The sequence below is a fragment of the Diospyros lotus genome, chromosome 14 (genome assembly GCF_014633365.1).
Source record: "Diospyros lotus cultivar Yz01 chromosome 14, ASM1463336v1, whole genome shotgun sequence".
NCBI classification, from domain to species: domain Eukaryota; kingdom Viridiplantae; phylum Streptophyta; class Magnoliopsida; order Ericales; family Ebenaceae; genus Diospyros; species Diospyros lotus.
The window spans coordinates 10,064,947-10,209,125 of record NC_068351.1 but is presented as its reverse complement, the minus strand read 5'-3'; the positions used below and the strand labels follow the sequence as shown (position 1 = coordinate 10,209,125).

Below are 144,179 nucleotides of genomic sequence, written 5' to 3'. Positions count from 1 at the left end.
GGTATGTTGGTCGATGGACACCTGGGTGTCGCGTGGTTGCCTCTGGTCGTCGGAAACCACCGGCCACGGTGGCCGATGGCCACTGGCAGTGCATTTTTAAGTTTGCCCGAAAATTAAAACTCAAATATACTAAAATCTAACCGTTAAATGTGTCCCATTTTTTTGTATGTTAACCCTTTTGACTTGGTGTTTCTAATGGTAGGCTCTGATGGTGAAAAGTTTCGGCCGACAGTGGTCGCCGGCGACATTGGTGGTGGCGGTTTTGATTTTCGTTCGTGCATACATACATAGATTTAATATTTTATTTTGTAATTATTTTAATTTATATTGTAAATATTGATATTTAATTATGAATTTGTATTGAAGATGTTAAAGGTTAATATTGAATTTGTGATATTTGAATATTGTGAAGGTTAAAATTAAATTAAATTGGTTTAAATTTAAATATTAATAAATTGAATTGGATTGTTTTTGTTTTGTGAATTTTTAAATTGAAATGATTAAGTTTATTTAAGAATTGAATGGAAAGTAGTTATTGTTTATTTTATTTGAATTTAGTTATTAATTAATGTGTGTATGTATTTTAAATTTATATTAAATAAAATTTAAATTAGTTTAATATCAAATTTAAATTTATTTAATATAAATTTATATTAATGTGAAAGTTGCTTACGGTGAAAATTATTTTTGTGTAGATGAGTAATAATTATACAGTAAATTAATACTTAAAATGTATCATACATTTTATTAAAAAAAAATTTGATTCCTTGCTCCTAACAAAGAAAAGCCACTTAACATGGCCTCATCCATATGTAATACATTTACATTCACCCATTAGCGAGTGGATTTATCCTTTTTTTTTTCATTTTAAAAATAATTTTCCAATTCACTTACTTTAAATCAAAGAAAAGACATTTTTAATTATTTTTTTTCATTTACCAAAACACAAGAAATATTTAAGTAAAATCTAACTTATTACTTTTACCATCAAGGTTGGTAGGTCCGTTATTTATTTAAAAAGTGTTTTATCTTTTATAATTTAGTAATGCTCTAATTATATATATATAATTTATAGATCTTAGTACTAAATAAAATTTTTAAAGAATAAAAATTCTAATCAAGAGAGATGCATAATTTGATAAATTAAAATAGAGCCAAACTCAAATGAACAAATTTTTCAATAAACAATTGGTATCCATAGTGGTGTTTCTTCATTTGGTTAGAAAAAATTAAAATAGTACAACAGGTCTCTATGTATTATATAAAATTATTTAATTACTTTTTTAATTTAATTTAATTTAATTTAAAATATATATACACATTAATAAATATCTAAATTCAAATAAAATTAACAATAACTATTTACCATTTAATTCATAGATAAACTTAATAATTTCAATTAAAAAATTCAAAAAATAAGACAAACCATTTCAATTCAATTTTAACCTTCACAATATTCAACTTCAGCATCACCAATACAAATTCATAATTAAATAACAACATTTACAATATAAACTAACTAAAATAATTACAAAATATATGTATGTATGTATGTAACTGCTGCCACTAACGCCACCGGTGACCACCATCGGCCGATTCTCACACGATCAAAATCTACCATAAAAAACACCAAGTCAAGAGAGTTAACATACAAAAAAATGGGCCAAATTTAACGGTTAGATTTTAGTAGATTTGATTTTTAATTTTCGGCCAAAACTTAGAAATGCACTGCCAGTGGCCACCGGCCACCGTGGCCAATGTTTTTCGACGATCAGAGACAACCACCCGACACCCAAGGGCGCATCGACCAATATACCCAAAAACTAGCTAGATCCAACGGCCGAAACGCCGTAGATCTAAGATTAAAGTTTTGGTCAAACCCAAAAAATACGTATATACGTATATCATTGTGGGAGAGACTTACCTTCTTGTAGATCGGAGCAATGGAGATAGCAGGCGACGATGGTGGCCGGTTTCTACCTCAAGGCCGAGGTCGGCCGGGTGCGGGTAACGACGAGTTCCTCTCTCTTTCTATATCTATCTATCTCACCACCCCTCCTCGCCTGCTACCATCGCGAGCACCGTAGTCGAGCCCCCCATTGTCGCGAGCACCATCCAGAACGACCCAAGGGCTGCTGGAAGAGAAAGACATCGATGGCCGAAACGAGAGAGAGAGGGGGGGGAGGAAAGGTAGCGAGAGAGCCATAGAAAGAGAGAATAAAGTGAGAGAATGAGACCCATGGTGTGAGAGAGGAAGGAAGCACTGGCCGAGGTTATTTTTGTAAATTTGCACTATGGGTAGATTGGTAATTTGATGGAGGATGGCATTGAGGGTGGCGTTGAGGATCGCCAAATAGCATTACTCATCTTATCTAATGGCACACAGCGGTCTTCCACAAACAGCAGCTGGTTTGTTAATTTTTAAATATGTCCTCCTAGTTTCATTAAAATGCATCAAGACTCAAAAAATTTAAAATATACTATAATCCAAAAAAAAAAAAATAGATATTATCTATATATATATTATAACAAAACAGCCGTCAAATTTTTTCCCGCTCATTTCCAGTTACTATTTTGATATTTTATTATGTTTTTTTAATTTTTTTGCTTACCCAAAATAGAATTTTTATAAGTCATTAATTAAGTCTTGGAGATGTAGTTCTTGGAACATGTAAATGGTTTTTTTATAACTAAATAGTGTTTGGAGAATGTGTAATCATGCTGGTATATGAAAAGTCAAGATAAATATTATTAATTTATTCATATTGTTCATTTTTAAATATTAGCATAAAATTTTAATTAAAATAAATTACAGAAAAATGAGACTTTTTTAAATCGGGAAAAATCTTGAGATATTAGGTAATACTGTTGAATACCGACTGTCAAGTAAATTTTTTATTTTATTTTTATTTATATATAGTTTAATTAATTTAAATTTATTTTTTTATAATTTTAAATGTTATAATTTTATATATAAATTAAATGTTATAATTTTATTTTTTAACTTTATTTTTTTTGTTACTTTTTTAAAAATGTGACATGTCTTAAATGTGATAATTGATTGCTAGGAGAAATATGTAAAGTCATGTATAGATAATCAATTTTAAAATTTTGATTATTATTATTTATATAATTAATTAATTATTTAAATTGTCTTTATTTTATATATAGTTTAATTATTTAAAATTTATTTTTTTTATAATTTTAAATGTTATAATTTTATTTTTTAACTTTATTTTTGTTTGTTGCTTTCTTAAAAATGTGACATGTCTTCAATGTGGTAATTGATTGCAGGAGAAATATGTAAAGTCATGTATGTATAATTAATTTTGAAAAATTGATTATTATCATTTATATAATTAATTAATTATTTAAATTATCTTTATTTTATATAGTTTAATTAATTTAAATTTAATTAAATTATAATTTTAAATGTTATAATTTTATATATAACTTAAATGTTATAATTTTATTTTGTAACTTTATTTTTTTTGTTGCTTTCTTAAAAATTTGATATGTCTTAAATATAATAATTGATTGTCAGAAGAAATATGTAAAGTCATGTATGGATAATTAATTTTAAAAATTTGATTATTATCATTTATATAATTAATTGATTATTTAAATTACTCTTATTTTATATATAGTTTAATTAATTTAAATTTATTTTTTATATTTTTAAATGTTATAATTTTATATATAATTTAAATATTATAATTTTATTTTTTTAACTTTTTTTGTTACTTTCTTAAAAATTTGACCTATTTTAAATGTGGTAATTGATTGCTAAGAAAAATATGTAAAGTCATTGATAATCAATTTTGAAAATTTGATTATAATCATTTATATAATTAATTGATTATTTAAATTATCTTTATTTTATAAATAATTTAATTAATTTAAATTATTTTTCTTATAATTTTAAATATTATAATTTCATATATAACTTAAATGTTATAATTTTATTTTTAATTTTTTTTTTACTTCCTTAAAAATTTGACCTATCTTAAATGTGATAATTTATTGTTAGGAGAAATATGTAAAGTCATGTATGGATAATCAATTTTAAAAATTTGATTATTATTATTTTATATAATTAATTAATTATTTAAATTATCTTTATTTTACATACAATTTATTTAATTTAAATTTATTTTTTATAATTTTAAATGTCATAATTTTATTTTTCAACTTAATTGATTATTGTCATTTATTTAATTCTCCTTTTTCCCATCAGTCTACACTGAATATGTGTTATATGTTGGACTTGGAGAAATTAAATACAAATTAAATTTGTATTTTGAAAATTATATTAAGTGAGTAAGATTCAAATTGTGTGGCAAAGCGTGAGAAAAAAGAGAAACTTAATAGTGGCATGTGATTTGATAAATTGAGAGAAATAGGAGAATTTGAAGAAAGAGAAATTAATAAAAGAAAATAAATATTTCTCTCTCTTCTTCCTCTCCATTCCCGTTCAACCCTTTCATTTCTTCTCTTCTCCTTTCTCGATTATTCTTCTCAAATTTTCTCTTCTTCTTTACTTTTATTTAGTAAATTTTAACCATATTTTTTTACCCAGTTTGGTCTTCTGGTATAACATAGCACCACTATTCTATCAAGTGAGTGATGTGAATGCAACTAAGAAAAATTAAACCTTGAGAGATCGTGTGATATGCACATATGAGACAAATACACGTAAAAATTCTCCCCAAAAAAACGTCTACCCTTGAATGCATATTTCAAAATAAAGAGGTTAGTTATCGTTTTTTTTTTCCTATTATTGTGTAATTTTTTTATTTTTTATGCATTACTTATTGTATTACATGTTAATTTAGGTTTATTTTTACATGATTTCGAGATAAAGTTATGTGTTTTTAATTGTTTGTCTACCCTTGAATGCATATAAGGGAAATCTTTTAAAATCTATAATCTTTTTGTTGTATTTTCATGATTGTAACATAATTATTTTATTTATTTTTTACTTATTTATTGTAATTTTCATTTATTGTAACTACTAAATTATATAATTTTCACTTTAACAATTTTTTTTTTTTTTTACGATATCCATTCACGCATGCATCGCATGGGTGGTCCACTAGTTATATACTATATTATGAATTATATAATAATATGTTAACATATTATATAGATTGTATGCAGAATTTAGCAATATTATTATATTTCATACTATTATAATTATGTTATTAAAGTAATTATCTTTTTAATTACATTACAAAAGTAATAATATTTTTAGTTATATCTATACAATGAACTGTTATTGTTAATAGTACTAGGAATTGGTATTGCAGTACCATACAAAGAGATATGCGATACTATAAATGGGAGACGTCCTTGTGGTATGAGAAAATAAGATTACGTTCTTTTTATTTTTAATTTTCAGTTTTGAGTTTTAAATTTATTTTTAATTTTTTATTTTGATAGTCTGTTTTTAGAAAATTGAAAATGTATTTTTTTTGTCATTTTGAAAAACTATTTCTCAAGACAAAAAATTAGAAAATGTGTTCTTTTTAAAATTTTGAAAATAATTTTTTAATGATATTTTATTGAATAAGTTTGATTATTCAATAAATTAAAAATATTTAACGTTTATAAATTATTAAAAAATATTTACATTTTAAAGTTAATGAATTTTGTAATATTTTTTTCTATTATAATAATAAAATATGAATAAATAAATAAATAAATGTGTTTTGAGTTTTGAGTTTATTTTGGATAAAAACACTAAAACAATTTTTTGTTGTTTTGAGTTTTCTTTACAATTTTATTTTTATTTTTAAAAATATATTTTTAAAAATAGTAAAGAGAACGCGTTTTTATTATTTTAGAAAATTGAAAACTAAAAATAACTTGAAAACAGTAAAAATAACGCAATCTTGTGATACTAAAAATTGAGTTTCTGAAGATACTAAAAATTGATGTTGAAGTACCATTAAAAAAAAGTATGGGGTATTAGAAAATCATGGACGATGTTATGGTATTAGGAAATGAGGTAAAAGGTGTTAGAAATTGTTTTTTTTTTTTTTGTGGTACTAGGAAATAAGTTTTGTGGTATTAAAAAAAAATGATATGTAACACTAAGAATTGAGAGAGATTGTTGCGGTACCCAAAGATAGAGTTTATATATTACGAAAAAATAGGGTTTCTCGATGCATAAAAGACTTAAAGTCTCCCGATGACCTTGGAGTCTCCCGATAAGGGTTTTCTGTGTGCGCAAGAAACTCTTCCACATGCGCAGGTCTTCCTTGCGTGGCCCAAAAAAGACCCAACAAGGCCTTAGCTGCCCTTTTTATAAGGCCTGGCTTTTTGCTTTATTTATTTATTTATTATTTTTATTATAATTATTAATGACTATAATTATTGATTTTGGCTTTTCCTAAGCTCCAAAGGGCAGTGCCTTGACTAACATTTGTCCTGTCATGGGCATGCTTTTAGAGGATATTTCCAAGGACTTCTCCAGGGGGAAATGTCTTGGGGCTAGGTTACAACAGGAAGGAATTTTTGTTTCCTTTTAGATTGAATAATTATTTTATAATTTTTTAATATATATTTTTTTATTTACACTTTTACTTGTTTTTTCATTTCCTTTTTCTTTTTTAAAAAATATTATTTTTTTATTTTTATTTCATATTAAAAATATTTTTTGTTTTCGTTTCCGTGTAAACTCCGCAATAAGGCTTTACAAGAAAAAATTTCAAATTATAAAGTGAAAATACGCTTAAAAAACGAGGGGTTATTTTAACAATTTTGTTCAAAAAACATCATTTAACCCTTTAAAAAATTATATAAAGTTGATTGTTTATAGTTTTACTCCTACTATAACACACTTCTGTATCTCGAATATTTTACTTATCAAATATCTTCCTTTCAATGTGAGCCATACATTGTTGAAAATCTCACTCAATGGTCTATGATGTATCGAAAATACATTTAATTTTATTAAAGTATAACTTTCTCAAATTTGACTCAAAATCAACTAGTCTGATCAAGCCATTACACTGCCTAGTCATTACTAAATTGGGCATATATTTTTCTCCAAAAATCAAATAGACATGAAATCAAGTTTGCTACAAACTAGACTTCCTTAGACACCATCTAGATTGTGATTGTAATTTAATACTTTTTTAACTATTCTCAGCGTGCCATCAAAATGGGTTAGTTTGTAGTAATGTTTTGTTTTAGACCAACCATTTAAACAAGTTTCACGAGATAAATCATAACTAAATATATATATATATATATATATATTTTTGATAATTCTTAGTTTTGATAAAAATACATAGATAGACATAAACACAAATTACGTTCCTGATTTAATAAAAAAAAAATGTAAGCATATTACTGAGAACAGTAAACCAATCTCATCTTCCAAAATGTTCATGACAAAGCGCTTACAAATTCATCTCCCTAGAGTATACATATCAATACATTGGGTTTGTTCCCATAAGACTAGCTAACATGCATCATACATAAAAATTCACCTTAAGAAATAATTCAAAACTCTCTAGATATTGGAGCATTTTAGATTTGATACATAACATATATTTATGTCTAACATTTGCTTTATCGCTAAAAAAAAAAAAAATTCAACCGTCGATCTTTTCGTTACCCTTTGAAAATTTCTTTCCCATATCTACGTATGTAAACATTTTATAAAATAATTCAAAACTCTCTAGATATTGATAGAGTTGATCATTTTCATCAACTCTATCAATGATTGATTGTGTTTAAAGACTTATCCACAATTTCATTTGAGCGAGAATAATGTTGAGCATATTAAATGTACACAGAAGAATTGATAAGCTTATTAACTGAAGTATGCCGATGTCATCCATCGGCTGTTTTCATAGTTGCAATCTCTTAATTGTTTGTAGTACATTGGTGGTAGCTAAATAAAGCTATTCGTCTCTGTTTGTGTGGCTCAAATTAAATCAATTGTTTAGTTTGTTACAAGTTGGTTACCTCAGTTAAAATTTTCAGTATATAAACAAGTTTGTATAATTTTTCTGATTTATAAAGAGTTTCTCTTTCTTCTTCCATATTCTCTATCTTTCAATTTCTTCTTAAAATTTCCACAAAGAGAAAAAATAGAAGAAGATGACGAAAAGAAAAAGCTAAACCTAAAATTTCTCTTCTTTAACTCTGAAATGCCCAATAAATATTAGAAAACAAATGTGGAATAAATACATGAGGAAATGGTAAAATTAAAGCCGAAGTTTGAGAGAGCAAGTGGAGGCCGAGACCCCCACTCGGTTCGAAGGTGGCCACCACGGATTGGTGGCCAAAACCAAGTGAATCTCGGTTCCATAGAACCGAGACCTACTTGATTCTAACAGTGCCACCATTAAATGGTGACACTCGGTTCAAGCAATGGCCACGCAATGGTGGCCACATCCAAGTAAGTCTCGGTTTCGGCTCCAATAGTACCACCATAAAATAGTGGTAGTGGCCACGTTACGGTGGAGATAACCGACTGCTTTTTTGTTCTTAAGAACCAAGACCTACTCGGTTCAAACAGTGGCCATGCTGGCCACAACCGAGTGAGTCTCAGTTTAGGGTTTAGGGTTCACTCGGTTTCAATGGTGGCCAACCTATTCGAAACCCGACACTATTTGACTTCAGAATATACATGATATACCAAGAATATGCTTCTCATGAAGTTCCTGATGACTGCCACGTGTCCCCTGAAAAACCTAGGATGACGATCACATGTCCCCTTCTGACTCTCCTATAAATAGAATACTTGCCTCCTCATTCAGATATGTTCATTTTCACCTGTTAAGACTCATTTTCTCTCTCAAACTCGAACTAACTTAAGCACCGAAGAGTTTGTGCGGGTCACCTACGCCTCTCACTATTTGTTCATTTTCTAGGTCCAGTCGCTTCTCAAGCTGGATCAAGTCGGTCTTTGAGACTCAGTTGTTTCCCAAGACTCAGTCGATTATCAAGTTGGACTCAGTTGGTTTCCAAGGCATTCGGTTCTCAAGCTAGATCCGGTCGGTTCTTCAGCCCATCGGTTCTAACCTAGACCTAGTCGGTTCTTCAGCCAGCCGATTCTTTCAGCAATACCATTAGGGTGTTACTATTCACCAGTAACAAGTCATCATCGCTTGAGATTCACCAATCATTTTTCATTTGTCTTATTACTCTTTGACATGGATATCAATATCACATTTTTCATATTATAAATTTATTATTGTAACTTGACAACAACAAATTCTAACTTTTAGTTTTCTTCAACTAAAGGATATGAATAATTTTTTTACACTCATTATTTTAACATAATAAATATATTTCACGTGATTATTTTAAATATCTTTGTTGTTGCCAAAATACAATAATCTATTTTTAATTATGGGCAGACGTGAGTCTGATGAACAAGTGAATCTATCGAGCAGTTGGATCTGGCAATCAGATGGGTCTGGTGACCCAATGGAGCTGATGATCTAGTAGCTGATGGTAGGGCTGATAATCGGGTGGGTATGATGATCTGGTGGCCGAAGATAATTGAGTGACCTTGGATAACCGAGTGACCTTGGATAATTAAGTGACCTTGGATAACCGAGTGACCTTAGATAACCGAGTGGACCTTGATAACCGAGTGACCCTTGACAACCGAGTGGTTAAGGATAATCAAGTAGCATACAAAAACTAGAGCATCGTTAGGGCGTGGGTGGGGGTCTCCGCGCAAACCCTCCAATGCCTAAGTTAGTTCTCGAGAGCAAAAGTGCGGAATTGTGTTAAGGGGCCCAAAAGTGTGTACCTTGTGATGAAGGCATGGCCTCATATTGTAACGACCCGTTATTTGGTCAGATTATATTAATTTGGGGAATTAATATTTAATTAATTGAGTAATGACATTGAGACATTGTATGTGTTATTTTTAGGTAATGTGACCAAAGTAGAGGGAATGTGGAAAACGATCAAATGGTTGGTTCTAATGGAAGTGGGATCCATGACTTTGTAAGGTATGTAAATAAACATTTTACGAAATTTGAGGTATTAGAAATATTGTAATGTGAATTATGGAATTTTACTTGAATATTGGACAAAGTTTAATAAATGAAAATGGTTTTACTTGATTAATAAAGGGTTAATAATAGTGTGTATATATATATATATATATATAAGAGGAAAGAGGAGAAAAAGGGTCAAGAGAAGGAAATTGGAGGAGGGGCGCTCGTGAGAGGAAGAAAGGGGGAGCAACTATGGTTTTCATTCTTCTTCTTCTTCTTCCCTTGGTGATCAAGCTCCAAGAGGGTTTTGGTTTAGTTGAGTGTTAGATTTTCACCATCTTCATTTTCTATTGCTTGTGGTTTCCCTAATTTGGGTGGAGGATGTCACGACCCGAAATCTGATAAGTCATGACCGGCACTAATCCATAGGCCCAGCGGCCCCACAATGGACTAGTAATTCTTTTCTCTAGCTCGATTTGAATAAAACAACAATACTACTGACAAGATATAGAATATAGAGTAAAATACCATTTCACCTCCTGACATAATATTTCAATATTCCATATACAACAGCTGTACAAAATAACAATATTCATCACACTGCTGTCATAAATACATATCCGTTCTCGTATCTCTGGCCCTTGGCACAATTATGTGCCAACAAAAATATCAGACTCTACAATACGTGTATGTCTCCACAGAGCATCCTATATCACATCAGGGTTCAAAAGAGGGTCTGATATCATACCAGAAGATCTGCTGGACCAATAATCAAAAGGAGAATTCTCTGAAAATATTTTTAATAAAAAGGGATGAGTCTTGTGGATTCGCGAGTATAAGGTATGTCATGCCCATTAGGAGAGTATACAATAAAAATGCTAAGATGATCATTATGAGTACAATAACATAATAATGGTATAAATAGCGGAAATATGAACCATAAGTTTAAATAATTTGAAGTTTCAAAGGAAAACATAGTGTTGGAAAAATAGGTGCCTAAAGACAACCCCCATAAGTTGTTCCCTAACCATCTAAGTCCTCTATACTTTTGTATGAGATGCATGCACTGATTCTGAGGACACACTAGTAGAAACTAGCCTAACGCCTATATACACATGCAGACAAGTATATATATCGGCACATACATCATCATCACACAATATCATCATAATGGCCCACGTGATAGCAGTGTTGAAACATACTATCCGTGTCTCTCATGGCCTTGGCATGCCAAGTCTTACAGTACCATGATCTTTTCCTACTGTGAGTCACCAGGGAATCTACTAGATAGTCCTATAATAATAATGCAAATGATACCCTAATTTATGCACAAGTCATAATCATTTATCATTTCATGTGGTGTCTAAAATACACCATATTATGCAATATTTAACATTCTCAAAATAAGAAATCAATTAGGGTATATTTCAGCTTATGTCTCTCCTAGTAGGATGAAAATATTTCATGCAAGTTAGAACATTTAAAAGTATTTTCCTATGATCCGCATATAAAAATCATGCACAAGTTATGCATATAAAAATCAGTACAAGTTTATAATCTTTATGCATGAAACAGTATATACGTGCATAATATAAGGTAAACATAACATATCCTGTCTACTTGCCTGGGAAACGATGACTCAGGTCCGAATCTGAGGAGAAGATCGAACAAAATCCTGAGAATTTGAGCCTACAATAAATAGAATGGGGTGGTCACATTTAGGTAACAAGAGTAACGACGAAATGAAATTACCGAAAATCCTAACCATCTGGATTGATTATTTTATACCTTGGCCCGCACAATATTCGAACTTGGCGTCATGAAATTTGTCGAGCTTAGTCATCGACTACGTCATCATGCCTCGTCTTGCTTGCTACGCATAAGTGTATAGTGGAACTACACACCCACTTATAGGCTGCAATAACATAATATATATATATATTTCTATATCTACCATAAACTAGTTTTCTTTTAACATAGATAATATATTTTTTTTTATCTAAATTCCTCTTTTATCAAAATACATATATATTTATATTTATAACTAAATTGATAAATTTTCTTAAAAACTTAATAATTAATTAATAATTTAATAAATGGTTTAAAAGGAACAAATTGCAATATTCTGGCTTAAGAATAAAAGGAATCCATCAGAAATCAGGATTCGAAATAAACCCATATCATCATCATAGGCTAGCCTAGAACGCACTTGGGGTCAGTCTTACTCGGCCTCGAGTCATCTAATAGGGCTTCGTCCTTAGGACTCTGATCACCAAAATGACTCGCCAATCATATCGCCAATTCTAGGAGACCTAAAGAGAACCCAAATTAGACCAACCTCGATATCCTGAGTAGGACCAACCTAACCAAGTCATCCTAGGTCCACGGACAAGTGACAAGGGAGAACAAACCGAGTGGACCAGCCCAAGGGCTGCCACGACTGGGTCAGTCATGCCCAACGCATTGGGCCATCCTATAACCCAATCGGGCCCCGTCATCCTAGGCCAAAACCTAACCCGACATGCCCAACCCCAAAAGCCCTCATTTCCTTTTTCCTTTTATTCTTTTTATTTTCTTTTCTTTCCTTTTATTCTTTTTCTTTTCTTTTCTTTCTTTTCCTTTTCTTTTCTTTCTTTCTTATCCTTCCCAACAAACTGCCGCCGCCGGCGACCACCGCCGGCCGGCCAAAAACGGCCGATCAATATACCGATACGAAGCTCTTATCACGAATAACAACATACCTTAAAATAAGACCCATCGGACGGTCAGATCTTAATAGATCTAAGAATTAATTTTTGGCCAAAATTGGGGCAAAATCTGGCCATTACCGTTCCCCGGTTGTCAGCCTTTTTTTTTCAACGATCAGAGACTACCCCGAGGTGCGCAGCACCAAAGAGAGCAACATACCCAAAAATGAGAAAGACTGGACGGCTAGATCTTTGTAGATCTAGAGTTAAACTCTCGGCCAAAAAGGGACAAACACACTGCCAACGTCGCCTGCCACCGTGGCCGGTGATTTCTGGCGATCCAAGACCGCCATCCAACTCCCTCAAGCAAACCGACCAATATATCCAAGAATCAAAGAAATCTAACGGTCGGATCTTCGTAGATCTTACCTTAAACATCCAGCCAAAAACCCACATCACGCCTATACATTCATCTCGCGAAAACAACAACAAAAATCGACAAGATTGAGCCAAAACGCTTACCTCTTTATAGATCGGGGGCGCTTTAACAGTAGAAATGAAGTCGGATCGAAGATCAAATGGCTCGATCGCTTGGAATCAATGAAAATCCGAGAGAGAGTAAAAGAGAAAAATAAGAGAGAGAGAGAAATTGATTTCGGGGGGGGGGGGGCTGCCGAGCGCCTCCCTTTTTTTTATATTTTCTTTTTTTTTAATTATTATATATATAATATAATATAATATAATTAATTAATTAATTTAATTTTTTTTTTCGAATCTTTACAGAGGAAGAGTGAGGTGGCTTTGATGGAACTTCTTCAAGTGGTGATTAAGGCAAGTTCTAACTTCTCTCTTCTCTTCTATACCTTTGTGCTTGTTGGATTGATGTTAGAGTTTGAAAACTTCCATGATTTTTGGAGAAAATACATGTTGTTGGTTAAGTATGTAAACCCTTTCCCAATTTCATTTATTCTTGCTAATTTCAATTGGACATTGACATAGGGTTTTTTTCACCCTATATTTGGTTGGGAATGATGTATTTTTGTGGTTAGGATTGATGGTTGGGAGTTTTGGGGTGTTCCGGGATGGTTCTGTGTGTTTCTAGGTTCATTAGTCGACTATTGGTGGTCAATAGTCAACTATTTAGTGAGTTTGAAAGATTAGTTCTCGGTCCAGTCAACTAATGAGCCCTCATTAGTCGACCATCCGTAAGTTGACTCTACATTGCGCACCTTTTACTATTTTGGCCATAACTTTTTGTATAGATATCTAATTGACAAACCGTTTAAAGCGTTGTAAAATAGACTTGATAGGATTTGATTTGATGTATTATGGGTATTATTTGGAAAATATTTTAAGGGTCTATCTAGGGTTTAAAGTCATACCAATTAGAATTAGGAGCCAATCCGCGATCTGTGGCATTTCTTGGTTTGAGTTTTAGGGTCTTATGAATGAATATTATGAGAGATGGTTGAGATGCATATTTGGGGGTGTGTTTCACGCATTATCATATTATGGTATATATTTAAATGTGTGGGTTAGCCTAGGTATTGGGTGGAGTTGATTAGCCTCAAGGGCCGTGTTTGGTCGGGAGCACCGCCCTTGGAGTGGAGCTATCCGGACCCAATGACCTCCTGGCATTTGAAGTGGTTGTGATCTTGGGTGGGAGCTGATTGTCCTCGAGCGTTATTTGTGCTCACGAGCATAGCCCTGGGAGTGGAGCTGTCTGTCCCCAAACGTCCATTGCTAATTATACAAGGTAATGGGAGTCATATGTGTGCATATATTTTCTTTGGGTTATGGGGACGGTGTACGTGACTTGTTAGGCTTTATTCATTTTCTCTATGAAAAATTACTCATGTTGTAATCTGATTTTCATTATCATTCATTGTTATGCTTGCTGGGCCTTGTGGCTCATTCTCTTGCTTCTTACATATTTCCAAGAAAAGGCAAAGGTAAGGCTGAAGGCGAGTCTAGCAAAGGTGGATCTCCGGGGACTTAGCTGTGTACAGAGATTACTTAAGACAAGGTCATTAGTAGTCTTTTGTTATATTACTGAAAACTTGTCAGTCTCCTATATTTTAAAAGCTTATGTCTATATTGTTGTGATCATGGCTTGGGGTTTTATGTCTAATAAAAGCTTAGAACTTGTGTACTTATGTTATGAATGGTTGTACCTATGTGGTAATTCAAGGAGCGTCTATAAATGTTCTTATTTGAGTTATTTTTGTATCATTCTATTGATGACCTCCTCACGGATCCTCTATGCTAGCTGAGGCTCCGAGTGGTGGGCTGTTACACATATTTATAGTGGAGGAGAGAAGGGAGACGTGTGACAATTTTGGCTTGAATCTTGCGACCCGTTTCGATGATTTCGTGGCCCATCCGAGGGGAAAAAGAAGATAGATTGGCCCAAGCCCAATCGTACATGACCAAGTACGGGGTCACTTGGTCATGATTGTAATACCCAAGAACTTTGGGTTATTATTTTAAAGAAAAATTGGAAATTCGGGAAAATTAAGTATCTGAAAAGCCCAAAAAATTTACCGAATCAGCCGAAGGGAGTACCCTAAGGCTTAAATGTCTAAGGAAATACGAACGCCTCTAGCAAGCATCTCGAGGCATGATTTTTAGGACCAAAAGAAATGCAATCAGGAATAATTTTCGATACAGCAAAAATACAGCTGCCATTTAAGCTGTAAAACTGAATTCTCGCAAGAGACTCCCGGAATGATAACGAACGCCTTGGGAAGCTTTGGTCTGTCGAGTAAAGCAACCCTTCAGAAGTTTTAGGAAGAAACGAGTAGGTTTAAAGCCAAAACGAAGAAACGGGGCTAAGTGCAATTCTTCGAAGTTGCCCGAGAGGAGCCAAAATGTCATTTTTTCAAAAGGTTGCAAAAGGGAAATTGAAATATTTTAACTTGAGGATCTCAAATGCAATATTGGAAAGTTCAGGGGCTAAGTAAAAAGGGCCAAAAAGGTAAAAACCAAAAATTGAAGGGCCAAAATGCAAAATCCCAAAAATGGCAACCATGGAAATATGACCAAGCCACGAGGGTTGCCGAAAGCTTCTAGGGTTGCATGGGCAATGGTCAAGGAGGGCCAAGGGATGATGATGAGCCGACAACGGCCATCAAAGTGGCCGACATTTCGAGAAATTCGGCCATGAAAGCTGGCTGAAAATGGCAACCTTCAACTCACTTTTTTTTTTTCCAGTCAGGGAGGGTGTTTCCAGGTCCATCTGGGGGAGGGGGAGACTCCAAAGGCAATGGGCTAGGTGGCCATGGGCAAATCGGGCTTCAACATCGCCTATAAATAGAGCATGTTGTAGCCGAAAATTTTAAAAACTTTGAGCTTGAAATCGAAGGCTTTTTAGGTCGAATCAAGGGGCAAGGATAGAGGGCTTTTGATCCTTGAGAGTAGTAGAAGTATTCTGGAGAATTTGGTGAGCAATGGAGCAAAATCGAAGGCGAATCGAAGCTTCGTCGGAACCCTAGGCAGTCCGCCTGACCGAGAGTTCGAGGCTTCGTTGGCCAGCTTCCGGACCTCTTTTGGAGCCCATTCAGGTACCCCTAGGATCAAATGGTCATGAGCTTTCATTTGGTATAATTTTTTCATTTTTTCGGCAAGCCGTGGCCGGAGAAGACAACCGGCACGTGGGCCCCACGCGCCAGTCTCACTCGCCCTAGCATGCCTTAGCACGTGCGGACCCGTACGGGCTTGGTTTTTTGTGAATTTTTTTTAAATAGTTTAGAAAATTATTTTAGAATTTCCTATGTAAAAACATTTGGAGAAAAATAGGTGTAGGTATTTATTTTGGAATATTAGTAAGGAAAAATTGAAGAAAAATAGAGAAAAATGCAAGAAAATTAAAGAAAAATAGGTTTTATTGATTAATTAAACAAATATCTTGCCTAGGGTGCTTTGGGAAGTGAGGTGAAACATTTGGTGGGAATTCCAAGGTTGGCACGCAAATTGAGGCAGTTTGCACATTTTTCGAGGTATCCTGATAACTGTGAAAGGTAAGTGATTTTTTCCCTATAACTCATATATGATATGATTTCCTTGCTACGCATAATATTTTCACATGTTATGATCATTTTCGTTCATATACTGTTGCATGGGAAAACGTGATATATGCACGACACGATGTTTTTGTCATATTGAAACTCGTGCATGGGGTTGGGATGTTACCCTAAGAGTGTACCCAAAATTCCCCTAGGGAAATTAATGGAACAACGTTAGGCTTATTCTGCAAAAGACTCGGGATTCTGCCTAGGGTTCCGTGCCGGGCTGGTGGGCCTAGGAAGTTACATTATGGGTATATGTTTATAATTGTCCATGCATCATGCATCATTCATTCATATTTGTCTAACCCTCACTTAGAAGATTTCATCTTCTGATATTGGATTATGTCCCTGGAATATTCCACGTTCCAAGCGAGCCAAGTAGCCGGAAGGGCAAGGAAGTGATCGAGGCATGATCGTGGTAGAAATTTTGTGGGACCCATGTGGGACCAGGACTATCTATTTTATTCGGGTGTATTGTTTAGATTTTAATATCGTCTGTAATGTTATGTTGGGTGAACGATATGTATGTACCCACATATGTTATGTTTTCGAGATTTCTTACAGGTTCTGATCTTGTTTCCGCTATGTTTAAAGCGTATCATTCCTTTACTTTATTTGGGAGTGTTATTAAATAAAAGTTATGTTGAGGATTTATTGCCAGTTTATATTGATGTAAAAAAATATATATATATCCCAGCATATATTAATGCCCTGGAAGGCGGGGTGTTACAATGATCATGTGGGGGGCCACTCGGTCATGCCTTCTTTTGCCCTTTTCCTTGGTTCAATCTTAAGTGGTTCTTGTACCTCAATTTCATACCAAATTTACACCTTGATGCAGCTCGAATCTCTCAAAACTCAAAACATGAAAGTTGTAGATAATTCTCTTGTCTTTCTATAGGATTTTTAATCACCTCAATCGAAGCCTGGACGAGAGAGTTATTACCAAAAAAGCAAAGCAGTGTCACAGACTGAGTGGGTCCTCTCTACTTAGTCTTGGCTCAACCTCTTACTACTTTGGCTTGTTTCCTTTATCTCCTACAACCCTTTGGCCCTTTGGGGATTCATGTCCATGTCTCGTGACTCTTTTAGGTCCCATTACTCTTCAAGTTTGTAGGGCATATCAATTGCTCCCTACTCTTTTGGCCGAGAGTTTCAAGTGAAAGAGTATCTTGTCCTGTAAACTTTTTAACATTACTTCTCTTTTAGCTGTTTCATCTTCTACACATCCTCTCGAGCTTGTTCGCACACCGTTCTTTTAAATTTCTGGGCTCTAGTTCCTTTCAATTCCTTTGCAGAAGTATGAGGTAGATATACCAGTAAGTTAACTTTCCATAGATGTCAAACTATGCACCGAATGATGAGTTTGATTCTGCTCCCTGTTATTGCGTTATGCGTAGGATAATAGGCTTGTATTTGCTTTTCCCTTGTTGTTGGGCTTTAAGCGGGACAACGAGCTTGCGTTTGTTCTTCCCTCGTTGTCAAGTTGTAAGCGATACAACGAGTTTGAATGTACTTTTACCTCGTTGTCGGGCTATGAGCGGGGCAACGAGCTTGAATGTACTTTTACCTCATTGCTGGGCTATGAGCAGGGCAACGGGCTTTAATGTACTTTTACCTCGTTATCGGGCTATGAGCGGGGTAACGAGCTTGAATGTACTTTTACCTCATTATCGAGCTATGAGCAGAGCAACGGGCTTGAATGTACTTTTACATCGTTGTCAGGCTATGAGCGGGGTAACGGGCTTGAATGTATTTTTACCTCGTTGTTGGGCTATGAGCGGGGCAACAGGCTTTAATGTACTTTTACCTTGTTGGCGGGCTATGAGCGGGGCAACGGGCTTGAATGTACTTTTACCTCGTTATTGGTCTATGAGCGGGGTAACGGGCTTAAATGTACTTTTACCTCGTTATCGGGCTATGAGCAGGACAATGGGCTTGAGTTTAGTTTCATCTCGTTGCCGAGCTATGAGAGGGGCAACGGGCTTGAGTTGAGTTTTTCCTTCGCTGTCGGGTTATAAGTAGGGCAACGGGCTTGAGTTGGGTTTGTCCCTCATTACCGGGTTATGAGCGGGACAACGGGTTTGAATTTATTTTTATTTCTTGGAAGCAAAGCATAGAAAACAAACTTTCATAAAGCAATGAAAATGCTGACATTTTTTTGAAATAAGTGAGTACATCCACTGTTTCATTTTAGGTCTTATTGTTGCCTCTGATCACGAAATACACAGGTCATGCACAATTTCAAATAGTTTAGTTTCTCGATCTTTAACATAGGCTCTCTTGAATGTGTCTAAATTTTGCTCCTAGTTTTCTCTTTGAGGGTGTTAATGGTGGCTAACTGTCTTTTTCTAAGGGCATGTCTTTTCGTGTCTTGTCTTGGCAATAGATAAAATCTCTTTGCTCATTTTCCCTTTTGTGGGTGACACATTGCAAGTGTGTGCATTCTTTTGATCATCTTGAACCTGTCCTACCCCTGTGAGTGTGGGGAACTTCATCAATAAATAGCAGGACACTACGGCCCTCATATCATTGAGTAGTGGGCGCCCCAAAATCATGTTGTATGCTGCTGAAGGGGCTTTGACCAGCATAAAGTTCACTTGTAGAGTCACGCTTTGGGGGTTTATGCCTAATGTGATTGGTAACTGAATGGACCCTGCCATTGGGATAGCTTCTCCGGTGAAGCTATATAAGGGGGATGACACTTTCCTTAATCGGTCATGAGATATATGCATTTACTCAAATCAGTTCCGGTAGATCAGATTAATAGAACTGCCGCTATCCACCAAGATTCTACTGATGGGGTGTGTAATACCCCATGTTCGTATAAGGTTGCCTTGTAATTTCGATGAGTTTAAAATACCAAAAAATTAGTTTGATAGTAGTTATAAGTACCAAATCGATTACAAAGAATGTCTCAGAGTGAAATTGTCTAAGAAAAATGATATGGTCTCGATGAGCGTTCCGAGATAAAATTTATGATATCAAAAGAAATTGGATCGAGAACGATTTTTGGTACAACTAAAATGTAGTTGCCATTTAGGGTGCAAAACCGAATTATAGTAGGGGACTCCCGAAAAATCAACGAAACCCTAGGGGGGCTCTAGTTTTGTGTAAGGATAAACCCTTCAGTGGTTTCGGGATGAAACAATAGCTGGTAAGGATGCTGGGGTGAAATCGGCATTATCGAGTAACTTTGAAGTCATTAATTTTGCGTTTTCGGTGTTGGAATGCAAATTAATTTGAGGTTTGAGGGAATAGTTGCAATAAGGAAATTTCCCAAGTGATATTAGATGAATTATGGGGATTAAAAGTGTAATTTCCCGGTGTATTATATAATAGTCATATATATATACATATACGCGTGCAGGCACGCAAATAAAATGGCCACGCCTCTGCAAGTTTGCCCATGCTCTGCAAATGTGGTGGCTAAGTGTGCTATACGCAATAGGTGATGGCAAGAGGGAATGGGCAGTGAGGTGAGGGAGCAGTTGGTTACCTATAAATAGGAGTAGAAATTGAATAGGAAAGAAGCAAAAATGGAAAGATAAAGAGATAATTCGCGAGAGGAAGAGAAAAGAGGCTGAGAGTAATGGCCAAATGGCTGAGGGGTTAAGCAAGAAGCCGAGAGCCGAAGTGGTGGCCGAAGGCGCTGCAAGGAAGCAGCTGGAGCAAGCTGAACCAGCTTGCAGCAGCCATGATCGCAAGCTTCTAGCGAGCAACAAGCGGGCAAGGGTGGCTGGAGCGCGAACAACGGTCGCGGCGGAGTAAGCTACAATGGCAGGAGTCTGGGGATGACCAAATGTGGCACAGCAGGCCATTGAAGCGGCCAACGGAGGCCGAATGGAGTACGGGCGACGGCTGGGCGAAGTTGGTTGTGCGTGCATAGTAGACGGAAGAAGAAGAAACAAATGAGGGAGGAGGAGGAGGAAGAAGAAGAAGAAGAAAGAAAGAAAAGAAAGATGAAGAAAAGAAAAAAAATAAAAAAAAATAAAAGAGGGAGTTGCAGGTGGGAGGAAGAAGAAGAAGAAGGAAGAGGGAGAAGAAGGAGAAAAAAAAAAGAAAAGAAAAAAAAGAAAAGAAAAATAGAGGAAAATGTTAGAAAAATCCCAAAAAATAAGATTTGGAGATTTAGTAATATTTTCGGAGATTTTGGTCAAGAAAATGGTTCGAGCATGTGTTTTGAGGTTATGGCACGCATACCGAGGAAGCCTGGGAGGTTAAGTTAAGGTAAGTAAAATTTCTTAAAAAATTACAGAAATTCAAGAATATTATTTTATGAATTGTCATAGTGAAATATTTGAGAAACGTTTAGTCAGGATTTATTGAGGAAAAATAGGAAGAAATAGAGAAAAAATAAAAGAAAATGCAAAAAAAAAAGGAAAAATAGGTTTTAATACTTATTTAATTAAATATGGTGATTACGATACTTTGAGGCTTAAAATTGAAGTGACTTGTGCAAATTCTAGGGTTGGCACGCAAATCGAGGTGATACACGAATTTCGAGGCAGATGGGAATATCGAGGCAGCCCGATAAGCTTGAGAAGGTAAGTGGTACTTCCCAACTGGATTTAGTTTTATGGAAAATACTTAGTTTGGAAGTGGTTCAAGTCAAACCCAATTTTAAATAACTGATTTTATCATGTTGTCATGTCTTGATGTGAATATGTCATGTAGATTGCATTTACATGCTATGATGAAATGTGCATATGTACACGTTGATATCATTGATCACACGCATGTTGTCTGTTGGGAGTACGAACTGGCACCGCTACTTTACCAAGGATGCCCCCATACACCCCGGCTTCGAAAGAGGTGGCCGTAAAAATGGTGAGTAGCATGAAAGGTGCAGTTGACCCCTATGATGAAGTAAGATATTGCATACATACATGATAAAATATTTTGTACCCTTACTTAGATGATTAATCATCTAACTTGGGTTTTGCCCATCGAATATTCAAACGTTCCAGATGGAGATTGTAGCAGATATGAGGATGATTGAGGCATGAAATGGCATTTAGCAAAGTGCATGATGAATTGAATAATGAATGAAATTTATGTAATGTAGTCCATGTATTTAAGTTCTGCTATTTTTGTAGATGCCCTTCTCGGACGAGTATCTCAATCTGATTTTTCAATTCTCGGCACTGGTTAGTGGAATGACCACGTGTCTTGTGATATCTACAATATTCTTCTCTATTTTTTCCCAAGGGATGATTAACCTTTTTCGGGAGTCTAATGAGAGATGACCCTACAATGGCTGCAAGTATGGCCGACCGAGGTTGGAGAAGTATTGTGTAATGGTGGAACTGGGGTCGAGGTATATCTGATTCCCTAACCCGTCTGGAGTCCTCTTCGACATCGCGTTCCTTTCTTTTCCGCTCTCTGTCCTCATTCCCACATATAGCTCTCATAACTTCCATATGGAGCACGTATTTATTTGCTCTAGCAAACAATTATGCTAGGGATGTTGGTGGGTCCAAAGATAATGATTTTTGCAGGGAAGTTAGCCGTGTTCAGTGTAACATAGCAGACGCTGCCATTGTAATTGGTAAATCATGAACTTCGAGGGTGGCGTTCCGAAATCTATCCACATATTGATGCAGAGTTTCTTTGTTCCCCTGTCAAATACTGAGCAAGTATGTGGCGTCCTTTTTTCTTCAAGTATTAATCATAAATGCCTTAACAAATTCTGTTTTGAGCTAACCGAATGAAGAGATAGAGGCCTCAGGTAAACTATTAAGGAGAAGGCTCGGCATATTATGTCATTGTCCCATCCGTGCAATATCATCAACGACTCATAGTTTTGAATGTGATCATAGGGATCATCCTTGCTAGAATAGGGGGTGATTTGGGGCATCTTGAATTTTCTGGGCAGTGGCTTCTCTAATATATCTGTAGTAAACGGACATTTTCTGCGTTGTTGCTCCTCCGTTGTGGGGAGTAGCTTTTTCCGCTCAAGCACTTCTTCAACTACTTTTTTCATGTCATCCCGTATGTTTGTCGTTGTTTGGTTGTCATGTCTTGTTGGCGTACTGACCACAGTTTCATGGTATCTCTGTCTTTGGGAGCTTCTAGCCTTGTTTTCCATTCGTGCGTTCTCATTTCTTTAGGGCATGGCGCGAGGATTCTTTCTTGGTGGTGGTGATCTTAGCCTATTCTCCTGACGAGGAGTGAATCGGGAATGAGAATCAGGAGTGGCCTCTTGATAGGAATCAGCTCCCACCTCAAGCTGAGGCTCAGGTGGTGGCATAATGTAGCATCCTAAAAATTTGGAGACAAGTAAAAATAATTAATTTGGGTGTTTGAGGATATTTTAGAATATTTGGAGATTTTTGAGAAAATACTTATCTATAATATTTTGAAGAAATAGGAAATTAAGGTGATTAATTAAATTAATTGGAAATATTTATGAAAATAATAAAATAAAATATAGTAAAAATAATAACAATAATAATAGAAATCATAATAATAATAATAATGATGATGATAATAAAAAAGTAAATCAAATTAAATTAAATTAAATTAATTACTTAATGTGTATATATATATATGTGTGTGTGTGTGTGCATGGCGTGGCTTTGTCTTGGCCATATCTTTCTGTGGCTTAAAAGCCACTTGAATTGTGTATAAAAGGGACAACCTTGGGCAGCAAGCATTGAAGGCAATTTGAAGGCCAATTCGGCTACTTTTGCTGCCAAGAAATAGGGAGTAAATGAGAGACAGGAATGAGAGAAAATAAGGGGAGAAGAAGGGCTCGGGAGCAACAGATGGGAAGGAAGAAAATTAGAGAAAATTAAGAGATTTTAGAGATTTATTGGTGATTAAAATATTCAGGTAAGTGGGTAAAATTATTATAAATATTATATATTTAAATTATAAATTTTATACAGTTAGATTATGCAGTTTACGCAATTAAAATTAATTAATTTAGGTCACAGTTATATTAATTGTTAGGAAATGTTTTACTTCGCATCGGAAGCACAAAAGAGGCAGAAATCAACTGTTTTCAGGCAAGCTCTTAACCCTCTCCTCATGATCTTCATTTCCTGCGAGAGTTTTCGTTATTTCTGATATTTTAAACCTTCCCTCATCGTGACTCGGTTCCACGCTTTAATAATAATAATCCGCGTGGTAACCACCCTATGACTTATATTTTATTAATGGGTTTATTGTTAATGGATTGAATTAAATAGTGAAGTCATGGTGTCATTCATTTCGACCGTCACGGAGCCTCGTATCGCTCCGTTTCCCTTGGGAATGATGCCGAAGTCATTAGGGCTAGATTCTTAGAAGAGTTGATTATGGTTTAATGGGGTTATGTTAATAATTTCTTATGAATGTGGAGATGGTTTTATGTGTATGAGAAGAGACGAGAACATGAATGACATAATGATGTCTATGTTGTTATGGATAAAGTGAGTGAAATGATGATTTTAAGTGACTAAGTTTAATGTTGTCTATGTGTGTCTTAAGGGTATGGGGTACAAAGCCACTGACTGTCGACCATAGGTCGTGGCAGTTGATGGCTGGATGTATGGACGCCAATCATCGGCTGTTACGATAAGCGCTAGACGGGCCAGAAGAGCTGGTATTACCAGATTCCCGCCTTGGCTTGTGCATATCATGATGTGTGTGCTACATAGGGCTTGGGTTGCATTCACTGTTGGGACATGCTTTGTGTGTGACGGGATATGTGAACATTTGTATGACCCGGTCGGTCCAAGAGCCAACTTGGGTTCCCTAGGTGAGCCGGTGCATTTAGAGCATATTGCATGTGTGTATTCCTATGTGGGCGTAGCATGGCCTGATGCTTGGTTTATGGGGGCCTTGTCATCACGTTTATGCTGCAAAAGCCGCTACATTACCTAATTGTTGCACTACATGGTGAGAATGTGTGGTTATAAGTGATTAGTAGGGGTGGTAAGCGTGGCTCACGGTAAGACCTTGGGGTGAGACCCACGGCGGCGTGGTCCGTGGTCCACGATAAGACCTTGGGGTGAGACCCACGGCATCATAAAGACCTTGGGGTGAGACCCACGGCAACATAAAGACCTTGGGGTGAGACCCACGGCAACAGATTATGATGTGAGCGACAGGAATGGACATGTAAGGGAAATGGTATGGAGATAGTTTATAAAAGACTGCTAACAGGTTTGTGTGTTGGACTTGGGTGCTAGTGCGTGTTTTATGTGGGCCCCAAGGACCGTTTATGTGAAATTTATTATATGTTTATGCATCTAGAAGTAAGGCAGGTATTGGGCATGGCATGACATGACGTTGCATTGGCATGAATTACATCGGGTGTTATGAGAAGAGTCTTGTATGTACCCTATAGCCCTTCTTTCTAGAGCTTGCTGAGTCTTGCGACTCACGTTTGCTTTACATCATTCCAGGTAAGAGTATTATGAGACTGCAGGTGCGTACGACGGGGTTTGGGTTCAAACCGTCGAGTCATGATAGCAAGTGCAGAGCTCTCCCGAATCTAGGTCCTGGGTGTTCTTGTGTAATGTTTATAATTTTGAATTAGATATTTATTATGTAAGCCCAGGTGGGCCCAAGTGATGATTGGTTTTGTAAAGATGATTATGAAATGCTATGATATAAAGATTGTGGTTTTAATAAGGGCGGTGTCTGAGTTTTTAGTTGTGTTATTGTTCTATATCACTCAGGTAATGACCCTCTCACGGATCTCTTGATGCACAGGGGCTCCGGGAAGCGGGTCGTTACACATAAACTTTTTCAAGTTGTTGGGAAACGTCCCACCAGGCATCATACCTTGGAGTATACCAGCCATGTCTCAAAGTGCTTGCATGCCCCTCAGCATGTTGTTGTCTCAATGCTTCGTACTCTTCCCACGAGACCATACGAGGTGGCTGTCGTGAAGTCCCAGCTTGATCGGTGGGAGGTGGCCCCAAACCAGTGTTAAGTAGAAGTGGGGCTGGCTGGTTCCCCACTTGTCGGTTCGGGGAAACAAAGTGATCACCTCATTGGGGTTGAAGATTATGAGGAGGTGAAGGTGCTCCCTGCGAGTGATAATTTGGAATAATGGGGGGTGCTCCCTGTTGCTGAGAGTTCCGTGGTGGCAGACGTGTTTCAATGCCTTGAAAGAGAGTTCATCAGTGTCTATGGGTGTTTGTCATTCTTATGTTGACTTTTTGTCTTGCGTTTCTCATAGACAGCGCCAATTGTTGTTGCCAAAATATAACAATCTATTTTTAATTGTAGGCAAGCGTGAGTATAATGAACAAGTGAATCTGTTAAGCAGCTGGATCTAGCAATCTGGTGGGTCTGGAGACCCAATGGAGCTAATGATCTGGTAGGCTGATGGTAGGGCTGATGATCGGGTGGGTCTGATGATCTGGTGGCCCAAGATAACCGAGTGACCTTGCATAATCGAGTGACCTTGGATAATTGAATGGCCCTTGATAATCGTGTGGCCAAGGATAATCAAGTGGCCTGTAAAACGAGAGCACCGTTAGGGGGCGGGTGGGGGTCCCCGCGCAAACCCTCCGATGCCTAAGTGCGAAATTGTGTTGAGGGCCCCAAGAGTGCATACCTTGTGATGAAGGCATGGCCTCATATATATAGTAGAGGAGAAAGGGGAGACGTGCGACAATTTTGGCTTGAATCTCGCGACCCGTTTCGATGATTTCGTGGCCCATCCGAGGGGGAAAAGATGAGAGATTGGCCCGAGCCCACTCGGTTATGACCATGTGGGGGGCCACTCGGTCATGCCTTCTTTTGTCCTTTTCCTTGGTTCCTTCTTGAGTGGTTCCCGTACCTAAATTTCAGCCCGATTTACACCTTGATGCAGCTCAAATCTCTCAAAACTTAAAACACAAAAGTTTTAGATAATTCTCTTATCTTTCCATAGGACTTTCAATAACCTCAATCGGAGCTCGTATGAGAGAGTTATGCCCAAAAATTCAAAGTAGTGTCGTACCCACTCGGCATAACCGAGTGGGTCTTCATTCCCTTGGATGTGAGGGCCTCTTTTTCCCTTTGTCTTAATTCAGATCCATCTTCACTCCAATGTTTGACTCTGAGCCTTAATAGTGTAGGTGCATCAAATTAGAGCCCAATTTCAGCCTTGATGCGGAAGTGATTTCTCAAAACTCAAAACATGAAAGTTGTAGATAATTCTCTTGTCTTTCTATAGGATTTTTAATCACCTCAATCGGAGCTTGGAAGAGAGAATTATGTTCAAAAAACCAAAGCAGTGTCACACCAACTCGGTCATGACCGAGTGGGTCCTTTCTACTTGGTCTCGGCTCGACCTCTTGCTCCTTTGGCTTGCTTCCTTTATCTCCTGCAACCCTTTGGCCCTTTGGGGCTTCATGTCCATATCTCGCGACTCTTTTAGGTCCCGTTACTCTCCAAATTTGTAGGGCATATCAACCTTATATAGAAATATTAAAAATATTGTTATGTACTAATTTTATATTTTTGAAATAATGTATTGAAGATGTAATCTATGAAAGTTGTGACATTTTGAGTTGATGAAATGTTATCAAATCAAATGTGTTTACACATAATGATTGTTAAATATATAAATCTTCCTTAAATATGTTTTTTTTATAGAAATATATATCTATATAATATGGCATAACAGTTTTTGAAAATGTCCAAAATGTGTCAAAGATCCAATGGTTGAGATGAGTTCTCAACAAAATTCATGGTTAGGATGAATTTCACTTCCCGCCCAAACACAAATGAATTGTATGGCTGAGATTCATTGATGGACATGTGTGCGGCTAAAATGAAAATTTTTAATTTATATGTGATTGATAGACATATGGGTGGCTCAATGCATTATTGTCTCTCTCCCCCACTACTTCAATCACTGCCTCCCACTCTCCCTACCCACTTGCCATCTCACTACCTCCCTCTTTCTCTCTCTCCCACTCCCTCACTCACTACCTCCCTCTCTCTTTCTCCCTCTCTCCCACTCCCTCAACTGTCCATCGAAGCTGATCGCCGCCTCCTGACCGCTGTGCATGAAGCTGTCTGTAAGCACCCCCACCCGAATATCCCAACCACCCAGACTACCCGAACGAGAGCGCCTACGGAAGGAGAAAGAATGAAACATAAGACATGAACTATCTTGGCATGCATACACAAAAATAAGAACAACTGAAACAAAGCTAAACACATGTATGCACTACGGGGACTCTACTAGCACAACGGTCACAAGTTAAAGAAATAAATACAAACTCATGTGCCAACATACATGAGGCATGAATAATGACCTGACATAGTCAAAACTAATAGAGTAAATCCTACGCAAACATCAGAGTTGACGGGAACTGATGGAACTGCCTGTGCACCATACCGACTCTGCCGCTAGACGCTGACTCCCTTGCTCGGACCCATGTTGCCACTATCTGGAATGATGGAAAGTAAAGTGAGTCGAGAGACTCAACAAGCATAAGGAAAGAAAGGCGGGAGGCTGAACACATCCAGTAAACTCACCCCAGATCACCAACTCCCAAGCACACACAAGCCATGTGACGCACAACACAGTATAAAAGCATAAATAAAAGCACGTATCAGTCCTTGTGGCTCACACAAGACACACGACACCCAAGTCCCATACCAACATGCCATTGCCTTGAAAGGCAACAAATACAGCCAATAACCTGTGAACGTCGTCCCGGGTCGGTGCTCCCATCACCTGAATGCTCGCGTCGGTCCTCCCGACACCCGAGCTGTAGAATAGCCGAGCCGTAGGCTCCCTCGGAATGGTCCTCCCCTCTGAGATCTGTGAACTGACAGTACCCATGCAATGCACATAAAAATGCAATGGCGTAGTGAGCATTAACGTGATTCACTGGTTCCCATACATCCAGGCATCAAGCCACGCTCTGCCCACATAGTAAATCACACACGATGCATATGCCCGTGCCAGATGCAATATAACCATACTAGAATGTCCGTGTCCAAGCATACTCAATAAATTAATAACCCAACATGCATTCTATACCCATATGCATATCAAACCATGAACAGTAATACAACATATTAAATATGCAATAAATCACATACTGGCAGAGATAGTCAGCAGTGTTCGGCACCGGTCAACGGTTAGTGACTAGGAGTGTCCACCCGATGGTCCACTTCAAGGTCATACAATAGTCTACCCCAACGTCACCAAACAACTAACCCCTGCTTTACTGCTTAATAGCTCTAACCGACTCACAACCGAGAAATTCATAATTAAACCCGCACATCTAGGAACCTAGTCCCCAAGTTGGGTTCGGCATCACTCCGAAAGGAATGGGGATGGTTGAAACCCTCGTAGGCATACAACAAATAAATTCCCAACGAGTCTCATATTTAATTTAAATTAAATCAAGCTAATAAAATCCTCGTTTCGTATAATTAATACGAGAAATCGAAACGAATTAAGGGAAGGTGTGGAGTTCACAAAATGGAAAGAGATCGTAAGGGTAGAAGAGAGCTTGCCTCTATTTAGCTGTTTATAGCGTTTTCATGCTTGAACGCCACCAAATTAATACACAATGCAAATTGACATAAACTCCCAAAATTAATAAAATCGGACCCAAAATAAAATTCAACCATATAAAATATTTAATACATATTTCTTTACTCACCTAGTTAATTAAACCACAATTAAACCTCGTTTAGACCCTTAATTTCTCTCATATTTCCCTCTTCGTGTGCCTTCTTCTTCTCTGTATTTGTCCTCCCAAAATCCCTTTGTTTTGCTACTCAAAAATGGTGATCGAAGCTTGCTAGACGGAGGCTTAAATAGGTAAAAATCGTGCGGCTGAAAGCGAGCCGCGTGGCAGCCAGCTGCTACCCAAATTCTCCACCGCCTCTTCCTTTTTCACCATCCGTTACTTTACTACATAATAACATATATATATATATATATGCAATCTAAAGTAGCAATACAAGAAATAATATAATATACATATATGCGCTGTACATATAACCATCACACGCAGTAGCTCTAGAAATTAAACCTCCAATTTCTTCCAATCCCATTTTCTCCTTGTGTGACTAGCACTGGAAGCTTCCACCAGCTCCTCAATTCTTTAACAAATAATTTAATATGTTATCATTATAAGGTATCATATACACATGCATTGAATTGTGCACAGCCACTTCACTTTAAATTCCCTTCACTTCCCTTATTCTGTTATTATTATTATTTGTTTTTAAATATATCCCATACAACACATTATTAAATTTAAAATAACTCATGGTCACTCTCGCAAATCACATTTTATCCCCCATAATACCCTTTAATTACACATGCACCCAACTTCCATTTCCACTTATTCCACTTACACCCCAAATTTCTAGAAATTCACCCAAAGCATTTTTATTCTAAGCTATCTTGATTTCCATAAATACCCCCAAATAATTTAATTAATTACCCTTAATTTCCTATTTCCTCAAAACAACATAAACTTTTATTTTTTCATAAATCTCCAAATACCCAATAACGACCTCAACACTAATATTTATAATTATTATTTATCTCCAAATTTTGGGGTGTTACACTGTCTGCCACCTGCTCAAAGTATGTATCTCTAATTCACTGTGTGAGATAAGTTGTATCCGTGGTCACTGTGTGTGAAGCTCCATTGTTACTCATTCACTATTTATATCCATCGCTGCTCACTATGTATATATATGCATTGATTCATTGTGTATATATATTGTGTATATATAGAACTTATTGTGTATATATAGAACTTAATCACTGCTCATTCACTATGTATATCCATCGCTGCTCACTGTGTATATATATTGTGTATATATATAACTTACTGTGTATATATAGAACTTATTTATATCTGCGGTCACTATGTATATATAGTTGTACAGCTTGCGCACACACGCATAAATATAGCGAACACAGTTTAGTTTATTGTGTATATATAGAACTTATCTATATACACAATGGTGAGGTGACAAAAATAAAACTTACTGTGTATATATATACATTGATTCATTGTGTATATTCATTGCATATATAGAACTTATCTATATCCGCGGTTACTGGTTGTATTGTCACTGTGTATATATATACATTGATTCATTGTGTATATACATTGCATATATAGAACTTATCTATATCCGCGGTCACTGATTGTATGGTCACTGTGTATATATAGTTGGACAGCTTGCACACACACACACATATTGATTTGAGAGAAAGAGAGAGAGACCAAGCTCCGTTGATACCAACGTCGGGGTGTTTGATGCGGCCAAATTCGAGGACTTTCTCATGGAAGTCGGTAAAGCGCTTGGAAGATTTTCAGCACCCACGTGGGGTTTCTCACCAAACTAACACCCATTAATTTTGGATCTCCTAAAGGATTATTACATTAGTTGTTCATCACTTATGTTGCACGGAAACGAAAACGGGAAACGTTTTCGATAGGAAACGAAAACGTGAAAACGGATATTTTTCTAAAAAAATAGACATAAATAGGATCCGAAATGAGAATAAGAAACGTTTCTGAAAAGTTTTCAAAATGGGGAAACGACACCTATGAGGTGTTTCCGTGCAACATAGTTCATCACTACCTTCTACTTTACAGAAAGAATTACCTAACCTCAAAGTTATAAAATAAAAAATAATAATCTTCGATCCAAAATATCTTAAGCAGAATAGTGTGTGAGTGTGTTTGTGGAGGGTTATGATTTTCTATCACTATTTTAAAATAAATTAAAAGTGTTATGAAATTAGAAAAAAATAAGAAAAATTGAAGTGAAAACTAGCATTTTTTAATTTTATATGTAAAATTAATAAAAAAAGTATATTATAATTTAGAGATCACGAGTTTAAATTTCATTAATAGAATTAATATCTTTCAAGTAAAATAAATAAAAAATATTTTTTAAAAATCAATATGCACTAAAAAGTGTGACATTATTTGTTAATCATCAAGTCTCCTTCAACTCCTTTTTATGCAAGAAAAGGAAGGGAACCACTATTTAGTTTGAATTTGATGGGTGTGAATCCAATATTATGCAAGGAAAGGATTGGAAAGGAAGAGGGCCATGATTTGGGTTGGTTTGAATTTGATGAGTATGAATCCAATGATTTGCTCATAAAATTGAGTATATCTGGTCATATATAATATTCATTCAAGTATAGAGTTTGTATTTAAATAGTAATGTGAAAAAAACATTGGTGAGGTGACAAAAATAATTGAGATGGTACGTAGCGAGGAGAATAATATTTAATAATTAATAAAAGTATAAAAGTAAAAGTTTGATCTAAAATTAATATAAAAGTAAAAGTTTTTCCTTAAACAATTTGCCCATTTAACAATTATGTGTATTTTATGAGGGTAGGGATAGGGGTATGTCATAAGAGCTAATTTTATAATTTGCCCAAATGTTTTATATTTTAGCAATTTGTTATGGCACATTAGACAAACATTTAAATTTAACAATTTGTCCAAATGTTTTATCTTTTAATAGCAGTACATAAGAGCTAATTTTATAAAATGGGCACCAACTATTAAGTTGCATATAAAAGGAAATCTTGCAAACATTCTATTCATTTGGGTCATTGATGATTAAATAATAAATGTGTCATAATTAATATTATTTGATAAATTATGAGTGTTATGAAATTAGAAAAAAATAACAAACATTGAAGTGAAAACTAGCATTTTTTAATTTTATAAGTAAAATTAATAATAAAAGTATATTATAATTTAAGATCACAAGTTTAAATTTAATTAATAAAATTAATATCTTTCAAGTAAAATAAATAAAAAAATATTTTTTAAAAATCAATATGCACTAAAAAGTGTGACATTATTTGTTAATCATCAAGTCTCCTTCAACTCCTTTTTATGCAAGGAAAGAAAGGGGACCACTATTTAGTTTGAATTTCATGAGTGTGAATCCAATATTATGCAAGGAAAGAAAAGGAAGAGGGCCAGGATTTGGTTTGCTTTGAATTTGATGAGTATGAACCAATGATTTGCTCAAATTGAGTATATTTGGTCATATGTAATATCCATTCAAGTATAGAGTCTGTATTTAAATAGTAATGTGAAAAAAATATTGGTGAGGTAACAAAAATAATTGAGATGGTACGTAGCGAGGAGAATAATATTTAATAATTAATAAAAGTATAAAAGTAAAAGTTTTTCTTTAAACAATTTGTCCATTTAACAATTATGTGTATTTGATGATGGTAGGGATAGGGTCTCTCATAAGAGCTAATTTTATAATTTGCCCAAATGTTTTATATTTTAGCAATTTGTTATGACACATTTGACAAACATTTGAATTAACAATTTGCCCAAATATTTTATATTTTAACGGCAATACATAAGAGCTAATTTTATAAAATGGGCACCTACTATTGAGTTGCGTATAAAAGGAAATCTTGCAAACATTCTATTCATTTGGGTCATTGATGATTAAATAATAAATGTGTCATAATTAATATTATTTGATAAAAAAGTGTATTTTATATTTTTTATCAATGAAGAAGGCATGATTAATTAATCAGTGAATTAAATATTAATCTATAAAACTGGTTAGATTGAGGAAGAAATAATTATATAAAAGGAAATTTGTTTTTTTTTTTTTCTGTGCATAAATTTATGTTTGGACTTTCTAAGTGATAATTATTCATATTAGGATTTGATTTCTATTAAATTATGCTCCGATTTTAATTTTATCATTTTAATGTGATTATTAAAATACATCCATTCTAAACGATGGGTTGGCCTTTTATCATTTTGGTTTAAATTTTTTTTTTCTTCTCCTCTTGATTGTAACCTGTTAAGTATTTTTTATCCATGACAGTTATTTGTTTAAATAAACTATTACATATTATTATCTGACATTTCATTGCCAATGAAATCTATATTAACTCTTATTATTGCTAATTTTTTATTTTTTGGTGTCTAAAATTATATAACCAAACATTTTTAGGTTGAAGTACAACAATTATAGACAATATCACTATTTTTGGTCAAGTAAGTTTTTTAAATACCTCTCTTATAATGTAAGGCTTATTTTTTTTTTAAACTTATCATATTTAATTTTCTTCTAATAAACTGTTTTTTTTCTCATACTTTATAGGTGGATGGAAACTTACACCGAATCGTAATATCAACTCCGTTTACTAATTTTTTTATTTATGTGTATAAAGTTTTATTTATCATTGTAAAGTGTTTATATATATAGGTTCAATTTCTCCAACAAATAAATGTTATGTTGTTATTCGTGATGAGCATGACCTTAATACTATTTGCACTCGTGAGGTAAGCCTAAAAGTCACTTAAATATTGGATATGTATTTTCTTATCATTTTAAAAATAATTTATAAATATATTTGACTTATTTTTTATTATAGGCAAAGGTAAAAGAAAAAGACAAAGCAATATCAAAGAAAACAAAAAAGACTATCCCTTCTAACAAAGGAAAGAAAAATGCACATCTCATGGTATGGTTTCTCAACAATTTTTAAAAGTTTCTTTTTCGAATATTGTTATATAGATTATTTTAGGAATTGCATAGTGTCATATACTTTTTTTTATGTACATTTTTAATTTTTTTTCAAATATTTATTTAAAATTCTTTTTATTGAATGTGAAATGTTTTTTTGAGGCATGTTAAAGTAAGCATTAATCTGAATTTTTAATATATTTATCTATTAAAAGAGAAGAAAACGAATAAAAGAAAAACACATGTTGCATACGAATATGTGATGAAAAGGAAATTACATAATATAATTCTAGGCACTTTTTTTTTTTCTTATAAGAAGTTCTTAAAGAAAGAACAAGAAGAATGAAAAAGAAAATATAAAATATTACATGCTAAAGAGATGGGTAGTGTCTTTAAACCAAGTGCATAGTGAGTTTGCAGTTTTGTGTATTTAATGTATTTTTAATTATTTTGTATTGGTTCTTATGTGACTAACTGTAAAGAAAAAAAAAATAATAAATAAAAATAAATAAATCATAAAATGAAATAAAAATATTTACATATATAAAAATATATATATAAAAGAAAAGGGGGAGGCGCGCGGGCAGCCCCCCCCCCCAAAAAAAAAATATATATATATCTCATTTTCTCTCTTGTTTCATCTCGGATCTTTGGCAATTTCTTGCGATACAACAGTTCGATCGCCCATCCGATCTCATTTCCATCGATTAAGCTCCCCCAATCTTCAAGGAGGTAAGTGTTTTGCTTTAATTTTTGTTAGTTTGGTTGCTGTTTTCGTGAGATGTATGTTGAGGCGTGATGTGGGTTTTGTCCGGTTGTTTAAGGTCAGATCTATAAAGATCCAACCGTTGGATTTCTTTGGTTTTGGGATATGTTGGTCGGATGTCTTGATAATGTTGAATGACGAAATCCGATCGTCAAAAATCGCCGGCCACGTTGGTCGGCAGTGATTGGTAGTGAGCTTTGTTATTTTAATCGAGAGTTTGACCCTAGATCTACGAAAATCTAGCCGTCCAATCCTTGTTATTTTTGGGTATGTTGGTCGCCTAGGTGCTGTACACCTTGTGTTAGCCTCCGATCGTCGAAAAAATGGCCGGCGGCCGGCGAACTACAATGGCTAGAATACGTCTCTATTGTGCTGAAAATTAATTCTTAGATCTATTAAAATATGATCGTTTGATGGGTCTCATTTTGAGATATGTTGTTGTTCGTGACGAGGGCTTCGAATCGGTATGCTGGTCGGCCGTTTTTTCTCCAATCGACGGTTGTTGCCGGCGCGACAGTCTGTTGGGAAGAAAGAAAAGGAAAAGAAAGAAAGAAAAGAAAAAGAATAAAAGGAAAGAAAATAAAAATTAATAAAATATAAAGAAAAAGGAAATGAGGGCTTTTGGGGTTGGGCATGTCAGGTTAGGTTTTGGCCTAGGATGGCGGGGCCCGATTGGGTTATAAGATGGCCCAGTGTGTTGGGCATGACTTGACCCAGCTATGGCAGCCCTTAGGCTGGCCTACTCAGCTTGTTCTCCCTTCTTGTCGCTTGTCCGTGGACCTAGGATAACTTGGTTAGGTTGGTCTTACTCAGGATATCGATGTCAGTCTAATTTGGGTTCTCTTTAGGTCTCTTGGAATTGGTGATATGATTGGCGAGTCATTTTGTTGATCAAAATCCTAAGCACGTAGCAAGATTGACTGCGAGTGCGTTCTAGGCTAGTCTATGATGATGACGTAGGTTTATTCCAAATCTTGATTTCTGATGGATTCATTTTATTCTAAGGCTAGAATATTGCAATTTATTTTTTTTAAGCCATTTATTAAATTATTAATTAATTAATTATTAAGTTTTTAAAAATTTATCAATTAAGTTATAAATATAAATATATATGTATTTTTGAAAAAGGAGAAATTTAAATAAAAATATATTATCTATATTAAAACAAAATTAGTTTATGGGTAAATATAGAAATATATATATATTATTTTATTGTAACCTATAAGTGGGTGTGTAGTTTCACTATACACTTACGCGTAGCATACAAGGTGAGGCATGATGACGTAGTCGATGGCTAAGCTCGATGAATTCCATGACGCCAAATTCAAATATTGCGCGAGCCAAAGTATAAAATAACCGATTCAATGTGTTAGTGAATGGTTCGGATTTTCGGTAATTTGATTATGTCGTTACTCTTATTACCTAAATGTGACCACCCTATTCTATCTATTGTAAACTTAGATTCTTAGGATTTTGTTCGATCTTCTCCCCAGAGTCGGACTTGAGTCATCGTTTCCCAGACAAGTAGACAGGATATGTTATGTTTACCTTATATTATGCACGTATATACTGTTTCATGCATAAAGATTATAAACTTGTACATGATTTTTATGTACGGATCATAGAAAAATACTTTTAAATGTTTCTAACTTGCATGAAATATTTTCATCCTACTGGGAGAGACATAAGCTAAAAGATACCCTAACTGAATTCTTGTCTTGAGAATGTGAAATATTGAATGATATGGTATATTTTAGGCACCGCATGAAATGATAAATGATTATGACTTGTGCTTTAAATAGGGTATCACTTGCATTATTATTAGAGGACTATCTAGTAGATTCCTTAGTGACTCACAGCAGGAAAAGATCATGGTACTATGAGGCTTGGCATGCCAAGGCCATGAGAGACACGGATAATATGTTTCAACACTGTTATCACGTGGGTCATTACAATATTATAGTGATGATGACATTTGTGCCAGTATATATACTTGAGCGCATGTGTGTATAGGCGTTAGGCCAGTTTCTATTAGTGTGTCCTCAGAATCAGTGCATGCATCTCATATAAAAGTATAGGAGACTTAGGTCGTTAGGGAACAACTTATGGGGGTTGTCTTTAAGCATTTATTTTTCCTACACTATATTTTCCTTTGGAACCTCAAATTATTTAAACTTGTGGTACATATTCCTGCTGTTTATACTGCTATTACGTTATTGTATGCATGATACTCATCTTAGCATTTTTATTACATACTCTTCTAGTGGGCATGACATACCTTATACTCGCGAGTCCACAAGACTCACCCCTTTTTATTAAAAATATTTTCAGCGAATTCTCCTTTTTGATTATTGGTCTAGCAGATCTTCTGGTATGATATCAGACCCCCTTTTGATTCCTAATGTGATATAGGATGATCTGTGGAGACAAACACGTACTGTAGAGTCTGATCTTTTGTCTTTTATTTTTGTGGTACATAATTGTGCCAAGAGCCCGAGTTACGGGATTGAATATGTATTTATGACAGTAGTGTGATGGATATTCTTATTTTTGCATAGTTGTTGCATATGGAATATTGAAATGTTATTATAGAAGGTGAAATGGTATTTTATTCTATGTTCTATATTTTGTCAGTAGTATTAATGCTTTTATCAAATTGAGTTAGAGAAGAGGCTTACTAGTCCACTGTGGGGCCGTTGGGCCTAGGGGTCGTGACACTAACAACTCAACCGAGTGAAGAGGAAAAGTTAGTTAAAAGGAAAAAAAATACATGATGAAAGGGAAGCAAGAGAGGGGATAATCTTCACATTTTATGCACCTACTTATATAATATTCTCATTTTAGGCACACAATGATAATGTGTTATCAAAAACTACATTGGCCCAACGTGCACGACAAGAACGTGAAAGAAATCAAAAAGTTATGTTCTGCATACCAATTGGGACAAGAACGAGAAAGATCAAAAGAATGCATTAACCCAAGACAATTTTCTTTAACACGAAATTGGTAAACAATTATGTTTAATTCTTGAAATATATACTCTTACTATTACCACTTTATTATATAGATTTTAATTTATTCACAATCTATTTCTGTAGGCCTACTTCTACAATCCCATCTAGAAATGTAGGTGTGGTCATCAGTGATGAGCATGACTTTAATGTTATCCATGTTCGTGCGGTAAGTACAAAATCAAGTCAAACATTGTATGTATTTTATTTATATAAGATTTTTTTAATCTTTTGAATATTTTATTTATATTTGTCAGACAAAAGCAAAGATCAATCCAATGTCTAACGGAAAAGAAAAGATGGCTCATTCTAACAAGAGAATGACAAATGCAGGTCAAGTGGTATCAGTGCATAAAATGAATTTGTTGTTTTGTGTTGTTTTTGTAGAATGATTGTAATATGTTTTCCTGTAACTTGCTATTATTTGTATGTGTTTTCTAAATTTATTTATTTTTATTTTGCATGGATACATGTGTATTTATAATGTACCTGATATTTTACTCTTAGTAATAAAATGGTTTTGATAATGTCTATATGAAAATCAATCTCTACAATATGGATTATATAAGAAAATAACTTTTTAATATGTGAATTTTGAAGCAAGGTATAAAATCCTATGGAAGAAATTTTAAGTATAGTTGAGTGTGGTTCATTTAAAAATATATATCTTTTGATAATCTCAACTTGCTTTCAAAAGATCAAAATGAGGATTTATTAAGTTTTCAATGTTTTCAAAAGGATAGTCGACTATATGGTTTAATGTTGTTGACTATGCCTCAAAATAGTTGACTATGTTATAAGGATAGTTGACTATGCATAAGGATAGTCGACTATGCTGATTTGATCTGACGACTATTTAAGGCATATGTCGACTATTTTTGAATCTGTCGACTATCATATAAGGATAGTCGACTATGATTTTTCATCTGTCGACTATTTTTGTTTATAAAATTCAAAATTCTCTTCACATTTTTACAATAGTCGACTGTGCATTTGTATCTGTAGACTATGGGATTTTTGTATTAGAAATAGTCGACTATCAATTTCTGTCTGTCGACTATGTTTGATTTCATTTGATAAAATAGTCGACTAACCTATTTTCTCTGTTGACTATGTGTTTCACAAAAACTTATAACGGCTAGTTTTTTGCGCATTAAATGCTCGCCCAACCACCCACAACGGTTTAAATTTTGAACATATCCACCATTAACTATAAATAGGTGGTTGAAGATGTATTGAAGGCTGCTGGAACACATTGAATATCTTAAACGACCGTGCCTTCACTGTTACATCGAGCTTTTAACTTTTTTTCTCTGTATTTTCATTTAAGAGGCTTTGATATCTTACTGTTCTATTCTTTTAAGCCTCGATCATTCATTTAAAGAGAGAGCTTATAACTAAGAGTTGTACTCTTAGAATCTCTACTTTATCTTTTGTATTTTTCCTAGCAGTAGATAGAGGGCCCATTAAATTGGGAGGTTGTAACTTTGCCTAGTCAAGGACTAGAGGACCTGCTCATATTGAGTAGGGGGTTTGATAGTGAATTTGTTTTTAAAAATCCTTAGTGGATAGCTAAGGTAGTGGACTAAGCTTGGAAGGCTGAACCACTATAAATCTGTATCTTCACTACTCTTCATCTTTTCTCTTTTATGTTTGCTTCCTTGCTCTATTGACCTTGCTTATTCATTGATAAGATTTTTATACCAAAATATTTTTACTTCTCAAAAGAATATTTTTAATTATACCAATTCACCCCCCCTCTTGGTGTATGCCATATCAGTTCAATTCTATCAATACCATCCATAAGTTGCTACTTATATGAAGAGAATAGGAAAAAAAAAATTATATAAAGAAAGGAGAAACTAAATAAGATAGGTTTTTAATTCTTATTTATTTTTTTAGTAAAAAACAAAATGGATGAAGAAATAAAGATAACACTATTAAAGGTATAAAACAAATAAAATATAAAATAAAATTAAGAGAAATGAAAGAAATAAGAAGATAGTTTGATTTTAAGCACAAAATATTCACATATTTTTCATTTTAGGCACAAAATGATAATGTAATATCAAAAGCTGCATTGGCCCAACGTGCATGGTAAGAGCATGAAAAAAATCAAAAGTCATACTTTGAATTTGAATGCATGCAACAAGAACAAGAGGGATTAGAAGAATATGTTCAACTAAGACAACCTTCTTTAACACCAATTCGTCGCGATCGCATTGGCTTGGAGTGGGAAACAATAACTAAAGATTCTCATTTGGCACAAAAACGAACAATGGTTACCCATCATTCTACATATTCGTTTTCTATGCCAAGTACATCTTTGGCTCCACAAAGGAATTAATAAACTACTGTGTATAATCTTGACATACATACTTTTATCAAAAGAATGTTTTATTTTACAAATTTTAATTTATACACAAATATTCGTAGGTCTACTCCTCTAAATCAATTTCTTCAAAAAGATCTATGTACTGATGATGAATTAGAAAATATGCCTATGAGTACATCAATTGACGCCCAGGCACACAAAAATTCCTTTCGCCATTATCTTAGCAAGATGGATGTATTATGTCCTTATTGTTCAATCTTATACTGGATGGATGAAAAATTAACAAGATCATCTATGAAGCGTCCCTTATTCAGAACTTGTTGTTTGGAAGGAAAAATTAGGCTATCTTTACTTATTACACCCCCTCCACCACTTCAGGCGTTGTATGATTGGAATAATGATCAATCAAAATCCTTTCGAAGTTATACTCGAGTGTACAATGTAGCCAATGCTTTTATGAGTCTTGGTGCTTCATTGGATCCAAGAGTACTCAGTGGAAGGGGCCCCACATCATTCATAATTAATGGGGAATTGCGACATCGAATAGGATCACTACAACCACAACCAGGAAAGGATGCAAGTTATACTCATCTGTATATCTATGACCCTAATTTAGCTTTAGAAATTCGTAATCTTAGAAATCCTAACTTGAGAAGGGATGTTCTCAAAATTATTCAAGATAGTTTGTTGCAAGTCAATGCATTTGTAGATAAATTTTGCCAGGCTCATGCCATTTTACGTCAATTATACTCGACATGACACAATCTACCTGCTCATCTTCATTACAATTTAACAACTGATCGACATCAGTATAACCTACTAACTACAGATGAGATTGCGATTGTGATACCAGGTGATGGAACAGAGGTAAGTGGAATGAGAGATATTATTTTACATTTTCGAGGAAATAATGAGTTGATGCAAATTAATGAATGTCACCCAGCATACTTGCCATTACATTATGTTCTATTATTTCCATATGGTGAGCTTGGATGGGAACCTGAGTTAAAATTGTGGAATGTTCAGTATGATCGACCTTCAATTGATTGACTTACTCAATTGAATTTTTATAGTTATCGTTTGTTTGAACGACCCACAGAGTATTTAATAATTTTGAGAGGTGGGAAACTATTTCAAGAATTTTTGGTAGATCATTGGGCTACAACTGAGCAAAATCGATTGACATACTATAAGCTTAATCAAGGGAAACTTTGGGTTGAGCTTTACCAAGAGTTATCAGATATAGATCCAGATTATGTGAGACTTGGTCAAATTGGTCAAAGGTTTATTTTGCCATATTCGTTTACTGGAAGTCCTAGACATATGTTTGAAATCTTTCAAGATTTAATGTATCATGCGATACAACCAATACCCAAATATTTTCCTTACTATGACTGCAAATCCCAATTCAGCAAAAATTACTTCAGTATTATTACCACATCAAAAACCTATTGATCATCCTGATTTAATTGCCCGTGTTTTTTAGTTGAAGAGAAAATGTTTGATGAAGGAGATAGAAACAAATAAAGTGTTTGGAAATAAAGTTGCACATATTTTTACAATTAAATTTCAAAAATGAGGCCTCCCTCATATGCATGCACTTTTATTTCTTAAAGGCCCAAATAAAATTTAGACATGTGCTCAAGTAGACAAATTGGTCTCTACAGAATTTCCATACCCAAAAGGTGATCCTATACTTTTTGAAACTATCAAATGTTGTATGGTACATGGACCATGTAATGCTCAAAATTCGTAAGCACCATGTACGAAAAATGGTAGATGCATTAAGAGATACCCTCGAGTTTTCACAAAAACAACTATGGACCAAGATGGATACCCTATCTATCGTCGTCGCAATAATGGTCAAGTACATACTGTGAGGGGGCAAGAATTTGATAACAGGGATGTTTGTACCATACAATGAATATCTTTCTAAATTTTTCAATTGTCATATAAATGTGGAAGTTTGTGCCGGGATGAGATGTGTTAAGTATATACATAAGTACATTTATAAGGGTTATGATCGTACAACGATGGTGTTAGGAATAATAAATGAGATTCAACAATATCTCGATGCAAGGTATATTGGACCTCCAGAAGCTGCTTGGCGAATATATGGTCATCCTTTGCATGCAGAGATGCTAACAGTTGTACAATTGACACTTCATTTACCTAGAATGCATCGCGTTGTTTTTAACCCAGAAGAACCATTAGAAATGATTCAATCTAGAGCTGGTAAACAAATATCAACTCTTACTGGCTTCTTTGTATATTGTGCTGGCAGTGAAGATGAATGTCCATTCACTTATCAAGAATTTCTACAACATTTTGTTTGGCTCAAGTCAGAAAAGAGATGAAAATCAAGAGAAAAGGGATATGCAATTGGTAGAATGTACTTTGCTAGCCCTAATTGTGGTGAAAGATTTTATCTGCATTTGTTATTGACCGTTGTTAAAGGACGAAAGTCTTTTCAGTCTTTACGCACGGTTGATAATGTTATGCATGACACATTTAAATTAGCACGTGTTGCAATGGGGCTTTTAGAAGATGATGAAGAATGGATACAATGCTTCAAAGAGGTTGTAGTTATGAAAACTAGATATCAATTGAGGAGATTGTTTAGTATTATTCTCACCCAGTGCTCTCCACTAAATCCATATGCATTATGGAATCAATTATCGATGCATACATGTGATGACCTTGCACATAAGATTCGTACATTTTTTTCCATTTCTAACCCAACTGAGGCTCAAATTGAAGATTATGGTCTCCATCTTTTGAATCAAATGCTTCATGAATCAGGAAAAAGTTTAATTGACTTCTCAACCATGCCACAACCTACTGTAAATTGGAGTGCAGTAGTTGGCAATTGATTGATATTCGAACATAAACAACTGTAGAGTGAGGCACAACAAACAGATCCACAAATTATTATTGATTATCTCAACAATGGACAGTGGAATGCTTATAATACAATCACTTCTTCAGTTTTTTAAAATGAAGGAACTGTTTTCTTTCTAAATGGGGGTGCTGGAACAGGAAAAACATATTTGTACAATACGATTGCATTAAAATGTCGCAACCTTGGGCATATTGTTGTTACTGTGGTTTCATCTAGAATTGCATCATTGTTACTGATCAGAGGTTGCACTGCACATTCAACATTTTCCATCCCGCTAGATGTGTTGGAAAATTCAAATTGTGAGCTTAGCAAACAATCATTGCAAGCTAAGTTATTTAGAGAAACAAAACTCATAATTTGGGATGAAGTTCCTATGCAACATAGACATTGTGTTGAGACGGTTGATCGTACATTGAGGGATATTTGTGATAGTGAAAACCATTTAGGGGTATTATTGTTGTTCTTGGTGGAGACTTTCGACAAATCTTACCAGTTATACCTAAAGCAGTTCGTGAGTCAATTGTGAATGCATCATTAAGACACTTTATTCTATAGAAGCATATACATATCTTAACTTTGGATTTGAATATGCGTTTGAATCATGAAGGCCGTGAAAATGCTAATTTTGCAAATTTCTTGATGGAGGTAACACTACTTTAACCTTTGTGCCATATTATGTAGATATTTTAAATTAATAAATTGTGTTTTCATTCTTATTTTTTTTATTGATTTCACTTTCTTTAGATTGGGACCAATCCTCAAGAAATTGTTAACCTTCCATCAATAATACACAAATGTCAAGATTTGAATGAATTACTCTCTACAGTTTACCCACGGCTGAATATGATAGAAACATCAACCCCAACATTTTTAACCGAACGCACAATTTTGTCTATACTTAACGATGATGTCAGTGATATCAATACTACTGCGTTGAATATCTTTCCAGGGAGATTATATATTTATCTTGTAGCAGATAAAATGTCTGAAGATAATGAAATCGATCCTACCATTACATATAGATATCCTAATGAATATTTAAATTCATTGGATCCTTCTAGGTTGCCAACTTTTAAGTTAGAGTTGAAGGTGGGTTGTCCTATAATATTGTTGAGAAACATTGCACCGAAAGATGGACTATGTAATGATACAAAATTGATGGTTACTAGGTGCGACACTCGCATAATTGAAACTCAAATTTTAACTGGAGAAAAGTTTAGCAATTTGGCATTTATACCAAGGATATCTTTGGCACCATTTTCTTCAGAAATGTCTTTCCAAATGATAAGATGTCAATTTTTAGTCCGATTGGCATATGCTTTGACTATTAATAAATCTCAAAAATAATCTATGAAATTTGTTGGGGTTGATTTATGCATACCAGTATTTAGCCATGGGCAATTATATGTGGCATTGTTTAGATATATATCATTTGATCGTATAAGTATTTTGCTTCCTAAATATTATTTGGATTCTACTACAAATATTGTTTATCTTGAAGTGTTGTTGTAGTGTTCACAAGGTAACCATGTAGATTTATTTTTATTGATTATATAATTTTTTTTAAAATTTAAATTTAATAATAATTTGAAATATTGACTTCTGTAGAATTGAATCGAAAAATATATGGAGCTTAAAAGGAGAAATACAACTATCTTGTTTCGATGGGGATGTAATAAGGTAATTTCAATCTCAAAGTATATTTTGATATGTATATTTTCAATAAATGTACTAATATCTATAATTTTTTTTCAGAAATTATCAGATTGTTATGCATGTTTCAGATTGGGGATACATACAAGTTGATACGAAGACTTTTTAGAAAATAATGAGGAGAAAGTTATTCTCACCTATAAATATTCCAAAGAAAAAAGAGAAGCTCTATATTCTCACCAATAGATATATAAATATATATATATTATGATTTGGGTGTGTGGTAGACAGTGAGGCATGATATAATGTTTACTTTGGTTGATTTTTATTGAGTAATAAAAGAAACTCGATTTTGAGTAATATGAAAGCTGCGTTGGAGGGTCCAAGTAAACTCGAGGTAAGGAATCTCCAAAAGTAATTTAGAAAAGGATAGCCGAAGCCCCTAAACTCGAGGAGGGAGGCCCCCTTTTCTGGGAACATTAAAGGTATGGATGCCAGCCCGGAGCTACTAGTTTAATATATAAATGTTAAGGTATATATAAAGGAAATTAAATAGTATGTAGGATAATCGTAAGTCAGGATTGGAGATAATATTGGATTACCGGTTAGATATTTATTTTTAATTAAAATTTGATATTTCAACAACGAACAACATCAAATAAATAAAAAAAAAATTGGGGGTGTTGCATTAATAATAGAAACTGCCACAATCTTCTAACTGATTATACATTAAATTGTTTCCGTCCAAGATAAACACATTCAGCCCACCACAACCTAATTATTTTTATAATTGAATGGCAGAAAAAACCGTTTGTGCGACAGTCAAGCCGAGTGCAAGAAATCCAACAATCAAAGCAATTAAGGCCCATCGGCTTCTGAAATGCTTGTGCAGCCATTCAGCCCACCACAACCTAAGGCGACTGCTGTGGTAGCCGTCAATAGACTCCTTAACTTTCCCAAAAGCCTCAGGATTGGACACCAAATTTCTACCGATCTCGTTGAAAAGTTCGACAGCCTGCTCGTCGCTGCCCAGCCCGTTGAGTATTACGCCGTTGTATCGTAATTCCTTCACATCTTCAGCACGATCGATTAATGTATCCATGAAATAAACATAAGAAGAAACCCCAAAATCGTCAGGAGTGTCGGGGCAAGCTTCCCAAGCCACCAAGTTCAAAAGCAAAGACTTGGTGCCGTCGTCAATGGTTATGGGAGGGAGTCTGAGACATCCAGACAAGAAGCATCCAGACTTGAACGTGATATCAGAAAACCTCCGCGAGTAACTACACTTGAAATTGATTCCCACTGACTTCAATTCTGTAACCGAGCGATAATAGCACCAATTTGAATACGACTTACCCTTTGTTATTTCATCAACATCGGCGAATTCAGTACGAACTAGCTCAAGAAGATGAACAGGCTGCTCCTTTCCTTTCTCGTCCCCTTTCGGCTTCCAACATCTCACATTTTCCTCATAAGGATCTCCAATGATTAGGCTGATGATGAACTTGTCAATCATCTGCTCTCCTTCTCCTTCTTTGAACCTCAAGTTCATCAATGCCTTCAGGAACTCAAAAGGGAGTTGATTTTCTAATAACGTAATATCGCGTAAAATGAACATCTTATCGTTGCTCTTCATCTTTACATCAGCCTCTGTGGGATTCACACAACTGTAAATGAACTGAAGAACGAAGCAACTGTCGAGGAACATCATCTTTGCAAACTCCTCGTCATCATCAAACGCATCTGTTGAGCCCTTGGCATAGCAGTTCCTGGCATCGATCGCTTGCTTCTCTACCGCATCATACAATTCCTCCATTGATTTGTTACTTTGATGCGCGTACTGTAAAGCAAACTGAATCTTGAAAGTTTCCATTCGTTCTAGCTCCGGCTTGCCGTGGTGGAGAGGTCCGATCGCAATCACCACGGGATCGAAGCAGTTCTTGTTGGACTCGATCGCGCGAAAGGTCATCGAAACCTTCTGGATCTTCGGTGGCTGCTCCACTTCGTGAGCATAGCGTTCCTTGTTCGATTCGATCTCAACAATCCACGAAACCCTCTGTTTCGTAGGCTTTAGCGACCCAATGGAAGCATCAGTATTTGAATTCATTTCCCTTATTTCACTTCTTACCACCTGAACTAGAGAATGATCCTCACCAATTTTAGTTTTCACTTCCACTCATTCCATTTCTGCTTCCCTATGTGTGAGGAGTGAGGAATATATAGAGACGAGACAAAGCTGCCGGTGTGTAACACAGACCTAGAAGCTTCGGTTACCAACCTCAGATTCGGAGCATCCCAGCCATGCTCTTTGTTTAACAAGCAGCCGGCCGGAGGGTGATTATTACACGGGGTAAATTAAATTGTATTCAAATGAATGGGAATTTGCTTAATAAATTTGAATGAATTATAATAACATGCGAACACAATTAACACCATAACATTTTAAATATTTTTTATTGAAATAAAGATGTTTGTGCAAGAAAAATAAGCCATGGACAACTACTGAAAAATTCTAAACCACAAATGATCACCAAAATTATGAGAGATTTAAATACAATTAAACGATATACAGTGATATCGTGAATGCAGAATTAGGATCCCTCGGTTTATTTAAAATTCCTAGTTTGAAAGTTGGTTATGATCTAAAATTATATCTAATATTTTAATTTAAAAAATAACATGGATTAGCAATTCAACACATTATTTTAAAAAATATCAAACTATTATATAAACATCATTTTCAATATTTTTATACAAGATATTTAAAATAATCACGTGAAATACATTTGTCATTTGGAAATAATGTTTAAAAAAATTATTCAAACCCTCTAGTTGAAGAAAACTAAAAGTTAGAATTAAAGAAGAAAAACTTGAGGTTTAGTTTTTCCTTTGATCTTATTCTTCTTTTTTTCTCTTTGTGGAAATTTTAAGAATAAATTAAAGGAGAAAGGATATGGAAGAAGAAGGAGACACTCCTTAGTCATTTCCCCCAATAAATTAGAAAAATGATACAAACTTATTTTAGAGGTGTTATAAATACATTTGATTTAATAAAATTTTATGAACCCAACATGCCATAAAATTTGGACAGATTACAAATAATTAAACACATTATTTTCAAAAATATCAAACCAGAAAATAAACATCATTTTCAATATTGCTATACAAGATATTTAAAATAATCACGTGAAATGTCAAAATAATAAATATTAAAAAAAAATTGTTCATTATACCCTTTAGTTGATGAAAACTAAAAGTTAGAATTAAATAACAGAACGGTGGTGTAGCTTTTCCTTTTCTTCTTCTTCTTCTTCTTTTTTTTTTTTTTTTCTTTTTCTTCATTTGTTCTCTTTTTGAAAATTAAAAAAAAAATAGAGAAAGAGAGAGAATATTGATGAAGAAGGAGAAGGTGCTTTGTCATTTCTCTCAATAAATCAGAAAATGATACAAATTTATTTAAGAAATATATTATAAACACATTTGATTTGATAACATTCTATAAAGTCAAAATGTTATACAACATTCACAGATCACAACTTCAACATATTAATTTCAAAAATATCAAACTAGCACATAAACACCATTTCCAATGTTTCCACATCAGATATTTAAAAAAATCACCCAAAATACATTTATCACGCCAAAATAATGAGTGTGAAAAAATTATTCATATCCTTTAGTTAAAGAAATCTAAAAGTTAGAATTAAAGAAAGAGAAACGAGAGGTTAAGGCTCGGTTCTCTTTGTTTTTTAATTTTTAATTTTAAGTTTTGAATTTATTTTTAAATTTCTATTTTTGTAGTTTTTTTTCAAAAAATTGAAAATATATTCTTTTTGTCATTTTGAAAAATTATTTTTTAAAACAAAAAACTAGAAAATGCGTTCTCTTTGAAAATTTTAAAAATAATTTTTTAATAACATTTTATTAATTAAATTTAATTATTTAAAAAATAAAAACTATTTAATTTTAAATAAATAAATAAATAAACTTGAAAAAAAAATAACAAGTGAAATCATAATGTGATTATAAATAGGAAGCATTAAAATAAAAATTAAAGACAAAAAATGAAATCTATTTTTCATGTTTTGAATTTAGAGTTTGTTTTGAATGATGAAAATACCTAAAATAATTTTTTGTTGTTTTGAGTTTTCTTTACAATTTTCTTTTTTGTTTTCGAATTTTTTTTTAAAACAACAAAGAGAATGCGTTTTCATAATTTTAGAAAATCGAAAACTAAAAATAACTTGAAAATAACAAAGAGAACGCAACCTTAGCTTTTTCTTTTCTTCATTTTTTTTTCTCTCTTTGTGAAAATTAAAAAAAATTGAAACAAACTAAATATGGAAAAAGATGGAGAAATTCTTTAGTGATTTCTCTCAATTAATCAAAAAAATGATACAAAACTTATTTAAGAAGTATAATAAACGCATTTGATTTGATAACATTTCAACAAGACAAAATGTCATAATACTTTTACGAATTATGGATTAATTACACTAATAATCAGTCAACTTTGCATTCTGTTATTATTTGGTCACCGAACTTTAAAATGTTACCTATTTGTCACTAATATTTCAAAACTGTTATTACTTAGTCACTGAACTTTAAAATGTTATTTGTTAGTCATTAATAATTCAAAATCGTTTCTTACCCATCACTTATTAGTCACTGAACTTTAAGTTCACGAGTGACGGATAAAAAATAGTTTTGAAATATTAGTGACTAGTAAGTAATATTTTAAAATTTAGTGATTAAGCAGTAACAATTTTAAAAAATTAGTGACTAACAGGTAACATTTTAAAATTCAATAATTAGACAATAATATAATGCAAAATTGAGTGATTATTGGTATAATTAACCCTACGAATTACATATTCAACACATTATTTTATAAAATTTCAATCTAGTATACAAATGTCATTTTGAATATTTTTATATAAGATATTTGAAATAATCACGTTAAATACATTTATCATGTCAAAATAATGTGTAAAAAATTTTTCATACATTTTATTTGAAGAAAAATTTAGTAAAAATTAAATAAAGAAAATTGATGCTTAGTTTTTCTTTTTCTTCTTCTTTTTTCTTTTTCACTTTGTGAAATTTTTTTAAAAAAAGTGAAAGAGGCAGAATATTGAAGAAGAAGGAGAAACTCCTCACTCATTTCTCTCAATAAATCAGAAAAATGATACAAACTTATTTAAGAATTGTTATAAACACATATGATTTGATAACATTTTATCAACTCAAAATGTCATAAAACTTTAACAGATTACAATTTCTACATATTATTTTAAAAAAATATCAAACAAGCACATAAACACCTTTTCCAATATTTTTATATAAGACATTTAAAATATTCAGGTGAAATATATTTATCATATGTCAATATAATGAGTGTAAAAATATTATTTAAACCCTTTAGTTGAAGAAATCTAAACGTTACAATTAAAGAAAAGAAACGTGAGATTTAACTTTGCCTTTTCTTTTTCTTCATTTTTTTCTCTTTGTGAAAATTTATAAAAAAAAAAATTAAAGGAGACTGAATATGGAAGAAGAATGAGAAACTCTGCTGTCATTTCTCTCAATGAATAATAAAAAAAATGATTCAAATTTATTTAAGAAGTGTAGTAAACACATTTGATTTGATAACATTTGAACAATTCAAAATGTCATAAAACTTTCACGGATATATATTCAATACATTATTTTCAAAAATATCAAATTAGTACATAAACATCATTTGGAATATTTTTATATAAGATATTTAAAATAATCACGTGAAATACTTTTATCATGTCAAAATAATGAGTGTAAAAATATTTTCATACGTTTTAGTTGAATAAAAATTTAAGTTAAAATTAAATAAGAGAAACTTGATGTTTAGCTTTTCCTTTTCTTCTTCATCTTTTTTTTTTTCACTTTGTGATTTTTTTTTAAAAAAAAAAGTGAAAGAGACAAAATATTGAAGATGTAATACCCTGAGAGCCCAGAGAAGTTAGTATATATCGAGGATAGTGTAAGAAAGGAAACAACACCAGCTGGATACCTTTTGGACTGAATGTTGGCAAAGAACTCTCAAATTAAGCGTACTTAACTTGGGGTAATCCAGGGATGGGTGACCCCCTGGGAAGTTCGTGTAGGCCCATCAGGGTAAGTTGTTCCGGTTCTTCCTATCGCTCAAGCGAGATGTTACAAATGGTATCAGAGCCGACCCTTGGCGAAGACGGTTCGATGAGGGCGGGGAGTGGCGCCGGGGCTTGAGGGCCTGTACAAGGAGCGGCTTCTAGCAGGCTTCTAGGATGGCAGCCCCCAAGGGGAGAAGGTCTGGGACCAGTTGTAAGGTCGCATGACGAGGACGTCATGTGCTTAAGGGGGGGAAAATGTAATACCCCGAGAGCCCAGAGAAGTTAGTATATATCGAGGATAGTGTAAGAAAGGAAACAACACCAGCTGAATACCTTTTGGGCTGAATGTTGGCAAAGAACTCTCAAGTTAAGCGTGCTTAACTTGGGGTAATCCAGGGATGGGTGACCCCCTGGGAAGTTCGTGTAGGCCCATCAGGGTAAGTTGTTCCGATTCTTCCTATCGCTCGAACGGGATGTTACAGAAGAAGAAGGAGAAACTCCTTACTCATTACTCAAAATGTTATAAAACAATCAAAGATTACAATTTCTATATTTTATTTTCAAAAATATCAAACTAGCACAGAAACACTTTTTCCAATATTTTTATATAAGACATTTAAAATAATCATGTGAAATATATTTACCATGTCAATATAATGAGTATAAAATTATTTATACCCTTTAGTTGAAGAAATCTAAAAGTTAGAATTAAAGAAGAGAAACGTGAGATTTAGCTTTGTCTTTTCTTGTTCTTCTCTTTTTCTCTTTGTGAAAGTAAAAAATAAATAAAGGAGGGTGAATATGGAAGAAGAAGGAGAAACTCTTTTGTCTTTCTCTCAATGAATCTAAAAAATGATAGAAACTTATATAAGAAGTGTTATAAAACTTTTATGAATTACATATTCAACACATTATTTTCAAAAATATCAAACTAGTACATAAACATCATTTTGAATATCTTATATAAGATATTTATAATAATCACGTAAAATACATTTATCATGTAAAAATAATGAAAGTAAAAAAAAATTCATACGTTTTAGTTGAAGAAAAATTTAAGCTAAAATTAAAGAAGAAGAAAAAAAACTTTTCTTTTTCTTCTTCTTTTTTTTTTTTTTTCTCTATGTGAAATTTTTTTAAAATAATTAAAAGAGATTGAATAAGGAAGAAAAAAAAGGAAACTCTTTAGTCCTTTCTTTCAATGAATTAGAGACATTATATAAACTTATTTAAAAAAATGTTATAAACACTTTTGATTTGATAACATTTCAACAACTCAAAATGGTTTTATACTAATTATATATTCAACTCATTACTTTTTAAAAAATAAAATTAGGAGTCATGACTCATAACGATATCTTCAGTCATGTGGCATTTTCTTATTGAAAGAGGGTAAGGAGAATATGTACTATTGTCTCATCTGCCTAATATCTCATCCAATAAAGATGAGACACAAGACTGATAACATCATCACTCCTAGCATTACTTTTTTCAAAAATATCAAATTAGTACATAAACATCACTTTGAATATTTTTATATAAGATATATAAAATAATCACATGAAATACATTTATCGTGAAAAAATAATGAGTGTAAAAAAATTTTCATGCGTTTTAGTAAAAGAAAAATTTAGGTTAAAATTAAATAAGAGAAACTTGATGTTTAGCTTTTGCTTTTCTTCTTCTTCTTCTTCTTCTTCTTCTTCACATTGTGGAATTTGTTTTCTAAAAATGTGAAAGTGACAGAATATTGAAGAAAAAGTCCTTAGTCATTTCCCTCAATAAATCAGAAAAATAATACAAACTTATTTAAAAATTGGTATAAACACGTGTGAATTTATAACATTTTACCAATTTCAATGCCATAAAACTTTCACATATTACAATTTCAACACATTATTTTCAAATATATTAAATGAGAACATAAATACCAATTCTAATATTTTTATTTAAGATATTTAAAATAAAAAATAGCACATTATAATATTTTCAATATTTTTGTATAATATTTTTAAATTAATCACGTGAATTTACATTTAAAATATCAAAATAAGGAGTGTAAAAAAATTATTCATACCCTCTAACTGAAGAAAACTAAAAGTTAGAACTAAAGAAGAGAAACATTTAGGGATTGTTCTCTTTGTATTTCAGTTTTGTGTTTTGAGTATCTATTTTGAGATTGTTGAAAATGTGTTCTTTTTGCTTGTAGTATTTTTCGTGTTTTAAAAATTTTGAGCGTGTTTGTGATGAAAATAGTCAAAACGATTTTTTGTTATTTTGAAGAAAAAGTCCTTAGTCATTTCCCTCAATAAATCAGAAAAATAATACAAACTTATTTAAAAATTGGTATAAGCACGTGTGAATTTATAACATTTTACCAATTTCAATGCCATAAAACTTTCACATATTACAATTTCAACACATTATTTTCAAATATATTAAATGAGAACATAAATACCAATTCTAATATTTTTATTTAAGATATTTAAAATAAAAAATAGCACATTATAATATTTTCAATATTTTTGTATAATATTTTTAAATTAATCACGTGAATTACATTTAAAATATCAAAATAAGGAGTGTAAAAAAATTATTCATACCCTCTAACTGAAGAAAACTAAAAGTTAGAACTAAAGAAGAGAAACATTTAGGGATTGTTCTCTTTGTATTTCAGTTTTGTGTTTTGAGTATCTATTTTGAGATTGTTGAAAATGTGTTCTTTTTGCTTGTAGTATTTTTAGTGTTTTAAAAATTTTGAGCGTGTTTGTGATGAAAATAGTCAAAACGATTTTTTGTTATTTTGAGTTTTCTTTACAAAATATTTTTTTATTTTTGAAAATGAGTTTTTAAAAATATGAAAATAAATACGTTTTCACTATTTTGGAAAACTAAAAACTATCTAAAAATAGCAAAGAGAATATGGCCTTAACTAAATACCATTTTCAATATTTTAAAATAAGATACTTAAAATAATCACGTGAAATACATTTATCATGTCAAAATAATGAGTGTAAAAAAATTATTCAAACCCTTGAAGAAAACTAAAAGTTAAAATTAAAGAAGAAAAACTTGAGCTTTAGCTTTTCCTTTTCTAATTCTTCTTTTCTTCTCTTTGTGGAAATTTTAAGAAGAAATTAAAGGAGAAAGAATATGGAAGAAGGAGAAACTCCTTAGTCATTTCCCCCAATAAATCAGAAAAATGATACAAAGTTATTTTAGAAGTGTTGTAAACACATTTGATTTGATAACATTTTATCAACTCAAAATGTCAAACCAAAATATAAACACGACTTTCAATATTGTTATACAGCATATTTAAAATAATCACGTGAAATACATTTCTCATGTCAAAATAATAAGTGTAAAAAAAATTGCTCATACCCTTTAATTGATGAAAACTAAAAGTTAGAATTAAATAATAGAATCATGAGCTTTAGCTTTTCCTTTACTTATTCTTCATCTTTTGTTCTCTTTGTGGAAATTTAAAACAAAGAAAAGAAAGAGAGAGAATATTAATGAAAAAGGAGAAGCTTCTTAGTCATTTCTCTCAATAAATCAGAAAAATTATACAAACACATTTAATTTGATAATATTTTATATACTCAAAATGTTATAAAACTTTCACAAATTACAACTTCAACATATTATTTTAAAAATATCAAACTAGTACATAAAAATCATTTCAAATATTTCCATTTATGAGATATTTAAAATAATCACGTGAAATACATTTATAATGTCAAAATAATGAGTGTGAAAAAATTATTCCTCCAAATGATAAGGAGTGTGAAAAAATTATTCATACCCTTTAGTTGAAGAAATCTAAAAGTTACAATTAAAGAAGAAAAACGTGAGGTTTAGTTTTCCTTCTTCTTCTTCTTCTTCTTCTTCTTCTTCTTCTTCTTCTTTTTCTCTTTATGAAAATTTTAAAAAAATTGAAACAGACTGAATATAAAAGAAGAAGGAGAAATTCTTTAGTGATTTCTCTCAATTAATTAATCAGAAAAATGATACAAACTTATTTAAAAAGTGTAATAAACACATTTGATTTGATAACGTTTCAACAACTCAAAATGTCATAAAACTTTTACGGATTACATATTCAAACTACTACACAAACATCATCTTGAATATTTTTATATAAGATATTTAAAATAATCACTTGAAATACATTTATCATGTCAAAATAATGAGTGTAAATTTTTTTCCATATGTTTTAATTGAAGAAAAATTTTAAGTTAAAATTAAATAATAGAAACTTGATGTTTAGCTTTTCCTTTTTCTTCTTCTTCTTTTTCTTATTTTCACTTTGTGGATTTTTTTTTTAAAAAAAGAAAAAGAGACAGAATATTAAAGAAGAAGGAGAAACTCCTTACTCATTTCCCATAATAAATTAGAAAAATGATATAAACGTATTTATGAATTGTTATATACTCATATGATTTGATAACATTTTTTAAGAAGAAGATGATCAGGGCCACGCACGCTTTTCTGCTTCTCTCTTAATACATTAATATATATATCATACATATATAAATATCATATATATATATAAATATAAATCTGCCGGGAGAGCGAAAGGGAGGGGAGCTGATGATACTGGACCGATCACCGAGGTCTGCCTCGAACCAAGTACCTGCAGGGGCGGGACTGTAATCCCCCGGGAGAACTCTGACGCTCAAGTCAGTAGAAGAAATATGCCCAAAATAGAAAATTGAACCAGTAGTCAGATGATCCGTACCTGTAGAAGTCGATATCTATTTAAGATGGGGTAAAGCACACATTGAAGAGATAAGATAAGTCTTGAACCGGACGTTGGAGAGAATCTCGATTAACTGGGTCAGCCTTGTTCAAAATCAAATATGAGATAAATGATGAAGATATAGGTGATACGTGGCACTTTTTGGGGCCGGCACGTGGCGGCACCACATTGGAGATCTCCAAGGATAGTATAGTATTTTTGCCCTTAGTAAAATATTCCCTCATCACTTGCCCCCCAACTCCTTGAGCTGCGAGGGAGAGGAGCTCGGGCAGCTGAAGGAGTAGTCTTCTCAATTTTTCCTGAAAAAAGAGATTTTACAAAAAAGATAAATGAATAAGATTAAAGAGCTCTATTATTGGCTTTGTTGGCTCGCTTCCCAACTAAACATCCCATCCCCACTCCCCATGGCCCTCCAAGAATTCTATAAAAAGGGGGGTGGGGATGGTCCCCTCCTCACAAACACTATTGGAGTGGAAACATAAGGTAAGAGATCTTTCATCCTCCTCCCTTTTTTTTTTTTGCTTTTTCATTTCAGTTTTTTTTTTTTTTTTTTTAAAAGAACTTCCTCATTTGCGTGGCCGAGACCAGAGGTCTCGGCCACGTTTGGTCTGGGAGGCGCAGGCTGAGGCCGCGCGGGCCCCGGCCACGCGGCTTGCCTGCGCGCGCGGGCCGAGGCCGCGCTGGCCGAGCCCTCGCGCCTCGGCCGTGCGGGCGCGCAGCTTGCCCGCGCGCGCGGGCCGAGCCCTCGCGCCTCGGCCGTGCGGGCGCGCGGCTTGCCAGCGCGCAGGCCGAGGCCGAGCTGGCCGAGCCCTCGCGCCTCGGCCGCGCGAGGGCTTGGCCGCGCGTGCGGGACTCCTTGTCCTTTTTTTTTTTTTTTTTTTTTTTTTTTTTTTAAGAGGCCCTTGGTCTCGACTTTGAGACCTCTTTTCCCCTTATCCCCCTTTTTTTCCTTTTGTGCAGGATTCTCACGGAGCTCGAGAGATTCTAAGTGGTGCCTTCAAGTTCATCAAGGGACGGACCGGCTCCCTCTTAAGGGTTCTCTCGTGCGCTTTTCTTCCATCCTTGGAAATCTTCTCATCAGCTGGTATTCCTTTGCCTCCCTTCTCTTATTTTTTGTGGCTTTTTCTTGTCTCTCTTCCCGATGTCACGTTGCTTTGGTAAGTCAATCTCCATGGTCTCCTCTAGCAACTCAGATGGGAATAGCTCGGACCCTTCCAGCTCCTCTAGCTCCTCTTCTCAGTCTGGTAGGCAAATAGGAGACGCTGGGACCTCTCGGCCTCGTCCTCATGCCCTATCTTTTGATAATGATACCGACACAGAGTTAGAGCTCCACCATAACGGTCTCCCTGATGACCTAACCCCTGCCTATTCTTCCTTGTCCGAGGATGAGGTCTCCGGACTCGCCCGGAAATATCATCTTCCCGTTACGGGCTATTGGTATTCTACACCCTCCAACTTTAGAGCCCATCAATCCCCTCCGGGGGCTTTAACCATCTATGAAACCTCTCTTGAAGCAGGGTGTCGGTTCCCTTTCGAAAGCACCCTTGCCGAGATCTTTCGACTTGTAGGGTTATCCCCTTCTCAACTAGTGCCCAACGGGTGGAGGAACTTAGTATCTTTCGTCATATGTTGTCGGGGGAGAGGTATTGTCCCCAAAGCTAAACTCTTTTTAAAATTATTTCGCCTCGTATGTGTTGATAAGTCCGAGTTTCGCTATTCTTTCATGGCATACCCTGGCTGTAAGTTTCTCGTAGACACCCTGTCCTCCTTAAAAGGTTGGAAAAATCGATATTTTTTTATGGGATCCTGCTCCGCTACTATGGGTGTGCCCACTGCCTGGCGTCGGCCTTCCCGAAAGAATTTCCCTCGTGAAATGACCCCTTTAGAGAGGAGGGACGCCGAGCTTTTGATGGGTTTGGAGCACGTCAGTACCGCCAGGTTGATTAACGAACAAACCCTGTTTCTTGGGGGTTTATGTCGATACCCCTGCCCAGCAGCCGACACTCCCTTAGGTTGATTTTTTTCGTTCTCTCGCTCCGCTTCTTGCTTCTAATTTCTGCTTGCTTCCTTATTCTGACATTTGATCTTATTTTGCTTTGCAGCCAAGATGATCGATGATGCGGAGCTGTGGGGGACCGACAAACAGGCTGCTGAAGAGGCCAAACGGGCCCGGAAGAATGCCAAGAGGCATACTCGAGACTCCAGGCTCCCACCTCGTCACAAGAAATCAAAAGCGTCCGGGTCCCGCTCTTCTCTGCCCCACACCGAGACAGGAGGCTCTCAGGGCACCGAGCCCCTCTCTGACCTGCTTGAAGAAGAGGCGCCTATTCCCGCCAGGGCTCTTCACCGACCCAACTGGAATGTCCATGAAATAGACCACAGTAGCGAGGCTTGGGTGGCGACTTAGCTTATTCAGGGCCTTCCCACTCGGGCAGACATGGAGGGGGCCGCCGACCTGACTTCGGAGACCTTGGAGTCTTGCTATGGCCAGGGCTTGGTTCAGGTTAGTCCTTCGGACTTTTTAATATAGAGAACTCTCGTCCCCTATATTCTAACTATATTCTAACTTTGTGCTATTTGAACAGAGTATTGTCGCTCATAACGAGCTCCAAAGGCGAATGGCGAGGAATTCACAAAGGATGTTGGAGATGGATAATGCTCTTGCCGAGTGCCATAGAACCATCGAGCAGCGGGACGAGGATCTGAGGGCTCAACATCAACGAAACGAGGAGCTTGAGGGACGCTTTCAGGGGCTCGAGATTAGCCACCAGGCCCTGGAGGAAGAGTTAGGACGGACTCGGGAGCGCAACCGGGAGCTTGAAGAGAAGTATGCCAACCCCACCCAACTCCCTGAGGTGAGAGGATTTATTAGGCATGAGCTGCAAGGGGTATGGAAGAGAGGTTTCACTCGCTGCACGGAGGAGGTGCAAAGAGCCTATCCCGACCTCAGTTTTGCTCCCATCAGGTCCATGGAGGATGTGATCGCCGAGCTCAGCCGAGCATCATCCTCCCAAGCCCCAGCAAACGAATCCGAGGAGTCCGAAGAAGAAGAAACCTAGTTGTTCGTTGCATGTATCTTCTTTCCCCAAGTTTGGGTTATATTGGACTTCTGATCTTTCATTGAATAAAAATGCTTCGAAGTTATGCCTTTTTTGTAATAGTTTGAGCCAAGTGATCTCTGTTACCTGATTTCTTGCTCCTCCATTTTGCTTTTATTTTAGGGGTGGCCCCATTGGGGTCATATCTGACCCTTGACTCTTCCTTTTTATTAGGGGTGGTCCCCCCGAGGCCACATTTGACCCGTGAGTTTTCTTTTTTATTAGGGGTGATCCCCTAAGGCCATATTTGACCCTTGACTCTTCCTTTTTATTAGGGGTGGTCCCCTGAGGCCACATTTGACCCTTGACTCTTCCTTTTTATTGGGGGTGGTCCCCCGAGGCCACATTTGACCCTTGACTCTTCCTTTTTGCCTCTTGCCCCATCTTCTTATTGTTTTTTATATTCCGTAGGACAGTCTGCACATATAAAAAGAACAATAATGAGGTTTTATTGAGAAACATACATAGCTTCAAGATCCTTGGGGGTAACCCATTATTGATAAAATTTTCTCAAGTTCTGAATATTCCACGCATTCTTTATCGGAGTGCCGTCCATAGTTCCAAGCCGGTATGCCCCAGGGCTGAGGGTCTCGGTAACCCGGTAGGGGCCTTCCCAAGTCGGCGACAACTTGTTGGAGTCTCGGGGGTTGCTCACACTTGCTCGTCGAAGGACCAGATCGCCAGGTAGAAAACTCCGAGCTTTCACCCTTCGATTGTAGTACCTCTCAATTCGCTGATTATAAACCGCTTGACGGACCCTTGCTTCGTCCCGAAGCTCCTCTACTGTATCTAAATTATTCCTCAAGGCTTGTTCATTGGATTCTGGATCAAAATGCTCCACCCTAAAAGTTGGAATCCCGATCTCTACCGGGATAACGGCCTCTGAACCGTAACATAAGTTGAATGGGGTCTCTCCGGTGGACCCCCTCCTCGTGGTCCGGTAAGACCAAAGGATGCTCGGTAACTCGTCCACCCAACTTCCATCTGCCTTGTCAACTCGAGCTTTTAATCCGTGGAGCATAGTCCTATTAGCAAGCTCGATCTGTCCGTTAGCCTGTGGATGAGCTACTGAGGTGAAGTGTTGCTTGATCCCCAATTCTTGACACCATTCCTTGATCATCCGATCCGTGAATTGGGTCCCATTATCTGAAACAATCACCCGCGGGATCCTGAACCGACAAACCACGTTCTTCCATAAAAATTGCTTCACTTTTCGCGCCGTGATGGAGGCCAGGGGCTCGGCCTCTATCCATTTGGAGAAGTAATCTATCGCCGCGATCAAGAATTTTACTTGACCTGCGGCAGGCGGGAACGGACCCAGAATATCAATTCCCCATTGGGCGAAGGGGCACGGCTGAACCAGATGGGTGAGCATGGCGCTAGGAACATGAATTAGGTTGGAGACCCGTTGGCATCTTTCACATTTCTTGACCAGCTGCTCTGCGTCAGACACCATAGTCGGCCAGTAGTACCCTTGTCGAAGGGCTTTCTGATAAAGAGTTCGGGCCCCTATGTGACTCCCACATATTCCCTCATGGATCTCTCTTAAAACATAGTCAGCCTCACGTGGTTTTACGCATTTCAAGAGTGGTTGAGTGAAGGATCTCTTGTACAACTCTTCGTTGATTAGTATAAATTTCTGGGCCCTCCTTTTTAGCTCCCGGGCCTCCAAGTCATTCTCTGGTAGCTCTCCATCCTTCAAATAACTAACAAAAGGGTCCATCCAACTTGGCTCTAGATCGAGACATAGCTGCTCCATCATCTCATCAATGCTTCTATGAGGTAATGTCTCGATAAGAATCTGTCTAGAATTGGTTGGAAAAGAGGCCGATGCGATCCGGGACAAGGTGTCTGCTTCCATATTCTGGGATCGAGGCATATGCTCAATCTTTACAGATTGAAAACGACTCATCAGTTCCTGAACGAAAACCAAATATTTGGACATGTGGTCCTCTCTAGCCTCGTATTCTCCCTTCACCTGCTGAACAACAAGGTTAGAATCAGATTGTATGTTGAGATGCTTCGCCCCAAGCTGCGCGGCGAGCCTCAACCCGGCTATGAGGGCCTCGTACTCTGCCTCATTGTTAGACGCCCGAAACTCAAAATGCAGAGCGTATAACCAGGACTGACCCTCAGGGCTCTTTATCATTAGCCCAGCTCCTCCGCCTGCAGAGTTTGAGCTGCCATCCACTGCCAACATCCATGGTCCTAGGCTGTCTTCTGGAGGTCCGCCAAGCCCAAATCCTTCGGCGATGAAATCAGCTAAGGCCTGGGCCTTAATAGCTGACCGAGGTCGATACTCTATGTCGAATGCTGTTAACTCCATTGACCACTTCAACATTCTCCCTGAGAGCTCTGGCTTCCCCAAAATCTGCCTTAGAGGCTGGTCAGTAAGCACGATGATAGAATGCGCCTGGAAGTAGGGTCGTAACTTTCTCACTGAGACGACCAGGGCAAATGCTAATTTCTCCATGGGGGAATACCGAGCCTCTGCCACAGACAATCGTTTGCTCGCGTAGTCTACTGGCCTCTGCCTCTTATTCTCTTCACGCACCAGTACCGAGCTCACTGCCTCTTCTGCCACGGCCAAGTAGAGGTATAGCGGCTCACCCATCTTTGGCTTAGTAAGGACTGGCGGTGAGGCTAGACATTCCTTGAGCTCGTTAAAAGCCTCCTAGCACCCAACGTCCCAGACAAAATCTTTGGTCCTGGATAGGGCTTTGAAAAAAGGGAGGCCCTTTTCTGCCGATCGGGAGAGAAATCTGCCCAGAGCCGCTATCCTTCCAGTGAGTTGCTGGACCTCCTTAATACTTCTCGGGGTCGGCATGTCTAGTATCGCCTTAATCTTCTCAGGATTCACCTCTATCCCACGATGATGCACGATATACCCAAGGAACTTTCCCGCAGAGACACCAAAAGCGCATTTAGAAGGATTAAGTTTCAATTGGAACCTGCGCAAGGTTTTGAAGCACTCTTCTAAATCTGTCGGATGCTCCTCTGCCAGCAGGCTCTTCACTAGCATATCATCCACATAGGCTTCCATGTTGCGACCCAATTGGTCCTGAAAGAGCCTATTCACGAGCCATTGGTATGTAGTCCCTGCATTTTTTAAGCCAAAAGGCATAACAGTATAGCAATAAGTACCCCGATCAGTGACGAATGCTGTCTTCTCCTGATCTTCTTTATGCAACGGGATCTGATGGTATCCCTGAAAAGCATCTAGGAAACTCATGAGGTGGCATCCGGCCGTGCCATCAATTAGGGCATCGATCCGGGGAAGTGGGTAACTATCTTTTGGGCAAGCCTTGTTCAGGTCAGTAAAATCAATACACAACCTCCACTTACCTTCCCCCTTAGGAACCAAAACCACATTGGCGAGCCATTCGGGATAATCGACCTCCCGAATATATCGTGCCGCCATTAGTTTTTCCACCTCAGCCTCTATGGCCCTTGCCCTATCTGGGGCGAAATTTCTTTTCTTCTGTATGACAGGTCGGTACCCCCGCTTCACTCCCAAACGATGTGTCATTACTGCCGGGTCTATGCCTGGAATGTCGTGGACTGACCATGTGAAAATATCTGCATATTGGCGAAGAAGGGATACAATCCGAGTCCGAATAGGGTCTTTCAATTGGGCGCTCACCCTTACGCATCTATCGACTCTGTCCGGGTCCAATGGTACCTCTACAAGCTCATCTACTGGCTCAGCAGTCTTTAGGTCTTCTGGACCTTCTAGTAAAAAACTGACAGTGGCGGGAGGGGAAATCCCGACCCCCCCCACAGTAGGGCTCCGTCTCCGTCTTGAATCCTCTTGCGGCTCTAACTGCTCATGCACAACACCCTTAGCTGTGCTGATGGATGCCATGTAACATTCCCGGGCAGACCTTAGGTCTCCTCTGACTTCTCCAACCCCCGCCGCAGTGGGGAACTTAAGCACCATGTGATAAGTACTCGGCACAGCCCGCAGAGCATTTAGCCCCGATCTTCCGAGGATCATATTGTAGGCCGAGGGGACATTCGCTACCAAAATGTCTAACATGACCTGGGCAAACCGAGAACCCTCTCCAAGGGTCAACAAGAGATGGAAGACACCATCCGCATATACCACTTCCCCGTCGAATCCAATCAAGGGGACACGAGCGGGCTTCAACTGTTCCATTTCGTATCCCATACCTAAAAAGGCTCGCCGATATAAAACTTCAGAAGAGCTCCCCGGGTCCACGAGAATCCGCCGAAGCTCCCATTTTCCCAATTTTGCTGTGATGACTAGCGGATCATTAGAAACTGGATATCCGGGCAAGTCATCATTGGTAAAGGAGATAACATCCCCTGGTCGAGCCCTTTTGACTCCCGGACGTCGATGCAGATCAGAACTCTCCCCCGACTCTTTGCCTGGCACCACCCCAGCCGCTAGAGTATGAAAAATTAACTGTTGCGGAGGACTCCCATCCCCCTGGCGATTCTGTCTCCGGGGCGGGGTTCTGGTTCTGCGTCGTTCCTGAGATCTACCGCGCCTGCGAGGGGGGCTCCCCGATCCCCTTTGTTCACCCCTTTGTGGTTCTGTATCGTTAGCTACAAACCTCCTCAAGAAACCTTGATTGATGAGCTCCTGGATCTCTTCTTTGAGTTGATGGCACTCCTCCGTGTCATGTCCATGATCTCGATGGAATCGACAATACTTGTCTTTACTCCGCTTGTTACCCGGGGCTTTCATGGGTCTCGGTTTTTTCAAGTAATTCTTATTCTCGATTGTGGCCAGGATCTCAGCCCAAGGAGTATTAAGTAGGGTGAACCTGACTGGACTCCATCGAGAGCCCGACCTCTCCCCCCGTCGGCCCGATTTATCTTCAGGCCTTTGCTCTCGGTTCTGACTTCTCTTCTCTTTCTTATCTGAGTATTCACTCTTCTTGACCCGCATCACCTCCTCGGCATTAATGTACTTGGTGGCTCGGCTCAGGATCTCTGTGAATGTTTGGGGAGGCCTCTTAGCTAGTGACTGGGTAAAAGGGCCAACCCTCAAGGCATTCTGAAAGGCCACCATAGCGATACTCTGATCAAGATTCTCAATGCTCAATGCCTCCATATTAAACCTGGCCACAAAATCTGTTAACGACTCCCCTTGGTTCTGCTTGAGATTCACGAGGGTCATGGTAGACCTCCGGTGCCTCCTTAGGGGAGCGAAGTGAGCCAAGAACCTATTCCGAAGCTGTCCGAAGTTAGCGATCGACCGATGTGCCAGACTTGAATACCAGGACCGTGCATGTCCTTCCAAAGTGGCTGGGAAGACTCTGCACCACATAGCATCAGGTGCCGCCTGGACCATCATGTGAGAGGCGAAGAGATTTAAGTGATCAGCGGGGTCAGTTGTGCCTCCATATGGCTTAATAGCTGGGATTCGAAGGCGCTCGGATGGGGTAATTGCCATGATCTCCCGACTTAATGGCTGATTAGAAACAATGTCGTGTGGCTCTTCTTCCCTCCGTCTCAACTCTGCAACCTCCCTCTCCAAATGCCGCAAACGTCTTTCTCGCTGAGCCCCTCCAGCCCGGGCATAATCGGGACCAGAGGACTCCTCCTCCTCCTCCGAGCCTAGCTTCCCGTACTCGCTTCGCCTAGAGGGTCCGCTCCGTCTCTCGTCCCGATGGGACTCCTTCCCAGCGCGGGGGGATTCGCCTCCTCGAAATTCTCTATGACTAGAGTGACGATCCCCCTGATGTCGACTATCATGATTAGAGTGTTCCACCGGTCTCATCTCCGGGGGCTGCTGTTGGGCTAAAAAGGTGTTGAGCAATTCCGTCAGATGTTGGACCTGTCCCTCTAGCTGGGCGACACGATCCTGAGGTGGCGAGGGATTTGGGGGGTGACCCCCTACGGGGCCGCTCTCAGGTGGGTGGTTTTGACTCTGATCTGGGACGGGGTGGGTCCCAGCAGCTCGTGATGGATTTCTTCTTGTCGCCATAACGGGAGGAAACTTGAGCTCGGCCGAGGTACTCGACGAATAAGGGCAGATAAAGTAACCGGCCCCACGGTGGGCGCCAAATGATGATACTGGACCGATCACCGAGGTCTGCCTCGAACCAAGTACCTGCAGGGGTGGGGCTGTAATCCCCCGGGAGAACTCCGACGCTCAAGTCAGTAGAAGAAATATGCCCAAAATAGAAAATTGAACCAGTAGTCAGATGATCCGTACCTGTAGAAGTCGATATCTATTTAAAGATGGGGTAAAGCACACATTGAAGAGATAAGATAAGTCTTGAACCGGACGTTGGAGAGAATCTCGATTAACTGGGTCAGCCTTGTTCAAAATCAAATATGAGATAAATGATGAAGATATAGGTGATATGTGGCACTTTTTGGGGCCGGCACGTGGCGGCACCACATTGGAGATCTTCAAGGGTAGTATAATATTTTTGCCCTTAGTAAAATATTCCCTCATCAGGAGCTGTGAGTAATCCATATATACATAAATATATAAAATTGACCACTGCAGCGCCACCAAGCTGCCTGCACTTCTTCAATTTTGTCTCCTGCAATTTTGCTTTCTTTTTCCACAGGCGCAATCCTGCGAGAGCCACATCCCTTTGTTCCATTTTCCTTTTCACTTTTCAAACTTTAATTTCATTAATTTTAATATAATATACATAATATATAATATGTATAACAATTATATACATTAATATTATATATTATTAATTATACACAGAGAACTTTTTTCCTTTCTGTTATCTCGCTAAAATTTTTATTAATTATTAACTTTTAATGATAATTTAATTTTCATTAACTCTTAATGATGGATAAGAATACTATACCAACTCAATACCAACTCTTAATCACGTCTATTTGTTATTAACATAAAAATAATATTCTTATATACTTCAATTAATACTTGTCTGTTACATGAAAATTCTCCGAAAGGACACGACACGACACGACACGATATGCTAGGGCACGGGTTGGATTTATAATTTCTCATTAATGTTAGGTTCGTTACCCGAGCCAATAGGCATGGAAAAGCTTTCTTAGTCATACAATTAAGCCTGATGCCGGCACTGCAAGCCTATGTATATATAAAGGATGAGTTGGAAGCAAACATTAAACAGCCATATATATGTGAATCGGTTGGTTCTGGATCCATGGACTGTTTTTGCTAAATTGAGTGTGTCTCCTCAAGCTTCCCTGAATTGTGATCGGACTCTCATTTTCGGTTGCTTTATTTGCAAGCAGCAGAATGAAGAAAGGAGGAGAGAAGGATATTGTTGGAGACTCCGAGACGAATGCCGCCGCCTCCGGTTCGTTTATTATTATTTTTTTCTATTAGACAATCCAAAGTCTCGAGAGTAAAAGAACGAGGATTTTTTTTATTATTCTGTTTTGGTATTTTATTCTATATGTTGTGAATGATAATTCATACAAAGGAAAAATATAAATACATTGTAAATATATATTTTTGCAGAAAACGACTCTATATTATTGGAGGAACCAGATGATGACAAAGTGGATGAAGTACCATTCAAAGACGGAGATGTTGAAGTGCCAACAGAAAATAGTGAGTAACATGAACCAGATCTACATATATATTATGAAGAAAAATTTAAAGAAAATAAAAAATCTTTATAGTAAATTAAGCTTGATGTAATGTTTCTTTCTTTATTGGTGGCTTTCCTAATTTTACATACATGCATGCATGCATGGAATTAACACACTTAATCCTTCCATTTCATTTCTTTTAACCGATTGCATGTTGGTAGACAAAAAGAATTCAAAAAATTGCAAGGAGAGGAAGAACACAATAAACATGAACTACTTTACTCCCGAACAAAATCTTTTAAAATATTAGATTTAAGTTATTTTTTAAAAGACCACAAAATATTCAACTCTTAAAAGGCCAGTGAACATTATAGCCATGGAAGAAATGAGCTTATAAATCCAATGTATTGGTATTACGCTGGATGGGTTTGAAATAAACAACAATCTGTGAACCGATTTGATTTTGGATCCGCGGATTTGATAAGAATATGGTCATTAATCATGATTAATACTCTGTTTTAAAAATGATACTTGAACATGGACTATGTTGGTTAAATGGGCTATCTCAACTAAATTTTTAATTAATGTGCATGAAATTTCGATATGGACTACACATTAAAGATGTAATGTGCTTAATTGGTACAGTATTGAAAAAGCAGCACAGCTCCACCAGTCATGCCATCGATATTGATGAGTGCAGCATATCATCAACTGAAAATGGTAAGCAACGTTTAGTTCGACAATATCTATAAACTCAACTTTTGACAAGTCTTGTCTCACTCTCTCCCCGCCCCCACACTACTACGAGATTTTAGACAAGTCTTGAATTTTTGTGAAGAGTTTCTGGTTTTTGTTAGGATGATGTTAAGATTGTCAAAAATAAATTTTATTAATAATTCAGTCAAAAAAAATTTTAGCCTACCCCAAAATTTATTATGTGTAATTTTATGCGTAAAAAAAAAAAAAATTTAACCTCCCGATTTCTAGATCCACCCCCGTAACCTTTAAGGGTTAGTCAAACTTAGCCATACCAAATTTCCATCATTTCCACGTAAAGGACCTGTTCAACCTATTCCTTCAATTTTGCATTATTTTTTTTATTTTTATATTCAGTTCGTTCCTTATTTCTTGAATCCTTATCCTGTAAGCTGTAAGGACTCTTAGTATAAATGGAGATTTTTTTATTATTCTCTTTTGATATTTTATTCTCTATGTTGTGAATATAAATACATTGTAAAATATATATTTTTGCAGACAACTTTAAATTAGTACAGACCGAAATGGATATCACGGAAAAAGTGAATTTTGGACCAACGGAAGTTGGAAAATTTAAAGCCCCAACAGAAAATGATGAGTAACATGAACCAAATCTACATCTTATGAAGAAATGTTTTTAAAAAATTTAAAAAACTCTATGGTAAGTTAAGATTAATTTAATGTTTCTTTCTTTATTGGTGGCTATAGGTGCATGCATGGAATTAACACACTTAATCCTTCCATTTCATTTCTTTTAACGGATTGCATGTTCGCAGACAAAAAGAATTCAAAAAATTGCAAGGAGAGCAAAAACACAGTAAACATGAACTATTTTACTCCAGAACAAATTTCACTTCACTCTACCACACATACATCTATATATAGATTGTATGTAACCATTGAAGAAATCAATGAAGATTATAGTCATGTAGTGAGAATAAAAGAAAAATGATTTTTTTATTATTCTCTTTTGGTATTTTATTCTCTATGTTGTGAATATAAATACATCGTAAAATATATGTTTTTGCAGACAATTTTAAATTAGGGATTGGAATTCATTCAACGACGTCATCTCAACTACGAATAAATTACGCGTAATATTTGTCAGCGAATGTCACGGGGAAAGTGAATTTCGTACCAAGTGTAGTAGGAAAAATTAAAGCGCTAAAAGAAAATGGTGAGTAACATAAATCAAATCTACATCTTATGAAGAAAATTTAAAAAAAAATAAAAAATTTATAGTAAATTAAGCTTAATTTAATGTTTCTTTCTTTATTGGTGGCTTTCCTAATTTTACATAGATGCACGCATGGAATTAACACACTTAATCCTTCCATTTCATTTCTTTTAACTGATTGCATGTTGGTAGGAAAAAAGAATTCAAAAAATTGCAAGGAGAGAAAGAACACAATAAGCATGAACTACTACTTTGCTCCGGAACAAATTTCACTTCGCTCTACCACACATATACTTATATATAGATCGTATGTAGTGATTGAAGAAAATCTTTCAAAATATTAGATTTAAGTTATTTTTTAAAAGACCACAAAATATTCAACTCTTAAAAGCTAGTGAAGATTATAACCATGGAAGAAATGAGCCTATAAATTGCCAATGTATTAGTATTACTTTGGATGGGTTTGAAGTAAAACAATCTGTGAACCGATTTGATTTTGGATCCGTAGATCTAATATGAATATGGTCATTGGTCATGATTAGATACTGATTTGTTTTGAAAATGATACCTAGACATGAACTGTGTTGGTTAAATGGGCTATCTCGTCTAGATTTTTAATTAATTTGCATGAAAGTTCGAGATGGACTACACATTAAAGATGCAACATGCTTAATTGGTACATTATTGAAAAAGATGTGCAACTTCACCAGTCATGCCATCGATATTGATGAAGAGGGCTGCATATCATCAACTGAAAATGGTAAGCAACGTTTAGTTCGACAATATCTATAAACTCAACTTTTGATTATTTAGGCATTAAAATTTTTAATTTTACTTTAGCTATAGATTATTGTTAAATTCTGTCAATTTTTACAGTTCATTAAATAACGTCGTAAGCCAATGTGGAAAATATCGCCCTTGTCTCACTCTCTCACCGCCCCCACACTACTTGAAGATTTTAGACAAGTCTTGAATTTTTGTGAGAGTTTCTGGTTTTTGTTAGGATGATGTCAAGACTGTCAACCTTGAAGGCTTAGTCTAATTTAGCCATACCAAATTTCCATCCTTTCCACATAAAAGGACCTGTTCAACCTATTCCTTCAATTTTGCATTATTCTTTATTTTTACATTGTTCCTTATTTCTTGAATCCTTATCCTGTAAGTTGTTGGGACTCTTAGGAGATTTTTTATTATTCTCTTTTGATATTTTATTCTCTATGTTGTGAATATAAATACATCGTAAAATATATATTTTTGCAGACAATTTTAAATTGGTACCGACTGAAATGGATATCACAGAGAGAGTGAATTTTGGACCAACTGAAGTTGAAAAATTTAAAGCGCCAACAGAAAATGGTGAATAACATGAACCAATCTACATCTTATGAAGAAAAATTTTAAAAAAAATAAAAAACTTTATGGTAAGTTAAGCTTCATTTAATGTTTCTTTCTTTATATTGGTGGCTATAGATGCATGCATGGAATTAACACACTTAATCCTTCCATTTCATTTCTTTTAACGGATTGCATGTTCGTAGACAAAAAGAATCCAAAAAATTGCAAGGAGAGGAAGAACACAATAAACATGAACGACTTTACTCCCAAACAAATTTCACCTCACTCCACCACACATACACCTATATATAGATTGTACATAGTGTTGGGATCAATATACCAAATCCCTAACTTGTGAAAACCTGTGAGGAAACAAAGCAATTAACTAAGTACCAAATTTGAAAATATGATTTATGAATTGAATATTTGTGATATTGATCTTTTAGTCAATGGATTACTTTCATGTAAAATTGGTTCACCATGTTGGTACAGGAGCAAAAAACACCTGTGGTAAAATATGGATAAAGAATGGTTTGGAAGGAAACAACTCTACATTGGTACGTGAGCTAGAATCTTACGAAAAACGATCAATAAATAAAGAGGCAGAGCGAAAAATCTCGAAGGTTCCAACCATACTTCGTGGGGTCGAGAAGGTCAAGGACTGCTACGATCCCAGGATAGTTGCAATTGGCCCTTACCACCATGATAATGTGAATCTAAAAGAAATGGAAACTTTCAAAATTCAACTTACACTACAGTATGCTAATCAAAGTGGAAAATCGATCGAGGAATTGTATAAAGAGATGGAAAAGTGGTTGATTGATGCTAGGAATTACTATGTCGAGGACGTAGTAAAAAACTTTGATAACAAGAAGTTTGTGGACATGATGTTTCTTGACAGTTGCTTTGTCATCCAGTTCATATATATTTGTTTGGAACCTGCAAAGAATGATATAAGGACCACGTATATTCAAACATCACTCATTATGCGTGATATTATGTTATTGAAAAATTAACTCCCTTTTGAGATGCTCACTAAACTAATGAACTTGAGCTCGAGGTTTGAAGAAGGTAAAGGAGAGAAGATGATAAACAAATTCATCAAGCTAATCATGAATGACTCTCGTACACCAAGAAGGAAGACTTGTTTTTGGTTTTGTAGGACAAATTCTAAGTTAGAGGCAACAACCAAAAAAACGAAAGAGCCTATTCATCTTCTTGAGCTTGTTCAGACTAAATTTGTTGATGATGAAGAAATAAAAAATGGGACTAGCCAGAAACCATCTTCCAATTGGTGCTCATATCGCTCAGTTAAGGAGTTAAAGTCGGTGGGAATATATTTGCAGCCTAGCAAGAAGTCATGTCGATTCTCTGATATCACATTTCATTCTACGATCTTAAATGGAAAGCTCAGCCTCCCCGGAATAACCATCGAGGATGGCACCAAGTCTTTGCTTTTGAATTTGGTGGCTTTTGAAGCTTGCGCTGACACTTTAAGTAATTTTGGGGTTTCCTCCTATGTTTATTTCATGGATACATTGATTGATCATGCTGATGATGTGAAGGAGCTACGATATAAAGGCATAATACTCAATCTCCTGGGCAGTGACCAATAGGTGGCAGACCTTTTCAACGAGATAAGTGAAAATTTGGTGCCCGATATTACAGTTTTTGGGAATGTTAAGAACCTCCTTAATGACTTCTACAGAAGCTACCCAAGGTTGTGGTTAACCGAATGTCTGCACAATCATTTTAGTAGCCCTTGGGCCTTAATTGCTTTCTTTGCTGCAGTTGTTGTCTTGGGCTTGACTATTACTCAAACTGTCTTTTCCGCCATTCAGCTTTAGAAGCTGTATTGTATTTTATCCTATTATTAAATTTTATTTCTTTTTTTTTTCTGGGGCATTCTTTTAATAAATACAGAATTTTAATCTTTACAAGAAAGGAGACCCATTTATCGTAACACGTAAGTCATCTTGTATATTCATTAATATGCTTCAATAATTCTAAAAATAAAAAATATAACTTTCAATTGTCATCAAATAATTTTTATATAAAGTCTTAATCATTCAATATCTATACTATTATATAAGTAAAGAAGGCTTTTTGGTGTAAGGAAGTCATGCCAATTAAAGTGAATTCTCAAAATACTCTTTTATATTTTTCGTTTTAAAAAATAAAGATATAACTTTATTCTCAAGATTTGATATCATGATCCTGTAAATGCAAAATAATTTAATTTTATCACTTTGCTAACATTAACTTTCATTTAAATTTTTCCTTAAACAAATATAAAAATTATACTACAACCACCAATTGTCACCTAATAAAATTTTATTTAAAATATTTTATATTTTTATTTACACGAGAAAAACACAAGCCACACTAGTAGTTTTACCACAACAAACCCTCTATTTGGTGTTACAAAGATTGAATTCTATCAAATTTTTGTAATTTCAAGAACACCTTTCAATATTCTAAAAACAAGGAATAATTTTATCAAGTACTATTACTGAGAGTTGCGTTACAACTCTCACAAGTTTTCTTTTCTTTTCTTTTTTTTTTCAAACTCTCTTTTTCACTCAACTCTCTTTATTCAAACGTCATTACTTATACAACTAATAGTCAAATATGGGAGAGAGATGGAGAGAGATTGGCAATGTCGAAGTTGAAGTTGCAGGAACCTTTAGAGAATTAAGTGATAAGCTAAGAAAAAAAAAATGACTTGGCATATTTCTTTGCTACTGTATCTTAGAATGGCAAAGTTGTAGGATAAAAAAAAAAAAAAAGGGAATGGTTAAGAGGAGGGAGGAAGAAGAGAATTGCAAAGAGAGAGAATTAAGAGAATAAGAAAACTGAGAGAGTGTAGACTTTTAAAAAATTAAATAGTAAAACAAATTAAAGGTGTAAAAAGTAAATTATTCAACTTTCAAGTGATTCCAAACAAATTTAACAAAAATAAATATATTTACGTTTATATATGAATTACACAAATATTACATGCTTTCATTTTGTAAAAGTTTGGATTTTTACCATAATTTTGTGCAGCATTTTCATCAATTTACATCAGCTAATCTTTGAGGGTGTTTGGCTTAACTTAAATTATAGGAACATATAAGTTAAATTTCAAATTATATGTAGAATATTTTGGTCTTTTATTTGGTGGTTATGATTTTTTTAGATAATTTATAATGCTATTTAAAAAAGTTATGGGATATCAATTTTTAGAAAACTTATTAAAAGAGCTTATAAACTACTAATCAGGTCATAAAAAAGTTGCTAAAAAGTAAAAGACCAAATCATTTTGTATAAGTTCTTCCAACTTTGCTAAGTAAGTGATAAAAAAAAATTAAGCTCTTAAAGAGCTAATAATTAAACTCCCTTTGACCATTTTGATCCATTGATTAACAAGTCTACTTTCTCCTGTACATTTATTTGGCCATATTAATGAAAATACTTGAATTATCATTAGTAGAAAAAGAAAAAGAAAAACACTAAAGGTGTTGTGGTAATTATCAAAATGGATAACTGCTAAAAGGAATAATTTTGAATTTAACCATATAATCACTATTGATTCTAATCCTCCATTATGAAGTGAATCAACATAAAAAGGGTTACCCTTTACCTCATTTTATATAATTCAAGTGATCAAATATTCTAATATAGGGAAATTTTTGTCCATTTTTTCAAATTTTATAACACCTTATCGACACCAAACTAAAATATAAAGATTATTTTCTTTTCTTCACTCAAGTTGTGTATAATTTAAATAGTTAAAATTAGTTCAGTTTTCTTTATTCTTAGTAATCTTTTTTTATGGATGATCTTGAAGATTAATCCAAGTGTATATGTTAAATGATCAAATAGTGTATATTCCAAGATCTAGTATGGTGTGATTGACATGATACATCACAGCTCTTTCTGATATCAAAAACTCCTTTCTGATCGTGCATATCTTGACCAAGTTTTTCCAATCATTAATCAATTAAGATCGCATAGAATGGTCACCTCACACTAGAAGTTAATAGATTCCATCAACGATCATCTGCCTCTTTATGCCATTAAATAGAGGCCACACAGAGAATATTCCCACCTCATATTCGGGCGATTCTGTGTAACGATAAATCTCCAATACTAGCATACAAAACAATTGTGTCGCCTCCAATCTGAAGACTAGTTATACAATCGAATAACAGTAATAAATCATTAATCCTCTCAATCATATAATTTGTTACATACGTCACATTTAGTAGATGTTCAACCAACATCTACCTATATGTCTATTATCTACATCTCATGCAATATGTAAGCACCCCAGCCTGAATATCCCAACCACCCAGACTACCTGAACAGGAGCGCCTATGGAAGGAGAAAAAATGAAACACAAGATAAAGATCACCCTGGCATGCATACATAAGAATTAAAATAACAAAAGCGAAGCTATATACATGCATGCACTATGAGAACACCGTTAGCACATCGGTCATAAGATAAATAAATGAATACAGACTCCTGTATCGACATACATAAAACACGAGGAATGACCTGGCACAGTCAAACACAATGGAGTAAATCCTACTCAAACATCAAAGTTGATAGGGACTGACGAAACTGCCTGTACACCATATCGACTCTATTGCTAGAAGCTAACTCCCTTGCCCTTAACCCACGCTGCCACTACTTGTAATGATGGAAAGTAAAGTGAGTCGAGAGACTCAGCAAGTATAAGGAAAGAAAGGCTGAAGGTTGAACATATCGAATAAACTCTCCCCATAACACCAACCCCCAAGCACACACAAGCTATGAGAGGCACAACACAATATAAAAGTCTAAATAAAGCATGTATCGGTCCTTAGGGCCCACACAAGACACACGGCACCCAAGTCCCATATCAACCTGCCACTGCGCTGAAAGGCAACAAATATCTCCAACAACTTGTGCGCACCATCCCGGGTCGATGCTCCTATCACCCGAATACTCGCGTTGGTCCTCCCGACACCCAAGCTGTAGAATAGCCAGTTGTAGGCTCCCTCGGAATGTTCCTCCCATCCGAGATCTGTGAATTGTCAGTAATCAAGCAAAGCACATAAAAATACAATGGCATAGTGAGTATCAACGTGATACACTAGCGCCCATAAATTCAGGCATTAGGCTATACTCCACTCATATAGTAAACCACACGCAATGCATATGCCCGTGCTAGATGCAATCTAACCATGCTAGAATGTCCGTGTCCAAGCATACTCAATAAATGAATATCCCAACATGCATCCTGTACCCATGTGCATATCAAACCATGAACGATAGAACAATATATCGAATCATGCAATAAGTCACATAATAACAGAGCTAGTCAGCAGTGTTCGGCATTGGTCAACGATTAGTAACTAGGAGTGTAACGCCCTACTTTTCTCAAGTGTTAAAAACTTAGGAATTTCAGATATATATATTTTTTTCAATATAAACCATTTTCAGGCAATCCCGTTTTACCTTCCCCACACACTAAATAAGAGTCAATAAACTAAGACAGGTAATCATCATAATTACGGAAGCTTAAAATCAAAACTTGATATGGTACATAACTGAATTCACTTAATTATAACATAAGAATCTATACCATTACATCATATCTTCAAAAGCTTTAACACATAAATACATGGAGACTCGCTTCTCAAAATATTAACTAAACACCCCAGGTGCAATCTAATGATACCTTAATCATACATTGCTATTTCTCATCTCATTTGATACATATCCGGATCTTCCCGAACAAACAAGATACCGAATCAACCTACTGAATCACCGGACACGTCACCCTGTTCCGCTATACCTCAATCATGTTCTTGCTTAAATTGCAAGTCTAAACTAGAATGTTGAATGTTCTAGGGGCATAACCCACTAGAAGATGAAATATGCATGATGCAATAACGTGAACAAAAATTCGCCCTAGTGTAATTTTCCTGGCCCACAAGTCTGACACGGAATTCTAGAAAAAATCTTGGCACCGCGGCAAGATAATCCTAACGTTATTCCATCAATTGCCCTTAAGGAATTACGACTACATTCTTATGGTGAGATCCCATTCTCATGCACGAATATCAATATAATAATAATATCGTACCATGCAAATATCACGACTTTCCATATAATATGACAAAATGAATCATATCTTTAATAAATATCAGGCATATAAGCAATCATATCTTTCATAAATATCATGCATAATAAACAATAATATCATATATGATAGGATAACTCACGAGTCAAAATCAAGTTTTATGCAAATAGGAATTCTCACATTTGACAAAATCCAAGATACCTTAAAAAATGCCAATAGTCTCGATTTGCGTGCCCGACCTCGTTTTTCGTGCCAACCTCAAAAGTTGCATCAATTACTTTACTTTAATCCTCAAAGAACCATAATCAATATATAATCCAAAAGAACCCATTTTTCTCATAATTCCTTTATTTTCTCTATTTTTTCTCATTTTTCTCTCTAAAAACTCCAAATAAATATCTATCAAACTATTTCCTTCAATTTTCTTCACAACAAATCATAATAAGCTATGAAAATCAAGAGAAAATTACTAGACTTACCCGGATGCTGCGTTTTCAAGCAAAACGAGGATCTTTGATGCTAAAATCGAGACAAAAAAAATCCCAACTTCAAAACTAATTACACAGGGACCTAGATCTTGATTAAGAGATATTTGGCAATTTTTTTTCACATTTTTCTGAGCTTGGACGGGCCGTCACTCTCCCAAACAAGATGGCTCATGCGCCTCCAGTCACGGGGCCCAGTTGGCGCGTGTGCCCCACACACCGGTTTTCTTCAACCTTCAGCTTGCCAGACAACATGCGACCCGACTGACTTTTTGGCCATATCTCCTTCATCCGAACTCCAATTGACCCCCTGTTTGAACCTATGGATTCGTATTTTCTCCCTCTACAAGATAATACCTTAAAATCCCTCAAACTCAGCCATTTTCAGACTGCTCAAGCTCGTTTTTCGGCGAAACTCATTTTCCCGACGAGGCTTCGGATCTCACTCATCTCTCAACCAAAATGGCTCAAATTGCACAGAAATGAAGCTTAGGATATGGGTAACAAAAGCCCCTTATCTGATTCTCCCAATTTATTCACAAACTTACAGATTTAACAAATTAATTTTCTCCAAGGTTTCGGCCATTACTATTTATAGGCAACCCAAGCCTGCAAATGCTCAATGCTGCTCAATTAGACTTCTCCAAAGCCTCTACCGCCCCTAGATTGACCTATTTGCTGTAAAAACCAACCGTAATGATGACTTTGCATTGCTTCCCAAATTCGGCCAAAAAGTTGGTCAGTTTTTCTTCAAATTTCAGCCACCCTCGTGGCTCTTATCAGCCCAAGCTTGATCCTCAAGCATCCCCGACCATCCTTCGTGCGATCCCCATGGTTGAAACGGCCTGTTGGCCACCAAATCCAGCTGGTTGGCCATGGCAGGTTTCTTCCAACTTCATCTTTTCTAAATTGCACTTTTGCCCACCTAATTGTGTCTCTTACTCCTTGGCCCATTTTCACAAAGCTCCTGAACTTTCCCATATTGTTATTGAGTCCCTCAAGCCCTAGAACTTCCATTTCACCTTTGAAGATTCCAAAAACTCGCCATCTCGGCCCCTCTCCGGTAAATTCGAAAAATTACACTTAAACTCGAATCCTTGTTTTGGCCCAAAACCCTCTCGTTTCTTCCTGAAACCACTGAAGGGTTGATCCTTATGAAAAGTCGAAACCCCCTCAAGCTTTCGTTGAATTTTCGAAAGTCACCTTCAACAATTCGATTTTGCAGCCTAAATAGCAACTGTATTTTATGTAATGACCCAAATTTATCTATTTATTATTACTACTAGTATTGCTATTGCTGTTATTATTATTCTCATTATAATTATTATTAGTATTATTATTAACATTATTATTATTATTATTATTATTATTATTATTATGTATAAGAGTTTTAAACAAGTGGCAGAGAGCTCGTGTGTGTGTGTATGCCCGAAGCTTCCAAACGTGGCTGAATGCATCATTTGCCTCCAAGTTCCCAAGCCACTTCGTGAAGCCGATTGAGGCGGTGGGTTAGAGGGTTAGTGGAGGTTTGAGTGGAAAAAGAGAGAGGGGGAGAGAAAGCAGTGTCTTCGGCCGAGAGACGAAGAAGAAGAAGAAACAGAGAAGAGGAAGAAGAAGAAGTAATCTTCAGGCAAGCTCTCCTCTCATGTTTCTCTAGTGTACAAGCTCTTCTCCTTTCAGTTATCTTTGATTTCCAAGCCTCTTTGTTATTCCTCTTTGCAGTCTCCTCCCTCTTGTTGTTAGACGTCTTATATAGCAGTGGGTATCGGTGGTTAAATACGTATGTATATATGGTCCCTATGGCCTTCGTGCAAGTGATTGTGAGGTATGCTAAGGTGTTTAGTAGTTGGGAATGGGAGTTCCGATAGGTTCTCGGGTGGCTGCCATGGCTGGGGAGTGCAAGTATATATATATATATATATCTATATAAGTTCCAGTGGGCAGCAACGTGACTTTACTGTGTGCGTGTTTGAGTTTGGATAGTGAGTTGTGAAAAATAGCCCTTGGCCGTGAGTCCACAGTGTGTGTGTGTGTTGTTGTGATACACGAAGTGATGACTTATATATACTTATTATTAATTAATACTTATTCGGTGCAGTGGACGAGTAGCACGCAATGTATGGATTAATTTGGCTGTGTGTGTGAGTGTGTGTCGCTGTGAGTTGCTGTGTGCGTGAGTGTGTGTTCACTAGGGAAGGTTTAAGATAATTAATAGGTGTGTTCATTAGGTGTGTTTATGAGGGGAGAAATTGAAGTGATATATTTATATATATATATATATATATGTTGAAGGATGAAATTGGAGGCAGCAGCACGTCCTTGTGCACTTGGAGCTTGAAGTGCAACATAAAATTGGAGGCAGCAGCACGTCCTTGTGCACTTGGAGCTTGAAGTGCTTAGATATATATATATATATATATGCACATTTATGTAAATGTTGCTTAAAGATTATAAGCATAATTTGAGTTATCTAAATAAATAATAATAGTAATTGGTAATATTAGTAAAGATTATTTTTATTATTATCTTTCTTTCTTAAAAATAATAATATAAATAATATTAGTAAATAATAAATACTGCGTGTCATAATTCATTAAATTATATATATTATAATATATTCTTAATAGTTATGTATTATATGTAGTAACTCATTGAGTTATTATAAAAATAAAGGTATAGTTTAATAAAATCATAGAGATTGTAAATATATCCAGCGTGACTTGACTGCATTTCTAGAGAGTTTGTTCACTCTCTACTTCCTAAGCGGAATGAAGTTAGGTTATTCTCGAGGTAATATCCAACTTAGGGCCGAGTTTGGTTTCAGGGATAGCCAAATCTCTAGGTGTGGTCATGTTCTCCCTCCGAGAGGGCGCTCTATTATGGTGACGAGTCTTAAGCTACTGGTTGTCGACCGTTACGTCATGGTAGATGATGGTTGGTGATATGGGCCCAACTATCGACTATCATGACTGGCCACAGACGAACCAGGGCAGCTAATACTGTCAATCACCCTCCTTTTTGACATCTTGCATATCAAGGTATTGTGTGCCAGGATTTGGGCTGCATCCATTGGGGGACTCATGTAACTGAATGTTTGGTCACGTGCATACATTGCTGTTTACTTTATCCAATAGTTAGCTAGTCATGAGCACTGCATTGAGTGTATTTGCCTATGTGGGCGGGCGTGACTTGATGCTTGGTTTTATGGGGGCCTTGTATCAGGTTTCTGCCCATGTGCCATTGCATTTTATACGTGTGCATTTACTTGTTGTTTGATGCCGGTTTTTGATTGAGATTGAGACCACAGCTGTGACAGTGTCGGGTACACTGCGCTGGTTATATTTCCACACGCAAGTTCTTTTGGGTTAGCGTGTTGTGACTTGGTGAGGTCGCTCTCACTTGAGGTTTTCTTTACAGGTTGCAGGTTTAGTCTGCACTGGCTCATTCAGGTATATATCATGGGTTTGGGCGCCATTGTTTTCTTTTGTGGGCCCCAAGACCCTGTATGTGCGCATTTCTTTTATGCACGAGATACCTGGCATTTGTTTGTTGACATAGACATGCTTTGCATGGATACTGCATGTTAGGTGCAAGGTACTCTATAGTGCTTATTCTTGTTATCCGATCCTTTTGTATGAGCTTGCTAAGTCTTGTGACTCACTCCTTTGCTTCTCTTCATTCCAGGTAAGGGCAAGGGCAAGGGCAAGTTCGGGGATAGTCCCAGTGAAGTCTAACTTCTCTGTAGTTGGTGTACAGGGCAGGTTAAGTTAGCTTTATCTTATGGCTTTTTGTACTTTTAGACTTTGGGGATTACGACCATTGTTTTAAAAATCGGACCGGACCAGCTGGTCGGACCGAAAAAATCGAGAATCGGTGGCCTATCCGGTCCGGTTTGACATAAAAACCCAAATCTTCTTTAACCCGGTCAAAATCGGTCAAAATCCGGTCGAACCGGTGAACCAGGAACCGGATTGACCCCGGTTTTTTTCACCCTCACACTTATTTTTAAATTTTTAATTCTTAATTAATTTTTTAACAACATATATAACAATTATATATAAAATATTAGTTGTATATTAGTTAATAATAGCATTTCTCACACTTATTTTTAAATTTTTAATTCTTAATTAATTTTTTAACAACATATATAATAATTATATATAAAATATTAGTTGTATATTAGTTAATAATAGCATTTCTCATAATAATATATAGAATATTAGTATTTCAAATATATATATATTATTTAATTATAAAATATATATATGATATCATCCGGTCGGACCACTCCGATCTAACTGGTCGGACCAACTGACCCGTGACCCAATTAATAGACCGGTTCGCTCTCCGGTTCGATTTTTAAAACATTGATTACGACGTCTTCTGTGGCGGGTTGTGGTTTGTTTTGTGGTTTGGATTTGTCTTTGACCAGGGATTGTAAATGTAACCTTGTTGAGCCTGTGGTGTTTTGTTATGCATGAGGTGTTTTGGATTTTGTTTTTGATTTTTTTCAGATTCATGATCAGGTATATTTGAATGTGAGATGCATGCATGACAGGTTTTGTATTCGTTATTCGGGATACCTACTCGGGTTCTATGGCTAGTCTGGGGGACTTGGGTTGGGGTCCTACATTTTAACTGTATCGAAAATCATTCTCGATCCGATTTCTTTCGATACCATAAATCCTATCTCAGGACGCTCGTTAATGCCATATCATTTTTGTTTAGAATATTTTTAAATCATAAGAATTTCCATTTATAAATGCCCTAAATGAAATAAAAAGTTAAATGCAACAATAAAATAATATCATCATGTTAACATAATATCACAACTTAATAATATTATATCGTTGTTTCATAATTTGGATACGCGATGATTGATAAAGATAAAATATATTTTAAACTTATAAAAAATTATCAATAATCATATATTCATATCATAAAAACATACTATAATAAATTTGAATTACAATATTCCATTAACAGTATAACATAATATTATCATTACATTAAATATTTTTTTATGGGAATAAGATGTCCAATTTAAACGATACATAATGATATTCCAAACGCGATATTGGAATCTAACTCGATGGTTTTTGTTTATTTAATATTCATAGTTCTAATCTTGATTATAATTATAAATAAATTTGCTACCTTATAATTAATATATTTTGACACATAAAACGATGTGGACACTAGACTAAATTTTATATTGGAATGGATGTAGCAAATCCAGATTTGCAATAGATAGTTGAGTAATGCTACTTGTAGAGAAAGCTTTAGAGAAAATTTTACCGAAAATTTTTTAATTTATTTTTTATTTCATTTTTCATTTTTATCTTTTTGAATCCCGCCCATTTCACTCTCTATCTCTCTCTCCCCCTCTTTCACTCTCTATCTCACAGTCTCTCAAACCCACTACCAGTGTGCTCTCTCTCTCCCTCTTTCACTCCCTACACTCTCTCTCTCTCCCATAGCCTCTCAAACCCACCACCATCACCAGTGCACACTCTCCCTCTTTCACTGCCCACACTCTCTCTCTCAAACCCACCACCCCCACATCGCCCCCCGCCAGCCGCTTGCACCGTCCGGCCTCACTCGCCGTCGCCCCTCCCTCCTCTGCAACCAACCGCCTCGCCCCCTCCCTTAGCCGGTCGCCCCACCCCCCTCCGACCAACCACCGCTGCCCACAGGTTGGCCCCCCCACCCGCCGGTCATATTATTTGTGTTAGTTGGCTTTGATTCTACCTAATGGATCAAAATGGAGGACCAATAATTGCCCAGAAACGAACACTAGCCCAGCAATTAAATAAGAGACAACACAAATAATATTATAACTTCATATGGGAAAACTTACTTTGAGATAGTTAATAATCATCTTAGTTTATAACATGGCTTAGTAAACGAATACAGAGTTGATGGTTGACTTAAACCTCACCATGCAATTGAATCAAACCTTATCTTCATGGGTAACATTAAGACTACAATGACCTTGGCTTGTCATCATAAGTTCAGGATCTTTATGTGTCTACGCAGGGGCATTACTCTGCTTATTTTGCTTACTTTGTGATGGCCCTACTTTCCAGTTCTTATTAGGAAATGATAGATAATTGATTTGCACCACTTGAAAGAATTTATTTGCTTAAATTCTTATGAACTCATTGTTCATAGTGACAGTTTCAAGTAATTTTTGAATCAGTTTGTAAGGAACTCAATGCAGACAATGTTGATGATCAAATAGCTGTTCATCTACCTGTATCTTACAGGCTCAAGCTTGCATATTCTTATCTTTTGCGTCAAAATTAATTAAGGAGTCAATAACACTTCACCATAATAATTGATATTTTGCTGGTTTGTTTACTTCATGCTGGCCTGACTATCTATTTCTTGTTAGGAACTCAGTTTTGGATATTTGATTTGGAACAATTAAAGAATCCATTTACTTAATTTTGTTTGAATTCATTTTTCATATACTAGCAGTGGCGCACCCGCCAGAGAGAACAAGCCGGAGGTGGGGGACTGGACGACCAGAGGTGGAGGCACCATGATCTCGTCACAGTCGCGCACTTGCCAGAGAGAGAGAGAGAGACCCGAAGGCTGGAGTTGGAGGATTGGACGGCCGGAGGCTGGGAGGCTACGGTTGCTCGTGGCGGAGGGAGGGGCGAGGCGGTGCGAGCGGCTGGCGGGGCGGCGATGGTGTTGCTTGCAGCGGTATGGGGCGGGCGATGGCGGTCTGTGAGCGGACGGTGAAAGCAGCAGAGGGGGGGCGACGGTGGGTTTGAGTGAGAGAGTGTGGGCAGTGAAAGAGAGAAAGAGAGAGAGAGAGTGTGCACTGTGGTGGGTTTGAGAGATTATGGGAGAGATAGTGAAAGAGGGAGAGAGAGAGAGAGAGAGAGGGAGATAGAGTGAAATGGGCGGGATCCAAAAGATAAGAAATGAAAAATTAAATCAAAAATAAATTAAAAAATTTTCGGTAAAGCTTTTTCTGAAACTTTCTCTACAAGTAGCATTATTCTAGATAGTTTGGGTGGATGGACCAAAAGTTGACTTGCTAATCAATGGAGCAAATGGCTCTTGAATTTATCTCAACGGCTGAGATCGCTTGCTGGGTCGGTGATCGTGCAACATGGCACGTTGCTGTCGTCCTTTTTGCCAGTAGTGGCACTTTGTCCAATTGGAGCCCAACCTCCTCGGGGCAGACACCTGACATTTTATTAAATATTAAAGATTTATGTAAAGAATAATGCTAGACGTCCCACTTTGTTGATAAGTCTCAGCGTAACCCGTTACTTTTCAGTCCAAATGAAGACCAGCATAATTCTCACCTTCTTTAGAAACTCTAGATTAATAATTTCTCAGGTTCGTTACCCAAGCCAGCCAATAGGCATGCCAAACCTTTCCTAATCATACAACCCAGCCCTTTCATTATCATTTGTACGTGGGTGGGCTGAAATTGGGTGACGGTGGGGAGGGGCCCGACGCGATTCTTATTTCATTATGATTTGCTTAATAAAGTTGTCAATCATCTCCCGCTTTTCTTTTTGTCTCATTAGTCGTAAGAGAATATCTTGCACAGTAAATATTTTATCACTAGCCTTCACATGAATCACATGTATATCATAGAGCATCTCAAATCAGGGGCGGATCCTGAGGGGATCTAAGGGGAGAGCTGGAACTTCAATTTGAGGGATTGTGTATGTATAGATATATATATTATATGTGTATGTATAGATATATATATTTATATAATGTTTTGGTTGGGGTTGGCACGGGCTGAAGCCCGTGCCACCACCCCCCCCCCCCCCCCCCCCCCGGATCCGCCCGTGTCTCAAACAGAACATTAAATTGGCATTTAACATCAATTTGGTTTTAAAAAACACTTCAATAAATACACTAATTTAGTATTAGGCATAAATTTCAATCATCAAATTTAATGTTTAATGAATAATATAACATCAAATTTGATGTTATACTATTCACCAACACTAATTTTTTTTTTTGATTTTATTTTCAATTTTGCACCTCTTGTTATATTTTTAAAACAAATTATTCTCTTTATATATTTTAATTAATAATTAGAAATATAAATTAAATTATTCTAAAAAATATATATTGATTGAAATATTTTATTAAAATCTATAAAATGATTATAATATTGAATAAATTTTAAAATATTTAATATATATTTTAGATACTATGTTAATATAAAATGAACTAACTTTATTTATGTATATAAAAAATTATTATTTCAATAATTACTTGATAGAAAGATAATATTTTTAATAAAAAAACTCAATAATATAATAAAAAATAATAATATTTTCTTTAACGTAAATTAAAAATACATGATGAAAATAAAAAAAAAGTTAAAAAAAACAACATGGCTTAAAAATAAAATGCAAGTAATTAGTTGTGAAATAAATGGGAAAAAAAATATGTGGATAAAAAAAGATGAGAAAATAATTAGTTGAAATATTAAGTGAAAAAAATTTATGGGAAAAATAGTTAGTTTGATTTAAAATATTAGTTGAAAATATTAGTTAAAAAATAGTTGGATAAATAATTAAGTGGATAAACAATTAGTTTGATAAAAGTTAGGTAAAAATAATTAATTAAAAAATTAGTTAAAAATTAATTAGAATAACATATTTTGTTAAAAAAAACTAAAAAAATGATGAGAGTAATTATTAATTTTTTTATAAAATATGACTAATTATTTTTAATATGAATATTTTATGTTAAAGAAATTAATTAATATTGATTAAACGATTAGTTATAGAATATTTTTTAAAAATTCTTTTTGCATTAATTTGGTGTTAGAGTTGACAAATGGGTCGGATGGCCCATTTCCCAACCCGACTCGATATTGTAGCAAATGAGTCGGCCAAGCCAATGTTTTGTAGATCGCGGCTTGACCTGACCCACCAAAATAGGGGTGGCCCACCAAAATGGCCAGGTCTGGCCCATTTTGACCCTTTTATTAAGGGGCATAGGGTCATGCCAAACTCCCATTTTTCATTACTCGGCCTAACTCGCCTCCCTCATGGGTCAATTTGGCTCGACCCATGAAATGGGTGGGCCAAATAAGAGACAGGTCGGCCATTTTCCAACTCTGGTGTTGAGTACATTGGAGTGAAAAAAAAAATTAGAGTTGAAAAATTTGGTGTAAATTCATGTTTGACACCAAAATATTGTCAAATTTAGTATTACATATTAGAGATGCACTGAGAAGAAGTTGATAAATACCACCTTTGAGTCGATCTTGACAGGGTACCATACTTGATTTCTTATCCTTAATCAAATAAGAAGAATTAATTAATTCAACTGATAGATGGTGTTTAGTAAGTTTTGACTTACTAGAAAAATTGTTAATAATTTGATTTAGATGAAAAACATTAGAGAAATGAAAAAATTTGGATAATTTTGTTAGAAAAATTAATTATAATTAATTATATTTTTTTATTAAATTATTTTTTATTTTTTAACTTATTTAATAAATCTCTTAATCTATTTTTATTTGGTTAAGTAAACTTACACCGATTTCATTAGAGAATTTCACTCTTAATTTATTTTAAATTTACCATCACGTATCTTAAAATCATAATTAGATCGAATTTCAGTAACATTATAATTTTATACTTTTTTTTTTTTGAATTGTCATTATTCACCGGTAAGTTTATAAGATTCCTTGGCTGTTTCTTCTTCGACCATATTATTGCTCAAAATCATACGACACGACATGACATGATGGGACACAGGTTGGATTAATAATTTCTCAGGTTCGTTACCCGAGCCAATAGGCATGGCAAAGCTTTCTTAATCATACAAGCCAAGCCAGCCAGCCTATGTATATATACATAAGGATGAGTTGGAAGCAAACATTAAACAGCGATATATATGTGAATCGGTTGGTTCTCAATCCATGGACTGTTTTTGCTAAATTGACTGTCTCCTCAAGCTAGCTTCCCCGAGTTGCATGTGATCGGACTCTCAGTTTCGGTTGCTTTATTTGCAAGCAGCAGAATGAAGAAAGAAGAAAGGGAAAAAGATATTGTTGCAGACTCTGAGACGAATGCCGCCGCCCCAGGTTCCGTTTGTTATTATTTTTTTTTTATTAGACCATCCAAAGCAAGAAGGATTTTTATTATTATTCTGTTTTGGTATTTTATTCTGTATGTTGTGAATGATGCTTCATACAAAGTAAAAATATAAATATATTGTAAATATATATTTTTGCAGACAACTCTATATTGGTTGATTCCCCACTTTTAACATCGGCTATCATGGAGAAAGTGGATTTAGTACCAACTGTAGTCGGAAAATTTAAAGCGCCAATAGAGAATGGTGAGTAACATGAACCAAGCCTACATCTTATGAAGAAAAATTTAAAAAAATAAACGAACTTTATAGTAAATTCAGCTTAATTTAATGTTTCTTAATTTCTTTATTGGTGGCTTTCCTAATTTTACATAAATGCATGCATGGAATTAACACACTTAATTCCTTCCATTTCATTTCATTTAACCGATTGCATGTTGGTAGTCAAAAAAGAATTCAAAAAATTGCAAGGAGAACGCGATAAACACGAACTACTTTACTCCAGAACAAATTTCATTTCACTCTACCACATATACACCTATATATAGATTGTACATAGCTATTGAAGAAATTACTTCAAAATATTCAATTTAAGTTATTTTTAAAAAGACAAAATATTCAACTCTTAAAGGCTAGTGAGGATTATAGCCATGAAAGAAAGGAGCTTATAAATTGCCAATGTATTGGTATTTCGCTGGATGGATTTGAAGTAGACAACAATTTGTGAACCGATTTGGTTTTGGATCTGTAGATCCAGAAAGAATATGGTCATTGGTCATGATTAATCCCTTGTTTTGGTCCTTTTGGAAATAATACCTGACATGGACTATGTTGCTTAAATGTGCTATCTCATCTAAATTTTTAATTAATTTGCATGAAACTTTGATATGGACTACACAATAAAGATGTAACGTGCTTAATTTGTACAGTAACGGAAAAGCAACTCGGCTCCACCAATCATGCCATCGATATTGATGTGTCGGGCACATTATCAACTGAAAATGGTAAGCAACACTTCGTTCGGCAATATCTATAGACTCAACTTTTGATTATTTAGGCATTAAAATATTTAATTTTACTTTAGCTATAGATTGTTATTAAATTCTATCAATTTTTACAATTCATTCAATAACCTGGTAGGCTAATGTGGAAAATATCGCCATGTCTCACTCTCACACCGCCCCCTCACTACTATGAGATTTTAGACAAGTTTTGGATTTTTGTGAGAGTTTTCAATTTTTGTTAGGATGCTGTCACAACTGTCCACCGTCAAGAGTTAGTGAAACTTAGCCATACCAAATTTCCTTCCTTTCCACATAACAAGACCTATTCAACTTATCCCTTCATTTTTACATTATCCTTTATTCCTGAACAAATTTCATTTCACTCTACCACATATACACCTATATAAAGATTGTACGTAGCTATTGAAGAAATTATTTCAAAATATTCTATTTAAGTTATTTTTAAAAAGACAAAATATTGAACTCTTAAAGGCTAGTGAAGATTATAGCCATGGAAGAAAGGAGCTTATAAATTGCCATTGTATTGGTATTACGCAGCTGAATGGGTTTGAAGTAAACAATAATCTATGAATCGATTTGGTTTTGAATCCGTAGATCTGGTAAGAATATGGTCATTGGTCATGATTAATTCTTTGTTTTGAAATGATACCTGGACATGGACTGTGTTGGTTAAATGGGCTATCTCGACTAAATTTTTAATTAATGTGCATGAAACTTCGATATGGACTACACATTAAAGATGCAATGTGCTTAATTTGTGTATAGTATTGAAAAAGCAGCACGGCTCCACCAGTCATGCTATCGATATTGATGTGTCGGGCACATCATCATCAACAGAAAATGGTAAGTAACGTTTAATTCGGGAATATCTATAAACTCAACTTTTGATTATTTAGGCATTAAAATTTTTAATTTTACTTTAGCTATAGATTATTGTTAAATTCTATCAATTTGTACAGTTCATTCAATAACATGATAGGCTAATGTGGAAAATATCGCCATGTCTCACTCTCTCACCATGCCAACACTACTACGAGATTTTGTTTTACGATGCTTGAGAAAGGCATGGGTTTAATGTGCTAATGTTGTCTTTCTTGGGTTTAATGTGCTAATGTTGTCTTTCTTTTTTGAGCTGTTGATTGTTTGCGGGGATTGATGAGTGGAGTCTTGAAAAATTTGGTGGTTGAGCTCAATAATGGGATAGAACCCAAGAAAAATCAGGGTTGTATATTTTGCCTCTTCATCCTAATTTCCACTTTGTAAAGAATCTAATCCAAATCTAAATCACAATCACCCAACAAACTTTTCTTGATGCTGGGTCAAACAAAGAGGGTCCAAAAAATACGAATTTTACTAGAGAAAATCCTTTGCAATAAATCTCAACCCAAATTAATGTCCCAAGCTTGGACTGGTGGTGGTGGAATCGAGCTATCAACGTGGCAAATCCACAAGTTCGTTTTTATTGGTACACCACATATTTAGTTTCCTATATTTGAGTTTAGTAACTATCTCATCAAATATTTAATTTTTTTTAATTATCCTCAATATTTAATTTCCAAATTGTATATTTGTCTTCTTGTAAATCCCATAAATTAGAGATTGTTTGTGTTGTATATAAACCTCTTAATAGTCAAAAAAATAAGTAAGAGAAGAATTTATTTCCAAATACCAAGACCAAGCAGTGCCAAAAAACGCCGAGACCAAGCAGTCCACTTGACCAATATGTGATTATTGCTCAAAGGTCGGGCAATCAGGATCAATACTATGAGCTCGTTAGGTATCCATGCGGGTGGAATTCCTTTGGTGGGTGAGATAGGGGCAAAGGCCAAGGAGGCACCAAAGTTTGCAGGTCAAACTTGTCTTTAAGCCAAACAAATAATATTGACTGGAACTTTAAGCAGGCAATCGCATGTTAATTGATGAACAATATGAGATATTCATTCAATTGATATCTAGCAATTCGAGTGAGTCCAACCCAATGGTGAAGTTTGTAGGTAACATATATTCTTTTAAAGATTCTTATGATTGGACTTTGAATAGTGGTGCTACAAAACATTGCTTGCAGTGAATCGCTTCTTAACGATTGAAAACCAACCGTGAATATGCGTCTTGTCAGAGTACCTAATGGAACAACTTTAACCATACAAACACATGGGACCCATTACCTTGGCCAATGGCCTAAACTTGCCTAATGTCTTTTATGTTCCCTCTTTCAAGTGCAATTTACTATCAATTAGCAAACTTACTCAACAACTCAATTGTTCCATTACATTATTTTTCAACTCATATTTTAAAAGACCTAGTCTCAAATAAACTATTTGGGAAGGGTGAACTTTGTGATGGGTTATACTACTTCTAAAAGTTTGAAGCCTCTTTTGTAGCCACCTCAATTACTCAGCCAAATCATTTTATTTGGCACCACCGTTTAGGTCATTATCTAATTAGTCACTTGTCTTTAATTTTTGAAATTTTTAGATTTTTTTATCAATTAAGACTTTTGATGTGATTCTTATCATCGAGCCAAAAAAAGCACATGATATTTTTCATATTTCTAATAATAAAATTAATTCACCATCTGAGTTAGTTCATATAGATATTTGGGGGTTTTATGTACACTATTTTACTCTATAGCATGTTAATTTCTTCTTTACCATTGTTGATAATTTTAGTCATTGCACATGGATTTACATAATTTTATAACATAAATCTGATAGCAAAATACATATTTAAGCCCCTGTACTTGCACAAAGGCACCGCAACTTATTAGAAGTTGCTATAGCCTTATGTTTTCAAGCCTACTTACCCATAAAGTTATGGGTTGAATGCGTCTTAATGTTGCCTATTTGATCAGGCTAATGCCTATTTGATTTGATTGTGCGACTCTCCACATTGATCCCTTTGTTTTATGATAACAAGTCGACTTTTTATATTACAACTAACCTAATTTTTCATAAATGCACCATACACATCAAACTAGATTGTCATTTTATATGGGAAAAGTTTTTGGTTAACATCATCGATCCTCAGCACATTTCTACTAAGTTTTAATTAGCTAACATATTCACCAAGGCTCTTGGGCATGATCGATTTCATAGCTTGTTATCCAAGTTGGGCATTTGAAATGTTCATGCTCCAACTTGGGGTGAGGGGGGGGAGGGGTATTGGCATATCTTTAGTTTCCTAAATTCTTGTTTTCTAAATTGAGTAATTGTCTCATCAAATTAATATTTAATTTCCTAACTGTTCTCAATATTTAATTTCCTAATTGTATATGTCTCCTTGTAAATCCCATATATTAGAGATCCTTAGTGTTGTATAGAAACCTCTTATATGGTCAAAAGAATAAAGTAAAAGAAGAAATTTATTTATAAATACCAAATTGTTTAGAGTTTTTTATCCTTTGAATGAATCAAGAAAGCCTTTTTGATGGGGAGGGGATTATTTTAAAACTAGAAATCTCCTCACATACTGTAAGAACCCATATTTTTGTGAGGTTGTCACTTAATTTAAGCAAGTTTAGAATACCAAAAAATTGACTTGATAGTAGTTATAAGTACTGAATCAACTATAGGGAATGCCTTGGAGTGAAATTGTCTAAGAAAAATGATATGGTCTCGATGAGCGTTCCGAGATAAGATTTATGGTATCAAAAGAAGTCAGATCGGGAACGATTTTCGGTATAACTAAAATACAACTATTATTTAGGCTGCAAAATCAAATTATTGTAGAGGACTCCCGGGAAGTCAACGGAAGCCTGAAAGGGCTCCAATTTTTCGTAATGAGCAACCCTTCAGTGGTTTCGGGATGGAACGATAGCCTAGTGAGGACACTGGGGCGAAATCATCTTTATCGAGTTAATCTTTGGTTATTAATTTTGCGTTTTTGGTATTGTGATGCAAATTAATTTGATGTTTAAGGGCATAGTTGCAATAAAGAAATTGCTCAAGTGAAATTAAAAAAGAAATTGGGGCTTATGTGTAATTTTCTTTAGTTTAAATGTGTAATTTAATAGTGTAATATATAATTATATATATATATATATATACATAGGTTGCATGTGCTGTGTGTGCGTCGCCCATGGCCTACAACTCCAAGCCATGCCTTGTAAGATTTGGAGAAATTTGCACGCAAAGAGGGATGGCAAGGCAATGAGGAGAATCAGAACTTGGCCTATAAATAGAAGAAAAGGAAGGGGAGTAAGTTGCAGAAGAGAGAAATAAGGAAGAAGGAAGCAGGGGTAGCCATGGTCGTGCGAAGCAACTGGCCGATAGAAAGAGGCAGTGAGAAAGTGGAGAGATCGGGAGGAAGCAATGGCCGAAGGCAGTCGTTTGGCCGGCATTTGGTGGCCGAGAGGCGGCCAGAGGGGCCGCGAGCTTCACAGCAGTTGGGAAAAGAGGTGTCGCGGTTGGACGACGAAGCTGCGCTGGGCAGTAGCCGAGAAGCTGCTGGGGGCGTGTAGCGATGACCATTGAGGTCGGTGGGAAGCAACGAAGGCCCGGCGATGGAGCGAGGCGGCGGTTGGGCATGGCGCATGGGTCACTACAAAAAAATTAATTTTTTGCTGCAATTTTTTTGTGGCGGTTTTAAAAACCGCCGCAAAACATGGTATTTTGCGGCGATTTTGAAACCGTCGCAAAATATGATTTTTGCAGCAGTTTTTTTAAAATTTTGCAGCGGTTTCATAAAACTACCGCAAAATTCAGTAAAAAAATTAAATTTAGCGGTGGCAAAAATCGCTACTAAATTCAAAATAAAATAATTAAAAATTAAAATTAAATAAAAATCTTAAATATTAAAATTCATTATTTTCATTAAAAAATTAAATTTTGCTTAAGAAAATAATTAAAAATTAAATAAATATAAAATCTTAAAAAAAAAATTTAAAATTGCATTCAAATTAATAGAAAAATTCATTAAAAATATAATTTAAAAAAATAAAAATAAATTTAACAAAATTTTAATATATAAAATTTTAATAATTTTTAAAAAATATATAAAATCTTCTTTTTTATTTTTAATCAATTAATTTAATTTTAATTATTCTATTATTCTTTTAAAAAATAATCAATTAATAAATGTTTTTAATATATATTAAAAAAAATAAAATATAATTCTAAAAATTAGTTGTTAGATTAGTATATAATATATATATGTGCATATATGTTAAGGGGTCTTGGGTTTGAAACTTGGGGAGAGCACGCTGGGATTGAATTTCTAGCATTGCCACGTGGCGCGCAAGGGCTAGGCGGGTCGGGCGCGGGCGCAGGCTAGCTTGCGCGAGCAATAAAAAAAGTAAATTTTTAATTTTAGCGGCAGTTTTGAAACCGCCGCTAAAATTAAATTTTTTTTTTAAAATCTTTAGCGGCGGTTTCAAAACCGCCCCTAAATATTATAGAAACTGCCGCAAAATTTAAAATTAGCAGCGGTTATTCCAATAGTTGTTGAAAATCGCCGCTAAACGCTCCGCGATGACTGACTTAGCAGCGGTTAAAAATCGCTGCTAAATACAAAAAAAACTGCCGCTAAATGCTGATTTTTTTGTAGTGGGATGTTCGCATAGAAGGCATGGGAGAGAAGAAGAAGAAGAAGAAGAAGAAGAAGAAGAAGAATGAGGAAGAAGAAGAATGAAAAGAAAAGAAGAAAAGAAAAAAAGAAAAGGGAAGAAGAAGCATGGTTGTGCGTGCAGAGTAGAGGCAGGAGGAAGAAGAAAAAGAAAGAAAAAGAAAAGGAAAGAAAAAGAAAAAGGAAGAAAATAGAAAAAAAGGGGAAAAATTTCTGAAAAATAGGAAATGAATATTTATTAATATTTCAAAAATTTTGGGCAAGAAAATGGTTTGGGCACACGTTTCGAGTATATGACACGCATATCGAGGAAGCTTGAGAGGCTAAGTTAAGGTAAGTAAAATTTCTTAGAAAATTTAAGAAATTTAGGAATATTACTTTATGAATTTTCATAGTGAAATATTTAATTTGGATTTATTGAAGAAAAATAGGAAGAAATAGAGAAAAAGATAAAGAAAATGCAAGAAATTATGAAAAAAATAGGTTTTAATGCTTATTTAACTAAATGTGTTGATTAGGATGTTTTGAGGCTTAAGTTGAAGTGACTTGTATAAATTTTGAGGTTGACCCGCAAATCGAGGCAATGCACAAATTTCGAGACATGCATGAATATCGAGATAGCCCGATAAGATTGAGAAGGTAAATGGTACTTCCCAATTGGATTTAGTTTTATGGAAAATGCTTGGTTTGTAAGTGGTTCTACCCAAAAAACTTGATTTTAAGTAAATGATTTTATCATGTTGCCATGCTTTGTTATGAATATCATGTAGATTGCATTTACATGTATTGATGATGAGATGTGCATATGCTTACGATGATATTATTGATCATGCATCGCATAAGGGTTTGAGATATGGACTAGCACAGTTGCTCTACCAAGGATGCACCCATACACCCCAGCTTCGAAAGATGTGGCTGTAAAAATGGGGAGCAACAATTGGGTGCGATCAACTCAAACCAAAATGATATGGAAAGGATATTTTGCATTTTGCATTCATGCACGAAATATGTTTATTGTTTCCTTACTTAGATGATTCATCATCTAACTTGGGGTTTGCCCCTGGAATATTCAAACGTTCGAGATGGAGATTGTAGCAAATACAAGGATGAATGAAGCATGAAATGGCACTTAGCAAAGTGCATGATGAATTGAATGATGAATGAAATGTATGTAATGTAGCTCATGTATTTAAATTCTACTACTTTGAAATTTGAATGTTATGAGGAATGACGATATAATAACTTATTTAATGTTAAAGTAAGATATCAGGTTCGATTCTTGCTTCCGTATTTGATATGTATAATGATTCTCTTTCGAGAAAATGATTGGAAATTCTAGGACGGATTCAGGAAATGATGTGATTTAGGTTTAGTTTGAAAGGAAAAAAAATTATTGTTCCAAGTTATAACGCGCCTGAGAAAAACGGGGCGTTACAGTTGGTATTAGAGCTTAAGTTTTTTTTTGGGAGCCTTAAGTGACTCTGATATAGTTGAGGTTAGAGTTAAACCCTATTTGGAGATTAGGGGATAGTAATTTAGAGACTTAAAAGGATTCGATATTGATAGAACTAGTTAGTAGGAACCCCAAGTTGAGGTTTAGGGGAAATAGATTAACGGTTCGTAAGACGAAATCCCTATTTGGAAATTTGGGGATTGTCGGTTAAAGGCTTAAAGGTTATTGGATATAAGTTTGTGTAATGGAAGTACATGTCTAAGAAAGTTCTGGCTAAGGAAAGATTTGATATTTAAATGTGTCCATTTGTGACCTACATATCTTTCCTGGGAACTTACCTGGTGTACTATTCACATACAGACACTATTCCAGTATATAGTTACTATTCTCAATGAATAGTGAAAGCCTGATGAGGGTTAGTACAAGCAGAATGATCTAGCTATTGAAGTTAGGATCCGATGATATGATTCGGGTGTAAGGTTGACTCGGTAACCATGATCCGAGAGATTTGGAGACTGTTGATTTAAGGTCATTAGTCGAAATCATTGCGAGAAATGATATGATAACTGTGGTTATCGAGGATGATCGAATCATAGATGATTAGTCTTGTGATACCCAAGAACTTTGGGTTATTATTTTAAAGGAAAAATGAAAATTCGGAGAAAATAGATATCTGAAGAGTAAAAAAAAAATACCGAATCAGCCGAAGGGAGTACTTTGAAGCTTAAATTTCCAAGGAAATAAGAACGCCTTTAACGAGCATATCGAGGCATGATTTTTAAGACCGAAAGAAATCTAATTAGAAACCATTTTCGGTATTGCTATGGATCGGGCTGAAAAATCGAATTGTCGTAGAAGACTCCCGATAGGGTAATGGAAGCCTTGGGAAGCTCTGATTCATCGACTAGGACAACCCTTTGAAAGTTTCGGGAAGAAACTAAGAGGTTTAAAGCCAAAAACAAAAATTCGGGCCTAAGTGTAATTTTTTAAAATTGCCAAAAGGGGTCAAAATGACATTTTTTGAAAGTTTCAAGGGAGAAATGGAAAGATTAGGACTTAAGGGACCTAATGGAGATATTCAAAAGTTGAGGGGCTTTTGTGAAAGAGGGCCAAAGTAGAAAAAAACCAAAGTAGTGATGATGAGCTGATAATCATCACTATAAATAGAGCTTGTGTTTGCAATGAAAATCTTGGCCATGGAATCCGACCAAGCCACGAGGGGTCACCGAAAGCCTTTGGGTTTGCATGGGGCGGTGGTCAGGGAGGGCCAAGGAGTGATGATGAGCCGACAATGACCATCGGAGTGGCTGGATTTTTGAAAAATTGGGCCAAGAAAGCTGGCTGTGGTGATAAACCCTGCAACTTGCTTTTTCAGTTGAATATTGATACCTTTAGGTCGATCTAGGGGAGGTGAGGACGTTTAAGGCAATGGGTAAGGCGGCTAAGGCCATTTCGAGCTTTAACTTTGCCTATAAATAGAGCTTGTGTTAGCCGAAAATTTTAGAAGATTGAAGCTCAAATCGAAGCCATTTTTGAAGGAATTGAGAGGCAAGGATAGAGGGCTTTTGTTGCCCATAAGTTGGAGAGCATTTCTAGAGAATTTCGTGAGCAACAGAGCAAGAACGAGCGAGATCCGAAGCCTCGCTAGAACCCTAGGCGAACGCTCTAGCAGACACTTCAAGCCTCCGATTGACCGGCTTCCGAACCTCTTTTCAAGCTGATTCAGGTGCCATCGTCATCGATTTGGGCTGGGCTTCATCGAGATGCAAAAATCTCAACTTTTTAGTGTGTCATCGCCGGAGAAGATGATCAGCGCGTGAAGCTCACGCGCCAGTCTCACTCGCCCTATCACGCGCTGGCGCGTGCGGGCGCGTGGGGCCTTGTTAATTTCTAATTTCTTTTTAATATTCTTTGAAAATTAATTTAGGATTTTCTATAAAAAAAGATTTGAAAAATAAGTGATGTAGGTATTTATTTTGGATTATTAGAGAGAATAATGGGAGAAAAATAGAGAAAAAAGCAAGAAAATTAAGGAAAAATAGTTTTTATTGATTATTTAAATGAATATCTTGCCTAGAGTGTCTTGTGATTTGAGGTGAAACAATTGGTGCGATCTTTGAAGTTGGCATGAAAAATGAGGCAAGTTGCACGTTTTTCGAAGTATCCTAATTTTGAAAAATGCGAGTGGTTTTGTCCCTATAACTCGTAAACGACATGAATACCTTTCTATACATGATATTTATGTATGTTATGGTCATTTTTGTCATATTTGTCCATATTCTATTGGATGGAAAGTTATGATATCACTTGACATGATATTATTGTCAAATTGAAACTCGTGCATAGGATTGGGATGTCGTCCTAAGAGTGTAGCCGTAATTTCCCAAGGACAATTGATGGAACAACGTTAGGATTATCTTGCAGAGGTTCGAGATTCTACTTAGGGTTCCATGTCAGGCTGTTGGGTCAGGGAAGTTACACTAGGGTATCTGTTTATAAATGTCCATGCATCATTTATTCATTCATGCTTATCTAACCATCACTTAGAAGATCTCATCTTCTAATATTGGATGATGTCCCTGGAATATTCCACATTTCAGGCGAGACAAGCGGCCGGAAGGGCAAGGAGGTGATCGAGGCCTGATCGCGATGGAAATTTTGTGGGCCCATGTGAGGCCAGGATTATCTATTACATTCAGTTGTATCATTTAGATTTTATCAATAATTGTAATATCATGTTGGGTGGACAATATGTATGTACCCAGTATGTTATGTTTTCGAGGTTTCAAGCAGGTTTTGATCTTGCTTTCGCTTATGTTAAAAATGTATCATTCCTTCGTTATGTTTTGGAGTGTTATATATAAAGGTTATGTTGAGGATTCATTGTTGATCTATGTTTAAATGAAAAAAATAAATAAAAATCCTAGCATATATTTTAATGCCCTAGAAGGTGGGGCGTTACAGTTGGTATCAGAGCCAAAGTTTTATTTGGAGAATTATGATAGATCTTTAGGGATCTATGAACCCGAGGTTTAGAAAACTTAGATTAAGAAATCCCTATCTAGAGATTATGGACTTAAGTGTGCTATAGTGAAAGTGCATGTCTAGAAAAGTTCTGACTAAGGAAAGACTTGGTACTTAAGTGTGTCCATTTGTGACCCACCTCTTTTTTCTGGAAACTTACCTGGTATACTATTCACGTACAGGCACTATACGGTTGCTATTCTTTGATCGATTTTTCAATGTCAGAATGGAAGGAGATTACCTTGAGTAATTCTGGGTGACTCATTGGGCTTGTCGATGGGCGGACAGTGAAGCAATCATGGGAGACGTCTTCGATTTCTTAGACATAATACAAGGCATCTTGAGGGATGTACCACCAAGTAGATTCATGAGACCGAGCCTAATGCACGCCTAAGTGGAGTTCTTGATAAATCACACGGAAGAAGAATGAAAAGCCGTAGCTGAAGAAATTCACCAGCGAGGCGATTACGCCTCTCTACATTTCTTCTGTATACGATTCCGCGATTAGGTTATTGAGATGTTCGAGGGAGCCATAATAGAAGAAGAAGATTCAGATGGAGATTGGGATGACATCGAGGCAGCCGAAGCCAATATGATGGGCGTCGATTACCTTGACTCCGACGACGAAGAAGAAGAAGTAACCGTGCACGGCGACCTCGATGGACCCACAATTGAGTCTGAAGATGACACAGTGAACAACGATGCTTGGGTCTGGAAGTCAACCAGCCCATAGAAAGAATCATGGACAATTTTATTTCGTTTATTAGTGTTTTAGATGTGTGCCGTGTGCTTTTCTTAAACGATGTTATATATATCGTGTTATGAAATGAAACTTTGTTTTGGAGAAAATTCTAGTGGAATGAGATTTTGTCTTGTCTTTCAGATGGTATCTACAAGGCAACAAAGGAACATGACTCCTGTCAACCCCAATCGAGGAATCGAGGATGTTAGAGGCAGAGGGAATCGCCACTACAATCGCACCGAAACTAGTAGCATCCGGACTCGGGAACAAGAGACGGAATCAATAGTTCCCGAAGGACGATTGGACCAGATAGAGAGGGTCTTAGAGAATCTCTTAACCCACACATCCAGGGGAGAACCATCCAGGCACATTGATACTATGCTAGAACAGTACCGGCGACAGTGACCGCCAATATTCAAGGGGAAACCCAATGTGACCCCAGCATGGCCGAGTATTGGTTGGAGTAGACAGATAAATTGCTTCAACATCTACAGTTCAATGATGAGGACAAATTGAATTGTGTCACTTTCATGTTGGAGGAAGAAGCTGGAAGATGGTGGCAGACAGTAGAACGAGCTTTGCAACGATCCCCCTCGAGGTGAGGATCAGATTCCGACGATACTCTAGTATCAGTCTGGGAGGCATTTAAGAAGGCCTTCAAAGATAAGTATTTCCCTTTTAATTGGAAGTAGAAGAAGAGCTGGGAGTTTTCAAACCTAAAGCAGACCGAGGAAATGTCAATAGCTTAATATGACACCCGATTCAATTAGCTCATTAAGTACGTGCCAATGTATGATGCCGATGAATAGAAAAAGGCACAGAAGTTTATGTCAGGACTACGGGTGGAGCTGCTGCAGGCCTTGAGCACTTGGTTAATCGACTCCTATGAAAAAGCCTTGAGCAAAGCTTTGACAATAGAAAGAAATCTTCTTCAAGTGAAGCTCATTAGGTCTGGTGAAATGAAGGGAAACTCAAAACATAAATCGGGAAATAAAAGTTCCCAAAATAATAAACAATGCCCCTAATGCAAGAAGAACCATCTGGGGAGGAAATGCTTGGCAGGGACATCCAGCTATTACTTATGCGGAGAACGAGGACACATAAGTAGAGATTGTCACAAGAGAAAAGAAACATCTCCAGTGAAAGACCTAATAAATGTGGTGTGTTTTCAGTGTGATCAACCACGACACTATTCAAGGAACTGTCTGAAGAAGCTGAAACTCGGACAAGAAGATGGACCAGCTGAAAGAGTAGGGGAGGCTCGTGGGACTCGTTAAGGACACGTTTACAACCTCACCAAGGAAGATGTGGGGACAGATTCGGTAGTCGTACAAGGTACGCTCTTTATATTGGATACCCTTGTGCATGCATTGATAGACCCTGGGTCAACGCATTCATTTATGTCATATACTTTGGCTGAGGGTTTGGGGTTAGAAACTAAACCTATGGGGTCTTCGATAGTAATTTCAACGCCCATGGGTAAAAGTGCAAGGTCTTCAAAAGTGTTAGAATGATGCGAAATTAGCTTAAGTGATACTCAATTTCAAGTTGATCTAATTTTGCTAGAAGTATATGATTTCGACGTAATCTTAGGAATGGATTCTTGTCTAGATATGATGCCAGCATAGATTGCCGAAGAAAAATAATGACCATAAAGAAAATCGAAGGGGAATCGGTTAAATTTCGAGGACAGGGTGACCCCAAGAATGGAAAAATGATTTTGGTCGAGAAGGCAGAAAAGTTGATAAACCAAGGAGCCCATGGGTGTATAGCTTATGCTCGTTTGGAAGAGAAAGAAGTACCAGAACTCAAGAAGGTGCGGATAGTACGAGAGTATGAGAATGTGTTTCCGGAAGAACTACTAGGACTACCACCACCTCGAGAGATCGAGTTCTCAGTTGAGCTAGTTCCAGGAACCAAACCGATATCAATTCCTCCATATCGAATGGCTCCGGTAGAACTAAAGGAATTAAGGAGTCAGCTTTAGGAACTGACAGATAAGGGATTCATTAGGCCAAGCACATCACCGTGGGGCGCGCCAGTGCTATTTGTAAAAAAGGACTGAAGTTTGAGAATGTGCATTGACTATTGTCAGCTGAATAAAACCACGGTAAAGAATAAGTATCCACTCCCGAGGATCGATGAGCTGTTCGATCAGCTACAAGGAGCAAAGATATTTTCAAAAATTGACTTGAGGTTTGGATATTACCAATTGAGGATTAAGCCTGATGATATTTTGAAAATAGCTTTTCAGTCAAGGTATGGCCATTTTGAGTATTTCATGATGCCATTCAGGTTAACAAATGCTCTAGCAGCATTTATAGATCTTATGAACAGGGTGTTCAAACCCTATTTGGATCAGTTCGTGATTGTATTTATAGATGATATATTGATCTATTCCTTGAATGAGAGCGATCATGAGGAACACTTAAGGGCTGTGCTAGGAACTCTTAGGAAGCATCAGTTGTATGCCAAGTTCTCAAAGTGAGAGTTCTGGCTACCCCAAGTCGCATTTCTTGGACATGTGATCTTTGCTTAAGGAATCTCGGTAGATCCAGCAAAAGTTGAGGTTGTTTAGGGATGGAAGCAGCCAATGAACATGACAGAGGTACGAAGCTTTTTGGGATTGACAGGCTACTATTGAAGATTCGTGGAGGGATTTTCGAAATTAGCCGCACCTATAACGAAGCTTATTCGGAAGGATGTCAAGTTTGAATGGACTGCCAAGTGCGAGGAATGTTTCCAAGAGCTCAAAGATCGTTTAACCACAACACTTGTTTTAGCAATGCCAGGTAGGCCCGGAAGATTCGTTGTGTATACGGATGCCTCTAAGATAGGTTTAGGTTGCGTGTTAAAGCAATGCGGATGAGTGATTGCGTATGGATTGCGATAGTTAAAGAGACACGAAGTAAACTACCCAACACATGATTTGGAATTGGCAGTCTTAATATATGCTCTAAAAACTATGGAGACATTACCTGTATGGTGAAACGTTTGAGGTGTTCACAGACTACAAGAGCCTGAAGTATGTGTTCTCACAAAAGGAGTTGAACCATAGATAACGACGCTCTGATACCAACATTGTAAGCACCCCCTACCCGGATATCCCGACCACCTGGACTACCCGAACAGGAGCGCTTACGGAAGGGAAAAAGAAAGAAACACAAGACAGGAATTACCCTAGGATGCATACACACGAAATAAAATAGCGAAAGCAAAGTTATATACATGTATGCACACGAGTACCCCACTGGAACAACGGTCACATAATATATATATACATATAGATATCTGTGCCATCAAATACAGAATACGAAGAATGATCTAGCATAGTAAAAAATAAGGGACAAAAATCCTGTCAAAACATTAGCGACAATGGGGGAAAGCTAACTGTACACCATACCGACACGGCTGGTTGCTAGGTATCGCGATCCTCGCCCTCAACTTTCGCTTTACCCTTACCTGGAATGATAGAAAGCAAGGTGAGTCGCAAGACTCAACAAGTTTATAAGAAAGGAAAGGTTATAAACTAAATAGAAGAAGTGAACTCCCCATATATAGTCCCACACATACACACAAGCCATGAGATGCTACCACGCAAAAGTATAGCATAATGAAAGCACATACCGGTCCTTGGGGCCCACACAAGACACCCGCCACCCAAATCCCATACCAACCTGCCGCTGCCCTAAAAGGCAACATAAGTCTTCAACAAACCTGTGCGCACTCCTCGGGTCGGTGCTCCCGACGCCCGAGCCTCTGAATACCCGAGCCCTAGGCTCCCTCAGAACGGTACTCCCGTTCGAGAGCATTGAACATATAGTAACCATGCAATGCGCATATAAAATGCAAGGCATAGTAAGCATCAACTAGATACACTAACGCCCATACATCCAGGCATCAGGCGGATGCTTCGCCCACATAGTAAATCACACGCGATGCATATGCCCGTGCTAGATGCAACTAACGACACTAGGATGTCCGTGTCCAAGCATAAATAGAACATGAAAACCCCAACATGCAGCCCGCACCCATGTGCATACCAAACCATGCAACCAAAATGGAATGTATCAAGTTATGCAGTAACCACATAACGATAGAGCTAGTCAATAGTGCCTGGCACCGATTAGCAGTTAGTGGCTAGGAGTGTCTGGCCGACGACCTAAGAAAGACTGTACAATAGTCGCTTCAATGTCACCGAACAGCCGACCCTTACCCCCACTGCCCCATAGTTCTAGCCTATTAATAGCCAAGAATCCATAATTATACCCTAACATCTAAGAACCTAATCCCCGAGTGAGTACGGCATCATTTCCACAGGCGTGGGGGTGACACAAACCCTCGTAGGCAATCAACAAATAAAATCCTCGAAGTTAGCTTATTAAATTTAATTTACATCAATAGGCTAATAATTCCATAATTAATAAACAGACCAAAACGAATGAAGGGAGGGTAAATAAATTCACAATGGAAGGAATTTCGTAAAGGAGGTAGGAAACTTGCCTCAAAGAAGAGATCATTGGGCTTGTTCTATCCCAAAGCGGTAAAAATTATACAAATTGCAACATCGTATAATTGGCCAAAATTAATAAAATTGACCTCTAAATGAAATTCCAACCATAAGAAATTATTAATACTAGCTTCTCTACTTACCAGGCTAATTAAATCTTCAAGTAAACCTGATTTAATCCTCAATTTCTCCCAATTTTCACCATTTCCAATGACTGCTCAAGCTTCTTTTTCTTTGCAATTAATCCTCTCTGTTGCTGTGTGAAAATCAGCCTGAAATGGGCCTTAAATTAGCCAAAAGGAGCGGCCAAGACGCGGCCACGTGGTGACCGCTGGGACCAGCGCTGGGAGGCCACCACCCTTGACGAAACGACACCGTTTCGGCCACCTAAGGGATGATTAAAATCAGCCCAAAATTCCCTCGTGCACACTCACAGGCTGCGGGTCGATCCTGCGACCACCTCCCTCTTACACGAGCACACGACTGCCTGAGCTATCGCCTCCCTTCAATATTAATATGCATTGCATTAAATTTAAGGTGACTTCTCGGTCCTTTCTGAAATTTGCACCAGCACCCCAACATTTATGAAATTCACACACCCACTTAATATTTACACTAACACCCGAGACTTATGAAAATCTCCCAATTTAATTTATTATTATGATATTTGATAAAAAATAATTATTCTTATACTTATTATTATTAATATCAACAAAATATATTAATATCCCCTTTAAATTAAATTAACATAATAAACTAATAATTAAATTAAATTACGATTTACTGGTCGTTACAAATCCTCCCCCCCTTAAAAGAATTTTGCCCCCAAAATTCGTACCTGGCTAGGAAAATAACTGAGGTTGAAGTCACCTCATATCCTCCTCCAGCTCCCAAGTAGCCTCCTTAGGGATATGTCGCTGCCACTGAATCTTTACATAGGGAATTGTACGATTACGGAGCACTTTCTCTTTTCAATCCACAATACTAGCTGGCAACTTGATGTATGACGCGTCCTCATTGTTGGAAATGTATGCCCTAAAGACACGTTTTGTTTAATTTATGGTAATGATGTTTCTTTTATTCAGTTTATGGCACATATATTATTTGCATTTAATTGTTGGAAAGGTGTCCATGCTATTAAGTAAGTGATTCATGTGATGGGTCGTTCTTCACAGTTAGGCATGAATCATGGGTACTTAATAAGCAAGAAAATATTACTCTTGATCTTTTGATAGAACTGGGCATTCTATCATGATAAGATCATTGTGCAATAGATCCTAATGGAGGATGGCTTGTCTTAGCCAGTAAACAGTCCGTTTACTCTGATTGTACAAGCGCATTTGGAATGCGTAGAGTGGACCTGTGATAGAAGCTAATGACAAAGTACTAATTATCATGGAGCTAGTCTATCACTGCTACTACGTGGACGAGTACTCTAATACTTGAGTATTAGTTGGTGGTCTAGTGAACCTAGAGCTATATTCTTAGATTCATTGTAGGTGAGGTCTATCAAAGATCAATATCCTTTTGAGTTGGGAGTATGGTTTCTAATTAGCTAAGACAGACTAATACAAGATAGTTTCTGTGATTCACCCCCTTGTGATTGTCCAAGAATAATCGAATAATCCAGGGCCCTGGGAACGTGACTTAAGAGTGTGTGCTTCTGGGTAGCTCCCAGTGATAAGCAAGTACATTCGAGTAGTCACGGATTATTGGACTAGTGATCTAAGGATGGTAGAAATCATTTAGAAAGGTGTTAGTATATTATTCCTTTCTAAATGATGGGTGTTACGCAGAGGGGTATTTTCGTCATTACACTAGTAGGTCAAAGACATGGCATATGCAAAATTATTCGTGGGGTCAGTGTTACCATATGGTGATAGTTGGAACACTTAGAATGACAAAATATAGCTACTAGGTAGCAGGGATATTTTGGTTATTTTAGTAGCCGTGAATAATTTGTCTTTTGGTCCCCGGGGTAGCTCGATGTAACTCATGTATTTTTTAATACATTTGGCTTGTTGGATGAATTACATTGAGAGAGAATTATTTTATTCAGAATGGTCCATAATTAATTGGGCTAGAATAAAATAATAGTTCATTAGGGTTTTAATTAATTAATTGGGCTAACCCAATTAGAAAATTAATTAAATGATCTTGGCCCATTAGGGTTTGGCCCACTAGGGTTTTAACCCTAGGGTTCTCCCTATATATTCTCTCATTATTTGTTTTTTCATCCAAGTCGTTTTTCATTCTTCTTCACCGAAGAGAGGCCACGAGTTCGAGTCATATTTCGGAAGATCGAAAGAGAGCCTCGAAGTTCTGATGCGAAGGAGCCGAAGGATAGCAGGACAGCCGTCGTCTCCACCACGCGAAAAAGCTACCGCGCATCCTGCCCCTATCGCCCCATTCCGACCGGTAATCCGCCGTAAAAGTAAGTCTCTTAGATTCTAATCAATACGAGGATCGTTTTTTGATTAAAACGCTTCCGTTGCATGCTTTTGTATCCTCGTTTTTGATCCTTCACTCTTGCACCACGAGCGGGTGATAATCAATAACATGCCCTGGATCTTCCACGTACTTGCGAAGCATAGAAACATTAAAGACATCGTGTACATGTGCTAGTTGAGGGGGTAAAGCTAACCGGTAAGCCAACGGTTCGACTCGCTCCAATATCTCAAACGGTCCCACATAACAAGGACTAAGCTTGCCTAATACTCCAAAGCGTCGAACACCCCTCATCGGCATGACTCGAAGGAAAACATGGTCACCAATAGCAAACTCAAGTCTCGGCGTCATCTGTCCGCGTAACTCTTCTGACAGTCTTGAGCTGCCTTCATCCTAGCTCGAATCAACTGATCTTTTTTGTCGTCTGCTCTACCAACTCCGATCCAAGCAATACTCACTCCCCAATCTCAGTCCATCAAAGTGGTGATTTACACGATTGCTCGTACAAGGCCTCAAAAGGTGCCATCCCAATACTGGCTTGGAAGCTATTATTATAGGCAAACTCCACTAGCGATAGATGGTTATCCCAGCTCCCATGGAAGTCTAATACGCAAGGGCGGAGCATGTCCTCCAAAGTCCGTATGTTCTGCTCCGACTCCCCGTCAGTCTGAGAGTGGAAGGCTGTACTAAAAATCAACTGGGTCCCCATAGCACTCTGTAACGCCTCCCAAAATCGTGAGGTGAACTGAGAATCCCTGTCTGATACAATGCTGGCTGGTACTCCGTGCAGTCTCACCACCTCGTTAATGTATAACTTGGCTAGTCGGTGAATAAGATAAGTTTTCTTGACGGGTAGGAAGTGTGATGATTTAATCAACTGGTCGATAATCACCCATATCGAATCAAATCCCCGGCTGGATCCCGGTAATCCTGAGACAAAATCCATAGCTATGCGTTCCCATTTCCACTCCGGAACAACTAAAGGTCGTAATAATCCCGTAGGTCTCTAATGCTTCGCAATATAAATTTTGCTACGCTCCTCTTCATGCCGCTTCACCAATAATAACGTCATAAGCCCTGATACATTTTCGTCGCTCCAAGATGTATAGTATAGGGAGAACTATGAGCTTCCTCTAGAATCCTCTGTCTAATGTCCCTGTCATTGGGCACACAAATCCATCCACGGAATAATAGGAAACCGTCGTCCTGTTGGCCGTACCCCATTGGTCCAAACTTCTCTATGTCAACCATGATCTCGCCAAGCTCCACATCCTATCATTGTTGATCCCAAATCTGATCCTCTAGATCTGTATGGACACTCATGGCAGCATAATAAAGCTACTGAGATGGTAAGGTCACTCATCTGCTCTAGTAAAAACCACCCTTGCACCATCATAGCTACAACCGATGCTTCACGGCGGCTTAAAGCGTTTGCTACCACATTAGCTTTACCTGGGTGATAAAGGATCTCGCAGTTATAGTCTTTAAGTAGCTCTAACCAACGACATTGTCTCATATTAAGTTCTTTTTATGAAAATAGGTACTTAAGACTCTTATGATCAGTGTATATCTGGACTCTCTTATCATAAAGATAATGCCTCCAAATCTTCAAAGCAAACACTACGGCCGCTAACTCCAGATCATGGGTAGGATAATTCTCTTTGTGCCTCTTTAACTATCTGGATGCATAGGCATTCACTTGGTCGTCCTACATCAAAATGCACCCTAGCCCTGCATATGAAGCATCACTGTATATAGTAAACAACTCACCACTCTTGGGTGTTGTCAGTACTGGAGCTGAAGTCAAGCGCCGTTTCAATTCTTGGAAGGATCTTTTATAAGACTCGTCCTAAATAAATTTGATGCCTTTCCTTGTCAACTTCGTCATCGGTGATGCCAATCGCACAAAGCCTTCTATGAACCGTTGATAATACCTGACAAGACCAAGAAAACTCCAGACCTCAGTCACCATCATCGGTCTCAGCCAATCCATCATGGCCGTGGTCTTTTCTGAATCTACTGAGATACCCTCACTTGAGACCATGTGTCCTAAGAATACAACTCGAGTCTGCTAAAACTCACATTTAGAGAATTTTGCATACAACTACTCCTCCATGAGCTTCTGCAGAACCATCCTCAAATGCACCTCGTGTATCTCAGGGCTCAGTGAGTAGACTAGGATGTAGTCAATAAAAACTATTACAAAGGAATCCAGATACTCCTTGAACAACCTATTCATCAAGTCGATAAATACTACAGGGGCATTGGTCAGCCCAAATGGCATGACCACAAACTCTTAATGCCTGTAACGTGTATGAAATGTTGTCTTTGCAATATCTTCATCTCTGACCCGTACCTAATGATAACCTGGCCACAATTCTATCTTGGAGAACATTGATGCACCACGCAACTGATCCAGTAAATCATCCACACGAGATAGGGGGTACATATTCTTAACCGTTACCTGATTAAACTGCCGATAATCTATACACAGTCGCATAAACCCATCCTTCTTATGCACAAATAATATTGGGGCTCCCCATGGCAATGTGCTCGGTCGGATAAAACCTCTATCCAAAAGATCTTATAGCTGCACCTTGAGTTCATTCAGTTCATTAGCAACTATTCGATAAGGAGTCTTAGAGATGGGCTGCGTACCTGGTATCAGGTCTACTACAAAGTCAATCTCCTGGTGCGACGGTAGTCTTGGCAACTCATCCCGGAGCACGTCTGGAAAGTCTTGCACCATAGGGTAGGCAGTCAACTCCTTCTTCTCCCCGGCTACCACAGTCACAAATGCAAAATATGCTTCACACCCTCACCGTATAAGTCTCTCAGCTTGCATAACTGATATCATCGGTGTGGTCACCACTAGCTTCACACCCCGATATATAATAGCTGGTCTCCCTGGGTACTCAAATGAAATCACCTTCCGCCAATAGTTAACTTGAGCATAATGCTGTGAGAGCCAATCCATACCCAATAGCAAATCAAAATCTTGAATAGCCAGAAGAATAAGATCCCCTAAAAATACCTGATCATGAATCCCTATCTCACAATCCCTAGCCATCTCACTCCCCAACAATACCAGTCCTCTGGGTGTCGAAACAGACAAATCATATGGTAACGGGCTACACGGGATCGGGACCTTGTGCAATATGTGGGGTGTTATAAAAGAGTGTGTAGAACCTGTATCAAATAAAGCTCGCACATCATGGCCATGGAAAGAAAGGATACCTTGCACCGTGTCGCTGCCCTCAGCCGCTGTCACTACAAATGCCTTCCCCTACACCTGTGGCCTATCTATGGGCCCTAGGCGTTTTACCGTCGGTAGAGGTAATGGTGCTACTAGTCCCTGTGCCCTCGGTGTAGTCTGCCTCTAAGCTGGCCTAGGTCCTACTCTTTCAGTCTGCGGTCCTCCCACCTGCATTGGCTGTGTGCACACATTCGCCCCATGGCCTCTCTATCCACAATGAAAATAGATGATGTCCTAACCTGTGGCTGGTGTAGCTGATCTAGGTCCTTGTGAATAATCCCTCCTCAAATGCCCTAGCTGACCACATCGGTAGCACATATCCAGACGCACATCCCGACACTGTCCCTGATGCCTCTGTCTACACTGCCTGCACGGTGGAAATCCCCCTGAACTCTTACTAGAGCTTACGTCCCACTTCCTCTTCTTGCTGTTACCTCATGCTCCCTTCACCACTGACTTGTTCGATCGGGTCTCCAGTCGATCCCACTCAACTGTATGAGCTCGCTGGACAATTGTAGGAAAATTTGGTGCCTCAATGCTGGCCATCACATGACAAATCTCAGCTCATAACCCCCTCTGGAACTTACTAACTTTACGAGACTCAGGGGTCACCAACTCTGGGGCATAATATGATAAAGCCACAAACTCTGTCTCATACTGAGTGACAGTTTTGTTCCCCTACTGCAATTCAATAAACTCAAATACTTTCTACTCTCGGACCCAAGAAGGAATGTAAGTCTCATTGAATGCTTCTACAAACTGTGCCCATGTCGGCCCTCTATCACCAAATCGTTGTCTGGTGGTCTCCCACTAGCGCTCGGCGTCTCCTTGCAAAAGAAAAGTCCCCAGTCGAACCCTATGTGCCTCTGCACAACCCATCGACCTCAGGTGCTTCTCTACTGCCAACAGCCAGTCTTTTGCCTTTGTCGCGTCTGCACCTCCTCTAAACTCTAGTGGGCATAGTGCCATGAAATCCTTAAGTAGTGCAGCACCAGAACTATCCACTACCCTCCCGGCGTACCTGAGTGTGATGTCTGGGCCGTAGTGGTCCCACAGTCATGATTACCCTCCTGACATAACTGCGATGCCTCCAATACATCCATGTCTCGTAAAATCCCTGCTAGTGTTTCCTACCTATTCGGTAGCCCTGGCTGTCACTCACCTCCTGCACCTGCCCCCGGTACCTCAGGAGTAGAGATAAGTTGTCCTCGACCTTGCACTGGCGGTCAACCACGACCTCATCCGCGGCGTGCATCCATGATTCTTACATAATCGAGAATAATTAGAACACATTTCGAAATTAAAATCACGTCCTAACACCCTAACTCTACCTAACAGCCTTGGTGTACAAGTATTCATCCCCTAAAACTGACTCAACGACGCTCTGATACCAATATTATAAGCACCCCGCCCGAATATCCCAACCACTCGGACTACCCGAGTGGGAGTGCTTACGGAAGGAAAAAAGAATGAAACACAAGACGGGAATTACCCTGGTATGCATACACACGAAATAAAATAGCAGAAGCAAAGCTATATACATGCATGCATTCAAGTACCCCGCTGGAATAGCGGTCACATAATATATATATATATAGATATCTGTGTCATCAAATAGAGAATACGAAGAACGATCCGACACAGTAAAAAATAAGGGACATAAATCCTGTCAAAACATCAACGACAACGGGGGAAAGCTAACTATACACCATTCCAACACGGCTGGCTGCTAGGTACCGCAATCCTCACCCTCGACTTTCGCTTTACCCTTACCTAGAATGATGGAAAGCAATGTGAGTCGCAAGACTCAGCAAGTTTATAAGAAAGGAAAGGCTATAAACTAAATAGAAGAAGTGAACTCCCCACACATAGTCCCACACATACACACAAGCCATGAGACGCTACCACGCAAGAGTATAGAATAATTTTAATACCTAGTATTTAATATTAAAGGTATTTTTGGAAATTATAGGGTCAAAATAGAATTTATCAAAAGTTTCGGGCCAATGTGTAATATTCAAAACTTGAAAAAAAGGTAAGAGACTGAACCAAGACAAAACTTGGAGGGTAAAAATGTTCAAAGAGTCATGGGATGTCAAAAACAAGAGATTTGCAAAGGTTTTGGGTCGAAATTACGCGATTAGGGGCTTTCGGGCCAAAGTATAGAATTTAGAAATTGATGAAGGGTGGTCAAAACAAAGGTTTTTCTAGACTTTCAAGGGTGTAGTGACACATCCTAAACTTGAAGGGTCTAGTGGAATAAGTAGAAAGTCAAGGGTTTGAGAGATAGGGGCAGAATCGAGAAATACTACAAACTGGGGGGTATAAGTGCAATTATCAAAAGTTGGGTGTGAAACCTGCAAATCACCGGCCAACTTTGCGGCGGCCGTCATCAGAACTTTCAAAGGGCATCAGAATGATCCCCAACCCAGATGGTTCAATTGAACCTAGCTATTGGCCAAGACAACCGGTGTATCGACGAGAATTCATTTTTAAAGAAGATTCAATTTTGGCTTAAAATTTTGAAGCAATTTCATTGCGATTTGGCTTGATTTTGAGGCTTGTAATCATCATATTCGAGTCTTAGGAGGTAGGAAAGCTTGTGAGTGGTCGAAAATTCGATCGAAATCGGGTATAAATAAGGGATGAATGGACGAGGATTTCAAAATCGAATCGAAGTAGATTGGCCGTGTTTTTGCAAGAATCGAGCCTCAAGAATAAGGGGGTTTTGTTCCTTGAGTGCTAGGGAGTGTTTCTAGAGAATTTGGGAGCTTTTGGTATAGCTTTCAAGGGGTTTTGGGAGTTGGTCGAAAAATCGGACCTCGCCGAAGCCGAGACTTGCAACCGCTAGTTTGAGCTTTTTTCGGTGACTTTTTGGGCCATCAAAGGGTACCCCTAGGATTGACTTGAGGAGAGCTACAAGAGGGTAGGATCGGATCAAGCATCGGAGCAAGGCCACAGTCGTTGTCGCTGGAGAAGACAGCTGGAGAAGACGAGGCATGTGACCAGCACGCGTGGACTTCAGTCATAGCCCACTCGCTTGGCGCGTGAGGCACGATATTTCTCTGAAATTAATTTTATTATTTTTGTAAAATTATTTTAGGGATATTTGTGCAAAACTATTTGGAGAAACTAGGTGTTTGGTATTTATTATGGATTACCAAAGGAAAGAAAAGTTTGAAAAGAATAGAAAAAAAATAAGGAAAATTGAGAAAATTATGAAAAAAATAGAAATATTAATTTCTATTATCATAATGGTAAATTAGGAGATGACTTGACTGTTAGAAGGAAGGATTACACGATTTTCGAGGGGTGACATGCTTTTCGAGACAAAAATCATCTTTTTCCGAGCTAAGGTGAGTGGTCCGATTTCAGTCTTACCATTGTTTGGACATGTCTTGATGTGTGTGTAGAGGGTTCAGGTGAGCAGTTCAACCCTCTTGAGCTTAGTTTTTCATGTGTGGACCAAGTTTCAAGGAGCGATTTTACCCTCCAAAACCTAAGATATATTGTATATGCCCTTTATTTAAGTAATTCTGGCATCGTTTGCATATTGATCATGTTAAATAATGCATCAAATGTTTTATTTATGAAAAGTCGGTGCATGGTACGTGTTCTTTTCATATCACCAGGGTGTTGAATTCGTGTCATGTCCGTGTGGGACGGGATGGGGTCTTCTTGAGAATGGGACAAGGTTAATCCAGGTGAATGGGTGACGCGGTAGGGCACCTGAGGATGAAGTATGTCGTGGCAAGGTCAACCCCAAAGGTGTGTGGAATGGATTTTTCACGGGAGGTTGAGTATGCCAGGGAGATTTCTCGAGTTAAACGTGTTGCATGTGGTATTCATCTATATATGTCATGTTCACATGTTAATCATGCATTCAATAAACTATTTCATCCATCACTTAGATGTTTTATTATTGAATCATGTTAGATGTATATCATTTTTGTACATCTTGGGCTACACAAAGGGGTATTATAACCAAAATGCCCCTCGTCTCCATGCACCTCTATGCACTTCATGAGGGATATTTTTGTCATTGGTACACCTTTGTGTAGCCCAAGGTGTACACAAAGGTGTACCAATAGTATTATTCTTTATCATCTAATCTGGGTTATACCCCTGAAACATTCAACGTTCCAACCATAGACTGCTGCAAGGGCAAAACGTAGCCAATTGAAGGCTAAGGGTGATTAATTTGATAATCGTTGTATTATTTTGGAGGTTTTAGTATGTATTTTCGGTTTATGTATGAACGGTAATATGATAATGTTGTTATCATTTGGTAGTTTTGTAATACGTATTTCGGTGTGGAAACTCTTTGTATGGAACTCGTGGTAGGCCACGACATTTTGATGTTATTTAATCCGCTGCGTTATATCGTGTCTCGTTTAGTTTAAGATTATTGATCTTGTTAGTTAACCGGGCAAAGCTGGGGTTCTCAGGGCTTATATCTGCATGTGAAGATTATTCTTGAAGCACTGCATGTGATGGACTTAAAAACAAAAATCCTCGGGAATACCCTTATAGTGACACGCCTGAGGCGAGGTGTTACAATAATGAAAGCACATACCGATCCTTTGAATACCTGAGCCCTAGGCTCCCTCGGAATGGTACTCCCGTCCGAGACCACTGAACATATAGTAACCATGCAATGCGCATATAAAATGCAAGGCGTAGTAAACATTAACTAGATACACTGGCGCCCATACATCCAGGCATCAGGCAGATGCTTCGCCCACATAATAAATCACACGCGATGCATATGCCCGTGCCAGATGCAACCAACGATAGTAGGATATCCATGTCTAAACATAAACAAAACATGAAAACCCCAACATGTAGCCCGTACCCATGGGCATACCAAACCATGCAACCAAAATGGAATATATTAAGTCATGCAGTAACCACATAACGACAGAGCTAATTAGCAGTGCCTGGCACCGATCGGCAATTAGTGGCTAGGAGTGTCCAGCCGATAGCCTAAGAAAGACCGTACAATAGTCGCTCTAATGTCACCGAATAACCAACCCTTGCCCCCACTGCCCCACAGCTCTAGCCTATTAACAGCCAAGAATCCATAATTATACCCTAACATCTAAGACCCTAATCCTCGAGTGAGTACGGCATCATTCCCACAGGCGTGGGGGTGGCACAAACCCCCGTAGGCAATCAACAAATAAAATTCTCGAAGCTAGCTTATTAAATTTAATTTACATCAATAGGCTCATAATTCCATAATTAATAAATAGACCAAAACGAATGAAGGGAGGGTAAATAAATTCACAATGGAAGGAATTTCGTAGAGGAGGTAGGAAACTTGCCTCAAAGAAGTGATCATTGGGCTTGTTCTGTCCCAAAGCGGTAAAAATTATACAAACTGCAATATCGTATAATTGGCCAAAATTAATAAAATTGGTCTCTAAATGAAATTCCAACCGTAAGAAATTATTAATACTAGCTTCTCTACTTACCAGGCTAATTAAATCTTCAAGTAAACCTAATTTAATCCTCCATTTCTCCCAATTTCCACCATTTCTAGCGACTGCTCGAGCTTCTTCTTCTTTGGAATTAATCCTCTCTGTTGTTGCGTGAAAATCAACCTGAAATGGGCCTTAAATTGGCCAAAACGAGCGGCCAAGACGCGGCCATATGGCGGCCACTGGGACCAGCGCTGGGAGGCCACCACCCTTGACGAAACGATGCCATTTAAGCCACCTAAGGGCTGATTAAAATCAGCCCAAAATTCCCTCGGGCACACGCACAGGCCACAGGTCGATCCCGCGACCACCTCCGTCGGACATGAGCACGTGACCGCCTGAGCTACCGCCTCCCTTTAATATTAATATGCATTGCATTAAATTTAAGGTGACTTCTTGGCCCTTTTTAAAATTTGCACCAGCACCCCAACATTTATGAAATTCACACACGCACCCACTTAATATTTACACTAATACCCGAGACTTCTGAAAATCTCCCAATTTAATTTATTATTATGATATTTGATAAAAAAAAATATTCTTATACTTATTATTATTAATATTAACAAAATATATTAATATCCCTTCAAATTAAACCAACACAATAAACTAATAATTAAATTAAATTACGATTTACGGGTCGTTTCAACTCTCGTCCGATGGGATCTCAACATTGTTGACCTCACGCCTGAACCTCTCAATGTAATCCTTCAAGGATTCATTGGACCGCTGGAACGCCGTAGTGAGGTGACTTGATGGGGCGAGCTACCTCCTAAGCGATTTGTATTGATTGATAAACTTCATCTGACACTCCTCCCAACTACAGATACTGCGAGGATGGAGACTCCTTAGCTAGGTCCGAGGTATATCTCCTAGGATCGTGGGGAAGACACAACATTTCACCAACGAACTAGAAGTCTGAAGGTCCATCTGGACGTTGAAAGCATCCAGATGGTTATATGGATCGTCATCTCCATTGTACTGAGGGATACTGGGGATCTTGAATCTGCGAGGGAGAGGCTCCAGTTCGATTTCCCTGGAGAACGAGGTCCTCTCCTCGTGGCTTTCTCTCTGATCATGAACCCCGTGTCTTGCCTCCAGCTATTGGACCCTCTATAGTAATTCCTCCACGACGGGGTCTTGATCCCCAGCTCGCCTGGTAAGAAATCGTTTCTCCCATCCGTTGTCTCACTCTGGCGAATAGGGATCTCACGGCATATGTCGTCCCTTATTCTCGGGATCTGGCAAGTTGCGGTATGTGACACGGCCTAGGCTGACCTTGACCGAGCTTTCTCCTTGACCCGAATCTTCATGTCGCTAATTCCCTTCATGAACCTCTTCATGGTGATCTCTATAACAATTCACCCTCACCCTTAGATCTATGGGGTGCACCTATAGTTCATCATCACAGCATCATCGTTCCTCTGATCTTCAAGACCGCGAGTTTGAGGAATGGACTGATCCAACCAGTTGCGACGTTCCTCTAACTTCCCTTTTGCCTAGAATAGGTTTTTCACCCCGAGGCTGAGGGACACCCTCGAGTGGCATGACATCCACTTGCGTTTGGGCAACTTGAACCTGCGTTTGGGCTAAAGCCCTAACTGCATCGGCAAGATGCATGACTGTATTCTCCAGCACTTCTTGACATTGTTGCCTGGCCTGAATCGCCTCTATCCCGGGGATAAGGGTCACAGATTGGCAGGGAACCCATAGGGGGATGCCAATGGCGACTCCAGCCAATAGAGGAACAGAAGTACTTGTAGTAGTTACTTTCGGGCCCCTGACTAGCGAAACTTCCGGCGGTTGGTTAACATGGTCTTCAGGTTGATTAGCCACCACTTTAAAACTCCTCGTATTTCTTCCTCTTTCCATTGATATCGATCAGAGAGGGCCCTTCTTCTAGCGCCAAAATGTCGATGTTGAGAATAGGTCGACCGTGATTCATTTGCCCGCACTGAGAAAGTAAATGCGATTTCAATGGAAAAGAAAGGGAGATGAAGTATTGAATGAAGTTTTTACGTGGTTCAGCCTGAATAATGCCTTGTCCATGATTGTCCCTCTAATTATTTCGACAGGGTAATAGTATATTATTGCTCGTCCTTATACAATAGTTTTCGACCCCTATTTATAGCGTGGGGTGTTTACAATTTGAATAAAATCCAAAATGGAAGGATAATATCATGAAGATAATATTTCCTTATCAGCTCCATACAATCAGGAACGGATTCCGCATTAGTAGGGATCTGATTTTCCTTAGATTGGGAATGTTGACTTTTTCTCTAACCATTTTCAATAAATTCTCTATCTCTTCGTGACGCGAGCTGAGTAGCCTGTGGCGTGTCTCGCAGTTTAAGACTTTCTGCAATCTGACCCGATTAAAGCGACTTGCGACCTCGCCATGACGTCTTCAACCAGGGACTTACTGGGCTTTTGAGAGATTAGGCCAATCCCTTGGACTATTTCCAGCCCATAAAAAAGTGGTCTAGAAAATACCCATAACAAAATCAAAACCACCACAATCACCTACCAAACTTTTCTTGATTCTGGGTCAAACAAAAGGAGTCCAAAAGTATGAATTTTAGTGGAGAAAATTCTTTGCATTGGATCTCAACCCAAATTACTATCCCAAGCTTGGACTGGCCATGATGGAATCGAGCTATCAACATGGCAAATCCACAAGCTCTTTTTATTAGCACATCACATATTTAGTTTCTTAAACTCTAGTTCAATACCTATCTCATCAAATATTTAATTTTTTTAATTATTCTCAATATTTAGTTTCCTAATTGTATATATGTCTCCTTGTAAACCCCATAAATTAGAGATCCTTAGTGTTGTACATAAACCTCTTATGGTCACATAAGTAAGAGAAGAATGTATTTCCAAATACCAAGACCAAGTAGTCCCAAAAAATGCCATGACCAAGCAGTCCACTTGACCAACATCTGATTACTATTCAAAGGTCGGGCAAACTCTAGATCAATACTATGAGCTTGTTGGGTATCCATCCGAGTGGAATTCCTTTTGTGGCTAAGGTAGGGGAAAAAGCTGAAGAGGCGCTAGAGTTTGTAAGTCAAACTTGTCTCTAAGCCCAACAAATAATATTGTGACTAGAACTTCAAGCACCCATGGCAATCGTATGTTAACTGATGAACAATATGAGAAATTCATTCAATTGATATCTAGCAATTCGAGTAAGTCCAACCCAATGGTGAACTTTGCAGGTAACATATCCTTTTTTAAAATTCTTTTGATTGGGTTTTGAATAGTGGTGCTACAAAACATTTTGCTTGTAGCGAATCGCTTCTTAACGATCAAAAACCAGTTGTGAATGTAACATCCCGCATCGAGTGATAAGAAGGACCGAAACAACTTACCCTGATGGGCCTACGCGAACTTCCCAGGGGGTCACCCATCCTTGAGCTTCCCCAACTCAAGCACGCTTAACCCCAGAGTTCTTACCTACATTCAGCCCAAAAGGTATACAGTTAGTGTTGCTTCATTTCTTACTTATTCTCGATATATACTACCCTTCTTTAGGCTCTTGGGGTATTACATTCTCCCCCCCTTGAGCACATGACGTCCTCGTCATGCGACCTTACAACTGATCCCAGATCTTCTCTCCTTTGGGGGCTTCCATCCTAGAAGCCTGCCAAAAGTCACTCTTTGTACAGGCTCTTGAGCCCTAGCGCCACTCTCCACCCTCATTGGACAGCCTTCACCAAGGGTCGACTCTAATACCACTTGTAACATCCCTCATCGAGTGATAAAAAGGACCAAACAACTTACCTTAATGGGCCTACGCGAACTTCCCAAGGGGTCACCTATTCTTGAGCTTCCCCAGCTCAATCACGCTTAACTCCGGAGTTCTTTACCTACATTCAGCCCAAAAGGTATCCAGCTGGTGTTTTTTCATTTCTTACTTATCCTCGATATATACTACCATTCTCTGGGCTTTTGGGGTATTATAGTTAATGTGTCTGTTGTTATACTACCTAATGGAACAACTTTAACCATACAAACACATGGACTCATTACCTTGCCGATGGCCTAAACCTACCTAATGTCTTTTATGTTCCCTTTTTCAAGTGCAATTTAATATCAATTAGCAAACTTACTCAACAACTTAATTTTTACATAACATTCTTTCCCATTCATTATGTTTTACAAGCCCAGTCTCAAAGAAACTAAGCGACAAGGTTGAACTTCGTGATGGATTACACTACTTTTGAAAGTTTGAAGCCTCTCTTATGGCCACCTCAACTACCCAGCTAGATCATGTTATTTGGCACCACCATTTAGGTTATTATCAATTAGTCACTTGTCTTTAATTTTTGGAATTATTAGATTTTTTTTAACTGCTAAATTTTTGGCGTGATTCTTGTCATCGAGCCAAACAAACACATGATGTTTTTTATGTTTCTAGTAATAAAATGAATTAACCGTTTGAGTTAGTTCATATGGATATCTGGAGCTCTTATCATACACTATCTTACTATGTAACATGTTTCTTCCTTACCATTGTTGATAGTTTAGTAGTTGCATATGGATTTACCTTTTATAACATAAATATGATGTTTATGATCACTTTATTGCTTTTCATGCCATGATTCAAACTCAATTCAATTGCATCATCAAACACATTTGCACTTATACTGGATCTGAATTCACGAATGACATAATGAGAGCATTACTTCACACATGGGATTCTCCACCAAACCACTTGTCCTTATACACTCTAAAAAATGGCATTGCAGAATGTAAATGTCCTAACCTATTAGAAGTTGCTACAGCCTTACGTTTTTAAGCCTACTTACCCTTCAAGTTTTGGAGTGAATGCATCTTAGTGGTTGCCTATTTGATCAGTTTAATTCCTACACCAAACTTATTTGGAAAAAAGTCTATATGAATTTTTTTTTTCCAAGACACAGAACTACACACATCTTTGAGTCTTTGGTTGTTTGTGTTATGCATGTGATCCCGTATTGACTCATGAGATAAGCTTAATCCTTGATCTAAAGTTTGTTTCTTTATTGGACATTTATGGGGTCAAAAAGGATACAAAGTTTATGATCTTAAAGCTTAAAATTTTTTGTTTATGGAGATGTCTTCTTTCACAAATCAATTTTTCTTTTTTAACTCATTAATCATTCCTCCAAAGCCTTTCCTTATCATCCCATTACCTTCTCTAAATGATCATGTGATGGATGAATCCAATAGCTAGCCTATCTCCATTTTCTTCTTCCTAACTTGCCAATCTTTCATTTAAACTAGACTCATTCACACAAGTTCCTCAAGTGACTGTAAGTTCTCCTTGTTCGCCTACACAAAACCTAGACCAAACCATCTAGTTATCTTCTCTTGAACTCGAAGCTACTTCGAATTTCCCTACCATATCATCTCAATTTGAGGCTCCCTACTGACTATAAAGAACCCAAAAAACCACTCCTTAACTTCCATGACTACAAGCACCAGCTTCTAAGAATGAGATGTGGTCTTTTGGTTAAGCCTTATCCAATAACATCATATGTTCATTCATCTAACTTTGTTCTCCCTTACCAAGCTTACCTTGCAGCCTTGTCTACACATACTGAAACTCCGATATATTCACAAGTTGTTAAGATGACCAAAGTGAAGAAATTCCATGGCAATTGAAATTGTAGCCCTAGAATCCAACCAAACTTGGAGTCTTGAGGATCTACCTCCTAGCAAGAAACCCATTGGGTGCAAATAAGTCTATAAGATCATACTTTGAGCTAATCACAACATTGAATGTTGTAGACTCGGTTAGTGGCCAAAGGATAACACATAGGTTGAAGGGTTAGATTACACCAAAACTTTTGGCCCCATTGCAAAATTAACCACAATTTGTTGTTTATTAAATTAATATTTAGTTTAATATGTAGAGATCCTTAAATTAATATTGTCTCATCAAATTAATATTTAGTTCCCCAATTTTACATTTGTCTGCTTGTAAATCCCATAGATTAGAGATCCTTAATGTTGTATATAAACCTCTTATGGTCAAAAGAATAAAGTAAGAGAAGAAATTTATTTATAAATACCAAATTGTTTAGATCCTTTGGATGAATTAAGAAAGTTTTTCTTATTGGGGAGAGGATTATTTTAAAATTGGAAATCTCCCCACATCCCCCTCCCTTCTTTTTGTGGACTGTGGTGTTGTGATAGAGTTTTCAGTGCTAGACTGAGAGACTGTGTCAGAGAGATGGAAATGACAAGATATATAGGATAATTAAATCATTTTTAAAATTCTAGGTCAATCTTCATACATTATTAAAGTTTGAGTCTAAATTTGAAAATACGATGATGAATTGAATATTTGTGACATTGATCTTTTAGTGAATGGATTACTTTCATGTAAAATTGGTTCACCTTGTTGGTACAGAAGCAAAAATCACATGCTGTCGCAGATCGATACAACCTCATCTGGAAGAGGACAACAAAAAAGAGTTAAAAGAGGCAAAGCAAAAAATCCAGAAGTTTCCAATAAAAATCACCAACGGTCGTACATGGATACAACCTCATTTGGAAAGGGACAACTTTATGTTGGTGGTACATGAGATAAAATCTTACAAAAAACAGTTAAAAGAGGCAAAGCGAAAAATCCTGAAGGTTCCAACCACATGTCGTGAGGTTGAGGTTAAAAATTGCTACGATCCCATGGTAGTTGCAATTGGCCCTTACCACCATGCAGATGAGAAGTTAAAACAAATGGAAACTTTAAAAATTATATGCACACTACAGTTTGCCTATCAAAGTCGAAAATCGATCAAGATACTGTATAAACAAATGGAAAATCTGTTTATTAAAGCTAAGAATTACTATGCCGAGGACGTAGTAAAAGACTTTGACGACAAGGACTTTGAGGTCATGATGTTTGTTGATGGTTGCTTTGTCATCCAGTTCATGGATAGTTTTGTGCGTGGCGATAATGATCTAAAGGTCACGTATATGGATCGAGCATTCATTATGCATGATATTATGTTATTGGAAAATCAACTTCCTTTTAAAATCCTCACTAAACTAATGAGCTTGAGGTTTGAAGGACGTCAAGGAATGGAGATGATACACAAATTTATCGAGAAAATCATGGGTGACCCTCCTATTAAAGAAACACCACGAAGGAAGAGTTGGTTTTGGTTTCTCCACCCAAATTCTAAGTCAGAAGGGACTAGTAAAGAACAAGAAGAGCGTATTTGTACTGAAGAAGAAGCACCAAATTTTGAAGGGAGTAGTGAAAAAAAAGAAAAAGCCCCTATTCATCTTCTTGAGCTTGTTCAAACTAAATTTGTTTATGATAAAGAAATTAAAAGTAAGACTAGCAATGAACTATCTGCCAATTGGTGCTCATATCGCTCAGTTAAAGAGTTGAAGTCAGTGGGAATACATTTTCAACCTAGCAAGTCATGTCGATTCTCTGATATCACATTTACTTCTATGCACTTGTATGGAACGCTCAAACTCCCTCGAATAACCATCCACGAAGGCACCAAGTCTTTGCTTTTGAATTTGTTGGCTTTTGAAAATTGCGACAGTTCAAGTAATTTTGGGGTTTCCTCCTATGTTTGGTTCATGGATACATTGATTGATCAAGCTGAAGATGTGAAGGAGCTACGATCTAAAGGCATAATACTCAACCTCCTAGGCAATGACAACGAGGTAGCGAAACTTTTCAACGAGATAAGCGAACATTTGTTGTGTAATGATCGAGTTTTTGGGACTATTAGGGAATCCCTTGAGAAGTTCGACAAAAGCTCCAGCAAGTTGTGGTTGACTGAATGCTTGCACAATCATTTTAGAAGCCCTTGGGCCATAATTGCTTTTCTTGCTGCAATTGTTGTTGTGTGCTTGACTATTACTCAAACTGTCTTTTCTGCCATTCAGCTTTAGATAATGTATTGTATTTTGTTCTTTTATTAAATTTTGTTTCTTTTTTTTTTTTGGGGGGGGGGGGGGGGGAGGGGGAGGGGGGGGCATTCTTTTACTAAATTCATTTGGGTAGTATCCTACACATCTTATTTTTCTAAAAGAAAGTCAAATAAATGCAAAATTTTAATCATTGCAAGAAAGGAGACCCATTTATCATAACACCCAAATCATCTTGTCTATTTATTAGTACACTTCAATAATTCTAAAAATAAAAAAATGTAACTTTCAATCGTTATCAAATAATTTTATATAAAATCTTATTCATTTAATATCTATACTATTATATAAGTAAAGAAGGCTTTTGCGTGTTAGGAAGTCACATTAATTAAAGCGAATTTTCAAAATACTCTTTATATTCTTTGTTTAAAAAAATAAAAAATTTAACTTAATTATTAAGATTTGATCTTATGATCTTGCAAATATAAAATAATTTAATTTTATTATTTTGCTAACATTAACTTTCATTTAACTTTTTTCTTAAACAAATATGAAATGTATACTACAATTACCAATTGTCACTTAATAAATTTTTATAACTTATATAAGAAGTGCTATAAACACATTTGATTTGATAAAATTTCAACTCAAAATGTTATAAAACTTTTATGAATTACATATTCAACACATTATTTTCAAAAATATCAAACTAGCACATAGACATCATTTTGAATATTTTATATAAGATATTTATAATAATCACATAAATTACATTTATCATGTAAAAATAATGAAAGTAAAAAAAAATTCATACGTTTTAGTTGAAAAAAATTTAAGCTAAAATTAAAGAAGAAAAACTTGATGTTTAGCTTTTCTTTTTCTTCTTCTTTTTTTTTTTTTTTTTCCTCTATGTGAATTTTTTTTAAAATAATTAAAAGAGATTGAATAAGGAAGAAAAAAAAGGAAACTCTTTAGTCCTTTCTTTCAATGAATTAGACATTATATAAACTTATCTAAAAAATGTTATAAACACTTTTGATTTGATAACATTTCAACAACTCAAAATGGTTTTATACTAATTATATATTTAACTCATTATTTTTAAAAAAAATAAGATTGTGACTCATAATTGATGACGATATCTTCAGTCATGTGATGTCTCTTCATTGGAAGAGACTAAGAAGACTATGTGTTATTATCTCATTTGTCTAATATCTTCTTTAATGAAAATAAGACACATGACTGATAACATCATCACTCATAGTATTACACTTCTCAAAAATATCAAATTAGTACATAAACATCATTTTGAATATTTTTATATAAGATATATAAAATAATCGCATGAAATACATTTATCATGTCAAAATAATGTGTGTAAAAAACATTTCATACCTTTTAGTAAAAGAAAAATTTAAGTTAAAATTAAATAAGAGAAACTTGATGTTTAGCTTTTGCTTTTCTTCTTTTTCTTCTTCTTTTTTCACGTTGTGGAATTTGTTTTTTAAAAATGTGAAAGTGACAGAATATTGAAGAAAAAGTCCTTTGTTATTTCCCTCAATAAATCAGAAAAATGATACAAACTTATTTAAAAAATGGTATAAACACGTGAATTTATAACATTAATTTTACCAATTTCAATGTCATAAAACTTTCACATATTACAATTTCAACACATTATTTTCAAATATATTAAATGAGAACATAAACACCAATTCTAATATTTTTATTTAAGATATTTAAAATAAAAAATAGCACATTATAACATTTTCAATATTTTTATATAATATTTTTAAATTAATCACGTGAATTACATTTAAAATATCAAAATAAGGAGTGTAAAAAAATTATTCATGCCCTCTAGTTGTAGAAAACTAAAAGTTAGAACTAAAGAAAGGAAACGTTTAGGGGTTGTTCTCTTCGTATTTCAGTTTTGTGTTTTGAGTGTCTATTTTGAGATTGTTGAAAATGCGTTCTTTTTGTCTGTAGTGTTTTTCGCGTTTTAAAAATTTTAAGCGTATTTGTGATGAAAATAGTCAAAATGATTTTTTATTGTATTGAGTTTTCTTTACAAAAATTTTTCTTATTTTTGAAAATACGTTTTTAAAAATATAAAAATAAACACGTTTTCATTGTTTTGAAAAACTAAAAACTGAAAACTATCTAAAAATAACAAAGAGAATATGGCCTTAGCTTTTCCTATTTCTTGTCATATTTTTTTCTCTTCGTGGATTTTTTTTTTTAAATGAAAGATGTCAAATATTGTAGAAGAATGAGAAACTCTTTATTCATTTCTCTCAAAGAATAAATAAAAAAAAACTATACAAACTTATTTAAGAAGTGTTATAAACACATTTAATTTGATAACATTTCATCAACTCAAAATGTTGTAAAACTTTCACATATTACAATTTCAACACGTTATTTTCAAAAATATCAAACTAGTACATAAACACAATTTTCTATATTTTTGTATAAGATATTTAAAACAATCACATGAAACATATTTATGATGTAAAAATAATGAGTGTAAAAAAATTGTTCTTACTCAATTCTCTCAATAAATAAAAAAAAATGATACAAACTTATTTAAGAAATGTTATAAACACATTTGATTTGATAACATTTTCGAAACTCAAAATGTCATAACACGGATTATCAATTCAACACATTATTTTTAAAAATATCAAACTAGTACATAAACATCATTTTCAATATTTTATACAAGATTTAAAATAATCACGTGAAATACATTTTTCATGTCAAAATAAATAGTGTAACAAAATTGTTCATGCCCTTTAGTTAATGAAAACATTAATTTAGATTTTAAAAGAAGAAACGTGAGGGACAACTCAATCAATGATTTCTAGTACCAATTCTTTCAACTCCTCACCCGAAATCAATCCAACCAATAGAAAACACAAGACAAAAAGCAAGAACAAAATTTAAATGAAAGAAAACTAGAAACAATCAAGACACAAACCAAACAATAGGCGCAAGATATATCCTTGTTCGGATTGCTTTAAAGCAACCCTACATCCAGCCTTCAAACACCCCAAGAGCAGTCTTCTTATTACCAAGGATGATCAGTACAACAGCTTGAGAAAACCTTATATTCTTAAGTACAATCAACACTCACCTCCAAGGCAGTCTTGAACACCAGCCTTTCTCTCTAAATGAATGTTAACTCGATATAATAGAATAGAATAGAAAAAAACTATCCCCTTGCCCTCTATTTATAATAGGAGACGGAACCCCAATGAAGACTTTCAAATATTTACAGTTTACACCCCCAACTTATCACTAATTACAGTTTGGGTTACAACTTCTATTTAATACCACATTAGCCCTCAAAAAACACTGCTATAACTTATCTTATTTAACCTATACTCTAGATAACATTTTAACAATTCTCCACCATTATCTTGAGTATACTTCAACCTTCATCCACAAGCCTTGGCCTTCCAATAGATGAACTTGACTTGCTCTCATGGGTTCTTCCTGCTGCACCTAATCACTCAAAGAACACAAACACATCAAAGAAACAAATCAATGCTGTAAAACATAACAATGGATCACCTTTGGATAAAATCAGCTGCAATAACTAAACCTGCAACTCTCATTAGATATTATCTACCTCCTCAAGGGTCTTCCTAATGAGTAACTTTTCCTAACATCAATATGATTGATATACTCCATGGTGGGACTAAAAAACTAAGCCAACTGGACTGCCCATTGGCTGATTTCAACTCCTCCTACCTAGACTATATTTTAGGGTTCCTGTTGCATACAAAATGCAACATATACACCCTAAATGCATAATTTCCAGCTAGGCACACTCCACCATAAACCAAAACCATACTCAATGTTACTTATTAATCTAAAGAGATTCCATCCTTTTACACAGCATCACAACACAGTGAACCTTACTAGGAATGGCCTTAACTTTGCTAGACTTCCTCCTAGCTCCCAAAATTGGCCTTTAAGGATTTACCACTGACTTGCTCTTATGTTTGCTTCAAACAAACAGGATTGCTCATCTCTACCTACCAGTCTACCAAGATATGCTTAAGATTAGGGTAACCTAGGCTGCCATAAGCTGTCCAAAACCTTATTCCAATCTCTATGCCTTATCATTACAGCTTCTCCTCCTTCCAACAATCTCAAACACTGACTTACCACCTCAGCCACACCTTGAGATTCCCATTGGATAACTATCAATGAAGCTACCTCACTCTTCCTAGGCATACCATTGAAATTGACACAGCTACTCCTATGCACTCAATTTTAACCCCCTGGACCATCATAAGAGACTCCAATTCTTATAATATTTTGGCTTAGGAATTACTTAACTCATAGAGAGAACTTCTAAGAAATAAACCTTGCTTACCTTTCCCTCTAACCTCTAATTCCTTAGGCTACTCTTATAAGACTAATTTCTCTCTTAATTTTACATGGATACTAGCTGATTAGTGACACCTATTTGACCCAAATTAAGCCTTCATGTGCTGTTATAACCAATGGCCATGTCTAGCCATTTCCCTAGACTTTTCCCATTTTCTAGCACTTCCTTAATTTACAAATAGACACTACAACAGCACTCCACCCCTTTAACCGAAGGGATATACCATTTAAGTCCAAGATTCTCCCCAAATTTACATGGCTCCATGCCATTCATTTGGACAAAAGTGCATCACCTCTTCTTATACAAGAGATTTTATTTTTCAGCTAGCATAGATGACAAAGCTGTTGAACAGCCAAATGTAGGGTCCACTTACTTTATCTAAAATGAACCATACTCCTCAAAATAAGGATCTCACTCCTGGTTTTATGTAGATGATAAGGATTGTTTGTCCCCCATTATATCATCTTTATATTTCTATATTTTATACAAGTTGTAAAGGCCTTTCATTATAAATAGGAGTCAGAGATATCATAAGGGAGGTAAGGAGAATAATCAGATACTGCCGCTCTAGAAGAATAATCAGAGTACGGTCGTAGAATAGACATCGTTCTGACCGAACCACGTGAAAATTCTTTGTGTTCTTCCCCTTGACATTTTTAAATTCACTCACTACGGCCAAAACCAAATCAAGTCGGCCGGAATTGAACGTCGACACCTTTAATTGATGAAAACTAAAAGTTAGAATTAAATAATAGAATCATGAGCTTTAGCTTTTCCTTTACTTATTCTTCATCTTTTGTTCTCTTTGTGGAAATTTAAAGAGAGAGAGAGAGAGAGAGAATATTGATGAAAAAGGAGAAGCTTCTTAGTCATTTCTCTCAATAAATCAGAAAAATTATACAAACACATTTAATTTGATAATATTTTATATACTCAAAATGTTATGAAACTTTCACAAATTACAACTTCAACATATTATTTTAAAAATATCAAACTAGTACATAAAGACCATTTCAAATATTTTCATATATGAGATACTTAAAATAATCATGTGAAATACATTTATAATGTCAAAATAATGAGCGTGAAAAAATTATTCCTCCAAATGATAAGGAGTGTGAAAAAATTATTCATACCCTTTGGTTGAAGAAATCTAAAGTTATAATTAAAGAAGAAAAACGTGAGGTTTAGTTTTTTATTTTTTTTTTCTTCTTCTTCTTCTTTTTTTCTCTTTGTGAAAATTTAAAAAAAATTGAAACAGACTGAATATAGAAGAAGGAGAAATTCTTTAGTGATTTCTCTCAATTAATCAAAAAAATTATACAAACTTATTTAAAAAGTGTAAAAAACACATTTGATTTCATAACGTTTCAACAACTCAAAATGTCATAAAACTTTTACGGATTACATATTCAAACTACTACACGTACAGACATCATCTTGAATATTTTTATATAAGATATTTAAAATAATTACTTGAAATACATTTGTCATGTCAAAATAATGAGTGTAAATTTTTTTTTATATGTTTTAATAGAAAAAAAATTTAAGTTAAAATTAAATAATAGAAACTTGATGTGTAGCTTTTCCCTTTTCCTTCTTCTTCTTTTTCTTATTTTCTGTAACAATCGGCCTCCCAGAGCCCCTACCGTGGATAGAAGATCCGTGAGAGGGTCATTACTTAAATGATACCGAACAATAACACAAGCCAAAACACACTCACAACCCCTATTAAAATCATAGCCTTTTTATCATTAAGCGTTTCATGATCATTCTTACATGAGCATTCACAACATACACTTAACTCATGAACATGAGAGTATTACTCTGGCCAAGCACACGACACCCAGGATCTAGTTTCGGGAGAACTCTGCACTTGCTATCATGACTCAACGACCTGGACTCAACTCTGTCGGACGCACCTGCGATCTCAGGATATTCTTACCTGGAATGATGGAAAGTAAACGTGAGTCACAAGACTCAACAAGCTCTAGAAAGAAATGCTGTAGGGTACAGACAAGACTCTTCCCATAACACCCCATCCAATTCATGCCAATGCAACGTTATGTCATGCCATGCCCAATACTTGTCTTATTTCTAGATGCACAAACATATAATAAACTTTACATAAACGGCCATTGGGGCCTACATTAAACATACATTGGCACCCAAATCCCGCATACAAACCTGATATCAGCCTTTTATAGGCTACCATACCATTTCGCTTACACGTCCATTCCTATCGCTCACAACATAATCTGTTGCCGTGGGTCTCACCCCAAGGTCTTTCTGTTGCCCTCTTCCACGGCCTACGTTTTGTGGTGGGCGCCACCCATCACCCATAAACATTCTCACCATGCAATGCAACAATTAAGAAATGCAACGGCTCTTACAGCATAAATGTGATGACAAGGCCCCCATAAACCAAGCATCAGGTTATGTTATACCCACATAAGAATTCACACATGCGATATGCTCTATATACACCAGCTCACCTACAGTACCCAGGTTAGCTCTTAGACCAACCAGGTCATACAAATGCTCACACATCCCGTCACACATAAGGCATGTCTCCCAAATGAATGCAACCCAGTCCTTATGCAGCACACACATCATGATATGCACACAATCAAGGCTGGAATCTGGAAGTACCAGCTCTTCTGGCCTGTTTAATGTTTAGCATAACAGTCGATGCTTGACGCCCAAACATCCAGCCATCAACTGCCACGACCCATGATCGACAGTCTGTGGCTTTGTACCCCATAACCTTAGACACACATAGACACCCAAAGACGACATTAAACTTAATCACTTAAACTTATCATTTTGCACGCTTAACCCATGTCAACATATACTCTATTATGACATTCACGTTCTCATCCCTTCTCATACACAGAAAACCATCTCCACATTCATAATAAATTATTAATATAACCCCATTAAACCATAATCAACTCTTCTAAGAACCTAACCCAATGGGTACGGTATCATTCCCAAAGAAAATAGAGCGACACGAAGCTTCATAACAGTCTAAATGAACGACACCAAGACATCATTGCTTAGCTCATTCCATTAACAATAAACTCATTAATAAAATATAAGTCATAGGGTGGTTATCACGCGGATTATTATTATTAATATGTGGAACCTAGTCACGGCGAAGAAGGAAATAAAATACGAAAAACCATGGAGACTTTCACTGGAAATAAAGTACATGAGGAGAGGGTTAGGAGCTTGCCTCTATTTACCCGATTCTTGCCTTTATGGAGCTCCCGCTGTGAAGTAAAATGTTTTGCTGCGTTTAATAGAACCATGGTTTAAATTAATTAAATCTAACCGCATAAAATTTATTTTTTAAACATATAACGCTTCCACTAATTTTTACCCACGTACCTAATCACTTTCCATGCCGAAATAATCCCAAAGCCCCCTTATTTTTCATATATTTTCCTTCTTCTTTTTCTTTTATTTTCTTGTTCTTTCTTTTCTTATCTTCTTCTTCTTCTTCTTCTTCTTCTTGCGTCTTCTTTCCCTGCGTGTGCTCACCAGTGGCCACCCACCGCTGCCTAACTCCACCAGCCGCCACCGCCTCCTGCCAATAGCACCACCAACCAGCCCCGCTTTTGGCTCCACCACTGACGGCCGCGCCACTACTGTCTGTAGCTACACCGCCCCCCTCCAGCGTCAGCCATGGCCACCCGCACCAACTCCAACACGTGACCGCCGCTGCCTCGAGCTAGCTGCTCTCGGCCACCAGCTCCCTCTCTCGATCTCGATCTCTCCCTCCCTCCATCCCCTGGCCGAGCCCTCTCCCTCTCCCAATCTCTCGACTCCTAATCTCTCGTGAGCTCTCCTTCTCTCTCCTCTATTTTCAACGAAAATGGCCCCCTGTAGCTTGCTTGGGGGCCACACACCTATACCTATATATATATGTATATATTAATTAATTAATTTAATTTAAGTTACTTTAATTTACTAATTTGCTATTATTATTTGCATTATCCCTATTATTATTATTATTATTATTATTATTATTATTATTATTATTATGATTTCTATTATTATTGGTATTATTTTTACTATTATTTGGTTACCTTAAATCCTCAAATATTCAATACGGACCTCAAATACCAGAATTTGATAATTATTATCAACTCCAAAATTTTGGGATGTTACATTTCTCCCCTCCTTAATAGAATTTCGTTCTCAAAATTCGCGCTTGGTCTATTTCCTTGAGATACACTAACAATTCTCATTACATTATTCAACATCACCTTTAGTGTAATACCCTAAGTCTTTATGAATAAATTTAATAGTATGCTTTAGTTTAATTAAATTATGCTTATATGATATGTAATTAATTTATTTAGCTTAATTAAAGTATGCTTAAGACAGAAATTATATAAGTATGTAAATATAAATATGTATAAGTATGTAAATATAAGTATGTAAATGAAAATAAATATGTAATAAGTATAAATGTATATATGTATATATATATAAAAAAAAGAAGCAAAAAATCCAGAAAATCTGGATTGTATCAGAGCAGACGCGCGGCCAGAGCATGGCCGTGCCTGAAATCGGTCCTTAGGGAGAGGGGGCATTTAATGCCGAGGTGACCGTCAGAGTGGCTTCCCGAACACGTGGGTGTCTTGATGGGATGTTCGCGGTGGAGTTTCAGCTATAAATAGCCGCGTTCGAGCAGCCTCCTTCATCCGAGAGTTTCGCTTCAAAGATCGCTTGATTTGGGTAGTGTTTGAGAGATTTAAGGGTGGGGTTTTAGTCCTTGCTTCGTAGGCAATATTTCTGGAGTATTTGGTGGCCAACGGAGCAGCGGGGAAGAAGATTCAAGCACTCATCGAAAAATCATGCCTCATCAGAGCTGCGCCTTCGATCGCAAATTTGAGGTATTTCCAGTTGATTTTTCAAAGTTTCAAGGCCATATTTGGGTTCGGGAGGTCGGGTTTAGGGGGGTAGGGCCTCGTTTCGAAGCTCGGGGGCTCGGGAGGTTCACCGGCGACGAGGAAGCCGCTGGAGAAGATGAACCAAGCGGGTGCGTGGCTGCACGCGCCCGTGAGTAGGAAGAAGGCGCATGCCTCCCACGCGCCCGCCAGAAAGAATAAAAAAGAAATAGAAAAGAAAAGAAATAAAGAAAAATAAAAATAAAAGAAATAAAATTCTGCAAAAATTTTATTTAAGTCTGGAATATTGTTTATGTCTTATTTTATGAAAAAAATTCTGGAAAATGCTAATTTTATTAATTATTTAAGTAGTTTTCTATTATGGAAATAAAGAAAAAATAGGATTTTAATTTGGAAAATTTCAAGAAAATTCCAAAATACTAGAAATATTATTTAAAGAATATTAGTAAAGAGAAATTAGATTTTATGGAAGTCTAGATAATTATTATGTAATTTCGAAGAGATAAGGCTTAGAAATAAAAGAAAAATTAAAGAAACTATGAAAAAAAATAGTAAAATGATATTCTAAAAATAAATTGATGTTTTAGGAGTCCTTGAGAGCAAGAAGATTGAGAAATAGCCGCTCGACACGATTTTTGAGGTCGACACGCCTTTCGAAGCAACTTAGTTGTAAGTGTACCGTTTCAAACTTAGTATGGTTATAAATGTTTATCTTCGAGAATGATTTCATCATATTGACATACTATGATATGTACCCAACACGTAGACTACATCCATGATATGAAATGCATAAATACACTTTAATAATATTGATCACACACATCTGAGGCCGTAGGGAGTACGAACTGGCACCGCTGCCTTACCAAAGGTGCACCCATACACCCCGACTTCGAAAGAGGTGGCCGCAAAAATGGTAGGTAGCATGAGGGGTGCAGTTGACACCTACGATGAAAGACATTGCATACACACATGACATAACATTATGTACCTTACTTAGATGGTTCATCATCTAACTTGGGTTCGCCCCTGAAACATTCGACGTTCCAGTCGGGGTCTGTAGTGATGGTACAGAGGTTGAAGATGTGTAGTGACGCAAGACGTTAAGAAACGAGCAGATGTGCCGTGTTATGTTAATAATTCAAAAATTATGTACGTTTTAATTTATTTTCAGAAGTTTATGTATCAACTATGTAATGAATGCCATGTTCAGTTAATTATGTAATGCCATGAGCAGGTTCGATTCAGCTTCCGCTTATTTTACGATTGTGTTATTTCGTCAACACTAGATAGGTCTTAGGGAATTTTGGAAGTAGAAAAAAAAAAAAAATAAGCCCTAAATTTCCTAAGGCATAACACGCCCTGAGAAGGCGGGTTGTTATAGTTGGTATCAGAGCTCAACCAAGTAGAGTACCTAGGAAGAAAAACTTAGACTGAGCTTAGCAGGATGAAAGTACCAACTCGAAGACAGTTAGGGGCACTAACGGAAGTTGTGATGACAGGATGGCTGGAAACTTCTCAGAGCAGGTCTTGGTCGATCATTGGGCTTATCGTCTGGAGAATCGGATCCTGGAGCCAAATGAGGGTATCATGGAACACCTCGTCCAAATGGAAGAAATCCTTGACGACGTACCCCCAAGTTATCGACTCTAACCTAACCTAGTCCAGCTTCAGATAGACATGATGGTCGGTGTCTTGGAGGGCAACCTACAGGATTTTGCAGATTGGGTTCGGCATGGCGAGCAGTTCCCTGATTTCCGTCTTTATTGTGCACGGATTCGTGAGCTACTGGTAGATCTATACGAGCCGGTGCTAGCAGATGAGCCCGACGAAGAGATGGAAGACCCGCTCGAAGAGGAAGAGGAAGAAGATATGGAAAACTCGATCGAGCCAGGAGAAGCAGGAGAGATGGCAGATCCAATTGAAGCAGAAGAAAAAGACAACATACCCATATTCTGGGCTGGAGATGACCTTCTCGAATTCGAGGACACGGACTCTGAAGACGAGGAAGAGACTGAAGAAGTGATGGACGATCCCGAGGCACCACCGTACGAGTCTGAGGATGAGGAGAACGTTTGGATATGGAGGTCATCGGGACCAAAGTTGATCTAACCAAAAATATTCTAACTATCTACATGACTTGTATAGTGTGTTGCTTATGATCTATGTGACTTATATCGTATATACCTATGACGTTTTGCAGCCGAATGTATAATATCTATAGAATTAATGAAGGATTTACCTTATCGAATGGCAAGACCCTGTTATCTAATCCAGAATACTACTTTCTTTTCAGATGGTGAATACTCAAAGGAGGTTAGCAGTAGGACCTAGGACGCCCAACCAACAAACTGGTAATACAAAAGGAAACACAAGTGCCATCCGAAAGGCGACTCTAGCCAGGAGACCGGGAGTAGTCGACTAGATCAGATGGAACGAATACTCGGGAGCATGGTGGGATTATACATCCTGCCTACCGAATTCCTTTTTGGGTGTCCTTATCGGTTGCAGATTCCTTTGGACAGGTGCTAGTATCTATCTCTCATCCATTAGCCCATACAACATTTCATATTGTAGCTTTCTACTAGCAGTCACACTTACTACCCCTAGATCATCAAATAGCAAATCCTTAACAACCTATGATCGCCTACCATACACACAACCTTTCTCACTCGCATTTTACCTTCCATTTGAATCACAACTAACACCAATAGGGGTACAACATCAAGATCATCCTATGCGACAATCACATACCTTGAGTGGGGTCTACTTCTACCATTTACTTGTGGCTAACCTCAACATCCACGGAACCCTGACCCGAGTCACTAGCCTTCCATCACGCGTTGCGACATTCCATTCCTCATCACCCATTTTCTTACATAACAACCATACTTAGAATCCAATATTTTGACTAAGCTCGCCTCACATTAGGAATACAATCCTAACTTTATAACCAATGACACTCTCCTAACTCCACCCGACCATCCTATGTGTGCAGAGTCATCTCCCTTAAACTTGTTATGATATCAAACTGTACTACAAAAAAAAAAAGGTCTTTAATGAGAGGAAAACTAGTCATTAAAAGTTGATTTCCCGTCGTTAAAGAGTTTTAACGACAGAAAAAATCCCGTCGTCGCCGGTCGTTAAAACTTCCGTTGTTAATACTATTAACGACGGAAAAAAAATACCATCGTTAATATAAGTAGTGAGAGGCAAAAGTCCCGTCGTTAAAAATAATAACAAAGACGAATATTTCTGTTGCTATAACAATGTGTATTGTCGTTGAAAATATTATTAACGATGGATATTTCTGTCGCTATTGCAATATTTATCAATCACTAAATATAATATTAACGATGAATATTCCCGTCGTTATTGCAATATTTACCAATCACTAAACATAATGTAAACGACAAATAATCTTGTTATTATAACTATATATATATTTACCGGTCATTAAACATAATATCAATGATAAATATTTCCGTCATTATATTTATATTTATTTGTCATTATTACTATTATTACAATTCTAATGGCTATTTTTACTATTATATAAAAATTTATTTTGTACCTATTAATTTTGGCAAGAGAAATACTAATAATAAAAATGTGATTCTCAATGAATTTAATAAAAAAAGATATATGTAAAATATTATCATCAACATTGATTATGTACTAATTACAATCATCTTAAGAACTTCCATACGTCCACAATCATAGAAATGAGAAAAAAAAAATATGGGTTTCATATTATCCTAATCTCTCCCTATAATCAAAATCAAAAAAATTATTACAAGTGTCATTAGAATCCATGTATTATAGTCACAACCAAAATAGTAGTACTAAATTTCTAACATTATTCATTCAACTCAAGTGTCTAAAAGCATACGTCACAGTGGAACTTCTCTGCAAGTGAGATTTGAGTTAAGCAGTGGAGCATGAATGGATAACGCTAGTACGAGCTGAGAAACCATAACACAACGCACTTGTCAAAGCCCTAGCTGCTCAATATAAGAAAATATCTTCTGAATTCAACCCCAAGAGCAACAAATATTCAATTTGACTGGGTAAACTATCTCAACAGCCTTTTTGGTGGGACTAATAATAGCTAGGAGTCTCATAAAGAGATTAGAATTAACTATAATAGGTGCATTCCTACGTTCCTTGAAAGATTTTCAAGTTTCAACATATAAATGGTACAAGGAAATAAATAACTACAAGAAAAAGCCATAGTATCAAGAACATATAAAAAGATACATTTCAAATCAACAGCAACAAGCAGAAAGCCTTTACCCACCAGACAGGACCTCCGTTTCTAAAAATACAGAAATAAACAAACATGAGCACACATAAAGACTTGCAAGCTTATATGTTGAAGACAAAGTGACCCTACTATGTTACCAAGTAGAAGCATGCCAAAGCAAATCTACTTTTATACATAAAGAAAGAAAAAAAATCAAAAACAAGTCTAAAAAATTATAGGAAGAAATGAAAAGAACAATAATAAAAGAAAGAAAACAAAGAAAAACAAGACAAAAAAATTATAGGAAAAAATGAAAAGAACAATAACAAGGAACAACTATATGACTTCTTGATATATTTCTAGAACGCATATATTTATCCTAAAAATGTATATGGCTGCATATGTAGTGTTACCTTGTGTTTGATGATGTTATTGTTGTCTTAATGTAGGTTTTCAAGGCCGCCACTCACTTGGTGGGGGATCAGGTTCTGCGACAACTATTTTATGTTTTATGTAAGTTTTCAAGTCAATTATTTTTCTGTTTGTTAGTTGTGAAACAAAGATAGGTGGTCTAACCTTTTGTTTTGCTCTCTTTCTACTAGCAATCAATCTAATAGTGTTTGCTATGGAGGTTTCCCATGATAATAGGGCTATTACTATTGATGGCGAATGAATAATCTTACTTTCTGGTTCCTTTCACTACTCGAAAAGCACTCCACATGTACGCTATTACATTATTGTTCCATTCAATTTTTCATTTCTAACTGTCTTATTGTTATTAATTTGCGTAACATAAACTTGAAAGAAACGGCTATGCATGCATGCAATACTTTTTCCAAGCTTATTAGTTCATTCAAATGTTAAGAGTTGTAAAATACTGTGCAACAACTGTCATATCTGTTGAAGCATAAATATTCAAATATCAAGAGAGACTACTCCTAGCCTTGCCACTAACTATGTATCAGCATTACACAGTGAGTTGTTTGAGCTTGGTGCTTGTTATTTTTTGTAATACATATTTTGAGATTGGATATTAGTAATATGTTGTTTTGAGGATATAAATTCTATGTATTAGATGTTGCCAAAATGTTTTGGGAGTTGCTGAATGTTTCACTATTGAGTTGGTGCTTGTTATTTTTTGTAATAGTTGTAACTTGCAAGCTGATTGCATTCATGTTGTTTTTTAATTTTGTTTTCCTGTTGGTTTGCAACAAATTGGTTATGTCAGTTTGGATTTTATTTTAATGATGATGTATTCACGTGGCATTCCCATGTTCCTTGAAAGATTTCAAGTTTCAACATATAAATGGTACAAGGAAATAAATGACTATAGGAAAAAGCCATAGTATCAAGGACATATAAGAAGATACATTTCAAATCAACAGCAACAAGCAGAAAGCCTTTACCCACCAGACAGGACCCCTGTTTCTAAAAATACAAAAATAAACAAACATGAGCACACATAAAGACTTGCAAGCTTATATGTTGAAGACAAAGTGACCCTACTATGTTACCAAGTAGAAGCATGCCAAAGCGAATAAACTTTTATACATAAAGAAAGAAAAAAAATCAAAAACAAGTCTGAAAAATGATAGGAAGAAATGAAAAGAACAATAACAAAATAAAGAAAACAAACAAAAACAAGACCAAAAAATTATAGGAAAAAATGAAAAGAACAATGTAAAAGCAAGAAGGGTATTGCATGCATACCTATTCTCATTTGTGATAGCATACACAACATATCATTATGAACACATCAATAAGCTCCATAAAAACATGAATACATTAATCTCATGATTAATACTACCTCTACTCAATAATCAATATTGTTTATGATTAATTAAGTTCACCATTAATCTCATGTATAGGGGGTTTAAATGTCATACCTATTTAATAAGAAGTTGCCGAAAAACCTTCATATAGTCTAGCTTTGAACATTGTCCTGCAAATATTTAAATTATTTAGTAAAGAAAAAAAAACTTTAGGATCAAAAGTAATCATGTCTCTAAAAATAGACTTACATCATAAAATAATAAATAAAAATAAATCCCTACATAAAGTGAATAGAATCTCATGTGAAAAAAGGCATACAACCAAGGAAACATGCAAACTAAGAAAAATGTATCAATGACTTCAAAATAATAGAACCTCATCAACATCTTCATCAACAGAAGATGGGGACAGAAGATGGGGAAAATTCAGTTGAAGCATTTGGGTTTTGTTGTATCACAAATTCAATCCTTCGCAATCTTTCTTCAAACTCTACAATGCACCTCTTTAGGATGCGATTTTCTTCATCCTTGTCATTAAGTTTAGTTTGAAGCTCTTCCATCATCTTCTTACTTGGATCTTTAAAGTTCTTCCGTTTGATTCCACCCCCATAGCCAAACACATGGTTGTGACGTTGCGCTCCAAAACATTTTTCAATTACCTCAATATTAGAAAATGTTGGCTCTGCTTGAATGGTCTCTACAATTTGTTCCTATAAAATTTAAAGACTCAAAATAGAATAGGATAATACTACTCAAAGAAACTTTAATCAAAGTTAAAGTAGTAGAACATACATGTTTTTCTTCAGTTTCAGGCTCAACAAACTTTCCATTCTTCTTTTGAGTTTTGAAAAAGATCTTTCCCATATCAGGTTGATTACCTTCTTTTCCTCCCTTTTGAAAATTATATATAAAATCATCAAGAAAATTATATTGAACAATAAACATCATAAATAAATAAATTAATATTTATTACCATTTCATAAATAATCTCTCTATGAGGCTTACCACCCGTGCGATGAGGCATTGAAAATTTAGCTCTAGTTTGAGAGGCTTGAGAGCTTATTTTCTATATGAGAACCAAAAAATAATCCTCGGAGATATGTAACAATAAAGAATCACAACATTAAAACCATTTTGCATTTGAATTTTAAAATTAGATCATACCTAAAAATCTTCAGTTAAAAAATACTTAGTCAGAAGCCATTCCTAGTCCTCCTTAACCATACTTTGTGGCTTATTTTTCAAAGCCTCAGCAACAGTTTTGCAAGGTTTAACATACATGGTATTTAAACTTGATCTCCAATTCGACCACAAAACATTCATATGTTCCAAGGTGTGGTCACGATACAACTCTATGTCAAGATTATCAAATTTATCCTATTAAAAATGATGTATAATTAGTAAAATTGATAAGACATCAAAGTCTATCTTAATTTTATAAGCTAAACTCATTCTATCAAATTAAAAAACCACATCCTTAGCCATATATGATAAGAGTAAGTAAGCAAGAGAAAGAGTGATCTAAGCTCGAACTTGAGTTTTCAGCCTATTATGGACCATGAGGTTGGGCCATGTCACCATAGAAAATTAAGTGCAGAACCTAATAGACCCAAGTTTATGGTTCATCACAAGCCCCACCCTTAGATACTAGGACAACCATACAAGTTAAGTTCATGTAAGTTAAATAAAAATCAATATTCTAATAAAAATTAAAACATGCTCAGCAGTTTCATGTAAATACTCCCCCCACCCCAACCCAAAAAAGACAAAAAAAAAAAAAAATAGAAAGAAAACCCACAACCACTAAAATCATAATTTAATATAATTAGATAACTCACCAATCCATCATGCACAACTTTACAGGATTGAAATTACATGTGCAGTTCAGCCGTTACTATGAATCCCAAGAACTTCTCTAACAATTCCATTCAATTTGCATCAGAAAAAGGGGAAAATTGGTTTATGAATCTAAATAAACTCAACAGCTAGAAGAAGATTAGTCTTGTAATCAGATTTTAGCTGAAAAACCTTACACTATCTACTAGTAAAGCAGAATAAATAACATGTACATATCTACAACAAATGAAACTATAATTACTAATATCAGCTTTGCAACCATTCATGGTCTTATAGCAAATCAAGAACTAAAAATAAACTTTCATAAGATCAAATATCATTTGAGTTGTATGTCATTGTAGCCTTTTCATAAGGGAACTAGAGAATTTACTAGTTTGGTAAAAAGGCTAGGCCTATGATATCATATTTAAATAAAATATTCTTTTCAAAAATCACTGTCAAGTAGCATTCCTACTACAAGTGTTGTCCAGTGACAACAAATAAATAACATCAACTCACAATTATAAAATCACCACAACAATGCTTTTAAGTGACCCAGATGGCCTCCTCAGATTCCTCAAAGATACAACCAAGGAACCCCAACTACGTCAAGGTAAATTAGCAAGTCACAACACACTCCACTGGTCAAAACACCAACTACTTGTTAAAATTACTCCCATAAAAATAAATCTCCCTAAAAGATAAGAGTAAAAAGGATAATTTACCTTAACTGCTTCCCACATGTGATTTTTTTCATTTTACCCTATTTCTTTCCAAGCTTTTACTTGTATAGGACAAATGGTTCGATCACGCACAATTCTTCCCAAGTGCTAATTGATAATTGTCTCCCACTGCTCAATTATTATAGAATATAATTGGAAGCTTTTCTCCACTTTTGAGCCCAGCTACTTTCTTATTCTGATTTTTTCCTCGAACTTTCTTTTTTTGAGTATGAATTTCATCTTTAAGAATTTGAAAAATAAAGAAAAATTAAAATACATATAATTAAATATAAACCAAATTAAGTCTTGAATTGCATATACTTACCCTTAACAACTTGTTCTGAGGTAACAAACACTGGTTCACCTGATGTACCATCATGAGTCATAGGAGTATACTTTGCAACAATGTAATACCCAACAACTCCTATTGGTAAGAGAAATTCCTAAAATATTTTGCAATACCGTTCAATATTATAAATCAAAATTAAAAGTTAATATATACACAACAAAATTGAATTCAAAAATAAATAGCCTTGCATAATATATACATGCCTTTTCAGTACTAGACATGCTGATCTCTTCAAGACCATTCTGAATATTTAATTGTGTAGTAGTGGTTTTATACCACTGAACTACACTAGCAACTTCAGCCTCTCCAATAATAGTGCCAGTAATGATTATTTTATTGTTCACTTGGAGATCACCTTGTATCTTCAAATTTGTTACCTTTGGAGGTTCTAGTAATTATGAAACACATAAACAATCAATAAACATTTGATAAATTACAGAACATGGTAAATATAATGGTAGAATGTAGACATTAATAGAGAACTATACCAGAACTTGGATTATCATGTGGCAGTCTAAAAGAGACAACATCCATTTCTGTATTTGCCTCAACATAGAGGTGGATGTCTCTTATACCTTTATGGTCATTAAACATAGCATAAACATCAGCATCCCCAGTTTGTTGCTTCCCATCCCCATAGGAGATTTTCACACCAACTAAGTATATGTCCATGAATTTTTGGCATATACTCAAAATGTCAATGAAAGAGCTACAATCTCGTTGAAAGTCATTGTCAAAATAATACAGTTCACCAAAGTGAACAAAAAGATGGTGGGATGTGAGTTCACCTAAAAAACAAAAAAAAAAACAAAATGCAATCATTAGAAGTTTTATATTTGTGAGAAATTAGAAGCTGCATAATATTTACCTGATTTAGCATTTATTTTAGTAGCACCATTTGAATATCCTCTTCGTAAATCTGCAACACCATTTAAATCTCTTATTGACTGTAATTGTTTTAATCCCTGTTCGAATCCTTACCCAATGCACCTGGGGCTATAAACTTGTTTGCCGTGGATAGCAACCTTTTTCCAGCTTTGATCTTTTGCATCATTTACTTAAACTTGGAGAAAGACAAAAACAATAAACTGAGTTCAAAATAATACACACAACAGGTTAAGGTGTAACGAAAAATGAGATTTTAAAGGATATATGCACATATAAATATATATATATATATAATAACTTACCTTTACAAAAGACAAAAAGAATTTTCTAACATCTTTTTCTTTTCTTTCTTTTAGTTGCTACTTCAACCGCCATTGGCTCCACATTTTCCCTTGCCCAATTGATTTCATTATTTATTGTAGTTGAAATAGGGTTTGCCTCTTTATAATTGAATGATTCCTCTTGTGATACGCTTCATTAACATTATCCATCTTATCACAATTACCATCCATTTGTAAAGGCAAGTCATAAGAATCACGTGGTTGTGTTTTCAAAACAACCTTCCAACCTTTAGTGATATTGTCAATGGCATAAAACACTTGGAATGCTTGGTATGCCAAGACAAATGGCTCATTTGTTTTTAACAAGCGATCACAATTTATAGTGGTGAAACCATACTCATCTACTTTGGCCCCCCTTTCCTTATCATGCACATAAAACCATTTACAACGAAAGAGTACCACCCTTCTACCACCAAGATACTGCAACTCAATAATCTCAGTTAAGATTCCATAATAATCTATATTTCACATTTTAGACCCAATGTCACCACGCACAACCACCCCACAATTTTGTGTTCTAAATCCTTTGTCATGACATTCTACACGAAACCTATACCCATTCACAACATAACCATTGAAGCAACAAACAGATTGGGAGGGACCACGTGACAAAGAGAGCAACTCCTCTGTTATTTTACAATTGTCATGTTTATGTAACGCTGCAACCTACAAATTACAAAATAAAGTACTAAATCAATTTCAATATATGCTTATTGATGATGATTATAAATATGTTGAAACATTAATTCACTTACTCTAATTTTAAACCAATTAATAAACCTTCTATCACTTTCCTCATTTGACATTTGTAGTGGTGCTCTAGCTTGGACTTGCAAATACTCCCTATATCATATGAACAATAGAAGCAAAATTGTTAACAATATTTGCATAAAAGAACATACATAAAAGAAATTATTTTATTGATGATAACGTACTCTAAAAAAGGTTGAACTACATCACAATTCTTCATAACAAAAAGATGCGCTTGTTCCCACTCATCCATGTGAAGATCCCAAGTCATACCAGATCCCAATGCACGTTCAGGTTGTGAAAATATTAATAATTCACTTTTGTATTCTTGACAACCATCATTATGATTTCGATTAAGATGATTAAACTTTGTCTCAATGTTAGTGAAGTATCTTGAGCAAAGTGTCATACATTCTTTTGCAATGTAACCCTCTGAAATTGAGCCCTCAAAACAAGCTAAGTTACAAATGAGTTGTTTTAACTCATACAACTCTCGCTTAATATGGTACATCCATCGATATTGGATAGGTCCAGTAATTTTGGCTTCAAGGGCTAAATGAATAGGCAGATGGACCATCACCTCAAAAAATGAAGGGGAAAAGTTCATTTCCAATTTACAAAGAGTCATGGCAATTTGAGATTCAATCTGCTCCAACTCATCCACTCATAAAGTCTTTGCACCCAAAATTTTGAAAGCAAAGACAATTCAAAAAGTGGTTCACATATTGACTTGGGAAGAAGACCACGTAACACAAGAGGAAGTAAGTGTTGTAAGAGAACATGGAAATCATGACTCTTCAAGCCAGAAATCTTATGCTCTTTAATATTAACACAATGTGAAATATTAGACGAAAACCCATCTGGCATCTTTAATTGCTTTAAAAACATACAAAATGTATGCTTTTCTTTTGGAGTTAATGTGTAAGTTGCAGCTGGCAACACAAGCTTGTCTCCTTTTTGTATTGGGTGTAACTCTGGTCTGATATTCATTGCTTCCAAATCAAAACGAGATTTAATAGTATCTTTGGTCTTCCCTTTAATGTTCATAATTGTTCCAAGCACATTATCACATATGTTTTTCTCAATATGCATCACATCGAAATTATGCCGCAACAAAAGACTACTCTAGTATGGAAGTTTGAAAAAAATGCTTTTCTTATTCCAATTATCCCTTCTATTATCATGTGAAACTTTTGTCTTTTTACTAACATCTTTAGATAAAATGACTCCTTCAAGATCTTTCACCTAATTTAGAATATCCTCACCAGTAAGAGGTTTTGGTGGTAATCCATACTCTTTCGTGCCATCAAATGATTTCTTGTCAATGTGCCATTTGTGATTCATTGGAAGATAGCGACGATGGCGCATGAAACATTACTTTCTGCTATTGTCTAACCTCATAGAAAAGGTATCCTTGTTACAATAAGGACAAGCCAATTTACCCTTAGTGCTCCAACCTGATAGGTTTCCATATGCAGGAAAATCATTAATGGTCCATAATAAAGCTGCATGCATCTTGAAATTCTGGTGAATTGATGCATCAAATGTTTCAACTCCTACTTCCCACAGCTCTTGTAATTCTTCTATTAAAGGTTGGAGATAGACATCAATAGCATCCCCTGGTCCATCAGGACTTGGAATGAGCATTGACAAAATGAAATTAGAGTCTTTCATACACATCCAATGAGGCAAATTGTATGGAATAAGGAATATTGGCCAAATACTATATGAAGTTTTGGAATGTGCAAATGGTTGGAACCCGTCACTTGCAAGACCAAGTCTCACATTACGAGGCTTTGAAGCAAAATTTTCATGCATTTCATCAAAAGATTTCCATTGTAAAGAATCAGCCGGATGCCTCATTACTCCATCATCTACTTTTTTGTCATAGTGCCATCTCATAAAGGACACTATCTTGCTGGACATAAATAGCCTTTGAAGCCTCAGCTTTAATGGGAAATATCGCAATATTTTTACAGGTTTTCTTTTACCATTCCTTCCAACTTTGATTTCTCCGCTACAATTATCATTTTTCCATCTCGAAGCTCCACATATACTACAAAAGTCAGACTTCTCATCTTTCTTCCAATATAGCATACAATTATTGACACATGCATCTATTTTCTTAAACAAAAGTCCAAGATCTTGAATAATCTTCTTTGCCTCATAATATCAATTTGGCAAAGTCGAACCATCAGGGAGTAATTCATCTT

At 36.2% G+C, this 144,179-nt stretch overlaps 3 protein-coding genes across 3 annotated transcripts; 2 read left to right on the top strand and 1 right to left on the bottom strand.

The window, feature by feature from the left end:
* Positions 1–45,533: 45,533 nt before the first annotated feature.
* Positions 45,534–47,026, bottom strand: LOC127790628 (uncharacterized). The gene has a single exon (XM_052320208.1). The coding sequence runs from the start codon at positions 46,963–46,965 to the stop codon at positions 45,643–45,645; it is 1,323 nt and encodes a 440-aa protein (XP_052176168.1). The 5' UTR covers positions 46,966–47,026; the 3' UTR covers positions 45,534–45,642.
* Positions 47,027–70,093: 23,067 nt separating this feature from the next.
* On the top strand, positions 70,094–71,260 carry LOC127790895 (uncharacterized). The gene is made up of 2 exons (XM_052320625.1): positions 70,094–70,608; positions 70,807–71,260. Exons 1-2 carry the CDS (start codon positions 70,094–70,096, stop codon positions 71,258–71,260), a joined length of 969 nt encoding a protein of 322 aa, XP_052176585.1.
* Positions 71,261–86,131: 14,871 nt separating this feature from the next.
* Positions 86,132–121,762, top strand: LOC127790894 (UPF0481 protein At3g47200-like). Its single transcript, XM_052320624.1, has 5 exons — positions 86,132–86,337; positions 86,490–86,594; positions 87,278–87,352; positions 88,139–88,216; positions 120,258–121,762. Exons 1-5 carry the CDS (start codon positions 86,274–86,276, stop codon positions 121,760–121,762), a joined length of 1,827 nt encoding a protein of 608 aa, XP_052176584.1. The 5' UTR covers positions 86,132–86,273.
* Positions 121,763–144,179: the final 22,417 nt, after the last annotated feature.

Coding starts and splice junctions, on each gene's coding strand:
- LOC127790628 (XM_052320208.1), bottom strand. CDS start 46,965: ATGAATTCAAATACTGATGCTTCCATTGGGTCGCTAAAGCCTACGAAA.
- LOC127790895 (XM_052320625.1), top strand. CDS start 70,094: ATGGATTACTTTCATGTAAAATTGGTTCACCATGTTGGTACAGGAGCA. Junction 70,609..70,806: donor AAGAATGATATAAGGACCAC/GTATATTCAAAC, acceptor TTGGTTTTGTAG/GACAAATTCTAAGTTAGAGG.
- LOC127790894 (XM_052320624.1), top strand. CDS start 86,274: ATGAAGAAAGAAGAAAGGGAAAAAGATATTGTTGCAGACTCTGAGACG. Junction 86,595..87,277: donor TAAAGCGCCAATAGAGAATG/GTGAGTAACATG, acceptor TAATTTGTACAG/TAACGGAAAAGCAACTCGGC. Junction 88,217..120,257: donor ATCATCATCAACAGAAAATG/GTAAGTAACGTT, acceptor TTGTTGGTACAG/AAGCAAAAATCACATGCTGT.